This window comes from Rhinatrema bivittatum, chromosome 2, assembly GCF_901001135.1.
Source record: "Rhinatrema bivittatum chromosome 2, aRhiBiv1.1, whole genome shotgun sequence".
NCBI lineage: Eukaryota > Metazoa > Chordata > Amphibia > Gymnophiona > Rhinatrematidae > Rhinatrema > Rhinatrema bivittatum.
Genome location: NC_042616.1, coordinates 52,784,489 through 52,916,293, shown reverse-complemented (window position 1 = coordinate 52,916,293; position 131,805 = coordinate 52,784,489). Strand labels below are relative to the sequence as shown.

The window sequence follows — 131,805 nt, the reverse complement described above, 5'->3', positions numbered from 1 at the left end:
GATTCCAAAGGTACAAACTAATTATACTACTAATTATCATTCCCATAATGCTACTAAATGTACATAGCACTCCACAATAACATATAAGAGACGGTCCCTACTCAGTAGAGCTTACAATATAATCAAGATAAACACCTAGATAACAATAACATCCTATATCCCTCACAACATGGATTTCGAAAAACATTATAGCACAGAGACACTCCTACTGGCGCTGACAGACAACATCATGAGGGGATTTTAAAATGGTAAACAATACGTTCTAGTGATGCTAGACCTCTCAGCAGCCTTTGATACTGTAAATCACAACATACTGTTAAATAGACTAGAAGAAATAGGACTAGGCAACAAAACAATCAGCTGGTTAGATCATACCTAAGCAACAGATATTTTCAAGTTCAAATCAAAGATTCTATGTCAGAAAAAATAGACCTTCAAACAGGAGTGCCACAGGGATCCGCCTCTCTGCTACACTTTTCAACATATACCTGATCCCATTATGCCACCTGCTAGCCGGCCTGGGAATCACTCACTACATATACGCAGACGATATTCAATTTATATTACCCATTGACGATACACTTGAGAAAACATTAAACATAGCAAACATATATCTAGACATTATCAAACAACTATTAAATCAAATGGAGCTAGTAATTAATATAGAGAAGACAGAATTCCTTCATTTAGAAAGGAAAAAAAACATGGAGATCTCACACAACCCAATCACACTCAATAACAACAAACAAATAATACTTGCAGAGAGAAAGTACGAAATCTAGGAGTAATAATCGACACAGAACTAAGCTTAAAACAACAATATCCATAAAAGTAAAGGAAGGATACGCCAAACTCATGGTCCTCAGAAACTTAAACCACTTCTAACAACCACCAACTTTCGATCAGTACTACAAGCGCTATATTTGCAAGCACTGATTATTGCAATACCCTTCTAAGGCTTACCATACACCTCCATAAGACCACTACAAATATTGCAGAACATGGCTGCAAGAGTATTAACTGGAAAAAGGAAAAGAGACCACATTACGGAAACACTGGCTGAGTTGCACTGGCTCCCCATTGAACAAAGAATACAGTACAAGACACTATGCACCATACACAAATTAATACACAACGAAAATGCAGACTGGCTGAACACAGCCCTTCGCGTACACATCCCCAAAAGAAATCTAAGATCAGCCAACAAAGCACTTTAACTATTCCATCAGTCAAAACAGCAAGATTAACCCAGGTAAGAGAGAGAGCGTTATCCTTAGCGGGACCCATACTATGGAACTCCACCTTAGAATTAAGACTACAACGAGAAAACAAAACATTCAGAAAAAATCTAAAACTTGGCTATTTAAACAAGCCTTTCAAAAAGAGAAGGAGAATAGAATCCAGGGACTTGCTGGGAAGTTCAAGATAAAACACCCTCACAAACAGGAATCACTAAGGGTGTATGTTTTAATAGAATTCATCACTAAAGGATAAGTTACATTTATAGAATGAGTCCTAGACTCAAAACTGCTATAGAATTGACCTGGACATGATAGTGTTCACACTCATTTAACAACTAACATTGATTAAAAACTATGTTACCGAACCTTATGGCACCTGTGTAAACTGTTAGATTTTAATAGCATTACTTTTTGTGCCTTACTGTAAACCATTGTGACGGTACCCACCTTAATGATGGTATAGAAAAGATGTAAATAAATAAATAAATAAATAAATAAATAAATACAGGGCAAAAGAGACATTAGGCATTTTATTTCACCTTTTAAGGAAATGGATTCGTTTGTACCCCGGATCAGTCCAGACGAGAGGGTTTATGCATCCCTACCAGCAGATGGAGGCAGAGAACAAAACTTTGAGGCACAGCTACATAAATGAGAGGGCCACCTGCAGTCCAGTATTTCTCTGTCTCCAGCAGATGATAGAGTGAAAACCTGCAGTCTGGAATTGTTTAAAAAAAAAAAAAAAAAAGAAGAGGGTTTGGCTCCCAGAGGTGTTAGGTTCCTTCCTGGGCTATTCCTCGGGTGCAGCAGGGCGAGTGGGGGGGGGGGGGGGTGTTGGTAATCCCTGTCCAGACTCGGCCCTTCTTGACAGGGGGAGTAGATAGCCAGGGGTCTTGGTTTCCCTCCCCTCTGGGCCCTCTCTCCCTCAGTGGGCCTGTCTCTTCAGCCTCCTATCTCCAGAAGCAGGGAGGAGTTCTTTCCCCCTTTTAGTTTATTTGAAGCAAGGAGACGGGCAACAGCGGAGGCTCTGTGCTGGGCTGAGGAGCGGGTATTTGTTTTCCTGCCAAGAGGCAGGCCAGAGGGTGCGGGCCGAAATGGCTGCCTTTATCGGGGTCGGCTGAGTGCTGAATTTCAGCATCGGGACAGTGGCAAGTGTGATTGCGGAGGCTCTGTTTATTTTTAGGCCTGACCGCATCTGCAGGCCCGACTGCCCCAATATGCCGGCTCCAGCGCAGTGCAGCAAACTTTGCCACTGCTGCGGATAAGGCAAGCTCACCTCGATGCGGCCTTGTTTTGCAGTGAATGGGCCTGGGGGGGGGGGGGGGGCTGGGATGTCGGCGGCTGGGACTGCTCCAGACGCTCCAGGGGGTCAGAGGTGCCGGCTGCCATTTTGGCAGCACATTCTGAAATGCAGGCTGCCATTTCTGAGCCCGGAATTCTCCCCCACACTTTTGCATGTGGGAAAGGACCCTGCTGGTGGCAGGGGATGGGGAGGGGCTCATGAATTCCTCAGACCCGTTGTCTTTTTCCACAGGGTTTGTGCTTCTCCTTCATAAGGCTTATTTAGCCAGGAAGGAGCTAGGGGCAGAGACCCTTGCCTAGAAAGTCCCGGATGGCCAAAAAGTCTAGAAGGCCCACGGAGTCAGAAGGGATCCTGCGTATAATGGGACTCGGGCGTCCCCAGAGGAGGATGATTAGTTGGATAGCATGGATGATCCTGCACAGGTTCAAGGGGGTCCGGTGGGACCAGACAAGGACCCCTGTTGGTGCCCTGGGAGATCCGGCACAGGACCCGGAGCAGGATGCATTGGATTCTTTGGGAGGCCCCGTGCAGGATTCGGGTGCTCAAGACCCAGATGCTCTTCCGGTCGCGGAAAGAGATGACCAGCGAAAGGTTCGGCTGTTCAGGAGGGAATTAGGTCCGTTCATTCCTCATGTTCTGGAGGAGCTCGGGATCAAAGCCGCCCAGGAAGACTTGGACAAGGAAAGGGTGAGTCCGCTCCTGGAGGGGTTTGTAGGGGGCCTCCTACCACTTTCCTGTTGCCGAAGCAGGTGAAGAATTTGGTAGATCGGGAATGGTAATCTCCTGAGGCGAGCCTGAACGTCACTAGGGCTATAGGGAAGCTAAATCCCTTGCTGGAACAGACCTTGAAATTGTGAAGAATTCCCAAGGTGGATTCAGCCATGTCAGCAATTACTAAAAAGTCGACCATCCCAGTAATGGGAGCGGTGGCTCTCAAGGATAGCCAGGATAGGAAGCTGGAGATCCTTCTCAAGCGGCTCTTTGAAGTCTCAGCTTTGACCCTTCAGGCAGCTGTGTGCGGAAGTCTGATACAGAGAACCTGTTTGTCCTGGGTACAGAAGGCACATGACAAGTGTTCAGGAATGGCATCTGAAGCAGCACAGACGGCCTGTTTAGTGGCAGAGATAGCCTATGTGCTGTATGACATGGTCCAGACTTCTGCCAGGAGTATGGTCTTCAACCAACCTCGTTTCCTTTAGTGCCACAATTCTACATCTCCAAATGTCAAGGAAACCCCTTGATATGTGGTTTATGTGCGGTTGCTATCAAGAGACCAGCCACTTTGTAGCTGGCCTCTTGATAACAACCGTGTTTTATTCTTTAATTTTCTTACTGAACAATTTTCTTTTTTTCTTGTTCAATTTTGCAATTTTCTGTATAACCTGTGTGCTTCTGTTCTCCCGATGTGCGGTACGACCCACCATTCTTTTATCGTAGACAATGGCCATGTTTCGGCAGCTATCTGCCTGCTTCAGGGGCCACGGGAAAAACTCTTCAGGCGCCGCTCACTTTAAGAAGTTGACATACGAAAATAAAGAATTTATGTGCTTTCTGACGGAAGATCCGGTTCCCGGACATAATAGAGCTTTTCCCGTGGCCCCTGAAGCAGGCAGATAGCTGCCGAAACATGGCCATTGTCTACGATAAATGAATGGTGGGTCGTACCGCACATCGGAAGAACAGAAGCACACAGGTTATACAGAAAATTGAAAAATTGAAAAAGAAAAAAAGAAAATTGTTCAGTAAGAAAATTAAAGAATAAAAACACGAGAGCTATCTTAACAGGCCAGCTACAAAGTGGCTGGTCTCTTGATAGCAACCGCAAATAAACCACATATCAAGGGGTTTCCTTGACATTTGGAGGTTGTAGGAGTATGGTCTTGGCAGTGGGGGCGCAACGGCTCCCCTGGTTGTGAAATTGGTCAGCAGACGTGTGGTCTAAAGTCCAGCTGTCAAACCTCCCCTTCAGGGGGAAGCTGCTCTTCGGAGAGGACTTGGAGCAGCTCATGAAGCAGTTGGGAGAGTCAAAAGACAATAAATTACCCGAAGTCCTTTCCGCCGTGAACCCATTTTCAAGAGGCTAGGAAATTGCGGGTGAGCAGAGCCCCAGCACTGGGATCATAGAAACAGAGTTCGGGCAGACAGCAGCCCTTTCGGATTCAGCACAGATCCCCGAAAGACAGTGGTTCCCAAGGGAGGAAGGGAAATACGATTGGACAATGAGTGGGTGTTGGCCCACTCCTCTCTGAAAGCGGAGGGAGGCTCTCTCTCTTTTAAGAGGAGTAGACCAGAATCACGTCGGATCAGTGGTGTCTGAGTAGCCATGTCAGCCATGGTTTGCGGACCTTCTGCATCTAGCGATAGAAGGGCCTGTGCACATGGCTCATCTCTCAGGGTTACTTGACAGGGACCCATATTTTCAGACTGGGAGGATCACATCTGTCTAGTGGCTTGGCTTTTGAGAGGTGGTGGCTCCATTTGAAGGGATATTCAGAGCTGGTGATTGCAACAGCAAACAGGCAAGGAGACCTTCCATTTCAATGGCTTATGTCCAGTTGTGGAGAGTTTTCAAATCCTGGTGTTTCCTGAATAGAGTGCAGCCCTTAAAAGTGGACATCCCGCAGATCTTGGCCTTCTCGCAGAGTGGGTTGTCTAAGGAGTTAGCGTGTAATTCCGTTCAAGTCCAGGTAGCAGGCTTTGGGTTCCCTACGTGATAGGATTCAGCGAAGACCGTTGGTGTCTCATACGGACGTGGTTCGTTTCCTAAAAGGACAAAGCATCTGCATCCTCCGGTGCAGAAGATCTATCCGGCATGGAATCTGAATTTGGTTCTTCAGGTGCTGTGTAGCCCTCCTTTTGAGCCAATGCGGAGGGCGTCGTTGAAGGATTTAACTCTGAAGACTGTTTTCCTGGTGGCTACCTGTTCAGCTAGGCGAATTTCTGAGTTGCAAGCATTGTCATTTAGGGACCCTTTCCTGTGTTTTTCAGACGATGGGGTTTATTTATGCACGGTTCCTTCTTTTTGCTGAAGGTAGTGTCCTCTTTTCACCTTAATCAGGTGGTCGAGATTCCTGTCTTTTGAACTTGACAGCCAATTCTTCGATGGCTAGGGAACTTCACTTATTGGATGTGCATCGTATCGTATAGTGATAGGGGTATACTACCGTCCACCTGATCAAGATGGTGAGACGGACAGTGAAATGCTAAGAGAAATTAGGGAAGCTAACCAAATTGGTAGTGCAGTAATAATGGGAGACTTCAATTACCCCAATATAGACTGGGTAAATGTATCGTCGGGTCACGCTAGAGAGATAACATTCCTGGATGGAATAAATGATAGCTTTATGGAGCAATTGGTTCAGGAACCGACGAGAGAGGGAGCAATTTTAGATCTAATTCTCAGTGGAGCACAGGACTTGGTGAGAGAGGTAACGGTGGTGGGGCCGCTTGGCAATAGTGATCATAATATGATCAAATTTGATTTAATGACTGGAAAAGGACCAGTGTGCAAATCCAAGGCTCTCATGCTAAACTTTCAAAAGGGAAACTTTGATAAAATGAGAAAAATTGTTAGAAAAAAACTGAAAGGAGCAGCTACAAAAGTAAAAATTGTCCAAGAGGCGTGGTCATTGTTAAAAAATACCATTCTAGAAGCACAGTCCAGATGTATTCCACACATTAAGAAAGGTGGAAAGAAGGAAAAACGATTACTGGCATGGTTAAAAGGGGAGGTGAAAGAAGCTATTTTAGCCAAAAGATCTTCATTCAAAAATTGGAAGAAGGATCCAACAGAAGAAAATAGGATAAAGCATAAACATTGGCAAGTTAAATGTAAGACATTGATAAGACAGGCTAAGAGAGAATTTGAAAAGAAGTTGGCTGTAGAGGCAAAACTCACAGTAAAAACTTTTTTAAATATATCCGAAGCAGAAAGCCTGTGAGGGAGTCAGTTGGACCGTTAGATGATCGAGGGGTTAAAGGGGCACTTAGAGAAGATAAGGCCATCGCGGAAAGATTAAATGATTTCTTTGCTTCGGTGTTTACTGAAGAGGATGTTGGGGAGGTACCCGTAATGGAGAAGGTTTTCATGGGTAATGATTCAGATGGACTGAATCAAATCACGGTGATCCTAGAAGATGTGGTAGGCCTGATTGACAAACTGAAGAGTAGTAAATCACCTGGACCGGATGGTATACACCCCAGAGTTCTGAAGGAACTAAAAAATGAAATTTCAGACCTATTAGTAAAAATTTGTAACTTATCATTAAAATCATCCATTGTACCTGAAGACTGGAGGATAGCAAATGTAACCCCAATATTTAAGAAGGGCTCCAGGGGCGATCCGGGAAACTACAGACCGGTTAGCCTAACTTCAGTGTCAGGAAAAATAGTGGAAAGTGTTCTAAACATCAAAATCACAGAACATATAGAAAGACATGGTTTAATGGAACAACGTCAGCATGGCTTTACCCAGGGCAAGTCTTGCCTCACAAATCTGCTTCACTTTTTTGAAGGAGTTAATAAACATGTGGATAAAGGTGAACCGGTAGATATAGTATACTTGGATTTTCAGAAGGCGTTTGACAAAGTTCCTCATGAGAGGCTTCTAGGAAAAGTAAAAAGTCATGGGATAGGTGGCGATGTCCTTTCGTGGATTGCAAACTGGCTAAAAGACAGGAAACAGAGAGTAGGATTAAATGGGCAATTTTCTCAGTGGAAGGGAGTGGACAGTGGAGTGCCTCAGGGATTGTATTGGGACCCTTACTTTTCAATATATTTATAAATGATCTGGAAGGAAATACGACGAGTGAGATAATCAAATTTGCAGATGACACAAAATTGTTCAGAGTAGTTAAATCACAAGCAGATTGTGATAAATTGCAGGAAGACCTTGTGAGATTGGAAAATTGGGCATCCAAATGGCAGATGAAATTTAATGTGGATAAGTGCAAGGTGATGCATATAGGGAAAAATATCCCATGCTATATTACACAATGTTAGGTTCCATATTAGGTGCTACAACCCAGGAAAGAGATCTAGGTGTCATAGTGGATAACACATTGAAATCGTTGGGCTCAGTGTGCTGCGGCAGTCAAAAAAGCAAACAGAATGTGGGAATTATTAGAAAGGGAATGGTGAATAAACGGGAAATTTCATAATGCCTCTGTATCGCTCCATGGTGAAGACCGCACCTTGAATACTGTGCACAATTCTGGTCGCCGCATCTCAAAAAAAGATATAATTGCGATGGAGAAGGTATAGAGAAGGGCTACCAAAATGATAAGGGGAATGGAACAGCTTCCCTATGAGGAAAGACTAAAGAGGTTAGGACTTTTCAGCTTGGAGAAGAGACGACTGAGGGGGATATGATAGAGGTTGTAAAATCATGAGATGTCTAGAACGGGTAGATTGAATCGGTTATTTACTCTTTCGGAGATCTTTGGCGGCTGGGTCCAGAGGATACATGGCTGCCAGAGCCGACCCCTTTGAACGTGGTTTCTAGGGCATCCCATTCCAGGTCAATTAGTTGCTGGACGGCTTGTAATAGTTGGAAATGGCGGGAGGTCTGACGGAGTCCCTCCAAAAGTGGGTTCATCTTAGGTTCCCCCAAGGCACTTGTGCCCGGGATGGCAAGCTCTTTTAAGCTGTGGTGACCAGGTCTGGAAGCTCATCCTTGGTGAAGAAGTGTCTCATAGTTTGTTGGGGCTCTGTCCCTGGAGGGAGTTCCCCTTCCTCCAAGGGTTATGACTCCTCATCTGAGATGTCCGTGTCCCGAAGGTGGGGCTTCTGGGCGATGGGATCACTTCCCTGGGCATAGAGGGTGCCGGCCTGTTGAGGTCCTCTGGTGGAGCCTGAGGCCACATTATATGAGGCCCCGGTTGCATGTGGATGAAGGTATGCAGACCTTTGAAGAATTCCACCCAGGAGATAGATGGGTCTAGACTAGGGGGCGCCATGTCCCTGGGGAGCCCCGTTTGAGGGGGGGTCCCGCTGTGTAATACTAGGTCTGGCGTACTGCTCGAGAGGCTGGGGTCCGGTACTAGCTGGGGAGGGCAATGAGTTGGGTCCCCTAGGGCCTCTTCGCACTGTATATACAGGGCCGTGGCTTCCTCATGCTCTGCAGCTCTAATGTGGCATCGGGCAAAGGCCCTGAGCTTTGAGTTTATTTTCCGGTGGTGCCATGGCTTGTGCTCGTACAATACAGTTGTGCGCTCCGGTGTACGAAGTTGTGCGCATAGATTTGGTGCGCGCGTGCAGAGAGATGTGCGCACTGTTGTGCACACAGGTCGAAATTATGCACCCGGCACAGTAAGCGCGTGGCTAAGCGTGTCGCTTGTGCGCCCGGTACTTATGCGTGCGACGTTGTGCGCACAAGGTATTTGTGCGACGGCTCGCCTCTGTGCGCACGGATCGAAACGGTGGACAGGGCGGCGAAGAGAGCCAAAATGGCGACGGTGACCACACGGACAATATGGCGACCACCTCGGAGGGTCTCCACATGGAAGGGCCCTCTGATCTGACCGGGGTCTAGCCCTGCTAGGGCCGATCAACCCGGTGGCACTGGTCCCGGCTGGCGACCTGCGCGTCTCCTCGAGCTTCGGAGACCGGAGACTTTTAAATAGATTTCTATCTTACCTTGTCTCGGCGCTTCCCGGTTTCGTTCCAGGTGGTCTCCGGCTGCGGGGGGAGAGGGAAAATACCTTCACCGTCGCGCTCGAGGTTGCACCCGCTGCTTCTCAGCCTCACTCGATGTCGGGGGCTAGGTCCCCATTGAGGGTCGGCCGCCGGATCGAGGCTTACCTCAGATGGATCGCGGAGAATCACCTCGGGAAATCTCAACTGGGGGAGGGACCCAATGGGTGTCACCGCAGGAGAGCGGGGCTCGTCTGGAGAGGTAAGATTTTCATTCTTAATTTATGGTTTCTTGGTAGATTACTTTAAAGCTGTGCTAGCGTGCATAGAGTCCCTAACTGCTATGGAACGGAAAATACTGAAGAGCTGCACTTCCTGCAGGGGTGTATGTACTAGGTCTGACGTCAGATTGAAATCTGATCCGTCTCCAACTGCTATCAGGAGTACACTATACCATTGGTCCTGAGTCCATCTGCTACACGCTAGGAAATAAGCCAGCTGCAACAAAATATGTTAGCATGTGAGCATCTGACAATCTCCTGGGTGTTTAGAATTAGTGTATTTAAAATGAATCTTTTGCCAAAGCTACTGTACCTTTTCCAGCATATTTCCTGTGTGTCTATCCCTGTCCAAATTTATATGGCAGAGTCGACAGGCCAGAATAAACTTAAGTTGCATATTGCTGCCACCAAATCAGGGTGGTATGGCTGTACCTAATCTTTGCATATATATTGGGCAGCCAGACTTTTTTTTTTTTTTGTAAGCATGGTTAACCTCCTGAGATGAACCTTGGCTTATGCTGGGAGAGGATCCAGACTGAGGGCAGTCAATTTATTTCGATGCTTTTATTTTTTATTTCGATGCTTTTTTATACCAAAGTATAGCGGGATGCCTTCACTCCGGTTTACAGGATAAACAACTTATACATAGTGGTGACCAATTGGTAACTTATACAAATACGAATATAACATCTTAAACAACTTAAATAACTTTGTAAACAGACTGGTGACTAAAACAGTCACTGGGGCACTCTAGCAGGGAGCTGAGATAGGGGGGGGGGGGCACTTCCTTTCCTGCCTCGTGATTCCCTAACAGTAGAAGAGTATGCAAGAAAAGTCCTCTATTCTTGTATATTAGACCATACAATTCAAATGTGAGGCGGGTGTTTAAAATGTTTGGGTAAGTACAATGAAACCATATCTCCTGCTGCTCCCTATTTATGAAAACACATTTCAGGCTGCACGTTCTCGCCAGTATTTAACGCTCGGAGAGATAAGGGGTGGTTTGTATAGCTCAGTTATGGGATGATGGGGGGGTTTCTTACTTTTCCAGTCTTTATGTGAAGAATTTAATATTTCCCCAGATTCTCATGCTTTTTATTACAACTGAGGCGTATCTTGGGGGCTCAATTTGATCTGATTGCCAGCTGGACTTTCTTGAGGATTTTTTTTACATGATCCAGACGTTTATGTCAAAGGTATCTCACTTATGTACCTGGGGATTCTTCAGAGTAAATATAGTAAAGAAACCCCACGATTTATTATTAATGCATGAAATAAAGTCCTGGGTGTTGATGACTTTATTTATTTATTAAAAAACATTTATTGCCTGACCTTCCTATGTTCAGAGTGGGGGTAAAATAAGAACATACATCATCAACTAAATGGAGAGAACAAGGCAATGCATCAATCTTACGAAGAAGGGGAATAACATAATTCTTCAAGATGGGGGAGAAAATAATCACCTAGTGAGTACATTTCTAAGATTGTGGCCAGATGTGAGGGCAGTAGTCTGCTCTGTATCACCTTCCAAGTAGAGACAAGTATGCAGTGTTCCATTATCATTTGGGATTGGGAACTCCGTCTTGAAGAGAAAAGATTTTAGGGGATTTTTAAAGAAGGTCTTTTCTTGGAGGCATCTCACTTCTTTAGGTAGACTGTTCCATAGTAGTGGTCCTGTGAAGAAGAATGCTCATACTCTGGTTTCCTCAAGGTGGGTGAGCTTTAGAGGTGGGGCATCTAGAAGCATTAGGTTAGACGATCTGAGTGGTTGAGAGGGGTGTGGATTTTTGTTGTTGAGGAGAACCATGGGGAGTATAAGTTGTGGACTGATGAGGGTCTGATCATGGCAAACTGGTAAGAGATAGGGAGCCAGTGTAGAGCTTTGAGTACAGGAGAGATGTGATTGCGCATGGGAGTGCTGGTCTGGAGTCTTGCTGCCGAGTTTTGTATGATCTGTAGTGGGTGGATTGTGTAGGCAGATAGACCTGTCAGGAGTGAGTTGCAGTAGTCTATCCTGGAGAGTAATAGAGTCTGAAAGACCGACCTGAAATCAAAATGTTCAATAAGGAGCTTAAGGTGACGGAGCAGGTGAAGTTTGTAACAGGAGGAATTAGTAGTGGTTATGTGGTCACATATGGAGAGAGAGGGGTCAATTGTGACACACAGATTTCGTACACTTTGGGAAATGGAGATGGAATGGGACTCAAAAGAGAAGTGTTTGGGGGTGTCAGCAACAGGGTGGCTTGATAAAATAAGAATATACATTTTAGATATATTTAGAGCTAATTTGTTGCTGTGAAGCCATTTTTGGATGGTTGTAAGACAGTGGGTGAGGAAAGATTCTATAAGGGCCATGTTTCCTTGAGGGGAAAGAAGAATTGAATAGTGCACTCCAAGGTCTTTAAGGTGTGCCAGCATAAAGGAGTTAGGTATAGGTTAAATAATGTAGCAGATAGGGCAGAACCTTAGGGTACTCCAGAATTCACAGGTGTCAAGGAGGAGGTAAAGGAATCAATTTGGACTTGTTGGGGCCTGTTATTGAGATATGAAGAGAACCAGGCAAGCATGGAGCCAGTTATACCAATGGAATGGCAGTCTTGAGAATAGGATAAAGTGACTGTCAAATGCAGCATCGATTGTCGAGAAGACAAAGAAGGAATGATGTGCCTTGATCAAAGCCCCGACTTACCGTATCAAAACTGGAGAGCACCAGTAATTCAGTGCTGTGGTGTTTCCTGAAAGCGAATTGTTATTGTTTGAGGATGTTATTAGCATCAATGAAGTTGCTGAGTTGGTGGAGAATGGTGTTTCTAATCCTTTGGCCTTGAAGGGTAAGGCGGAGATGGGGTGGTAATTGGAGTGATGGTTGGATCTGCTGAAGGTTTTTTGATTAAAGGTCAAACCGAAGCTTGTTTTAGAAGGTCAGGGGATGACCGCCATATTGTAGTGATGAGTTCATGAACTTAGTGATAAATGGATTAATATCCAGTTTGATCAGATTAAGAAGTATGGCATTGGTTGAGGGGATTAGATGATGGTTTCAGGATATTGATAATCTTAGTGGTGTCAAATGTTGTAACATCATCACAAGCATTCCCAGGTTGGACCATCGGTATTCAGATCGTCAGAATCTTCAAATGGGGAATTATTGAAGGTGCTGTTGACAGATGCCGTTCTTATTAGAAAAGTAAGAGGCGAATGTTTCCGCAATGTTCATCTCTTGGGAGGGTGGGAGGAAAAGTAGAGGGGGTTGAGCTGTGGTTAATTACTTTCTTTACAAAAGCACATAATTCTCTGGGGTTATTTCGTGCAGCTGACAGCTTTGAGTAGCTATAAGATTTCTTAGCAGAGTTGATGGCCTCTTGACATAATGCCAGTTTATCATTGTATAATATTTTGTTTGTGTGTGTAGGGTATTTCCGCTATTTCCTCTATTTCCTCAGCTCACGTTTTTTGGTTTGGAGCATGGTATTATACCACTGTGCACAGTGTGTTCTTTTAATTGAAAATGGTTTTAAGGGGGCTAGTTTGTCGAGGGTTGATATAAGGGAGGAGTTCCAGTATTCTAGGAGTTCCTCAGGTGAGTTAGAGGAGATATTGTCTAGGATCGGTGTGAGGTTGGATGCAAGTGTCACCGGGTCTAGATGACCTCGTTTCATGGCAGTGGTATTTCTATGGGATATACATTTGAGGGGTTTGGATTTTAGGTGAAGTGGCCAAGGAAGTGGTCACTACTCCAGGGAATTTCAGTTATGGCTACATTCACTTCATTTATGTAGAAACCCGAGGGGTTAACAAATACCAAATCGAGGCAATTGCCTTTCTTGTGAGTGGGGGAGGAGATGATTTGCTTCCAGCCACAAGAGATGAGGGTAACAAACAAGCTATTCGTAGGGGATGCGATCGATGAGGTAGGTGTGTGGAGACTGAAGTTGCTGAGAATTATAGTTTTAGATGGATTCAGATTAAGGATTGCCTTGCATAGGGAGAGTGCATTTTTGGCAAGGAGCCCAGGAGGGCTGTAGGTCAGACAAAAGGTTATTGTGTTGGGATTTCGGACACAACATCTCGTAGGGATCAGGGGCTGAGACATCTAACATAGTAAATTTCAGGTGGGATTTAAAGAACATAGCCAAACCTCCTCCTCTTCATCCCAGTCTAGTTTTATGAAAGAATGAGAAGTTAGGTGGGCAGCAATGGTTAATTTCCTCAATGGAGAAAGGGGAATAGTGGAGTGTCCCAGGGATCTGTACTGGGACCGCTGCTTTTTAACATATTCATAAATGACCTAGAGATTGGAACAATGAGTGAGGTGAAGAAATTTGCTGTTGATACAAAATTATTCAAAGTTGTTAAATCACAAGTGACTTGTGAGAAAATTTGCAAAGGGACCTTTCAAACTGGAAAACTGGACATGCAAATGGCAGATGAGATTTAAATGTTAGACAAGTGCAAAGTGAAACATGTAGGTAAGAGCAACCCAAATATAGCTACACAATACAAAGTTCCACTTTTGAAGTAACCACTTTGGAAAAGGATTTAGGTGTAATCATGGATAATATATTGAAATCCTCTCCTCAGTGTGCAGCGGCGGCCAATAAGGCAAATAGACTGCTAGGAATTATTAGGAAAGGAATGGAGAATAAAACAGAATATCATTAACGCAATGGTGCTACCTCATTTTCAGTGTTATGTGCAGTTCTGGTCACATCTCAAAAAAAGACATAGCTGAATTAGAAAAGGTACAGAGAAGGGCGACCAAAATGATAAAGGGGATGGAACGATTCCCCTATGAGGAAAGGCTAAAGAGGTTAGGGCTCTTAGGCTTAGAGAAAAGACAGTTGAGGGGAGATATGATAGAGGTCTATAAAATAATAAGTAGAGTGGAACAGGTAAACATAAATCGGTTTATTCCTTCAAAAAGTACAAAAAGTAGGGGACATTCAGTGAAGTTACTATGTAATACATTTAAGACAAATAGAAGAAAATATTTTTTTCAGTCAACATATAATTAAACTCTGGAATTCATTGCCAGAGGATGTGGTGCAAGCTGTTAGCATAACTGGGTTTAAAAAAAGGTTTAGATAAGTTACTGGAAGAAAAGTCCATAATCCATTATTAAGGTGGACTTGGGGAAAGCCACTGCTTATGCTTGGAATAAGCAGCATAGAATCTATTGACCAGTTGGGATTCTGCCAACTGGATACAGGTTTGGAAACAGGATACTGGGCTTGATGGACCTTTGGGCTGACCCAGTTTGGCAAATCTTATGTTACGTACAAAACTACATCAGGCCAGGTCAGCCTTATTATCCCATATGTGTACGGTGACAGAGCCCTCTTACTAAACCCAGAATTGCTGCAGTAGGATTCCTCTATGTACCCTGACACAGACAGTAGAGCTCTGCTGGGTGCAGGTACAGTACAGAGTGCCAAGATCTTTACCTTCAGATCCCCAACAAGGGCTTGTGGGGTTAAAAATCATTGACCCAAGCAGTCACTCGGGCATACTTGGCCCGGTTTGTCTGTTCTACACACAAATATCCATCTACAAAGCACACATTTCTTACAGAAACAGATGCCAGAAAGCTGACTCTGTAAAGCTGAAGCACGCCACTTCCTCTCCAACATCTGTAATCTTGTGTGTCTGCGCAGCTGAATTGCACATTTACAATGTTCCCTGAACACACGGGGACATTTTTGTAACAGGCATGGTCCAGTTCTCATCCAGATTACAGAGCGGGCCGAACTCCGGAGCACACACAGCCATGTCACTGTCCCCCTTCCCATCAGAAGGATTTTGAGGGAAGGGGATGATCTTAGGCATACAGTGAAACATTGTGAGAGAGTAGCTCGCTCTCCGCTGCTGTCGCCGGTCGCTCAGGTCCTCTTTAACCGTTCAAAACCTGGTTAGGACTTGGTTAATATGGGGCAGGCATGGGAGCTCGTTCTCTCCCCCACTCAGTTTTGTGGCTTTGGCGTTCGTGGTTTTTTTTTTCTTCTTCTGAGCTACAATTTTTCCTTTCGGGTTGTCACGTTGGCAGAAGAGGGTGTCATGATGGCAGGGTCCTGCAGGTCCCATTGTCTCTCCTTTTGAAGAGTTTACTGATGAATTAGCTTTCAGTCTCCCAGGAGACGTGCCCAAGTTGGATGGAAGGAAGCCTCGTGGAACTGCCGTCTGTTAATGCAGTTTGCATAGCTCTGTCTGGCAGAGTTCAGTTTATACAGGAAAATTTCCTTGCCAGAGGATGTGGTGCAAGCTGTTAGCATAACTGGGTTTAAAAAAAGATCAGATTCTTTCCTGCAGAAGAAAAAAGTTCCAATGACAGTTTATGGAGACAAAATTTGCGGAGTGGCCTAAGTTATTGTAAGGAGACACACACACTCTCTTAACCATGTTGATACATCCATAACTCACAGTTATCACCGCAAGGATGTTAAATCTGCATGCGTAAGCTTTATTCCTTATGGAGAGGGTTTGGCCAGTTCGTCTCCTCTTTGAGGCTCGGGATGCTTCTCTTGGCTGTAGAGCTGCCACCATCCCCCAGGTCAGGCTTGACTGTTTTTGCCCTCATCCCATCTATGAATTTACAGCTCCTGCTTTTCTCTGAGGAACTACAACTAGGAATGCATAGATGCAATGAGAAGCATCAGAGGCAATGTTGGCCCTGTAGTTCCTATTTGTTACACAATCTTGCCCATTACTAAGCCATCAGGAAGGGCTTGGGTTTCATCGTAAACCACCTTCTCTGTAGCCTTTCAGGCAGTTTGTACCAACTGCAGGAGACCCCCTGGTTTTCTTCTGTTTTATGTATTCCTAGAATAGCACTGTTGCACGTATTTGAAGATCTTAGTCTGGCTCATCTATGAATTCTGTTGCCTATCTTACATGTTTCTCAGAGAATTAGAATTCACGTTTTCAGTTTCCAAAAGGCATCTCAAGAGTGATGACGGATGCTTCCTTGGATGGTTTTTGGTTCATAGTGTAACCTTTGGAGACAACGATGATACTAAGTAGACTTGCAAGCCCACCATTAGCAGCTGCGTGTGCGTACACATAATCTATTTCCATAAGGTCCAGGTCTCCTTCAGCGCTTGGGATGTACAGTCTCAGCATACACTGGTTCTAACATATTAGCTGGTGGGCAGGGAGAAATTTTCTTGTTCTTACATTCAAATGAACGAGGTCTTACTGGGGTCCCAGTGTAGGATTCCAGTATTTTAAGAGATCTCAGAGATTGCCAGTTGGTGGATGGCACTAGTGTCAACTATCATCACATTCTTGTCTCTCACGTGCATGGGTCTTCAGGTGCTTTGCAAGGCTCCATTTCTGCCGGAAACTTTTCCTGCATTTGCCACAAGTGAATGGTTTCTCACCCGTGTGGATCCTGTGGTGCTGGAGCAGCAATGACTCTTGATCAAAGCTTTTCTTGCAAATAATGCAGACAAGCGGTTTCTTTCCCGCGTGGACTCTCATGTGCGCAACAAACTGTGCTTTCTTGTCAAAGCTTTGCTCACAGTGCCTACATATGTAGGGTCTTCCCGTGTGAATTCTTTGGTGCTCCAGAAGACTTGATTTCTGAGTGAAGTTCTTCTGACAGACACCGCACTGATAGGGCCTCTCCCCTGTGTGTATCCGTTGATGCATATAAACAGCCGATTGGGATTTAAAGCTTTTGTCACATTCTGGACACGGATATGGCCTCTCCTCCATGTGCATTCGCTGGTGGACCAAGATGGCTGACTGGGACAGGAAGCTTTTCTCACATTGGGAACACTGAAATGGTTTCTCCCCTGTGTGAGCTCTGAAGTGGGCGATGAGCGCCGACTTGTACATGAAGCTCTTCTCACACTCCGAACACTGGAACGGTCTCTCCCCCGTGTGTACTTTCTGATGGTTGATTAGCTCAGCTCTCCGGATGAAGCTTTTGCCACAGTCACTGCACTTGTGAGGCCTCTCACCCGAGTGCAGCTTTTCGTGGCTAAGGAGCGCCGAACTGGAGCTGAACCTCTTCTCGCACTCCGGGCACTGGTAAGGTCGCTCTCCCGTGTGGCCCCTCTGGTGGTAGATGAGGCCAGCCATTTGGCAGAAACGCTTGTCACACTCCGGACATCTGTACGGTTTATCTCCCGTGTGAATTCTCTGGTGGATCGCTAGCTGGGATTTGTTTCGGAAGCTCTTCTCACATTCAGCACAGGAGTATGGTTTCTCCCCGGTATGGATCTTCTGGTGGCTCGCGAGCTGCTGCTGCTGGATAAAAGCTTTACAGCACACGAGGCACGTGAAGGGCTTCTCGCCCGTGTGGATTCGCTGGTGCACCTCGAGGTTGAGCTTCCGCATAAAACTCTTTCCACATTCCTTGCATGGGTACGGTTTCTCTGGCTCATGGATTTCCTGATGGACTACAAGGTCGTACTGGAGGGCAAAGCTGTCCCCACATTCCTCACACACGAATGGTCTCTCTGTTGCCGGGTTCTTCCCGGACTCGGCGATGGCTGTTAGGTCCCCATGGCTGGTTTCACGCCGAACGGAGCTGCACCTTGTGTTTCCCGGCTCCTCCTTTGGGTGGCTCTGTAAAGCTGGGAAACGGAAGCAGGGCGACACCTTCTGTTTCCCGGCTCCTTCTCTGGGCGGCTCAGAGCTTTGCAAAGCCTCCCCGTCCGCTTCTCCCGACACCTCGCGTGCTTCTAACTCTTCCGCCTGCTCTTCCTCGCACTTCTTCTCGCCACTTCCAGTCTGATCCTTTCCTGAATTAAAACAAACCAAGGGAGCTGTTAGTGCAACGCTAGAGGCCACAACCTGTCCCCCCAACGGAGAGCACGGCTTTCCCGTGCAAAAGCAGCCCAGCCAGCGCGCAAGGCCAGAGTACAGGAGAGGAAAGCGCACGCACCACAGGCCGTGCAGCGTTTTAAAGAAAAGCCACCCGGCAAGCGGCAGCACAAACCCTGCAGCAAGTCGTTTACGAGCTTCTTGCAGCCGCTCCCCTGCGATGCCTCAGAAAGCCAGGGGGCGGCAGCGTTCAGAACGGGGCCCTGCTGCTGTACCGCGCAATTCGCATCTGAATGGTCTCGACAGTGGCTGTGAATTCACAGCAGGTGAACCGACCAGATACGCTCCATGCTGAAATCTGGGAGGGGGCTTGTTTAGTTTAGTTTTGTTTTTTTTGTTTACAATTTTTAGTAAAATTCTGCCATAAAATGATGAGCAGCATCATTCCACCAAACCCTGCGACTCTCCTTTAAGGAGACAGCAGGAACCCTACGGCTGGCACGGTCACCCAAGTATCGCCAGAGCAAATCCTTTATGAATACCCCCCACCCCTGCCTGGTGACAGTGCTGTCAGCAATCACAGTCACATAGGGTCAGAAGTACTCGAGGGATTTTCCTTTTTTGGGTCTATAAACTGTACCTGGTCCTACAGTAACACAGTCAAGAAGCTTCCATTTTTAGCTAGGTCGGACATTAAAAGCTGCTGAAAACAGAATTAATAATTACTGTTAGCTCGGTCTGAGATTAAAGCTGCATTGTGCTAGAGATTTCTGTTCCTTGGCTCTAATGCTTCCTTTTGATTTTAATTGCTGAGTTACCCCGCCATTCACATTTTTTTTGGAATAAGCCTGTTCTTATCTGCTTTCAGGTTCACTGCCTATGCCCTGTTCGTACTTGATGTGCGACAGTGTGATACCTGCACAGGGTCCTGATGAAGATCTGATTTTCAACTGTTCATGCTGTATTATTTCCGCTTTATTTATTTGTTCATTCATATTTATAACTGACCCCTCCCCCAAAAGGTGAGAAAGCATAACACAGAACATAAAATTGCATTCCAGAAGAAATCAGTATAACATGAAACCATGAAACATATAAACTTCGAGGAGCAGGTTATTACAACCATGGTAAAAAAGGATATTATTCTGCATCCATGACAATCTATATCATATATAAAAGATATATATTGATTGTCATGGATGCAGAATAATAACAATCCTTGTGTATATATATATATATATATATATATATAAATAAAAGGATGTCAGTCGGTCAGTCACACTGTTGCATCCGTAACAGTGGAAGGTGCTCTCTGCAAAGATAATATGCTCTGTCTACAAAACATTGTCGCAAATACACACAGGCACACGAACACACACCCATGGACACAGGCACAAGCACACACACAGATACAACACAAGCAAAGGCAGAGACATGCCTGCACACGAGAACAGGCAGATATTCATAGAGGCACAGGCACCACATGCCTCACACAACACATCCCTACAGGCACAGGTACACATACACAGACTGTTACTGACCAGATGACTCGAACAATGCCGGGTAATGTTCACAACTCCAGAAATATCCCTATTGACCCGATATTTATATCAATTTATTTATTGTATTTCTATTTGTTGCTCACTAGCGGGAAAAATTGCTCCCTTTTGTGCGGTATTACGAATCAATTTAAATATATTTACTTATTCAAAACACCAAAACAATTTGTTTACAGAAAGGGTAATGTTCAAAGGCATAGGCACACTCAAGCTTGCACACATACACACACACACAGATTTCCCCAAACACATACATATATATGCAAACACATAGGCAGAGACATCCCCACCCACAGGCACACATACAGATTGTTATAGACCAGACTACTCATTAATGCTGTGTATTTTTCACTAGTTATACATAGATTACTAAACTTCCACAATATACAAGGCAACTCCCATCAGTCACAACCCAAAATATGTCAAATCTGCACAGAAAAGGAAATATTTAATGTCCTTTACCGAAGGAGCAATCCATAGAACCTCCTGAGGCCACCACAGTAGTCTAGATGGAACAAAGCTTATTAAAGGCACACAAAGGAATGGAGGACCCAGATCATTCATGGCTTTAAAATTCCAAGAACGTACAATCGGGCCGATACAGTAAAATGTGCGGGAGAGCCAGCGCTCCAAGGCGAGCGCCCTAGCGCCTCCTTATTGACAGAAGCGGCAGCTGTCAGCGAGTTTGACAGCCGATGCTTAATTTTACCGGCGTCGGTTGTCGAACCCGCTGACAGCCACAGGTTCGGAAAACAAACGCCGGCAAAATTGAGCGTCCGTCTTCCAACTTGCGAGCCGCGGGCTGATTTTTTTTTTTTTTTTTTATCTTTGGGGCCTCGCTATGATATTAAGTCGGAGGCTGCACATTTTACTTTCTGTATGGCGCGGGAATAACTAATAGGCTCATCAATATGCATTTGCATGTTGCAGGCACTATTAGTTTTTGGGGGGGTTGGACACGCGTTTTCCTCGTGCTAAGGGGTAATAAAACCGCGTCAAAAACGGGCGTCCAGACGGCCTGAGTGCACCATACTGTATCGGCCTGAATGAAAGTTAGGCTATTAGGCATTCACTCCCAATACAAAAAAAAAACCAACCAAAAACTGTGCATCTCGGACGCACATTTAACTGTCATCTATTAATGCCTGCCTCGAGCAAGTGTTAATAGCTGTGCGCATCAAAAAAAAAGTACAGAAAAGCAGAAAAAACTGCTTTTCTGTACTGCCCCCTACTTAATATCATTCAGGCCGATTCAGTAAAGTCCGCGGGAGAGCGTACGAACGCCCACTCTCCCAGCGAGCGCACCGGCCCTTCGCCGGTGTGCGCGATTCTGTATTTAAATTAGGTGACGCGGTAAAAAACGGGGAAAAGGAGGCGCTAGGGACACTAGCGCGTCCCTAGCGCCTCCTTTTTGACAGGAGCGGCGGCTTGTCAGCAGGTTTGACAGCTGACGCTCAATTTTGCCGGCGTCGGTTCTCGAGCCCGCTGACAGCCATGGGCTTGGAAACCGGACACCGGCAAAATTGAGCGTCCGGTTTTTGGCCTGACAGCCGCGAGCCGAATTCAAATTTTTTTTTTTTTACTTTTCGGGACACCGACTTAATATCACTATGATATTAAATCAGAGGGTGCACAGAAAAGCAGTTTTTACTGCTTTTCTGTGCACTTTCCCGGCGCTGGAAGAAATTAGCGCCGACCTTTGGGTCGGCGCTAATTTCTGAAAGTAAAATGTGTGGCTTGGCTGCAAATTTTACTTTCTGTATCCCGCACGCATACCTAATAGGGCCATCAACATGCATTTGATGGCCGCGGGTTGGACGCGCGTTTTCCTCCCCTTACTGAATAAGGGGTAAGGGAAAACGCGTGTGCAATAGGAGGCTAACAGTGCGCTCCTTCGGAGCACACTGTACTGTATCAGCCTGCTTGTGATTGATATTAAGTAGGATGAAAAATAAAAGAAAGAAAAGTAAAAAAAAAATAGACCGTCGGACCCATCACAAAACCCGGTGTCAATTTTCGTAACAGCCGTCCGCCTGTAAGGAAAACCAACGCTGATAAACTCGGCATCAGTTTTCGTGACTGGCATACGGCAGTCAAGAAAACCGATTGGGTTCACATTAGCACGGAGGCGCTAGGGTCGCGCAAGTGACCCTAGCGCCTCCTTGCTAACGCGACCCCCTAATTTAAATATTGCATGGCGCCCCCCTTGGGGTCACCTGGGGCGTATTAAGAGAGCAGGCGCTGACTGTTAAGCACCCACTTTCTACGCGACTTTATTGTATCGGCCCCACTGTAATCAAACATAGTATACCACTACAACAACACACACTGTAGCACCATATCTTGTACATCTATAGAAACATATCGCACAATTTGCACAACACTATTGCCTGCATTCTAAAACTCCAAAATCGTATTATTTTGCATAGAAATGCACATATCTTTGGGAATAGTGTTAAGGTGATAATCCTCCTTTCCATAAACTTTCGGTACCTCCCTTGAGCTCCGTCTCCCGTTACACCTTATAAGATTAACGTTATCATTTTGTTCACCTTCCTTGTAGATATTTCCTCGAGATCTTCCCTAAATAAGGTTCTCCTGCATTATATCCAATGCACTATATCCATCTCCTCCTATTCTGCAAGACAGCCAGAAAACGAACAAAAAGCTCTCAGTCACCTGAGCAGGAGACCCCTCCGGGCATGATCCCTTCTCTCTCTTCTCCCAACCGAACGCTGCAGATAGTAATAAAGTTTCTCTGTCGTAGTTTATAGTCACTGTGCCACTATTTTATTATCCAGAAAATCAAAGTTGGCGAATTGTGCAAATCCCCTCCTTCCCTGGAAATGTTTCCTTTGGCTTCCGGTCCGAAGGCTCCAGGAGGGACGGTGTAGAACCAGGATTGAAAGGAAGGGTTCAGGGAGAGGATCAGATGACAACAGCAAAGCTAACACATAGTAATAAATACGATGGAGCACCGGAAACCTTAGCTACATGATTACCTGAGTTCCTGACTTTTTTGTTCAGCTGCTGTGCATTACTGGGAATCGTAGTCCTTAGGAGCAGGGAAAGCCCTACCCTGACTGCCCATAAAGAAAATTACCATCCCATAGATATTAAAGTCAGCAAACAAGCTGCGAACTATGCCATCGGGCCGGCTACACCAATAACCCCCTGTGGTTGGCTTTTGAGACTTCGTGAGGTTACCGCATCTAAATCAGCAAGACTCAAACTACAACTCCCAGCAGCACCCAGGGAGGAGGAAGATGCCATACGCATGCCCAATCTGTGTTCTATCCATAGGAGAGCGGAGCACGAGGATAGGGACTTGCAAGATTCCTGAAACTTTATTTGCAAGTCAGGTTCTACAAAGCGCAGTGGCAGCAAAATAACGAGTCCCTAACATTACAGAGCTATCAGCATTTTTAACCATTTTGTCTTCACTTCTGCACAGATAAATAACCATGCCAAGCATTCTTCACCAGGGCTTTGTTTATTTTGATGTTAGGTTTTGTTTCGTGGTTTTTTTTAATGGTTTGACTCTGTCTATACCTGACAGGACGCTGATTTCAGCTTTGTTCCCATATGTTTTTTAGTTTGTGGTGCAGTGTACGTTAAAGGAGGCGAGGTTAGTCTAGACTGGAGCAGACAAGGTAGAGCAGTGTTACTCTTCTTTCTAATCCAGTATCTCCGTTTCCAGGCAGCTGCAGGGAACAGGAGGGGGGAGGGCTGAAGCTGGACTGGAGAGCAGAGCAAAAAAAAAGTTGTTCTTAACTACAGATTTCTACTTCGAGTTGTCCCTTAACTATTGGAGTAGCCTAGTGGTTAGAGGAGTGGGTTACAAACAAGGGTTCAAAACCCACTACCACTCCTTGTGACCTTGGGCAAGCCACTATACCCTCTGTTGTCTCAGAAACAGGCCAAAGCAATAAAATGCATACAGGTTTGCATATTTTGGGCACACTAGACTAGCACCCGATGCAATGAGAATAGCACATCCAAAATGCAAGCCCAAACAAAGGCATAGCCGATAGTTCTCATCACATGTAAATTCCATGTAGATGAGGCTATTAGCTATTACCCCCAATGCACACTTTTTGACACTGCAAATTTAACTCCAGCCCCAGAGCTGATGTTAAATCAATCCTCAAGTCAAGGGTTCAGGAGAAATTAAGAAAATAATGTCCTGTGTGGTTCCTGCCTTTGTTCTTAAAACACCTGCTGCTTGTGGTGTTTAAGAATAAAGATATAATGTAGCTTGATGACAAAAAATTCTGGATGCATAATATACTCGTACAATAGACACACACCAGGCTGATGTTGCCCCTTGCTATTGTGTTATTGGGCATCTAGAAACCAACTTGAAGATGGATAAAACAAACACTCATATTGTGCGCCTGTTGCAACTGTGGGCGCACAGCCACATCTCCAGGGCAAGCAATACATTTGAGCTCTAGGGATGCATAATTCTTCCCTAGCATGTCCTTTTTAACGCAGCAGCTCATTAAAATATAGCATCAGGCACCCAGGAGACGTGGCTGTGCGTGCATTAGGAAAACAAGCACTCAATACGAGGGCCCATTTTAATGCATCAGCCCCTGTGAGTTCTCTGGGGATAGGGAAATATCTACAGTACCTGAAAGTAGTCTGCTTTGAAGAAGCTGAAAGGTGGAATATAAATCAAATAAAAAATTGTAAGGGTCTATATGTGGCTGAGGTGAGGTTTAGTAAAGTGTAGTTTCTGCATAGGGCTTTCCACTTTCCCAATAGGTGGTGTACTAGATATGCAGTATGGTGTGTTTTTTTTTTGCAGGGTATTTTGTTACTTCACAGAGTGCTTGGTAATGAGAGAAAATGCTCCGTTTTCAATTCATTGGCACCTATTAACCCATCTTTGAGAATTATTTGTTTTCTGTTATTCTCCACAAATACTAATTTGTCTTGTCTGCTCCTTGGAGCAGCTGTCTCTTATGTGCATCTGTAAAGTGCTGCATATCTCTTAGCATTATATACGGTAACTTTAACAGTATGTAATTCTGCAGTGTTGCCTTTTCGGGGGTAGAATTGTTCCTTTGTTACTTCATTAAGTGCCTGGTAATGTTGCTGAATGTTGGAGTGGCATCTGTAGGTCATAGTGGTACAGTGATGGCTACTCCAGGGGTGGGAGAACTGATTCAGCTGACCATAGGGAACAAGAGAGAGAGATGGTGCTGCAAACATCAGGGCTGCCTGGGCTGTTAGCCTGTCCTCACCTGTCCAGGATAATGAGGTAAGAGAAGACTGCATTGAAGACTCCCTAAATGATTACTGTCAAGGAGATATTGAAGGCCATTCTCAAATTAGACCTAGCAGTATCTTCTAGAGTCCAACATATTTCCACTTCTCTGTAGTTAATGGAGACCAAGACCGATGGACAGACTCAAATTCTGGAGGATCTTTCCAAAAGGATTTCAGGGTCTGAAGGGTAGGTATCTACCTTGCAAACTGTAAATAAAATTATTATCAAAGATAAATCTCATTCTCCACCATCAGATCGAAAAGCTGAAAAATGCAGTGAAAAGGAAAAACCTCCAATTTCTTGTTTTTGCTAGTCCATCATTTTTCTGCCTCAGAAATATCAAAGTGTTATTTATTGTAGATTCAACTACTGCCTAAAGAAGCTACTCCTCTCAGCTCACATGTATTTTTGCCGTCGGAGTTGATAGCGGATTTCGCAAGATGTAATCTGGGACCCAACCGAGGAGTTGCCAGAAGCTGGAAAGATTACGGTATTGGACAGAAATCAATTACTTTTTTTCATAAAAAAGACTGTGTTTATGGGACAAAAGATTTACAATTTTTCTTGATGTTTCATGCATTGCTCAAGCCAAGCATAAAAGGTTTTTGAACCTTTGCCAGCAGGCAGTGTAATTAGGTGCTGATTTTGTGAGGTTAGTATCCTTGTAAATAAATGCCTGCTAAAATAACAGAGAAAACAGTCACCTCCTTTTTAATCATAACCAGCTTTCAGCTTTCCTAAAGGAGAAAATAAACAAAGGTAGAGTCCTTTAATGAGTGCCACACCCCTTTGCTGGTAACTTAAATTTGGGATTCTACATTCTAAATATTTTGCTGGTTCTTTGTTTTACATATTTAAAAGATTTATAGCCCACTAAAATCAGTTGCAATGTAAACCTGTCCAATGATGTGGAGTTCTTTGAGATTTCTGAGCGCAGACATCTTGCTTACTCTTGGGTTTGATTTGCTCATGGGTTTCTTTGTTGTAGACTTTTAGGCAAGAGGAAGAACAATGACTTTTTTTTTTTCAAAAATGACGGTGGGGGAAAAAGAGCATGTACGAAGGTAGAGTCACTCCCTGACCTCCCCCAGGAACTCCCCTTTTTCTCCACTGAGAATAGACACCACAGGTACTGGGCCCAGCGGGCAACGCATACTTTTACCAGCAGAGATACCGGACATGAGCTTGGTCTGCATGCACACACATGCACACCCACGGGAAATGCCTTGAAAGTGAAACACATTTTAATTTAATTGGCATTTCAGGAAACCCCCTTACCTGGCTGAAATCATACCTCAACAACAGAAACTACAAAGTCAAAATAGGGAATAGAGACTCCAAATCTATCAACCTATCCAGAGGCGTTCCCCAAGGCTCTTTACTCTCCTTCACACTCTTTAACATCTATCTTCTCCCCCTCTGCCAACTCCTCTCCGATCTTGGTCTCACCCACTTCATTTACGCGGATGATGTCCAAATACTCATCCCCATCACTAATTCATTATCCAACTCTCTCAAAACCTGGGAAAACGCTCTCTCTCCGCAATCAATGATCTCCTTACCAACCTCCACCTCGACTCAATGCATCCAAGACTGAACTCCTCATCATCTCGCCCCAACACAACTCTACTACCATCTCCGTTATAAACGCACATCCCACCTCAACAGCCATATCGCAACATGTACATGACCTTGGAGTCACCATAGACAGTCATCTAAACCTCAAAAAATGTATCAGCTCAACCCTGAGAGTGTTTTTTCAAACTAAACACTCTCAAAAAATTAAGACCCCCTTTTATACCCTAATGACTTCCGCCCGGTCCTGCAAGCCACCATTTTCACCAAACTTGATTACTGCAACACCCTATTACTAGGCCTCCCCAAGGCTTCCATCAAACCACTCCAAATGCTCCAAAACTCTGCAGCTAGAATCCTTACCAATACATTACATCTATCCTCAGAGACCTCCACTGGCTCCCGATCTCCTTCAGAATCCTCCACAAAACCCTCACAATCATTCATAAAACCCTTCATAACCAGGACATACACTGGCTCCACGGCTCCTTAGTTTCACACCAACAGACCAACCAGATCCAACTACAAAGGAACCCTCCGCTCACCCTCCCCCAACCTCACCTCCACTGCCTCCAGAAATTAAAAAAAAAGCTAAAAACCTGGCTCTTCAAGCAGGTTTTCGCATAATCCCTCCTCCTTTCTCTCCTCGCTCTTTAACCTCAAATCCCCTTCTCCCTCCCCCCCTTCGCCTGCTGCACCTCCTTTCCACCTGCCCTCTATGTATCTGTAAACAGCTGTAAATAATTCCACCCCTATTTGATATATTATACTGTTATCTCCTTTTCCCTCCCTGCTCTTGTTTTAAGCTTTACGGTTCAATGTAATTCTATCTCTTTGTTAATTTGTTCTGTGTAAACCAATATGATGTGAAAACAAATATCGGTATAGAAAAAATTCTAAATAAATACATTTGAATTTCTTTTTTAATTAAGAATCCTAAGGGGCAATTTGGGAGAGATGCCGAGAAACAGTCGATGATTAAAGCTCTCAAAAAGGCAGTGCAAATATGTTTGGGGGGTTTTTTTGAGCGTGATAAGACACACACTGAGACAGGGTCGCATTTGGGCATGAAACAGAGGCAAGTGCCAGGAGTGCCAAATTCTGAAGGCTCCCAAAACCTGGGCCTGTCCCGCTACTCTTTCATTTCCAAGGGTGAAATCCTCCACCCCCAGTATTCTTCCTATGGGCACCATAGTCTTAAATCCAGTCCTGAAGAGAGGTCAATATTCAGCGAGCCGGTGAGTGGGAATGTTACCAGGATAGTCTGCTGACCTTACCCGGATAAATGTTCCACTGAATAGACCTGGATAAAGTTATCTGGATAACTTTAGGACAGGTGTTTTTTTTTCACTGAATATCAACATCCACCAGCTGACATTTACCTCTGGAATACCTCCACCACTGTCCCTTTGCAGCCAGCTAAATTTTGGGCTGGTAATGAGTTACCCAGACAAAAATTTAGTCTGTCAGCGATGGAGGGGAATATTCAACTGTCCGGTTTTGTCTGACTCCATAGGTTGGTGGGACAAAGCCTGTGAACATCAGCTTCACAGTGACCAACACACAGGCATAGCAGGTTACATACAGACAGACTTCTGTATTTTGTTCATTCTTTATTTACAGGCTCACACCCCTACTGCTGTTTTCAAAACTGTGTCTTGGAACACGTATTCCAAAATTTCAATAAATAACAAGAAAAAAAACCAAAGTGCAATGTCTTGACTCCCATTTTTTTTTTTTTTTTTAGAAGTTCAGCCTCCTGCGTTGCTGGGAGGGAATCGGCATAGGCCAAGACACCTTTCAGAGCAGCTGCAATAGAAATCAGTCGTCACCGCCTACGAAAGGCGTCAGCTGCCTCCGGGACCAGTACAGCGGCTTGAGCTCTCCCCACCATCATTCTAATGAAGAAATCTCACCTGTGATATATCACCCTCGAAAGGAGAATTTCTGAATCAAATCCACAGTGCTAATACCTTCCTAAAGCCCAAGAAACAAATAGAAGACTCCACACACCGCTCGTCTGACCTTTCCTCCTGCCATGTAACATCAGCATCGTTTTCAATATAATGTTGTATTTTCAGACCTTTATATTTCTTCAGCTCTGTTCTTTTCTGTTCCTTTCTCCTGATCTTTTCTGTATTCTTTTATGTACATTTCATAGCTTCATATTTCTCTTTCCCATATTTATCCATTTTCCTGTTTTTAACATTTCTTCTCCCTTCTGATTTTCTATTTTTTCCTCTTGCCCATTCTATTCTCTCAGTCTTTTGTATTTTTCGGTCCTGATGGCCTTTTCTTCTCTTGCTGATCATTCTTGAGTCCCATTTCTGTTGTTTCTCTTTATCCAACCTTGTGGTATTTCGTCGACTCTTAACTTCTCCATCCTTCTCTCCCTCCTCATACACTGCGTTCCCTTTTTCCCTCCCACACATCCATTTCTTCCCTCCATCATCTTCTCCACCCATCCTCTCATCTGTCACCTTCTCTGCTCCCCGCCCGCCTTTCAGCCCTCACCTCCTCCCCTCAGCGGCCCTCCCACCTGTGCGGCAGTACTGGTCCCCATTTGTCCCCTCCTCCTATCCATTTGCTTCTGCTCTGAGCAAGAAGCGCACAGGTAGAGGGAGGAAGGTGACTGCAGGGTCAGGCAAGTCCAGGCATGCTTAGATTCCCGGCAAACCCTACTGCTGTTCCCAGCCTGTGGGCTTGGACAAAAACGAGAAGAGGGTTTTCAACTGGCCCCTGCCGCATCCCAGCCCCAGTCTTCCCACATCTGGCAGGAGTTTCCCCAGGAAGAGAGTCACCCAAAAGTGTGAGACTGCCATCTCATGCAGGAGACTTGACAGGTCTGGACAAAGCCAGAGCATCTTCAGCGATGGAGTAGAGAGCAAAACCGAGATCAAGTAAGGTCTACGGGATTGTGACAGATAAGGAAAATAGCAAATGAAAAGGGGCCTTGCAGTCTATCACAGTATTTCTATGTTCAGCCCAGTGGTTCCTAACCCAGCCAAGACATTCTAAATCTTTCTGCCACCTTTTCCCTGCTGCTGACTCCTCTGTAAATTAAGCATAGTTGCTTACCCGTAACAGGTGTTCTCCGTGGACAGCAACACAAACAGCCATACAAGTGGGCTTCATCATCCAACTGCACTGGAGTTTGGGCAGGACTTTCCATAGATGCTCAGAAGCTTCTAGAGTCTCGTTCTGAGCAAGCACTTACCTTTCCGCTCCACGTCACCGCGCACGAGCACGTCCGTTCTGATCCCAAGACGTACATCGTAGCTTTCCGGGGAGGCGGGAGGAATTGTTATGGCTGTTTGCATTGCTGTTCACGGAGAACACCTGTTAACGTGTAAGCAACTTTGCTTTCTCCATGGACAGGCATGCAATACAGTCACACAAGTGAGACTTCCTAGCTTGGGTTGCTTTTTCTTTTCAGCCACCCAAAAGACTTTGCAGAAAGCTTCACTCTTCTTTTAAGATTATTTGGAATACTGCTCTTCCGAAAGAAGCATTTGTATTTATGCATCTGCCAAGGCAGTAATGATTTATGAAAGTGTCCTTGCTTGTCCATGTTGTAGCTTGCAAAATATCCAATACTGATAAACTGTGCTGCTGAGGTAGCCATGGCCCTTAGATGATGTGGTGTTACTGGATGAGGCAGTGTAAGGTCTTTTGATCTGCAGCAGTATTGCGTACACTGGGTTAACCATCTTGATACGGTTTATCTGGTTATGCTCTGACCTTTTCTTTGTTCTGTATAAGATATGAATAGTTGATTGGGTTTCTGATAACTCTGCGTTCTTTGGGGTACTATAGTAGTGTTCCTTTACAGTCCAGTATGTGATAAGTTTTTGCTTCCTTGGTGTGTGTGGTTTTGGGAAGAATGATCTGATAGAGGTGAAATTCTGATACTACCCTGGGCATATAAACTTGGGATGAGTCCTTAGTAACACCCTGTTGCCATAAAAAAAAAAACAGTGAACAGTCTGAAAGTGACTAATGCTTGTAATTCGCTATTACTGTGATTAGGAACAAAACTTTCCATGTTACAAACCGCAATGGCGCATCTGCTAATGGTTCGGATGGGGACTTGGTTAGTTGTTTTAGAAGTCCCACGTTGGTGCTGGAAGATTTATATTGTTCAGACCCTTCGTGAATTTTTGCATTTCTAGATCTTGAGAAGTTGGTTTGAGTGGCGATCTATCATGGAATGCCGATTATAGGTGTGATTCTTTTGAAGTTTATTATGAGCCCTAACCTGTGAAGAGAGTGGTCAAACAAGGAAAATTTCAAAATGCATTCCCTACAAACAATAATCCCCCTGCTCCAAAGAAAAGACTGGTTAACGAGCATCGCTCTCAAGGACCCTTACACACATAGCCCAATAAGAGAAGATCATCAGGAATATCTCAGATTCACATTCCAACGACATCACTATCAATACAAAGTACTGCCCCCTTTGGGCTAACATCAGCTCCCAGGGTATTAAAAGTACTCGGGGTAGTACAGCAGCGTGTGTGAGAGAGAGAGAAATAATGGTATTCCCATATCTAGACAACTGGCTCATAGCTTCCACATTGAAGCAATCTATTCTCAGTTACAAAATCTTAATTCTTTCAACTTGAGGATTGGTCATAAGGCCCCTGTTTTATTTTGTTTTTTAATTAGAAAGTATTTTGAATAAAATCTAGTCCTTTGTTGAGATATCAGTACTTTTTTGATTGCGTTTGACTGGATTAATGTCCATATTTATTCTTGGAGTTTTAGCTGATTTTATTTGGTATGTTTCTTGTTTTTTGGTATATTTTAAAATATCCTTCTTGAATTATGCTTAAAACCCATTTGTACGTTGTTACCGTGTTCCAGTAAGTATAAATATTCTGGATTCTGCCTCCTGTTGGTAACTGGGAATCAGTTTGATCTATGATTATTGTCAAAAACTTGGTTGTGGCCTCTGTTGAGCTTATCTGGATTGCCCTCTACTTGGTGTTCTAGTTTGTTTGATCCTTTGTTGTTGAACATTTTGTTGTGGAGGATTCGGATAAGATTGTTACTGTCATCTGTAGTAATTATATGGTTGGTATTTTCTTCTGTAGCCTGAGGAGTAATAAGGCCTTCTGTATGGATAAGAACCCTGACGTCTGCTTTGATACTGAGCTGCTGTGGAAGATGTTGACAGGGACTCGAGTGCCATATTTTGGGGGGTTTTAATAGCTTCCACTTTGTTTGCAAACAGATTTTCTCCTTTGCAGGGCACATCTGCTAATTTTTCATGCACATCCTCGTGTACATTAGAAGCTCTTAACCAAGCCAGTCTCCTAGTGGCTATGGCTGTTGCTGATGTCCTGGAGGCTACATCAAAGGCATTTTGCACCGCTCAGGTCACATGTTTAGTGCAATCTTCTGCATCTTTAAGCAATTGATTGAATTCTTGTTTCTTGTCCTCTGGAACACAGAAGTTGTATTCCTTTACATTTTGAATAGTATTCTAGAGGACTTAGACAATGTGTATCTGGTGAGCCTCTATTATATAGGTTGAAGAGGATTGCTTGAAATACTTTTACCTATTTGTATCTACATTTTTCACATCTTTGCCCGGTGGAGCACTTGAATATAATTGATTTCTTTTCTTTCTTTATGGTGGATTCCATTTATAATGACTCATGGGCAGTTGTACCTTGGTGTGGCCTCTTCATTGCTTAATGTATTTTATTGCTAGAAAATCCTTCCTTCTTTCCTGAGTGGCTTTAGCCAAATCCAGATAGATCCTGACTAAGTCGCCTAGAAAACTGAAATTCATTCAGTTTTGAATACGATTTCTCTAGTGACTTATGATCACTATGATTTTTAATTTTTCGGTCGAAGATTTCAAATTTTAACTCACGGTAAACTCTCGCCCTTGGAGACAGATTTCCACAAGGCTTACAGTTTGCGGAATCATGATGAAGTCCCAGGCATCGCAGACAGAATAGGTACGAGTCTCTGCTTGCCATCTTTCTCTGGCATTTTTGGCAAAAGTCTGAAGTGGATTTCCCCTTTTTTAGACATGCTGAAATGCAAGTTCCTTCACCCATCTGGTCGCATTAGCAGACAAGTAAAAACTGACGTTCGCAGTGACTGTTGAGCAAGAAGATGCGCGCGTACTCAGAACAAGACTCTGGAAGCTTCTGAGCATATATGGAGAGTCTTGCCCGAACTCAGCTCCATCTGATGACATCACCCACTTGTGTGGCTGTATTGCATGCATGTCCACGGAGAACATGCTGGTAAAGGAACAGTTGCATGAAAGTGATCCATCTGGTGAGCAAGTCTGTGTTTTGTTTTTTTTTTAGTCTGTTTGACTGTTAAAGCATCTTGCCTGGGTTCAGGTTGCCAAGCCAGGTTTGTCTGGGCACCTGCTGCAACCTCAGCCTTGACCCAGGGACTCTCCTGCATGGATTTTCTGGTGTTTCACGAGGCGGTACTTGCTGCTGAAGCTCTCCTCACATTCGGGACAGGTAAAAGGCAGCCCGCGAGCGTGGATCCTCAGGTGCTTGGCGAGGCTCCCTTTCTGCCTGAAGCTCTTCCTGCATTCTCCGCAGCTGAATGGTCTCTCGCCTGTGTGAATCCTGTGGTGCTGGAGCAGCAGAGACTCCAGGTCAAAGCTCTTCTTGCAGATGATGCAGATGAACGGTTTCTTCTCCCTGTGGACGCGCAGGTGCCTGGCAAAATGTGCCTTCTTGCGAAAGCTCTGCTCGCAGTGCCTGCACTCGTAGGGGACCCCTGTGTGGACTCGCTGGTGCTCCAGGAGACCAGACTTCTGAGTGTAGCTCTTTTCACACTCACTGCACCGAAACGGCTTCTCGCCTCGGTGCGTGCGCCGGTGAACGAGGAGGGCCGACCTGGACAGGAACCGCTTCTCACATTCAGGACACGGGAACGGCCTCTCTCCGGTGTGGATCTTGCAGTGGTTGATCAGCGACGACTTGTAGGTGAAGCACTTCCCGCACTCCCAGCACTCGTAGGGCTTCTCGCCGGTGTGGGTCCTCTGGTGGTTGACCAGCTCGGAGACGCGAACGAAGGTTTTCTCGCACTCGCTGCACTTGTGGGGTCTTTCTGGCCTGTGGGCTCTCCGGTGGCCCATAGCGTTATCAACAAGCCCTTCCTCGCAATCATCATCTTTGTGGAGCCTCTCTCTCGTGTGCTTCCTTTGGTGGGCAACGAGTTCGGAGCTGGTGATATAGCTTTTCTTACATTCCGGGCACTGGTAAGGCCTCTCCCCCGTGTGGATTCTTAGGTGATAAATCAGGCCCGTCATTTGGCTATATCTCCGGTCACACTCCGAACATTTGTACGGTTTCTCTCCTGTGTGGACTCGCTGGTGTATTGCAAGCTGCGGCCTGTGTCGGAAGCATTTCCCGCATTCCGCGCAGGGGTACGGCCTCTCCCCCGTGTGAATTTTCTGGTGCCGCACGAGGTGCTGGCGGTGCATGAAATCCTTCCCGCACACGGGGCACGCAAAGGGCCTCTCTCCCGTGTGGATTCGGAGGTGCGCCTGGAGGTTGAGCTTCCGAGTGAAGCTCTTCCCACATTCCCGGCACGGGAAGGGCTTCTCCGGCTCATGGATTTCCTGGTGGTATATCAGGTCGTACTGGAAGGCGAAACCGTCCCCGCATTCCTCGCAGGCAAACGGCTTCCCCGGCGTCTCTTCCCAGGGTTTTTCACGCCCGGTGGCGTCTCCCACCTCCGGGGTCGGACAGCACCGGCCTGCGCGTTTTCCTCCCTCACCGGGACTTTGCGAAGCCTCTGGAGCAGCTTCTTGCTCTTCCGGTTGCAGAGGACATCCCTCGTCGCGCTTCTCTCCACCATTCACGGCCCGATCACCTGCTCAATATAAAAAAAAATAAAAAATCCACGTATTATTCCACAAGCTGCTAATGTGCAACAGTTTTATTCACTTATCAGGCACCAGCAGCGTGCCCAGCATTGGTCTCATTAACAATTACAAACATGTTGCTTGTCGCTTCAGGTATTTTTGGAACATCGCTGTGTTGTCAGGATACAGCTGTGTATACGTTAAGATCATACCCCAATTTTTACTGTTAAAGCACATGGGGATAAGGGTACCCTGACACCCCCCCCCCCCCCCCCGGTTTGCCACGATTCTAAAGGAACTGCCGCAGGATTTGCCTTTCGCTGCAGACTCACGACATGCATTGCCCTCCCGCCACTCCTTGGCTATGACTCCATCCTTTCCCGTGCTGCTTCCCTACCCGCCACGCTGCTGCTGCCGCCGCCGCCACTGCTGTCTCCTCTCTCCTAAACACTGCAGTGCTGGCCTGCTGAAAAGGTCGCAATAAGGACCCGGTGCAGGTGACGGTAGGGAAGCAGAAACAGGAGCAGCCAGAAGGGAAGAGACCCACAGGAGAATTAGGAAGAGAAGAACCTGTGGTAGGAGAGGAAGGGCTGAGACGCCAGAGGAGTAGGAGCCTGACGTGTTGCTCTGGGGAGGAAGATTTGGGAGCAAAGACCGGGGGCATCTCCTAAATCACCTCCCTACCCCTGTAGGCGAGGTTACAGTCGGGGCTGTCACTGGACAAAACGGGGCCCAGGCCAAGGGTTGCTTTCAGCACTCTTTTTTTTTTCCCTTTTTTTGAGCTCACCGGCTCTCATCAAGACTCACAGACTGATAAGGATAAGGCCGTGGCCCCTCACGCCTACCAGCTTGCTTTCCCAGGGAAGTCTTCCTGCTTGTGCGCCCCCCCCCCCCCTAGCGGCGGCCCCTGGTTACGGTATCCCCTGCAATTATTCTCCTCTTTTCCTTATTGTTCACTTCACACAGAAGGAGTTTCATGTTCTCTCAGAACATCCTTTGATTGTCATTTCAGTGTTAGTTAAAACCCGCTTCCTTTGGGGGGTTTTCTCCCCTGGAGATAAAGGTGGGAGGTGAGGGGGCACCTTTGCCGTCAGGCAGGAGAAGAAGAGAGACACCTTCTGGATGGGATAGGTTAGAGCAGGGGTGGGCAATTCCAGTCCTCGAGGGCCACAAACCTGTCGAGGTTTTAGGATATCCTAATGAATATGCATGACATAGATTTGCATACAACTGAGGCAGAGTGCATGCAAATCTCTCTCATGCATATTCATTAGGGATATCCTGAAAACCAGACTGGTTTGTGGCCCTCGAGGACCGGAACCGCCCACCCCTGGATTAGAGGGAGAGGCAAGAGAAGAGGACAAGAAAAAAAACACAAAAGCGACAAGAAAAACACATATATGTATGCAGGAGACACCTTTCAGGCTGTCTTGCCAGGTCCGTCAGTACTAATTTGGAGCCTTAATATAAGTAATCTCTGGTTGTTTTTTTTTAATGCTACCTCGGGGCTCCTCTGATTATAGGCTGAAGCTTGGGTGCAGACTCCTGGGTTTTCTCGGGCAGAGGGAGAGATCCTTATGACAGGCTGGGGGAAAAGGCTGCCGTGTCAGTCCACTTGAAGGCACAGAAATAAAAATGATTTCTTTACAGCCCCTAGTAGATAACTGTGCACGGACACTCCACAGACGAACTGTGGGAGAAACAGACACCTAGTGGGGAAAAATGGGACAAATGTATTTGAGCGAAGTCCCTTAAAGTGCTCCCTTACTACAGGAATGCGCAGTCAGTATCTCCTGGCTCTTGTTATATTAGATCAAACTAAGGCCAAAGCAAAATGTGAAAAACCAAAGACTTTGAAGATTTTATGTCCTTTACTGGGGGATGGGTGGGGGGGGGGGGGGAGGATTCTGTGTTGTGAGAAAGCCCCAGATTCCCCGCCACTCTCACCTCAGACTGTAAACTCTTCACGACAAGGAGCTCCCTGTTGTTTAAATTTTCCTTTGTGTGTTTCTTGTTAGAGGAGTGCCCAGGCTGTCCTCCCTCTAGTAAAAACGCCTGCAGGCTTTCTAAGTGCCGGGCAGGGAGTGGCACACACTCTCTTCTTCTCAAGGCCGATGCTGGGTTAAGGAAGCACCACACTCCCAGGTCCTCCTCCCCATGAAATGGAATATGATGGTAGATAAGGACCATCCAGTCTGCTTCACTTTGTAGTGTCATAGACTCCACTTGGCCTCTGGCTTTCCTGTTACTTCTCCACAACTAAGGATAGTCTGTTGTTATCCCAGACTTCCTTGAATTCTGTTCCTCTTTTTGCCTCCACCACCTACCCTGGGTGGCCATTCCATGCACCAACCAGCTGATAGTACTCCTGCCTCCAAGCCCTCTTCTTGCTCAAGACCTTCCATTCCAGTGAAAAAGATTTGCTCCTTGTGCATTATTTATATCTTTGAGGCAGTTGAAGGAAAGGCCTTTGCTGGAGAGGTCAGCACCCCGGATGAGAGTGGTCATTGGCACTTCCACCCCCATGGGCTGACTGGGCCACTACTGGCCAGCCCAGAGAGAGTTTGCAGTGGGGGAGGGCTACAGGTGGAGGCCAGCGGTGCAGGACTCACCCAACCTTACTCTGCCACCTGCACCTCTTCAGCTTGCTACCCTGGGCAGGTGTCTGTCTTATTCACCCTTAGCGATGGACCTATCTAAAGGTTTCTATCGCATCCTCTCCTCTCCGCTATACATATTTTTAGGTCCATAAATCAAATCTTATAGGGTTTTTGGTACAAGCCATACATCTTGGTAACTTCTCTCTAGACCTCCACCCTGTCACTATTCTTTCAGGGTTCGGCTGCTAGGGTGGCACACATGGCAGCCCCCAGCCATCATTTATATCCAGAGATCATCACAGCATGGCCGGACTCTCTGAACCAGGGCTGGGCATCCTCACAGAAATCCATTCATCATGGAGAGAGGAGATCGTGGCAGCATCTGAGAGAATGATAGGGGGGGAGGGGGATGGCTGGGAAATTATTGAAATGCATTAGCGAGAGGGAAGGGAGGTTTGAAAAGGAGAAGGAAGAAAAATAGCATTTGACTTCTTTTACTTTAAAATGACCAGTTTTGCTCCCGTAAGAGAACTAGTGTATATAGGGCACTAAACTGCAGGCTTCCCCACGGGCTGTGACAGAAAGGCTGTGCCTTACCCGAGCAGACAGCGCCCCCTGCAGGCATCCTCCAGCCTCTCCCCTCTCTCTTTATGGATCGCGTTCTCCTGCTGCAGATAATTCGGTTTTCCTCACTGCAGGCAGTCGAGGTGAGGGCTGAGCCGGTTCCCTGGAGCTGATACAGCCTAACAGTTTCTTCCGATTGCGTGCAGGAAATATACAGTGCAACCTCCAAGCTCCCGTGCCCGTTGCCTAAAGAAAGATTTTCTGATTTGTTGCCTGGTCCTGCCTCCCTCTGTCTATCTAATGAATGAGAGGGATTCTGGGTACAGGGGCGGGAAATGGGAATGGGGAGGGGAGGGGATTGGGTGCAGAAGTAACTATCTCACCCTTTATTCCTCTATATGAAGGGCTACAGGGAATCAGTCTGAACTGTGCTGCTTTCAGGGTTAAATCTCACCCGCTTTCTGTGAATCAGTGCCGGGACTCCCCAAATCTGTTCTGGACCCGGTTGGTCACCACCTACACTAAATCGAGTTTTCACAGTTCTATATGCATGAGATTAAAACGTGCATGCATTAGAGAGCCTGCAAATGTAAATTGTTCTTATGCCTATTCATGTCCTGAAATCCTACATAAGAACATGACATACTGGGGCAGACCAAGGGACCATCAAGCCCAGCATGCTGTTTCCAACAGTGGCCAATCCAGGCCATAAGAACCTGGCAAGTACCCAAAAACTAAGTCTATTTCATATTACCGTTGCTAGTAATAGCAGTGGCTGTTGTCTAAGTCAACTTAATTGACACTGGCTATCAGGAAGGGCCATCAGGACAAGGCTGGGATGTCCTGGATTAGTGGGAGCTGCTGACCTGGCACTTGTCCAGTTTTTTCCTTTCTTGTCCTAGGGAATCTAAAACTACAGCTCCCATCAGCACCTGGGGCTAGTATTACATTACTTGCATATCTTTTACGATTTGCCTCCTTGCCTTCCTAGTTTCCAAGCTGTAATTGAACAATTTGTCTCTGACTTTTATAAATATTATTAACCTGCTTATTTAGACGTTTGCTGTTCCTTAGTTATTTATTTATTTATTTATTTTAAGTTTTTCTATACCGGCATTCGCGATGGGTATCGCATCATGTCGGTTTACAATTAACAAGTGAAGAGGTAACAAGAGGTCATAAATAACAATAAATAACAAAAATTAAAAAAGGTAGTAGTAATAGTAACAATATACAAGTGAAAGTTAAGGGTTGCAGTTACAATAAAACAGGGTAGTAATAACTTGGAACAGAGAAAAGAAGCTGGGGTTTTTAACTAGATACATATGATACATATATGCATATCAATGCATTTGAGGTAATAACGAATTACCCTAATGCTGTGGAGTTCACAGTTACTGTTCCATGTAAAGGCAATGCCTAAAAGTTTTTAGTTATCTGTAAACCGATACGATGTGCAAACGGTTGTCGGTATATAAAAGTTTCTAAATAAATAAATTACAGTTGTTCTTGCTTTACACTGGGATTTGCACCCATAACTTGATGTTTATGGTTGATAATGGTTCCCTGGGCACCAGCTGTGCCATAAGTACATCTAGACACTCTAGCAGGGGTGCCAAGAGAGACAGCACAGGCTCCGGCACTGGCATGGGGACCGGTGCCGACAGCGGCTCGATAGCCCTCAGGTCTCAGAGCACCGCCTGCTGAACCCTGTGGTCCAACTCCTCCTGAAAATCTGCTGTAGTTAAAATGGATGGAGGAGGAAGAAGAGGAGGCATCACCAGAGCTTCCTTGGAGCCCCCGAGGCGGCTAGATGCCCATCACCGCAACCAGTGGGGAAAGCCTTGGACTCCCGGGTCTGATAAAGGATGGTGCCTCTTCCCTATGGGGTCGCTTCGGTGGCAGCACGGCAGCCGCCGATGCTGCACCGGTCCCAGAGCCGTGTGTCGACGGCTACTGGTGATGATGCTTGCAGGACTTCCCTCGGTGCATGGCCCTGTCTTTCCCCAGAGCCGTGGAAGATGAAGATCCTGACGTCCTTGAGTGTGACGACATCGGAGACAGCCTATCACCAGCTCCTCTCTCACGAGAGGGACCTGCCGGAGGGGTAAAGAGGGACGGCGTATCTAACGGTCTAGGTGTCGACACCCCCGATGCTGGAGTAGATGGATCACACTTTCTGGCAAAAAAGTTTTCCATCTTATCCAGCCGGGCACGAAGGCCTTTTGGGGGTCATTTGGTCACACAGTTGGCACCCTCGGACGTTGTGTGAACCCCCAGGCAGAGGATACAGACCTCAAGCGGATCAGTAATCAACATGATCCGCGGGCACTGGGGGTATCGGCGAAAACCGGGCGATGCCATGAAAAATAGCCGCTGAGCAGTCAATGACTGTCAGTCACTGAGAGGCAATTCGCCAGGAATCGACCCCATGAAGGGAAAATTTAAACACCTACCGCACGCCGGATGGTACTGACCGAAGAAGAGGGACCCGGCGCCGAGAACATCGAAAATGACCAGGAAAATACTTTGAAAAGGATGAGCTAAAAGCAGAGCTCCGCTACCGCAAGCCAACTACTTCGCGGAAAAGAAGAGACTGAAGAGAGACCCTGTGTGGATGCATGGATAGTGGCAAGCTGGGCATACTCAGTGTGCCAAAGTTCTAGAAACTTTGAAAAAAGTGTTCTCTGCCAGGCATGTCACCCATCTGTGAGGACTAACATCCTGCTTGTGCTAGGAGAACCTTACTAGTCACACAGGCACGGAGCGTCCATCACATAAGACCACACCATCATTCTATCTTGCACACATGGCATTCTCTCACAGTGTTCATGATAAAACACTCACACAGGTTCAAACCAGCCAATCACAGTGACAGACCAACTTAAAGCTATTCACCCCTCAATTTAATGCTAATAAAAATTAAAGGAATACTCCCTATTTGATTTTATTATTCAAACCAGCAGGACTGACAGCAGGGATTTGCAATTCCCATCCTCGAGGGTTGCAAACCTATCTGGTTTTCAGGATATCCCTAATGAATATGCATAAGAGATTTTCATGCATTCTTCCTCAGTTGTATGCAAATCTATTTCATGCATATTCATTAGGGATATCCTGAAAACCCGATTAGATGAAAGCTATGATAGCGCAAAAGACTATTCCTATCTGTGGGTTTGGTATACAACAGTGGCTCCCTACCCTGTCCTGGTGACCCCCAAGCCAGTCGGGCTTTCAGGATATTTACAATGAATATGCATGAGAGAAAATGTGCATGCACTGCCTCCATAACATGCACATTTTCTCTCGTGCATATTCATTGCGGATAGCCTGAAAACCCGACTGGCTTGGGGGTCACCAGGACAGGGTAGGGAACCACTGGTATACAAAGACCTTGTAAAACACCTATCCCCCACACTGACCCACATATCCAAAGAAGAGACTTGCCTGTCCATTATGTATGTAAATGTTAAATTTGGATAACTACTATTTAGCATATTTTATTTTATTTATTTGGATGTTTTTTTATACTGAAGTTTGGTGTCAGCCTTCACTCCGGTTTACAATTATAACAACGATTTACATTGAAAACATCAGAGAACCAATTAATGTTAGGTAACAAAGGAGGTTGCTAGATAACATTGCTAACAGAAGAACATTGAGTAACATTGAGGTTGATTGATAAATAATATATAAATAATAATAAATAATAATCATTAACATTGAATGACATTGAAGGTTGAGTGATAAGTTAGGTAGTATTTTATGGGCAGTTTAGTTATAGGCGATAGTTATCAAATAGGTTTTCCCGGATAGGTTTAGGAATACATTGAGGGTGATATACATGTGGTGGGTTACTGGTTACAATGAGGATGGAATGTTAAAATGGTAGGGTTGATGTGTAGTGATAGTTATTAGGTGGCTGGTTGTCTAGCGGGACTTATTGTCTTTAAGGGGGTATTGTCATCTTGATTGGTTTATCCTATCTCATCCTTGTAGGCTTGTTTGAAAAGCCATGTTTTTAGTAGCTTTTTTAATATTTTTGTGTTGCTTTTTAGTCTTAAGACTGTCAGGTAGGGTGTTCCAAAGATGTAGTCCAGCTATTGAGAATGCTCTTTTTCTTACAGTGGTAAGTTTGGCGGTTGTGACTGATGGGTATGAAATATGGCATATGAAAGAATAATCTAAAATGTCACTTCCAAATGGAAGAATTGGTTGAATGATGCTTTCAAATAATTTTAATGGTGGTTTTATTGGGTGGTGGAAACTGGCCCAGGGATTTCTTTATTACAGAGAGGACCATGACTTCTTGTAGTGTTTTTCCTAGCCTGTTTAAAGGCAGGGGGCTCTGCTGGGTTGCTGTGATGTGTGGATTTAAATATCATTTTGGATTCTCCCCCTCTATACTTGCCCCCCGCCATCACTTCCTCAAATAATTCTGTCTAGAGAATCCACTTTGCTGCTGTTGCTTGAGTGGGGGATGGGGGAGGGCAGGCATTGGGAAACTGCTGATGCTACCATTTTTTCTGTAAACATGATAGAAAACCCCTTGGATAATGGGTACGATGTAAATTAAATTAACATAGTGCTGACAGTATCTCAGCAGTGACAAACAGCAGATTCATAGAAAACTCCTTTAAATGCGCTTTATTTTAGGGGGGGGGGCGGGTGTCATTATTTATTTCCTGTCTGATATGTTTATCTTGAAAATATTTTGCAAATAAATAAATATTATTTGGGGGTTTCATCAGGGGGAGAGGGCACTTTGATCTTGTGTATTCCTTGAGATGCCTAAAACACATATGATAGCTGTCACTGAGACCTCCACGGCTCAGACGGCTGTGATTATGACCCGGCTACGCTCCCAAAATTTATGAATTGCCCCACAATCCCAGAGGCAATGTAATAGGGGAGCATTATTACCTTGACACTGTGCGGATTCTATTATCCCCGACTTGAATGCAAGAGAGGGAGATTGTAAAACGGAACAGTTGTGTAGATGGGCAGACTAGATAGGCCATGTGCTCCTGTTCTGCTGTCAGGTTTCTACGTAATTCCTCTTCTCAAGTCACTGAATTGGCTTTATCTGCTTCCGCATACAATTCAAGCACCTCTTATTCACCTCAAAGTGCATTCACGCTGCAGCTCCTCATCTCTCTTCACTTCTCTCTCCTTACAGCTTTCCCAATCAGGCAAGTCGCTCTTAATCTGTGGCCCTCTCTCCCACCACCAATTCCTGACTCTGTACTTTCCACCTTGCTGCACTATATGCCTGGAATAGACTCCCCGAGTCAATCCGTCCTGCTTCTTCTCTGGCCAAATTCAAATCCAGTCTAACAGTACTGGAGGCTGCTTTTGACACCTAACAACTTCTCTACGATAAATACAGATTCCATTGATGCTCGTTTTGACAAGTAGATAGTAAGCTCTGTTATGTATATGGGTATAGTGCTGTGCATGTCTTATAGTGCTTCATAAATAATAATGGAAAAGACAGACTGAAGGTACACAAAATAAAGTGGATTAAAGTAGGAAAGATGACACTGGGGAGTTGGGCAAGAATGGGGTTAGAGTTTGAAAGAGAAAACATGAACTGCTTCCTTCTCCACTCAAAGAATGATGGGTAGCGAACTGCAGCAAAGGGGTAGTGGACAGTTCATATGTTATAATTCAGGTAGAAGTCCCTGCCCCAAAGAGCTTACAATCTAAGTAGGTACCTAAAGCAATGGATGATAAAGGGACATGCCCAAAGTCACAAGCAGCAGTAGGAAAAGCAGGATTTGAACCACTAAGACACACCTCCCGTTCATTGGTGTGTATTTGGCGGGATCTAGGATATAATGGGGTGAATTTTAAGAGTTGCTCATGTTAAAAAGCATCTATATGAGTATATGGGTTGAGCGCAACATGCGTCTACGAGTAACAGAACGCATGAAAAAAGGGGTGGATTTGGGGCTGGGCTGTTACCAGCATTTATGCATGTAAATCCCAATTTTAAAATCTGCAAATGCAGCATGTATCAAGCAGCCACCTGTGCATAGTTACTTGTTTTTAAGTCTGAATAAAACGTGTTATAGCCAAAAAGTGACTGGAGGAGGGGTCTGGGTAAACTGGGGGGGGGCATGCAGGCTGAAAGGCCAGAAGGGGCTTGATGACCTAGAGCAGGGCTTCCCAAACCTGTCCTGGGGACCCCACAGCTAGTTGGGCTCTCAGGATATCCACAATGAATATGCATGAGGTAAATTTGCATATACTGAGTCTCCATGGTATGCAAGTGTATCTCATGCATATTCATTGTGGATATCCTGAAAACCCGACTGGCTGTGGGGGTCCCCAGGACAGGTTTGGGAAGCCCTGACCTAGAGATAGACTGGGCAAACTGGTTATTTCCTTCACGCACCGGTTTTAAAAAGTACTCACTTGCGCATATAAAAGCCAAATCCTGAGGACTCGCTAATATTTCCTCACATAACTGCTTAAAATTGCAAGCATGCCTAGGCACAATAGGCTTATTTTAAATAAGTGTAACATGGCAGGAGGGAATACCGTGAAGTAGCTGACACCCATGTGGCAGGCAGAGCAAGAGTGGTCCAGACAAGGCCAGAGTCTTGTCCAAGGTCAGCCATCGAAGACCAAAGCCAAGGCAAGAGGCACTGGGCGGTGGTACTGAGCTTCCTTATATACTAGAGCAGTGACAGGGAAAAGGCCAGCACAGTTTTGGAGAAGAACACCCACTGGCCTGGAGCTGGGGGGCACTGAGCCACCACTGGATCACCAGTGTACCTTTTAAAGGGGGGGGGGGGGGGCGCACACTAGATTACCAGGGAATGCTTTGTGTATATATGGGCTGGGGGGTGTTCAAGTGGGTGGGCATCACCATAGGATACAAATAGGAATTTAAAAAAAAAAATATTTTTTTTAATCATTGGTGCCACCTCTATAGGCATTGGGTGGGGGTCTTCTCCCACTTCCAGGAAGAGGGGATGCTTTGTTAGGCCACACGGCTGCTAGAAAATGGCAACACCATGTAAAGTGGGATGCTATCATGCATTTTTTGCCTTTTCCCACAATATATTTTCTGAGTTTTTTTTAGAAGAAAAAAATAGTTAAAACCACCCCCCTATTTCTCCCTTCCCACCGTAAAATATCACAGCAATGGAAGGTGAAGTGACTCCAAAAGCAATGCAACACTGATTTTTAAAATGAGATCCAGGGCTAAACTGCCAAATTACAGCCCTGTGAGCCCATCACTGCCAGGCAAACCAGTAGGAGCCATTCTTAAAAACAAAGTCACTGGCCCTATCTAGCAGACACAGCTTTAGCAAAGGGAAGTCTGGGCTTGCCTCTCTTTTAGAATATTTTGAAGATTATACACTTGTAGGTAAAGGTGGGCCAGTTGCTTTAGTGTAGCTGGATTTCCAGAGGCATCTAATCAAAGCGCCCATGAGAGACTCCTCAGGAAATTTCAAAATCAGAGGCTAGGAGGCAGTGTTCTATTATGGACTAGTAAATAGTTAAACGGCTGCAAACAAGGGGCAGGACTACATGATCAGTTTTTCCAAATGGAGGAAGGTCATTAGCAGCACACCACAGCGCTCAGTACTAGGACCCGTGCTGTTTAACACATCCATCAATGAGCTGGAAACGAGACATGCAAGATAATCAAATTTGTAGACAACACAATTATTCAAAGCTGTTAAAACAGCAGTGGATTGCAAGCAACCACAGCAGGATCCCATGAGAGACTAGAAGACCGGGCACGTGAATGACAGATTGAAATTTTAGATGGAAAATTAATCCCAACTACGGTATACAATGCTGGCCCCTGCAGTGGGAGGCACCTCCCAGCCAAAGGACCTTGGAGTCCGTGTGGACAACACCGTGAAAGCGGAGCTTGGGGTGGAGCAGTGGCTCAGAAAACAAACAGTATCAGGCCGGTGGAGCGCACTGTTAACCCGCGATTGACGCGCTAGCTTCACATCTTATTCAGTAAGGGGTAATAGCGCATCAAAAACACACATCCAGCCCGGCCCCCCCCCCCCCCCACCTAATAGCACCCACAACATGCAAATGCATGTTGATGGCCGTATTAGCTATTCCCACACGATTCAGAAAGCAAAATGTGCAACCAAGCTGCACATTTTACTTTCAGAAGTTAGCATCTACCCAAAAGGTAGGCATTAATTTCTCAGGGGCTGGGAAAGTGCACAGCAAAGCAGTAAGAAACTGCTTTTCTGTGCACCCTCCCACTTAATACCATGGTGATATTAAGTCAGTGGTCCCGAAAGTTTACTAGAACAGGTGCAGAGGAGGGTAAGGAAAATGATAAAGGGGACAGAACTCCTCTCTCTCCTACGATGGGAGGCTAGGCAGGGTAGAGGTCTTCAGGTTGGAAAAGAGGCTGCTGCGAGGGGACATGCTATATAAAGGCATGAGACGTGTGGAATAGGTAACTAAAAGATAGTTATTTAGCCTGTCACCTAATACCAAAACAAGGGGACACTCCCTGAAACCAGTAAATTCAAAACAAATCCAACTTTATTCACTCAGCACCTTATCAAGCTGTAGAATCTGTTTAAGTACATACTAGAGAAAAATTGGGGGTGTAGATTGTGATGTGCATCCAGATTTGTTTTTTTTACATTAACCAATTAAATTACACCTTTATTTTTAAGCACCAATGAGAATATTGTTGCAACACTAAGGAGGAACCATAGAGGACAGAAATTTTTAATTTATCATGAACTCTTGACTCAACATCAACTCCAGGGCTAGAGTTAAGTTTGCCATGTTAAAAAGTGTGTTGGGCACCTGGCTATTTTCTGCAGGGGGGGGGGGGGAAGTAGTTAATAGCCTCATCTACAGGACATTCACATAAGCACCATCAGATCAGCTATACAGTTATTCAGGCACACCGTTTAGATGAGCTTATCTCTTTACTGGCTTGAGTACTAGTCTGGCACATCCAAACACACCTCTTCCAACTGCACATAAACCTCCAACAAGGATGAAGTGTCAAAGCGTGGCCTACAAGGCAAGAAAGGAATAGCAGCCCGAAGCATCAAGTCATTCTTTTCAGCTAACTGAGCAGCCAAAAAGATCCACTGCTTCCTATACAAATATTGACTGCATCAGATGAGCAGAGGCTCTATCCCAATAGTTTGTTGGGACAGAATAAAAACTTGATTTACATCCCCTCCACACCATGATTACACCTCTCCAAAGCACTCTTCTCCCTACCCACTCCTTCTAGGGATTGTTTAAAAGTAGTGCTGCATACCATTCACTGTTTGTGAAGTTAAGAGTACAAAAATCAAATTGCCAGACTGTTAAAGTAAAAATAATCCTCCATTGGCAAAAGCAGCATTGTGCACTAGAGCTTAATGCTGTTTACTTACTGTAGGGAAGATAAAACAGATCTGTCCTGTATAATTTTTTTTTCACATTAAGTCAGATTGCAAGTTTTGCACCTCCACAATCTGCTGGAGACAAATACTGAGGGACTGCAGGTGGCACCTTAGCGTGAGCAACAGTGTCCATAAAACTGTCTCCACCTGCTGGAGGAGAAGCAAGAAGCAGGAGTCTTGACTGACCTGGGTATGTTCAGGGAAAAATTATTTTGTTACAGAATGAGGAAGCTTTCACCTTCCAGCACTGCTTTTAACTTAAGACCACCCATGGTACTTTCTACTAGAAAGTAAAGCTATGCTTAAGCAGTAGTTTTCAAAGGAGTTACATGAATGTAACATACAAACATAGCAATGTTCAGAGAGCCATTTCCACAAACTATACTTGCACATTTAAAATGCAGGTTTGAGCATGTAAATGCTTTTGAAAATTATACCCCTGATGTGCAAACCAATGCAACCTTAAATAGACAGGGCATGATTTAATTAACTGATGTAATGTCATTGTGTTGACTTTACATTTAAAGTACTCCTCATAGTATAGGATTAGTTTATGCAATAGTCACTACATTAATCCTTAACTGGAATTTCTTTAACATCTTACAACGTACCCTACAGGTTGTTTGCAGGAGAATATCACATGTAACTTGTTTTTAAAAGAACAGCTAAGTTTGACTTAGAAGTTCCAGTTATAAACAAGCTGATACTCTTGCACTGGTGCTTGGCCACTAAAGTCATGGACTAGACAGTTCAGAGGTTCAAAGCCAGTGCTCATAAAACACAAGAATCTCACACAAGGCAAAAACCATTTAAAACCACAACTTCTCCCGTTTATTTAGGTCACCACCAGAAGCATAGCTGTTTCAATACTAAAAACAATCGTATTCCTTTCTTTCCAAAGCTGGAATCCCACGTGTCTCACTGCTCCAATGTGAACTTGCTCTGACACTGTAGCTCAGACTCTGAAAATGAAGAGGATAGTGTCACTTCAATATTGTCTTTCATCCACTTGAAACCATGGAGAGCCACCTGCAGATCAGCTTTACAAGTTTCACTAGTGCTTTTCAGAAACTATTATCTACACTGTTCCAGGTTTATAAGGCTCACTTATTTTCGTTTGATATGGCACCTGTTCCTCCTAGAAGAGGCACAAGGTGGTTACGAGGATGTGAACTGCAGTACATGTGGTAGGGGACAAAACCCTAAGTGGGAACTGAACAATGCAAAAAACTAGATAGGTAGCAACACTGCACACTGTCACAGGATAGGGAGGAGAGCTAGCAATAAGATTAGCAGAAATCCCTGCCAGCCTCACTGCTATGTTTTGCAAGAGTTAAGTGCTTGACACAGGAACACTGGCAAGTCAATGCAGATCTTTTTTTCTGAAGTTCAGCCTGCTAAAGAGTACTAGGACTTGGGCAGCAGGTGTAGTCAGCCTCAGCTTCTCACCACTTCTCTACCAGAATCAGAAAGGAAATACACAAAGTTACAAGACAGTGGGGCAGTTGAGTTGACCGACACTACCTTTCATTAAGAGATTCTGATCCAAACCACCCTTTTACATTTTTAAAGTTATCAGCTAAATCATTGAAATTTATTCTTACCCTAAAATATATATGCATTAGGAGAGGAAAGGTATGCAATGTTTTCCAATACAAGTTTAGCAGTGGAAGCTTGATTTTTAAACTTCATTTTGGAAAAGTGCCAGAGAACTTGCCCTACCAAGAACAGTTTACTGCTCTCAAAACTAGTGCATACAAGTAGACATTTTCTAGTTTTAAAGCCTCTTATTGGTAAAGAATTAAAAAAAAAAGCCACAAACTTACCAAATGGAGTTCTATTAGAAACCACTTTTCTTTCTGCATATTGGGGGGGTAAGAAGAAAAAAAAAAAGAGGTTATATGCTGCAGTAAAGAATGTTCAAAATTTAACAGGACATGCTGTCCTGGCGAGCCAATCAGATTCTGGAGTGACTTCATCAGCTTCAGAAGTCTAACGCACAAAGAATCATCATAATGTGGCAATGCCAAGACCTCTTCCATGCAGAGTTAAGCACAGGTTTTGTATCTGTAGCAGTGTAAAATCCCAGCACAAAAAAAAAAGGGGGTGGACATGTTAGTGACATCAAGACACCAACTGAAAGCATGACAACTAAAATCGGATACTCGAGCTTTTTCTAATCTGCATTAGCAATGTGTTAAATGTCAAATTCAAGATCCAATGCAAGAGTGTTATCAGCACCATTTGTGCATATATAAAAAGGCAGCTCAACACCAAGAAAAATGTTAAAGAGTTATGTTGCACACAAATGCTAGCGATGCAGCTCATTAAGAGTACCCATGGATCACGCTGATCAAGTCCTGGGGCAGGAGTGAAGGAAAATGATTCAACCCAAGCAGCACCGTCATCCTCCACTGCCTCAGGTACAGATTTAGAGTAAGCCCTCTGGGAATGAGAAGATACTGCTGTACCTGAATGTAACTCACCTCAACTACAAATGAAAAGCCAGAGCTAAAAAAAAAATGGCACCCCCCTTTTCCCCCTTCACAGGGGGTCTCAGATTAGCTAGCACCACTTTGAATGGCACCAGCAGTGCAGGAGCAATCCAGTACAGAGGCTTTGTACTTTCCTTTATCTCCAAAGTAGGGACACTTTTTTTTTGGGGGGGGGGAAGGGGAAGAACCTCTCAACCATTATGGAAAGCCAGTGCGAACACTACCTTACACACAGGCCGATACAGTACAGTGTGCTCCAACAGAGCACACTGTTAACCTGCCCTTAGACACTAAGTCGGAGGGGTGCTTTTCTGTGCACCCTCCGACTTAATATCATGGCGATATTAAGTCAGGTACCAAAGGGTAAAAAAAAGTAAAAAAAAAATTTAAAATGGGCCCGTGGCTGCTGGGCTGAAAACCGGATGCTCAATTTTGCCGGCGTCCGGTTTCCGAGCCCGTGGCTGTCAGCGGGCTCAAGAACCGGACGCCGGGAAAATTGAGCATCTGTCAAACCCGCTACTCTGGGTCGAGGCAGCTAGGAACGTGCTAGTGTCCCTAGTGCTTCCTTTTGCCCGTTTTTACCACACCACCTAATTTAAATACAGAATTGCACGCACAGTTGAGTGGCCTGTGCGCACGCCAGGAGAGCGGGCGTTCATCCGCTCTCCCGCAGACTTTACTGAATTGGCCCGTAAGTGTGCCTGCCAGACAGGGCCAGCTGTTCCCACATAATCAAGTCTGAAACTTGAGATTTAATACAAAACACCATTAAAAAAACAGTCAGGCTTGCAGTGTGACAGTGGTTGAAGTTGTTAACTCCAGATTAGATTTCAGTTCACCATTTATAATGTCTATTCTGACCCCACTTACTAGTCAACTGCATCAGACCAGGGTAAAGCAAAGAGGCATTACATAAAATGCTGTAGATCAGAAGCAATTTATTTGAACTCCTAGCACAACAGACACATGATAGTCTCAGGATTCAGTATCTTTTTGTAGTTGCTCTACAAAAAAAACCCACACAGCTGTGCAATCCACCATGGTAAAATACTGCAGCAGATCTTACCAGGATGGCTCAAGACCGACAAATAGTGGGCGGGACACATTCCCTAGGTGCTTGGGTCCACTGCACTAAGGGACCAGACCACAGGACAAGAACCAGTACTCATTCTCTGTCCCACATAAAGAGTCACATAGCTGAAGGCTGCAGCAGTCCTGCCACAATTCTCCTCATGCCTCCCTCTCCAGCTCATTCTCCAGAGGCCAAGCCCATCAGGGCTGCCAGATCTGAAATATAAAGACATGGTACCCTCAATCATTGTTTAACAAAATATAATCACAGATACAGAAAAGTGTGCTTTACTAACAGTTGAGACAGAAAAATAAGACAAGTCTAGGACTACAAAGCAATTTTTAAAGCGTGCTTTTAATGAAAGGGTTTTGATTAATACTGTTCGTTTGTGCAGATGGGAGTCCTGGTTCAATGGGAAACTGGTGCAGCCACAAACCTGGCCTTGCTCCTGTCCTTCAACTCAAGTCTTAAAATTTAAACACACCAAAGTTTCTTTTTTTTTTCCATAAGACACACTTAAGATGCCATAGTTATACACGTTTGTTACTTTTTCAGAGTTGTGAATTCTTTGCTCTCCCTTTTCCTCCTGTTTCTGGTCCCACCTTCTTGGAAAACGAGTCTTCCCCTCCTTAAGCCTTCATCTCTCCCTCCAGCTTTGAAGATTGTTAGGACAGAGTGCTAAACTCTATGGCTCCTGGAACTAGCAACACCGATTTCTGGCATAGGATTAAGGCGGTGTCACAAAGAGCAGCATTAGGATGACAGCAGTGCTTTCTTCAAGAGAACCACGTCTGCAAAACTGCGAAGAAACCATCGACTTCTGTTTGCTTGCTTAGGGCCTGCTTTACTAAGGCTTTTCTCCCTCTCTGTGTCTATGGGAATGGGAAAAATGCATTGTAAGAAGCCCTTACTCTGATCTATTTTTATTCAAAAGATTTCTATGTGGTGCTCATAGCACCTCCCTTAACACTGCTACACTTATTTTTGTTTGCTTTATATTTTTACTTTGTTATCTCAAAGCGAATTACGTTCAGGTATTGTAGGTACCTGAATTTAAAGAAAAACCACGATATTGCCTACTTGGTAGAATCCTCTTCTTTTCGTCCCTTAACCCACAAGTTAGACTAATGACAGCGTTAACTTTCGTTTCTGTATATTAATAACGCAGTCCGCGTCTGCCCGAGCCCTTCCTACATGTTGCTGAAAATACTGGCCTAATCCCGATTTAGTTCATAAACCAATTCGAGCTACCTTTGTTTTCACTGCTTTCATTTGGTTTCATTGCCTATGATGTCGGGCCTCCAAGCCTTTTATTACAATATTATTTTGCTAATTTCCAGCAATTCGTGCAGCTCCCTTAAGTTTAACTGCACTCTAAAATAATAGTTATAAAAAAAAAAAAAAAGCAACCCTTAAATTCAAACATTAAAGCCATAGGTATGCCCAGTGCTGTACTGACCTGACCAAGGGAGCCAACCCGAAAGACTAGGTGATCCCCGCTGCCGTGCGGCCATGCTGCCTGACCCACGCGCTCACACGCACCACCCCAGGAAACGCAGGACAAAGAGAGCCGCCCTCCGGCGCCCAGGCTTTTAAGCGCCTACAGGGGTGGGAGGCTGTAGTCCCGCCCACAAAAAAGCCGATTGGCCCGCTGAGAGCCGCGAGAAACGCCCCCTCCCCCCCCCTTCCAAGGGAGCCGCAGGGCCTGTCGGGAGTACGCGAGGTTGTTCTTCTTTAATCTTTTCCTTTCGCCATTTTGTTCAGGAACCCGGTAAAGATAGAAAAATACATTTAACGACGGGCAGGGTTCAAAAGGATCCCACGAAACCATTTGCGCAGCTGCTGCTGCCCGCGCGATCCCTGCTGCTTCCGTTCTGCAGGCTGTTGGCAGGAGACTTCCTTCCCTGCCCCATTCTTTTCTTTCAGCCAAGTCAGCAGACAGGGAACCCCCCCTTTTTTTTTTTAATGAATAAAATGACATCCGATAATTCAAATTTTTAAAAAAAATAACAAAAAATATTTCAAAACAACAGGCACATCAAATAAAATCCAATAGTTACAACAAATAGGAGTAAGAACCCCCCCCCCCCCCAAGCTCTCCAGACCTGAGAACTTTTACATTTCCGGTCACCCTGAGATTGTCATGGATTAGTGGGTGAGAGGGAAGGTGCACTCTTTCAGGCAGATCTAATAAAGCCGTGGGGAAAACGGGCGTTCAGTGTTGAGTGTTTCCTAACGCCGCTCAGCCACCTCTCCTGGGCGCGCAATTAAATATAAGTGGGGGGGGGGTCGCGCTGCCAAGGAGGCGCTAGGGACAAATGTGCACTCCTAGCACCTCCTCGGCAGCGGGCGCCCAGGAGAGGTGGCTGCCAGCACCAGCACCTTCTGAAATGTTTAAAAAAACCTTTTGGTTCCTCCGATTTAATATTGCCACAATATTAAGTTGGAGGAAAAGCAGTATGTTCTGCTTTTCTGTACACTTTTTTGGGCTGCTCAGAAATTAACGCCTACTCTGGGCAGGTGTTAATTTCTGAGTGTAAAAATGTGAGTCGGGTGCATTTTCTTTTTTTTTGAACTGGGGAGAATAGCTAATAGCCTCATCAGCATGTATTTGCAAGTAATAAGCGTTATTAGTTTCGCGAGGAGGTTGGACACTCGTTTTGGATGCGCTAATGCCCTTATGGAATAAGGGGTGGTGGACGCACGTCCAAAATCCGCATCCAACCGAGGGCCAAACAGTGCGCTTGGCTGAGAGCACTGTATTGGATTGGCCTGTATATCTTCTCGCTCATATACACAAACTCCCAAACAAACAGATATTCCTTCTCTCTCACACATGTTCACTCTCATGCACATTCCCTATTTCTCATACACACAAACACACAGGCTCTCTCACACTCACTGACTCTCCCTCCCTCACACACACTGAATCGCTCCCACTCCCCCTCATACACACACACAGGCTCTCTCACACTCACTGTCTCTCTCTTTCCCTCCCTCATACACACACACACAGGCTCTCTCTCCTTCTCTCACATTCACACACTCTCTCCCTCATACACACACACAGGCTCTCACACACTCACTGGTTCTCCCTCCTTCACACACATACACTGGCTCTCATACACTGAGTGGCTCTCTCTCTCACGCACACACACGCAGGCTCTCTTCCCCCCCCCCCCCCCCCAATGGTCTCATACTCCAGGGCTCTGTTTCAGCATGCCAGCAGCCTCGCTTGGCCTCTTCTTCTTGCTATGGATGGGAAGAAAGATGCTGAAGGCCTAGCTGAGCCTCTTGCTGTTGCATCATGGCAGGAAGGGAGATGTAGACAGCCTTGCTGGGCCTGTTCTTGTACCGTGGATAGGAGGGTGTCCCTAACAGCAGGGAGAGGGGGCATGTACTGGCAACTTTCTGGTAGTTAAACCTCAGTTCCTTCAGGCTAGGTTTTGAGATGCATCTGCTGGTGGGTGTAAACATAGCTGCTGTGCTGGGCCAGAGAGTTAAAATCCGGACACTGGCTTTAGAGTATGCGTATGTGTGTGTCTGTGTGTCAAGCTTACCTTGCTGCTGCCCATGTTATACCTATTCAGGGATGAGGCACTGCTTCTTGTGTGGTGGGGCACTGTGTATGTCAGAGTCAGAAGCTTACCCTGCTGCTGCTGCTGCTGTACTTGTTTTTTGGCTAGAGGACTTTGGATGCTAGTTCTCGTTCAAAACACTAAATTCAAAAGGAACATTTTGGAATTAAAAGGTATTAGAAGGTATGAAGAACCACAAGACCTTTTTTTTTTTTTAAGAGATACAATCCCGGAGAAAGCGGAGTCACTTCTAGCTGCAGATACTGCTTGAGAAGTGACATCAAATCAATTTAGTGGAGAATTACTCAGAGGGCTTGACAGTGGATTTCTTCCAACTGGTGATAGGAAACTGAATATAACCCTGAGAAACATAGTACCCCCCATCCATTTCAGAAAAGACTTCATCTCCCAGCCTGCAGTGGTGGGAAGAGGGAGAGAGAGAAACCAAACAGATCCTCCAAGAACTGCAGTGGAGTTTCTGGCTCTTTTTGCAGGTTGGGTGAGAACTTTTATTTGTTTATTTGTGAGGGTCCCTCCTTCAGACAGAGACGGATGCGGACTACTACGGTACTAGAGCCGCGCCCTGCAAAGCTTGGTGCATCCGTGGGTGGCTGGCGGCCGCCTGGGGTAGGAATCGTAATGTGGAGGCAGACATCCGAGCTCCCCCTCCCTCCTCCCTCCTCCCTCGTCCCTCCCCCTGTATCACATCACAGAGTCCCTCCCAGTCAAAGGAGACGGCGGAGAAGAAAAACTCTGCAGGGCCCAGAGGCCTTGGATCTCGCAGTATCCGCAGGAGAGCGCGCTCAGGTACCTTATGGGAATTTTCTCTTTATGTATCTAAGAGCGCGCTAACACAGGGATGCCGCGCCTTCTGGGCATACTAATACGATATAGCCTAGGGAGTTCCCAGCCCCCATGAGCTTACAATCTAGGTGGGCATGAATGGAGAGGAACGGGAGGCGTGAGAGAGTGGGGGCAGCTGCAGTTAAGGGGAAAAGATGGTAGGAGAAACCGGAGGAGAATGTGACAGCAGATAAAACCAGCAAGGCCCGTCTCGCCCTTTCTGCTGCTCTACCACAGAGGCTGCCCCCTCCCCATCATCGCCGAGGGTCCCCCGTGCTTGTGTAATGGAAGGATTGCTGGAGCTGATGGAAGAGTTGCGTTTCCAGGCAGGAACTGCTTTGCAACCGATATTCTCTCTGCATTGATAACGTGCACATCTCCCTCTCTCTCAAAGGCTCCCTGTACCCTGACTTATTTACATTCATTCTGTCCCTGGTTTGTCAGCTGTCTCTTATCTGGAGCGCCCTATATGCAGCATGACAAAAACGGAGCCCTGGTGCTCCTCACCTCTTCCTTAGCTGGCCTCTCTCTCCTCAGTGACAGATTTGGCCAGATGTTGTCCCCTGGGTACTGTCAGTGCTGATGCCATTCCCCCCCCTCGTCAGTTCCAGCCATGCAGTCTTCAGATTGCAGTGAGCTGGAGTGGGTGCCTGCATTCACAGGTCACACCAAACCCATCCCTAACACACACACAGGTCGATACTCTAAGGCCGCGGTAGAAAGAGTGCGGCAGTGCCGGGCACACCCTCGTTCCCCACACGCGCGTCCATGAAGCGAAACCCCTTTTACTGTATAGGCGGTATATTCAGCGCCTATACAGTATCCCGGGGCGCGCTGGTACCTGTCATTTCAAATGTCATTTCAAGTGACATTTGAAATGACAGGTACCAGGAAGTGGATGGTTCCCCCCCTCCCGAAGCAAGGCGCAGGGCGAAAATTAAAACAAAAGGGAATAAACTGTAAAAAAAAAGTAAACTTACTGGCGGGAGCCGGCGGGCGCTCGTTCGATCGGGCGGCGGCGGGAGCCGGCGGGCGGGTGGGTGCACGTTCGATCCAGGTGGTGGCGGGAGCCGGCGGGCGCCCGTTCATCCAGGCGGCGGGAGCCGGCGGGCGCGCGTTCGATCCAGGCGGCGGCGGGAGGGTGGGCGCAGGTTTATCCGGGAGCCAGCGGGCGGGTGGGCGTGCATTCATCCAGGCGGAGGGAGCCGGCGGAGAAAGCGGCCTCCGGCAGCCCCCGCCGGCAGTGAATGAATGCGCGCCTGTGCGACCCGTGCGATTTCGGCGCGCCTGTGCGACCTGTTCGATTTCGGCGCTCAAGGTGTGACGTCACGACGCTTGACGTTGCCTTGAGCGCCGAAATCGCATGGGTCGCACAGGCGCGCATTCATTCACTGCTGGCGGGGGCTGCCGGAGGCCGCTTTCGCCGCCGGCTCCCTCCGCCTCGATGAATGCACGCCCACCCGCCCGTGTGGAGATGGGGGATTCGGAAAGTGACAAGGTATTTATATATATATATATATATATAACTATATAACAACTTTAGCATTTTATGAGAACTGTAATTTTTTTTGTAAGCCGCTGTCAGCTCCCATATGGAACATGCGGGATGAAATAATTTTTTTAAAGCAAATAACTAATGCAATCGGAGTTCCGTGCAGCATCGTTCATGCAAAAAGAAGGGCTGAATGCAGTTTGAAAGCGGGTTAGTATATATGGAGGTCGTCCATGGTGCAGGACTAACACCAGGTAGAGGGTAGGCGGTAAACTAACAGGCTAAGGACGCGGCAAAATAGCGGGTTACAAAGGAGATAATCTGAGCGCGCGTCACAGTATCGGAGGGGAATAGCTAATTCCTTCATTAAATAGCGAATTCGTTCATTTACATCTCATATACATGCTGGGTGCGGAAAGGGTTATGCGTTGGTTTCAAGAAGCGCTAAGGACGCGTGAAACTGGAGACTGTATCGCAGGATCGCTTTACGCGTCCCAATTGTGCGCCCACAGCGAGTTGCAGACGAAGAATCTCCAACCGCACTTTACAGTATCGAGCTGACACTCAGATAAGTTTATTGGCATGACAGTTTTATGTGTTGAAAAAGTAATATACAGAATAATTAAAATAAAAGGCTGGAAAAGAAAGGAAAACATTACAAAATGATAATAAGCCAAGAAAAGATATATGTTATGGAAATGCATTTCTGTTTCTCTTTCACCAGTGTTGCACTACATGCAGAATCTGGTTTCTTGAGGTTTCCAGTTCAGTTTTCATTTGAATCTTTCCATTTCTAATCTGTGATCACGTACAGTATCCTGCATTTGGTAAGGGTCTATTTGGGTTTTTTTAATCTGTGACTGAGGTAAGGTATCCTGCTATCATATATTTTCTGTGTAAGGATCTGTAGCAATCCAACTTGTTCTGTTTTTCAAAAGGAAGTGTATTAGTGTTCTAGGGCACATTCCAATATTTGAATTGCTGACTTTTTGTATGCCGGGTTGTAGTTGTTTTGAGTTCCGGTAATAGTGCTGGATTGGTATGGCAGGTTTGCTGCCTCGGTGTTGAATGTCTTTTTTTCCAGGGTTTTGTGTTGCTTTAGAGAGCCTGGAGGTGGAGGGAGTTTGTGTCGCTGTTGTTGAGATGACACCAGAAGCTAAATATTCATTTTTGCATGGTAAGTAGTAAGGGAAATAGGCCTAATTCTGCTCTGCACCCATCATTAGGGGAGGTTTCTGTGGACTTGGAGCATCTGCAGAACTGGAGGTGTAGGATTTCTGTCGGGGTCTCATCCCATTCTGTATAGTTTGAGGTTAATGATAGGCTCCAGACCTCATTCTCATAATAGGACTGGTTGAATGATGCTATCAAATAATATTAATAGTAGTTTTACTGGGGGGGGGGGCTGCATTTGTCTAGAGGGTTCTATGTTGCATATAGGGACATTAGAACTTTTTCTTAGTGTCTGTATAGCCAACGTAAAACACCCACACGCATTTAGTCTCAAGCCAAGGTATAGTCTAGGGCAGTGGTTCTCAACCTTTTTTCTGTTGGAACACACCTGACAGATGGTTCTTACATGCGTGACACACTGAACACATGACCATCATAGGGCTAAATGTAAACGTATAGTTTGCATCCACAAGAACCCCTCTGACCCACAATTATGAATGTAAAGCAGAATTATGACATTCCCCATACAACTCACCTTACAAAAAAGATATTCTGGTTCTAGTGTCATCTCAGTAACAGCAACACAAACTCCTCAATAGCCCTACTTTTGAAAAGACAGCAGTTTATCACCAATGCATGTCCTCTTGAGAAAATACAACAAATAAGACCGATACAAACGCTTACATGCTAGTAAAATACCTCACCTCGGTCACAAACACAGAACAGACCTAACATACTCCCAGGATCTGCAGTAATGCACATGAACTAATCCACACACAGTTACACTTGTATTATGGAATGCACTCAAACAGTAACAACCCTACCTATGAAAAGGCAACACTACAAATATTAAATCAGGCCCTAAACACTAATACACCTCCTATTAGGAAAACAGAACTAGCCAAGCAGCTATAGATCCCAACACAGAAATAATTGTATAACTATACTAATAAGCAGAATAAATGTTTCAAAACTATGAACAGAATAACATCCAACAATTAAAAACTCATAAAAATTATTTAAAATTCTCCAAACACCAATAAAATATTTCTAAACAGCAGACACATCACATAATATTCAGTAATTAAAATGGCAGTCAATCAAGAAAAATAAACTTAAAAAGCCACCTTTACTAACCCCCTCCAGCAGCTCTCCTACTCCTCTTCCATGCAGGCCAGTAGCACACACCAGAAGCAGTAGTGGCTGAAGCTTTGTACTCATGGTTCTCTTCCTTAGGGCCCATGACCAGTCTCTCTGTCTCTCTCTCTCTCACACACACACATACACATACCAGTCACACCCCCATGACTAGTTTCTGTTTTTCACACATCAATCATCTCCCGAGCAGTCTTTCTCTTACACACACACTAGTCACCTTCCCGAACAGTCTCTCTCTCTCATGCATATACACAGGCTTCCCATTTCCATGTTCTATCTTACATATACAGGCTTCTCACTGCCATGCTGTGGCTCACACACACCCAGATTTCTCACTCCTATGCTAGCTCTCGCCACATGCACAAACTTCTCATTCCCATAATCACTTTCTTTCTCTTTCTCACACACATACCAGTCACACTCACATACCAGTTTCTGTCTCTCACACACCAATCATCTCCTGACCAGTCTTTCTCTTACACACATACACACCAGTCACCTTCCCGAACAGTCTCTCTCTCTCTCATGCACACACACACAGGCTTCCCACTCCCATGTTCTATCTTACCTATACAGGCTTCTCACTCCCATGCTGTGTCTCACACACACCCACACACCCAAGTTTCTCACTCCTATGCTAGCTCTCTCCACATGCACAGGCTTCTCATTCCCATAATCACTTTCTCTCTCACACACACACACTCCAGTCATCTCCCTGACCAGTCACTTCCATTGTCTGTCCTATATACACACACATCACCTCTCTGACCAGGTTCTCTCAATCACACACATGCTCTCTCTCACACACTTTACATAGATGATCTCAATCAAATGCTCTCACACACAGGCTCTCAGTCACAGTTACACATGCACACTCTCAATCACACATACATTCTCTCACACACAGGCTCTCAGTCACAGTTACACATGCACACTCTCAATCACATACATTCTCTGACAGACAGGCTGTCTGTCTATCTCTTTCATTTCCTGCCCCCCCCAGCACAAATGGTAGCTGCAGCAGCCTCCTCCTCCTCCAGTTCCCGCAGGCCAAGAAAGAAGAATCCCATCAGCCACGGGAGGCTAATTCTGCTGTCTCCTGTGCCGATTTCTGGCTGCTTCTGATTTTGCTTCGGGCCCACGTTACTGCTCGGGGCTGCTGCCGCCGCCGCTATTTTTTCATGCGGCATGGCTCTTTCTTCTTCCCACGCCCCCCTCTGAACATCACTTCCTGTTTCGGGCCAGGGTGGGGGCAGGTGCGGGAAGAAGAAAAGGCCCAGCTGCGGTTGCCAGCTTCCAATGACACCGCTGCCGTTCCCACCCGGGCTTGAACGTGCTGATAGCCCGGGCAGCAACGGCAGCAGTGGAAGATTGTCCCTCTCTCGCTCGGTGAAGGAAGAGGGGGGAAGAGCAGCGGGAGACCGGTAGCACGCGACACACCTGCTGCTGCTTGGCGACACACTGGTATGCCGCGACACACCGGCTGAGAAGCGCTGGTCTAGGGTATGGTCAGCTTCTTGTTTATTTAGGAGGAATCTGAATTTGTGTTGGAACTGTTTTGCTCTTTTCTCCAGGTTAACCTGTAAGACCCATGATTTGCAGTAGGTCTCTAGCAGGTTTAGATTCTCCTGTAGACCTTCTGCAGCGAGGGACAGAATGAGCGAATCATTTGCATAAAGCAGGCCTGTGAGTACAGGTTCAGTTCCCAGTTCACTGCAGTCTGAGGGTCCTCGGTAGAAGTCTGTGCGAGCAGTGGTGGTGCTAAAGGGGTGATCTTGGAGATCTGGGACAGGTCTAACAATCTGTGGGATGCGGGGAAAATGGGACAGGAAATTTGCTGCCACCAAAATATTTTTTCCCTAGGCACAGGCAATACCCTTCCCTTATTATTATTTTTTTTTTTACAGCCTTCAGAGTCCAGCAGCAAGAATCAATGTAATTTCTTGTAAATCTCCATCTGTGACTTTCCTCCTGGTGTATGGCAAGAAGGAATAAATGCCAGAAACAGGGCATAGTACACAGATAGAAAGCACGGCCGTGGAAGGGAGCGAAGGGAGCTAAGAAAGCAGAGGGGATGGGGAGGTCTGTACCGGGAGAAGAGAGAGGTCTCTCCAGAGGGAAGCGGGATCTGTGCTGAGAAAAGGTAAGAGGAGAGAGAGGTTTGTGCAGAGCGGATGGAGCAGAAGGAGAAGGATTTAGGACCAGAGCCATGGGGACAGGGACCTGGGATTGGAGTCCCCCCTTCCCAGTTCTGCCCTGCACCCTAGCATGTTTAACACTGGCCTTGTCACACAGTACTGGAGAGATGGTGAGACCGCACCTTGAATACTGTGTACAATTCTGGTCGCTGCATCTCAAAAAAGATATAATTGCGACCAAAATGATAAGGGGAATGGAACAACTTCCCTAAGAGGAAAGACTAAAGAGGTTAGGACTTTTCAGCTTGGAGAAGAGACGACTGAGGGGGGATATGATAGAGGTGTTTAAAATCATGAGAGGTCTAGAACGGGTAGATGTGAATCGGTTATTTACTCTTTCAGATAATAGAAAGACTAGGGGGCACTCCATGAAGTTAGCATGGGGCACATTTAAAACTAATCGGAGAAAGTTCTTTTTTACTCAACGCACAATTAAACTCTGGAATTTGTTGCCAGAGGATGTGGTTAGTGCAGTTAGTGTAGCTGTGTTTAAAAAAGGATTGGATAAGTTCTTGGAAGAGAAGTCCATTACCTGCTATTAAGTTCACTTAGGGGTGGATTTTCAGAGCCCTGCTCGCCTAAATCCGGGCGGATTTAGGCGAGCAGGGCCCTGCGCGCCGGTGTGCCTATGTTCAATAGGCGCACCGGCGCGCGCAGACCCCGGGACTCGCGTAAGTCCCGGGGTTTTCCGAGGGGGGCGTGTCGGGGGCGGGCCCGATCCGCGCGGCGTTTTGGGGGCGTGGTTACGGCCCGGGGCGGTCCGGGGGCGTGGCCGCGCCCTCCGGATCTGCCCCCGGGTCGCGACTAGGCGCGCCAGTGGCCCGCTGGCGCGCGGGGATTCACTTCTCCCTCTGAGAGGCGTAAATCCCCCAACAAAGGTAGGGGGGGGTTTAGACAGGGCCGGGGGGGTGGGTTAGGTAGAGGAAGGGAGGGGAAGGTGAGGGGAGGGCGTTAGAGGATTCCCTCCGAGGCCGCTCCGATTTCGGAGCGGCCTCGGAGGAAACGGGGATAGGCTGCGCGGCTCGGCGCACACCGGCTATACGGAATCGATAGCCTTGCGCGCGCCGATCCCGGATTTTAGCGGATACGCGCGGCTACGCGCGTATCTACTAAAATCCCGCGTACTGTTGCTTGCGCCTGATGCGCCAGCAAAAGTACGCCAAATCGCGCGGTTTGAAAATCTACCCCTTAGAGAATAGCCACTGCCATTAGCAATGGTTACATGGAATAGACTTAGTTTTTGGGTACTTGCCAGGTTCTTATGGCCTGGATTGGCCACTGTTGGAAACAGGATGCTGGGCTTGATGGAGCCTTGGTCTGACCCAGTATGGCATGTTCTTATGTTCTTATGAACAGAACAAGGGTCTTCCACTTTCAGAGCTCTGTGCTGTCACCCATTACACCGCCAGCCCCCGGGCAGGCCTCTTCAGTAAGTCCTTGCTTGTTATCAGCTGATGATACATCTTGTAAGGTGACTCTTGAGATTCAGGGCTGCCAAAACCTCCTGCCATAGGCACATCAGGGCACTAAGGGGGCCGAGTCAATAAACTGTGCCCAGCACAGCGCAAGGGCTTACGTGCGGTTGGGTGTGCATTGGGTATGCATTTTGGAGGCGATTGAGACTAGCACTTGAGGCAGCAAGGTTATTAGCGCCCCCAAGATGTGCGCTCTAACAAATGCGTAACCGATGGCACTCATCACACGTAAACTGCACGTAGATGAGGGCATCAGCTATTACCTCCCCCTCCCCAATGCAGGAGAGCTCTGGGCCCCCAACGTAACACTTTTTAACACAGGGAACTTAACTCCATCCCCGGGGGTGGAGTAAAGTCAGCTCGCAGTCAAGGGATCATGAGAAATTAAAAAAAAAAACGCTTCTCTGTGTTATAATGAACGTGACCTCCTCCTTAGTATCCTTATGACACTTTCATTTACTGCTTGCGGTGGAAAAAAACCTCCTTTTTCTTTATGGCCACACAATTTAGCCGTCCGTAGCAAGGGGCGCCTAATATAATACACTTCAGCAACCTCAGCAAAATAACCAAAAAAAAAAAATAAAATGAAGCAGGATCAGAACGGACGCCCGTTGCATTGAGCGCCCGCTGCAATAAACTAATGAGCGCTACAGACGCACAATTCGCCGTTTTTAATGCTGCTCTCTCGTTTAAATACAGGAAAAAAAAATGCGAGGTAGAGCTGTCGCCTCAGGTTGAGGAAACTTTATTCGCACGGTCGTTAAAAAAGCCCAACTCTGGCCGAGTTTCGCACAAGCGGCTGCATCAGGGGCTGGTCAGAAGGAAGGCACAAAAATCATATTATAACCCAATAATATGGTGAAAGTAGGTAAACAGTGTCTTATAAGATGAAATGCTTCTACTGATCAGCAAAACTCATAAGTATATGTATCAGTATAGATCAGTTAATGGCTTGATGTAAGCCAGAAACACTGTCACTGGGGTGGCTCTGTACAACGAATAACGTTTCCTCAAGCTAAAGCGACAGGGCCTCTCTCGCATTTTTTCTGCCTTCTGGCTTTGATAGACCATCTTACGGTTTATTTCTTGGGACCTTCTCGTTTAAATACTGCACCAGGGGATGCGGCTGCGCGCACGTTAAGACAACAGGTGGCCCGATACCAGCACCCGTTTTCAGTGCACGTTTTACTGCATCGGCCCCTGAGTGTCTCCTTTCTGTTTCAGGTCTCTGTGAAGAGCAGGGGGAAATGTTAGAAGAATGGCAGAAGGAACTTTACAAGGAGACCTCGAAGGAGAATTATGAGACTGTGCCCTCAATAGGTAAAAATCAATTTTGATTCTTTTACTAGCAGAGACCAGCAAACCATTTGTGGACAAATTAATATTTTTATTTCAACAATTTGTCTGTAAATACATAAAGAAGATAAGAACATGCCATTCTGGGTCAGACCAAGGGTCCATCAAGCCCAGCATCCTGTTTCCAACAGTGGCCAATCCAGGCCACAAGAACCTGGCAAGTACCCAAAAACTAAGTCTATTCCATGTTACCATTGCTAATGGCAGTGGCTATTCTCTAAGTCAACTTAATTAATAGCAGGTAATGGACTTCTCCTCCAAGAACTTATCCAATCCTTTTTTAAACACAGCTACACTAACTGCACTAACCACATCCCCTGGCAACAAATTCCAGAGTTTAATTGTGCGTTGAGTAAAAAAGAACTTTCTCCGATTAGTTTTAAATGTGCCACATGTTAACTTCATGGAGTGCCCCCTAGTCCTTCTAGTATCCGAAAGACAGGCCGATACAGTACAGTGCGCTCTTTAACCTGCGTTTGGATGTGCATTTTCGACGCGCTAGCTTTACCTCTTATTCAGTAAGGGGTAATTGTGCGTCGAAAACGCGCGTCCAAACCCCCCCCCCCAAAAAAAAAACTAATAGTGCCCGCAACATGCAAATGCTTTTCAATATATATATAAATGATCTGGAAAGGAATACGATAAGTGAGATTATCAAATTTGCGGATGATACAAAATTATTCAGAGTAGTTAAATCACAAGCGGACTGTGATACATTACAGGAGGACCTTGCAAGACTGGAAGATTGGGCATCGAAATGGCAGATGAAATTTAATGTGGACAAGTGCAAGGTGTTGCATATAGGGAAAAATAACCCTTGCTGTAGTTACATGATGTGAGGTTCCATATTAGGAGCTACCACCCAGGAAAAAGATCTAGGCATCATAGTGGATAATACTTTAAAATCGTCGGCTCAGGGTGCTGCAGCAGTAAAAAACAAACAAACAGGATGTTAGGAATTATTAGGAAGAGAATGGTTAATAAAACGGAAAATGTCATAATGCCTCTATATCACTCCATGGTGAGACCGCACCTTGAATACTGTGTACAGTTCTGGTCGTCGCATCTCAAAAAAGATATAATTGCGATGGAGAAGGTACAGAGAAGGGCTACCAAAATGATAAAGGGGATGGAACAGCTCCCCTATGAGGAAAGGCTGAAGAGGTTAGGGCTGTTCAGCTTGGAGAAGAGACAGCTGAGGGGGGATATGATAGAGGTCTTTAAGATCATGAGAGGTCTTGAATGAGTAGATGTGACTCGGTTATTTACAATTTCGAATAATAGAAGGACTAGGGGGCATTCCATGAAGTTAGCAAGTAGCACATTTCAGACTAATCAGAGAAAATACTTTTTCACTCAATGCACAATAAAGCTCTGGAATTTGTTGCCAGAAGATGTGGTTAGTGCAGTTAGTGTAGCTGAGTTCAAAAAAGGTTTGGATAAGTTCTTGGAGGAGAAGTTCATTAATGGCTATTAATCAAGTTGACTTAGGGAATAGCCACTGCTATTAATTGCATCAGTAGCATGGGATCTTCTTAGTGTTTGGGTAATTGCCAGGTTCTTGTGGCCTGGTTTGGCCTCTGTTGGAAACAGGATGCTGGGCTTGATGGACCCTTGGTCTGACCCAGCATGGCAATTTCTTATGTTCTTATGATGGCCCTATTAGTTATTCCCGTATGATTCAGTAAGTAAAATGTGCAACCAAGCCACACATTTTACTTTCAGAAATAAGCGCCTACCCAAAGGTAGGCGTTAATTTCTGCCGGCACCGGGAAAGTGTACAGAAGAGCAGTAAAAACTGCTTTTCTGTACACCTTCCAACTTAATATCATGGCGATATTAAGTCCGAGGTCTCAAAAGGAAAAATAATTAAAAAAAAAAAAAAATTTAAATCACCCCGTGGCTCGCCAGTTGAAAACCGGACGCTCAATTTTTACGGCGTCCGGTTTCCAAACCCGTGGCTGTCAGCGGGTTTGAGAACCAATGCCGGCACAATTGCGCGTCAGCTGTCAAACCCGCTGACAGCCACCGCTCCTGTCAAAAAGGAGGCGCTAGGGACGCACTAGTGTCACTAGCGCCTCTTTTTACCTTGGGCCCTCATTTGAATACTGAATCGCGCACACAGGAGAGTGGCCTGTGCGCTCACTGGGAGAGCGGGCGCTCGCCCGCTCTCCCAGTGAGCGCACAGGAGAGTGGCCTGTGCGCGCACTGGGAGAGCGGGCACTCTCCCGCGACTTTTATTGTATCGGCCTGAGAGTAAATAACCGATTCACATCTACCTGTTCTAGACCTCTCATGATCTTAAACACCTCTATCATATCCCCCCTCAGTCGTCTCTTCTCCAAGCTGAACAGCCCTAACCTCTTTAGTCTTTCCTCATAGGGGAGCTGTTCCATTCCCTTTATCATTTTGTTCGCCCTTCTCTGTACCTTCTCCATCGCAATTATATCTTTTTTGAGATGTGGCAACCAGAATTGTACACAGTATTCAAGGTGCGGTCTCACCATGGAGCGATACAGGATTTGTATTATTCTTTCACTAAGGGCTTTATCCAAATCAAAACTTCAGGAGAGGATCCAGATGGAAAGGGAAGGGAAGACCAGGCTGGGGGAAGGATCTCTACTTCCTGTGGCATCAGTCCTGCTTCCTCCTCCTTCTTCACATCTTCTCCTCCCTCCTACACCTTTCTTTCCCAGTTCCCATCTCTGATGTCTCCTATCACTCACCACCCACACCCCCAGTACCCTTTCGAGTACACACACACTCCTCTGGCATTGATCCCCCTTCTCACGCACACACCCGTGGTACCAAGTTCTCTCTCTCTCTCTCTCTCTCACCGTACACTGAGGCAATCTCCTCTCAACCTCCCCCCCACCTGATCCTCTCTAGCTTTTCCTCCACCCAAACCTCTCTCTCCTCACCATGATAGCTCCTCTAACTCTCCTTTTCCTCACCCCAGTAAATCTCCCAGCCAGTCCCCTCTTTAACACTTCCCCAATCATCTCCAGTCCCTCCGATGCCTGCTTCTGCTGCCCAGCACCTGCAGTCTGCACAATTCTCAGTGCGTCTGCCTCCATGCCTATGGTACGCCGGCCATGACCTCACACTGCCAACACCACTTTATGTCACCGATCACCACCACCACCACACACAGCTTACAAACCCGATGAAGCCAGCCCTTGCTGGTGCTGCCACCGGTGCAGTCCACCTCCCCAGCAACATAGTCCTCGATGGCATCACTCACTCTCCCTGCCACTCATTGCTGGCGCTCCTGCCTCTGATGCAGCCTGCACCCCCGCAGCTCTACACAGACCAAAGCCACAGCCCGACTCTGTGTGCATGCCCCGTGGTCCGACACTGCATGTGCAATTGTACACGCAGGACAGGCGAAAACGGCCTGTTTATTATACTAGAAGATACTGACACCTTGTGGCCACCTCTGGTACCGCAGCCTCCCACATTTCCCAGAAAGGCAAAAAAAAACTGTCATCATAATAGAGTAACACAAGTCTCTTCATCCTAAAGTTTAAACTGAATCAAGACTTTAGCACCTTCCCAGTGTTTTCGCTGCAGTGTGTCCTCCTTTGACGCACCTCACGCCTTGCACTAGCACGGAATGAGGACGACTCCTGCCTTCCTTGCGCGCCGACGCTGCAGTTCCCTCTTGAGGTACGGCCGCCGCTCCCCTCCCCCCACAGTTCATTCACGACCTCTTCAGGAAGTGATGTGACTCATCTGGCTGGAGAAGCAGATGCCGACACGTTCATTTTGGCTCCATGCTCCTCTGCCACGGCGTCGTGGAGCCACTGGGCCGCCCGGGCATGGTTGTAAATAAACCCTGCTCTCCTTACCCGTTCGTGGAATCCCCTCTCTTGCAGCGCACTAACACCGCATGTAACAGACCGAAGCGAAAAGTAGTTTAGCGCTGGATTTGAACGAGTTAATAATACCTTGTACGGAAAAGCACGGTGCCTCGTTCTCTGTTGGCAGGAACAGGCTCCCTGACCAACAAGCCAAGTATTATCTCCTTGACTGAAGAAGGCGAGGAGCCACGTGTTAGGGTTCAGCAGGACTCGGAGGAAGGGAGATGTCGTCAACCCTGCCCCCAGGGCCGGTGCAAGCATATTTGTCGCTCTAGGTCAGGGGTGGGCAGTTCCGGTCCTCGAGGGCCACAAACCAGTCTGATTTTCAGGATATCCCTAATGAATATGCATGAGAGAGATTTGCATGCACTCTGCCTCAGTTGTATGCAAAATCTATGTCATGCATATTCATTAGGATATCCTAAAACCTCGACAGGTTTGTGGCCCTTGAGGACTGGAATTGCCCACCCCTGATCTAGGTGAACATTTGGTCATTCAGCTCCCCCTCTCCCAACGTAACTTATCGGCGACGGTGGCTCCAGCACAGCGCGGCCTTCTTTGACGGTATGGGCTGTGGTACAGCACCCCCGCTAGACATCACACCGGCAGGATTTTGCCTCCCCCGAAATCTTGGCGCTCTAGGCAACTGCCTAGTTTGCTTAGTGGAAGCACCAGCCCTCTGTGTAGCTGAGTAGGGAAGAACTAATCCGGTACAAAGGGCGAGGGAGAGAACTGGAGATCTCCGGAAACCTGCCCACATCTTTACACGCGGTGATTCTGCGACTGCAGTTGTGGTTTCCCAACTCCCGTATGTCCCGCAAAGCTCCCAGCACGCACCACCTCCTCCGCTCACCCTGCTTAGTGCTTGCTTGTTGGCACCAGATGTGAAGGAATGTATAACCACAACTGTCCATCGAAACTTTACTCCCAATTTAACAAGGAGATTTGTACACAACGGGCATGTAAAAATAATGCATACGCTTTAGTGCACTTGCATGTAAATCCACTGCTAATGAAGGCATTAGCTGTTACTCTCCAGTGCACGGCTGTGCATTAAAGCCCTGAAGGCTTAACTCACATTTTTTTTAATGCTGGACATTTAACTCCTGGGTCAGAGGTGGAGTAAAGTTAACTCACATTTCTGGGGCTAGGGTTAGTCTGAGGTGCCCTGCCAGCTTGGTTCCAGAGCTGGAGTTCCTGGGTGTAGGGGTTCAGGACTCGGGTCTCCTTTGTCCGGAATGGACCTGAGGCCATGCCGGCGAAGCACCGTAGACTAACCCTAGCCCCAGAAACGTGAGTTAACTTTACTCCACTGCTGACCCAGGAGTAACATTTCCAAGCCTAAAAACAACCAGGTACCCAAGTGTGGGATCCCAAGCCAGAGACTCAGAACTGTGGGATGTACGTGTCCATTGCAGGGATAGGCAATTACAGTCCTCAAGTGCCTCAAACAGGTCTGGGTTTCAGGATATCCCCAGTGAATATGCATGAGGTAGATTTCCATACAACTGAGGCAGAGCAAGAAATATATCTCAAGTACTGGAAATGCCTACCCCCTGGTCTATTGCTGTGTAAATGGAAGAGTAGCCAAGTGGTTAGAGCAATGGGCTAAGGACCAACGGAAACCAGGGTTCAAGTCCCTACTGTTGCTCCTTGTGACCTTGGGTAGGTCATTTCACCCTTTGTTTTAGGTACAAGCTAGGAGATCATTTATCCAGTTACAATAGGCATTTACCATGCAGTAAATGCTTCACAGTGTCAACAACACTCAGCATTTTGCCCTCAATAATATCAAAATGGAGATAAAATAACGCAACTTGCCTGAAAAATGATAAGCTGTGTTATTTTCATGAAAGACAGCAACAAACCTGGAGCTGTAGCTAACATTTCCTGGGAGCATCAGGATGCCAGTGCACATCCAGGTGTCTTAAAAGGCCCGAGCTGCTGGTGCTGAGGGCTGGGGACCCGCCTTCATGCTGCATTTGTAGACCCAACTAATCTGTGGTACCTCCCCCTGGTATTTTATCACCGGGGGGAAACATCGTGCAGTTTCCTAAGCTGTGGTACCAAGTGCTGCAGTTTGGTAAACCCCATGGTGTTGTCCTCTTCCGGGGCAAAGTCCCACGGCTTAGTAAATAGGCCCCCTGGAATTGAAAGCCCTCTGGTGAAGGCCGGTGCTTCCGTTAGGCAAACTAGGAAGTCACCTAGAGCGCCAAGATTTGGGGGGCAGCAAAATCCTGCCAACACAAGGCCCAGAAGGGGCTACGCCAGAGCCAATACTGCCAAAGAAGGGGGCGCTGTGCTGGAGCCTCTGCCACCAAGAGGAGGAAGCGCTGTACTAAGTTGGGGAAGTGGGGTGCATGACTGAAGATTCGCCTAGGATGGCAAATACTCTTGCAACCAGCCCTGCCTCTTGGTACAGGGAAATAAACTGTCCTACCTGAATGTAATTGACCTTGAGCTACCAATGAAAAGTTCTGGGCTAAATCTAAATTTAAAAAAAAGCTCTTTGGGGCATGCATGATCGTCACTATTGTGCAGCGCTCACTGTATGTAAAGCTGTCTTATTGCTGTTGCCTTGTGCTTTTCTAGATGTGCGTAAGACCTGGGAGAACAGCCGAAAGCAAGACTGTTGGGCCAGGCAGGAGCTGCATGATAGCAGCATGACCAGGGGGTGGGGCAGGCCTTATGCGGTGAACCAGAGAAGACTGAGGCAACATCGACAGACAGTTGTGTATACAGTAAACAGAGCATGATGGAGACATTATGTTACCATAAGAGCCTGCCCCAAAGAGCTTATATTACGATAGCCAGTTACACATACAATAGGTTTGTGCTGTGTGGTGACAACTGTGCTAATAAGTGCCTGCTCCAAGAGAATCACTTCTTAAAAATGTTACTCCTGTCTAGTGGACATTTTCAGTAGTTTTATGTTCACAAACCAACCCCTAGATTCATCGAAAAATGTTAATAACGCATTGATAACTCGCGCGTTAAGAAAAAGAGAGAGAGAGAGAAAGAGAAGTATTTATATCTACGTTATGGCCATTTCGGGCATATCGCACAGCCTAACGCCAGGAAAAAAGGTGTAGTCATTTCCGGCATTAAAACCGTGCGATAGCATGCGTTACGCTATCGCACGGTGCAGTATTGCCCCTCATTTAACTAAATCCCACCCAAACCCCTCCCCGATCCCTGCCCCTCCCAAAAATTTGCATTTGCGCCGTGCATTACAGTTCTTTTCGTGTGTGTTATGGTGTTAATGCACGCCTTAACCCCATAACGCATTTTGATGAATGGCCCGGTATGTTTTTTGTACTTAAAACATGATTTATGTGTGTAAATAATGTTTTTTATATGTGCGACGCAAATTTTCATGCACACGTTTTCGTATTAATGCCACAGCAGTTCTCATGCCATTAGTTTACTGCATCAGGAGTAAAAACTTTTTAGCAGGTGCCTACATTTCAGTGCATATTTTTTTATGCCCGTCATATTACAGCATTCCCGGAGGGTTTGGGTTTGAACAAAAAGTTTAAATGGCCTTCTGAATAAAGACTATGCCAGCAGATACAGAATGCAGGAGCTATCCAGTCTGCCTTGTCTCCCTTCTTGTTGTAGCAGCTCAGATCTTGCTTCATCTCTGGCCTTATTTTTGCTTCCCACCAGCAAAGGGATTGTCTTTCTTTGTTCCAGGCCTTGTTTAAATCGGATAGCATTTTTGCCCCCATTGGGAGGCTGTTCCGTGTATCTGCTATTTTTTTCTGTGAAGAAATGCTTCTTTACATAGCCCCAGTCTGATGACCACTTGGTCTAGAACTTTCCATCAAAAACTGAACATCTCCATCCTATGCCCTGTTCCTCTCGGGTATGAGTATTTAGGCCCTTGACTCTCAACCTCATTGAGCTTATGAAGCAGACTTTGCAGCATTTTCTGTGGATTTCCTCTACGCTGTTTATGTCCTTTTGGAGGTTTGGCCTCCAGAACTGGGCTCAGTATCCCAGGTGAGGTCTCCCTAATGATCCATAAAGAGGCAGTATCACCACATTTGTGGGGTTTTTTCTACTGGTTATACCTCCCCCTGAGGATCCTACCATCCCTCTGACTCTCCCTTATCAGATCGATTGGCCAACTTGTGATCCTTAGGCAAGATCACCCTGAGATGTCTCTCCTGTCTCCTGCTCATTGCTACCTCACTCCTCTCATGAGCTGCTCTCCTGAGATCCTGCTAGGGGCATGCGGAAAAGTCAAGGTCAGACACCAACCAGGCAAATGTCAGGTAGGTTCGGGTTTGATGGAAGTTTTCAGATTTTCCCCAGATTGACTGGGGATAATGTTCTCAAAATTTCCCATTGAATTTGAGGAAAGTCTGAACAGATTCAATATGGATTTGATAATTCATGGGTACCTGCATCGAATCTCCTTATCGCATGCCCATCAGTTCATGGGAAACCTCTCAGGCTCCTACGCAGAGTCACCAAAGCGAAAGTCTGTATCAAATTATTATTTTATTTTAACTTAAACTGAAGGCCTGATTCATCTAGGCATTTTCCTATTGACAGAATGGGAGAAATGCCTTAAGGAATCAGGCCCTAATTCAGAAACTCTGTGAGCTCATGTAGATGGGCTCAACACCCAGGGTCTGTTGTCCACTCCAGAATGCTCTTGTCAAATCAACTTCCTGGAACTTCGGGCGATCAGGTACGCTCTATGGGCTTTCAGAGATTGGCTGTCCAGCAAAGTGGTCCTGATCCAAACCAACAACCAGGTAGCCATATGGTATGTCAACAAACAGGGAGGCACGGGATCATACCTCTTGTGTCAGGAAATGGTCCAGATCTGGTCCTGGGCCCTGTCCCACGAGATGGTACTCAGGGCCATGTCCCTGGCCAGGACAGAGAACGTGGAGGTGGACAGACTCAGTCATGCCTTCAGACCCCATGAGTGGTCCCTGGACCAGGGAGTAGCAAATTGGATATTCCGCCTCTGGGGGACCCCGGGCATGGATCTGTTCGTGTCCCCTTGCAACCGGAAGTTGCTTCGGTTCTGCTCCCTGTATTGGTCAGACGGCCAATAAGCCTTGGACGCCCTTTCCCTGGAATTGGGGCAAGGGTCTTCTGTACGCATATCACTGATTCCCTTAGTAGTGAAGACACTCTTGAAGCTTTGCAAGACGAGACAGGTCTGGTTTCCACGCCCTCGGGAGTTATCCATCTGGAAATTGATCAGTCTGAGGTCTTCCTCAGATCTCATCACACAAAATGAAGGCAGGTTGCGGCATCCCAATCTCCAGGCCCTGTCGCTCACAGCTTGGATGTTGAGAGATTTATCCTGCAACCTCTTGATCTATCATATGATGTGTCTCAGGTCCTGGTGGCTTCCAAAAAGACTTCCACTAGAAAGTCCTAAGGACTGAAATGGAGGAGGTTTTCCGTGTGGTATAAGCAGAAGGCCCTGGATCTCTTCTCCTGCCCCACATAAAAACTGCTTGATTATCTTCTATACCTTTTGGAGGCTGGATTAAAAGCCAACTCTGTTAGAGTCCACCTGAGTGCGATTTGTGCATACCACCAGGGTGTAGATGGTACACCCATCTCTGTACAGCCTATAGTTGTACGATTCATGCGGGGCCTACATCAGCTGAAGCCTCCCCTAAGGCCTCCTGCTGTGTCTTGGGACCTCAACGTGGTATTAGCTCAGCTGATGAAAGCTCCTTTTGAGCCGCTGTGCACCTGTGACCTGAAGTACCTGACCTGGAAGGTCATATTTTTGGTGGCGGTCACCTCAGCGTGCAGGGACAGCGAACTCCAGGCCTTAGTGACTTATCCACCTTACACTAAGTTTTATCACGACGGCGTGGTCTTGCATCTTAACCAGTCCATCGTCCTGCCAGTATTCTTTCCCAGGCCCCATTTGTACCAAGGTGAACAAGCTCTGTAGTTTGGACTGCAAGGGAGCCTTAGCCTTCAACCTGGAGTGGACAGAAGCCCATAGACAGTCCTCCTAACTTTTTATTTCTTTTGATAAAAAATAGGTTGGGCGTTCCATTGCCAAACAGACACTATCCAGTTGGCTAGCAGATTGCATCTCCTTCTGTAATGCCCAGACGGGACTGCATCTTGAGAGTCATGATAAGGCTCATTCTGTCAGAGTCATGGCAGCTTTGGTGGCCCACTTGCAAGCAGTTCCAGTGGAGGAGATCTCCAAGGCTGTGACATGGAGTTCTCTCCACACATTCGCATCCCACTACTGTCTGGATAGGGATGGCTGACACGACAGTAGGTTTGGCCAGTCTGTCCTTCTGAACTTGTTTAAGGTGTAGAACCCAACTGTCCCAACTTGGGACCTGTTGTTTGGGTTCAAGCTGTCTCCCCCTCTGTTACCAACAGCACTGTTGTTGTTATGCCTGTTGGCACCTGGTTGGGTGTCTGTTGGTCCCCTTTTTTGTTGGGGAACCGCTTGTAGTTAGAGATTCATCCATGTGTGAGGGCTACCATCCTGCTTGTCCTCGGAGAAAGCAGAGTTGCTTACCTGTAACAGGTATTCTCCGAGAATTGCAGGGTGTTAGTCCTCACAAAACCCACCCATCACCCCTTGGAGTTGAGTTTATTCCATTTGCTATTTTAAATTTAATTCTATGATACAAGACTAGAGAGAGACCCCACATGGATGCATGGTATAGGGCATGCTGGGCATGCTCAGTGTACCTAGTCAAAGTTCTAGAAAGTTTAATATAAGTTTTCCACATCAGGGCTGCATCCGATGATGTCCCCCATGTGTGAGGACTGCAATCCTGCTGTCCTCGGAGAACACCTGTTACAGGTAAGCAACTCTGCTTTCTAGACTTTCTCCAGGACCTTGCCCAAACCTTTTTCAAACCCCTCTACGCTAGATATCTTGACCACATGCTCTGCCAACAAATTCCACATCCTGATTTTGTGTTGGGTGAAAAGAAATGTCTCTAATTTGTTTTCAGCCTGCTACCTGTAAGATTCATGGAGTGTCCCCCTAGTCTTAATATTATTTGAAAGGATAAATAACTGTCCCCTGTTTACTTGTTCCATCATCATACTCCAGAAATTCTAAGAACCAATGGATTATACGCTGACAAGCTAGGGAAACTAAACATTTTTCTGGCCTGCCATATCTTTCTTTTGCATGGCTGAATCCTGCCCATATAGGAACGATTTTTTTCATGCACGGCAGAGGCAGGAAAGGCTGTCACGGTTTCTCAGGCTTCATCAGAAGCAGAAGACAAGCACCTGGTGGCAGTGATAAGTGAAAGGCCTAGGGGCTCTCCCAGGCTCCCCCAGCACTGGTGCTCATTGAGAGCTGCCGGCCGGGACCGTTGGCCAAAGATGAATAAGATGCACTGTTGAGGGAGGGGAGTGAGAGGGAAGAGAAGGGGGAAGAGTGAAGGGAAGGCAAGGGAGGGGAGGGGAGTGAATGAGAGTGAGGGGAAAGGAAGTGGAGAGGGGTGAATGAGAATAAAAGGAGGGGAGAGGAAGGAGGGAGAAGAGGAGGGGGTACGTTTTGCGGCATTTTAAGAAGGTCTTTTTTTGCTGTTATCATGTTTAACTATTTGGTGAGTGGTGTCTCTAGAGTGTTTTTTTCGTTCACCATGATTAAAGCATATGACTGCCTCTTGCAGTCGGTATCAGCTAGTTTTTTTTTCACTCATAAGGATTTATTTGTGGCTGTGGGTATAATTGATGATTTAAGTAGGAAAGATTTTTGTGTATATAATGTAATCCACAGAGGGGTTCTTTGCATTTATTTTTTTTTGTATTTTACACTGCGGACATCTCCTCCAATTTTTCTGCTTTATTTGTATTTTTTTTACCGAAGGAGGGAGTACGCCACATTCATTAGGGGGCAGGGTTCCCGACTTCCTAGAAATCTGGAAATATTATTACAGACACTCTCTGACAATCAGCCACATCCATGGGAACCCTGAGCCTGTCCCCCCTCCCCCACCACCACCTTTTCCCAGCATTTCAGATCATCAGAAGGACCAGACATGTCGCCCTCCCTACCCTGCTCAGCCCCCAGCCATTCCCTTCAAAGTTGGGGAATCCCTGGCCTGTAATCACAGATAGCTGCTTTACGAGTAGTCTTGGCTGAACACTAGTTATTGTTCCTACTTCCATGAGCTTACGACCCACCTATCCTTTTTGTCTATTGCAGCAGAGGATGGTCGTAGAGTGGAAAAAGAGAGGAAGAGCGAGATGGAGAGTGCCGGGAAGCCGGGTCTAGAGAAAACGGCAGCAGGAAGCGAGAGAGGAGAGCAGCTTTCACACTGTCCTCATATGGAAAGCCTGAACATGAATCAGGATGTCCTGGAAGAGCACCAAAGAGCCACTGCAGGGAAGTCCCTGAGAAAATACAGCAGTTTTCGTCAAGTGATAGAGCCCATCATGGAGCAGAGAAATGTACCAAACATCTCACCATACACGTGCACAGATTGTGCCAAAAACTTCCATGTGAAATCCAAATTTATAAATCACCTGAGAATCCACACGGGCGAAAAACCTTTTACGTGTCCCGAGTGCAGGAAAAGCTTCAATGTCAGGAGTAATCTTGTGATGCACCAGCGAATCCATACAGGACTGAAGCCTTTTACGTGTAGCGAATGTGGGAAAAGCTTCAGTGTCCGGGGCAATCTGACCATGCACCAGAGAATTCACACGGGAGAGAAACCATTTACCTGCCCTGAGTGTGGGAAAAGTTTCAACCACAGGAGTAATTTTATAACGCACCGGAGAATCCACACCGGAGCCAAACCTTTCACATGTACCGAATGTGAGAAATGCTACAACTGGATGAGAAACCTTGTAATGCACATGAAGAGCCACACGGGAGAGCAACTGTTTACATGCACGGAGTGTGGGAAGAAGTTTACTTTGAAGAGGAATCTTTTCAGACATCAAAAGATTCACGCAGGAGCGAAGTCATGCAAATGTGCCGAATGCGAGAAAAGGTTTACCGATCGGAGAGATCTTAAATCTCACCAGAGGACACATATGGAAGAAAAACCATTGACGTGTATAGAATGCGGGAAAAGATTTTCGGCTGAGAGAGATCTTAAAAGCCACCAGAAAACCCATAAAGGAGAAAAGCTGTTTACATGCACCGAATGCAGGAAAAGCTTCAATCATAGGAGTAATCTTGTAACCCACATGAGAATCCACACGGGAGAAAAACCATTTGCATGCGCCGAGTGTGGGAAAACATTCAATCACAGGAGCAATTTCATAACGCACCAGAGAATCCACACGGGAGCCAAACCTTTCGCATGCGCTGAGTGTGGGAAGAGCTTCAATCACAGGAGCAATTTTGTCACTCACCAGAGAATCCATACAGGAACAAAACCATTTGTATGCACTGAGTGTGGTAAATGCTTCAACAGGATGGGAAGTCTTATAGTCCACATGAAGGTTCACACAGGAGAGACCGGCAAAGAAAGAAAGCAGAGCAGGGAGATCGCTAATACGGTGGAAAATGCAAAGATTTACTGTATCAGCCTCATGTAGGCCCAAGACCTGACACAGGAAAGGCTAAAGGGAGGTGAACTTCAGCCTACAGATGGGAGATTGGTAATTGCAGTGCAGGACGGTGGACTATACACAAAGCACAGAACAAAATAAATCTAGAAAAAACAACAGACAAAGGCAGATTCTATAACCCGGGACTGGAGACAGACAGTTTTCCATCTTGTGGCTGGGTGCGCCGGGCTGATGTCAGAAGGCAGGGTGTGGTGGCAGATAAAGACTACAAGCCACATCTAATCTACCTTTCTTTCTATTCTTACTGCACTGCTGCAGCCCCTTTTTCATTTCTAGCTTTTTTTTCTCACTTCTTCAGCCCTGAGAATCCTCTGTGCACATCCAGTTGTAGGCTTTCTCGAATTGTCGCGATTTCTACCCCCACTGGTAGACTGTTTCTCGCTCTGACCTAGCACGGCTCATCCGCCAGGATCTCCGTGAAACCGCGTGACATCCTAGAGCCCAGGTCTTCCCACTGGCTTGGCTGGGAGTGGGGATGCTGCGGAGGTAGCATTCACAGCCCTTGGGTGGTGCTGAGGGTTGGAGAAATCTTAGCTATTCTCCAATGGTTGTCACCTGGTGGCCTGATTCAGGGAGCCAGCTGAGGGCTGTCACTGTATGATTTTTGCACATAAAATCCCAGAACCCCAGCTTTCCCCCTAGATTAACTATAACCCTGGAAACTTTACTTGGACTCGCAGTCAAGTTTCCAGCTCTGAGAAAACACAAGGTAAGCCAGTGCACCTCTGTGCATTGGGGGAGGAAAGGTAATGGTTAATGCCATCGCTATTTATTTATCTGTCTCACACCTTTTCATTGGTGGCTCAAAGCGTGGGGTTTGCATGAGAGAGGGCGCTGGCCTCTGCACATATTGCTGTGCCTGTGGGTTTTTTTGTGTGTAAAACTCCTTGCCTCTTCGGCAGTAGAGCATGTGCACAAAAAATTGGGGTTAAACTGTATGCCGTGCCGGGCACATCTTATTGCATCGGCCTCACAGAGACCAAATGCCTACTGTTGGCAGATAACCTGGTCACTGAATCCCCTAGTCCAGCAAGAAAACCGAAAGCTGCTAGAGACCCACGGCATATCAGGGGCCCTACAGGAGAACCTGGGACGACGAGCATTACGATTTTTCAGAGAGAGTCTATAAACCTCCTACACAAATTCACATTTTACCTAAGTAACCAGGATTATGTGTCCCTTGACACAACACTAACTGCATCTGGGAGTTCATCATTGGCTATGAAGATAGTACAAGAAGAACACTCTAAGGGCCCTGTACGCAATAAAGAAACACCTGGCCAGTTACAACCTCCCAGTAAAACTACTGTTAATTTAATTTATTTATTTAGGTTAGTTTGAAAACCCAGATGTGTCTTTAACATGGACCAATTTCATACAACAGTTCAGTCGCTGGTACTGAGTGCAAATGACTATTGTAACTCGCTATACGTGGATCTTCCCAATTACCTTCAACTCCTGCAAAACTCTGCTTCCCAGCCAATCACATTAGTCCCAGATGGTGAGAGCTGCATTGTCTCCCAGTAGGGCACAAGGCCCTTATAGGAGATGGGCCACAATACCTTGCTGACCTATTGCAACAGTACTTTCCCTAATGATCATTCTGTTCTACAGAGAAAATCGTGGTGGTGGTGCCTTCCTTCAAAAATGCCTACTTGCAGGAAATGCGTAAGCCAGCAATTTTTTGTCACACTGTCGGTTCCATGTTATGGAACTGAACTTCCCCTGGGGCCGATGCAATAAAATTTTGCAGAAAATGGGGGTGCCATGCAATAAACAAATTAGGGGGTCGCGACCCCGCAGTTACCGGCGGTCTGCCGGTTATGAACACCGATGCCGATAAACTCGGTGTTGGTTTTGATAACTGCAGCTGGCTGGTTATGAAAACCAACGCCGAGCGTATCGGCATCGGTCTTCAAAGCGGCCGGCAGAGGGTTTTTTTCTTTATTTTTAACTTTAAAATAAGTAGAGAAAAGCATTTTTTTCTGCTTTTCTGTACTTTTTTTCAGTGCGCTCAGCTATTAACGCCTGCCCCAGACAGGCGTTGATACCTGAGCGATAAATGTACGTCTGAGAGGCACATTTATCTTTTTGCATTGGGAGTGAATGAGTAATAGGCTCATTCACGTGCATTTGCATGTGACGAGCGCTATTACCTTCACTCCACGTCGGACGCGTGTTAAATAGGCGCTGATCCCCCTATTGCATTAGGGGGTGGATTAGCGCCTATTTAACCCGCGTCCAACAGCAGGTTAAACAGTGCGCTCGGCTGAGCGCACTGTATTGCATCGGCCCCCCTGGAAGTCAGAGAAGAACCAGACTATAAGATATTTAAAAGAAGCTGAAGACTTTCTATTTTTTTTTGCAGGCCTTCGTTGCAGTCACCTAGCCCCCTCTGCTTATTTCCTCTGTGCTTTTCTTTGATTGATGATGTGGATTAAGGTTTTTTTTTTGTTTTATCTCTAAAGCTGCTTTGTAAATTTGTCTTGTTTGCCTGTTATCTTGATGGTATGTGTTTTATAGTGTAATCTGCTTAGTACAATTTGTGCGAATTAGGTGGAACAAAAGAACATTTAAATAAATAAATACATACATACATAGGTACTCTGGTATAAAAATGTTTTAATAAATAACCATCTCTGAATGGTTCAGTCTACAGCGTAATCTAATGAATGCAAACTTTGCACCCATTAAGCCAGCATCCTTTGAAGATACCTCACTCTGAGCCATGTGCTCTTGAGCCACTGTTGGCCTTCCCTCAGACTAAACAATCACTCAGGAGTGTATGGTTTGGAGTGAGGTTAGAAAATCCCAATAGAAAAGGGGTGATAAAGGCAGAAGTATCCTGGCTGCATTTAAATAAAGAAGAGACAGAGACAAATGAGTCTATGCTATCCATTTCAACTACAACTAAACCAGTCTGTAGTTTCCTGGATCATCCCTGGAACCCTTTTTCAAAAACTGGCATTACATTGGGCACCCTCCAGTCCTCAGGTACCACAGCTGATTTGAAAGAAAATTTTGAGATTACTAGTAATAAGTCTGCAGTTTTGTTTTTCAGTTCTTTCAGAGTGTATACCATCGAAATGTAAAAATGTACGACTGTAGAGATCGATCCTTTGTAAACCTTTGTGATGGCAAAACCGAACGACGGTATATAAAACTCGATAAATAAATAAAAAAATCTAGTCCCAGATTGTCAGCTTGCCCTGTTACAATTTCCTGGCTCACTGCTTTGCTTCAGCTCCTCTGAATCATCACTCCTCAAAGAATGTGTTCGGCATAGGTGTCTCCCCAATAGCCTCCTCTGTAAAGGCTGAAGCAAAGAATTAATTTTGTTTTTCTGTTATGGCCTTGTCTTCCACACTACCTGCAGGATCTGGTGTGCAAGGGAACAGTGATGGGACCATTTGGCAACAGTGATCATACCCTTATCAAATTAACTAAGGAACTTCATCTTCAGTTTTTCATTATATTTTTCCTGAGAATTTCAATGTTGTAACAAAAATAACTTTTCCACTGATTTTTCTCCTGTTATAACAAAGTCATTTTTCCACTGATTTTTTTATTATAATATTGAAATTCCTAGGAAAAATAAAATAAAAAATGAAAACAAAGGTCCCTAAATTTAACATAACCATTGATGGGAAGACATTAAGAAAACTACTGCGGTAGCATTTAATTTTGAGCAAGGAGATTATGATAAAATGAGGAACTTAGTTAGAATAAAAACTAAAAGGAGAAGTTGCAAATGTTAAAAGTTTGCATGAAGCATGGATGCTGCTCAAAACACTGCCTTGGAAGCCAAGGCAAGATGTATTCTTGCATTAGAAAAGGTATGATGAAGACCAAATTACTGACAAATTACTGACTGAGGTGAAAAAGGCTTAAAAGCCAAAAGGAGCACAAGGCTCCAGTTCATGTCGACTGCTGCAGCACAAAAGTCATTTACTGGCCCTACGTGTGATACTGCGACGCTGGCTATCATCATCTCCACCGTCCCTGACGGAATGGTTGGACTCTATGTTGGATTTATATCTATTAGAACGAAAAGCGACGCCGGCTAGCTCAAAGAAGAAACAACTACAGTTCAAAGCCACTTGGTCTAATTTTGTGCGGACTTTATGCCTTGGTGTGGACACTACCTGCACTTCATTCTTGAAGTTTAATGGCGATAGGATATAGTAGCCTTATCTCTGCCTTATATTTCTGTTAATTCCAAGCCGCAGGGGACGTGAGGTTGAAAAGATACGATTGCACGGGAATAAAGAATATTCTATAGAATTACATTATATTCATGTTTTGCTTTATTACCTATGCTGTTCATGTTGTATTTGTAAAGTTTATATGCGAAAACCAATAAAAATCATTACAAAAAAAAAAAAGCCAAAAGAGCATCTCTCAGGAAATAGAATTGGATCCACATGAAGAAAACAGGAAAGATCATAAGCACTGGAAAGTTAGATGTAAAACACTGATAAGGCAGGCCAAAAGAGAATTTGAAAAGAAGCTTGCCAGAAAGGCAAAAATCCAAAATAAAACCTCTCTCATATATACATATTCAAAGCAATAAGTTTGGGGGGGGGGGGGGAATCTTTTGGACCAGGTGAAAGGGGCGCTCGGGGAAGACAAAACCATAACAGAAAACCAAAATGAATTCCTTGCTTCAGCCTTTACAGAAAAGGGTATCGGAACACATTCTTTGAGGAGTGATGATTCAGAGGAACCGAAGCAAATCACAGTGAGCCAGGAAGTTGTAACAGGGCAAACTGACCATCTAAAGCAGTGGTTCTCAACCTTTCTAATGCCGTGACCCCGCAATACAGTTCCTCATGTTGCGGTGACCCCAAACCAAAAAATAATTTTGGTGGCTACTTCAAAACTGTAATTTTGCTAGTTATGATTCGGAATGTAAATACCTGATATGCATTATGTATTCTCATTGCTACAAATCAAACATAATTTAAACATAGTGATTAATCACAAAAACAATATTTAATTATATGTTGAGAAATATTTATTACTAATTCCAATAAATAACATTTCACCATGGCATAGCATGGGTTTAAATATAACAACAGTAATATAACAGTAAACAACAGTGCAATATTTTGCAACAGTATGCTGCCAAATTCAGTGAGATGGTTGTGGTTGCTTCTTGCTTACCAATTCAGAAATGATTACACACAAAGCACCTTACACTTACACAGTATTGTGTGTATGGTGTGTGTACTGTTTTTACATTATTAACCTTTTTTACACCAGCAGGCTGTCTCGCAGGCTCTCTTGGCTCTCCGCCTCTTGCCTCTCCGCCTCCTAGGCTTCTGTCCTCCGGCGCTTGCTGCGTCTGCCCACTGATGACGTCAGCAAGCGCCGGACACATGTAATGCGCTGCTATGGACTATGGAGCGTTCCCCCCGCTTCCCCCGCCCCTTAGGCCCTGGAAGGATGATGCAATCACGTCTGCGCATGCGCGCAGGCATTCAGTTTGGAACGCGCATCCATAACGGCGTGCGTTCCAGCTGTATAGCGCTGCTGCAGACAGTAGCGCGACTTCTCAGCGGCTAAAGCCATCAGAAATATGTATTTTCCGATGGCTTTAGGCGACCCCTGTGTTTTGGTCATTCGACCCCCGCCGGGGTCGCGACCCACAGGTTGAGAACCGCTGATCTAAAGAGTGACAGATCTCTGGGACAAGATGGAATGGAATACACTCCAGAGTTCTGAAAGACCTGAAAAAAAAAAACGAAACTGCAGACCTATTACTAGCAATCTCAAAATTTTCTTTCAAATCGGCTATGGTACCCGAGGACTGGAGGGTGGCCAATGTAATGCCAGTTCTTATAAAGGCTTCCAGGTACGATCCAGGAAATTGCAGTTTGACGTCGGTACCGGGCAAAATGGTAGAAGCTATTCTGAAGAACAAAATTACTTTCCATTTGGATAGGAATAGATTAATGCACAGAGCCAACATGGATTTAGCAAAGGGAAGTCCTGTCTTGCAAATCTATTAGATTCTTTTTGGAAGGGGTTAATAAACACATTGACAAATGTTAGTCGGTTGCAGGGCTGGTGTGATCATTAGGCGGGACTAGGCAGTTGCCTAGGGCGGCATCAGTGGGTGGGGCGCCACTGGGTACTCTAGGGCACCATTTTCAAAATGAGAAAATGGGTCGATAGCAGTCATGGAGCAATCGCCAGGAGAGAGAGAGTTTGGGGGGGTGGGGGGGGCGGAGTGTTACATTGCTCTGCCTAGGGTGCTTCAGACCCTCGCACCTGCCCTGGTGGGTTGATAAAGTGTATCTGGATTTTCAAAAGGCATTTGACAAAGTCCCTCATGACAGACTCTTCAGGAAATTAAAGAGTCATGGAATAGGAGGCAATATCCTATTGTTTCTGGATAAAAGATAGGAAACAGTAATACTGAATGTTCATTTTTTCTCAATAGAGAAAGGTAAACAGTGGAGTGGCCCAGGGATCTGTACTGCACTTTTTAATATATTTACAAATGATCTGGAAAAAGGAGTGATGAGTGAGGTGATCAGATTTGCAGATAACACAAAATTATTCAAAATAGTAAAATCGCAAGCCAATTGTGAGTAATTGTAAGACTGAGGGTTTGGGCATCTAAGTGGTAGATTAAATATAATGTAGACAAGCGCAAAGCAATGCATAAAGGGAAGAATAATACAGACTGGTCACATGATGATGGGATCCGTAGTAGACACAGCTCTGGATTTGTCAGTAGGCGACCATTATGCCTGTGCTTAGGGCAGCAAATATTTACAGGCAGCAGGTTGGCTAAGATTTGCTGCCTTTCAGCTCTGCCTAGAGGTGGAAAATCCCGAATCCATCCCTGATTAGGCATCGCCACCCAGGAAAAGGATCTTGGCGTCGCAATGGACATTGATAATACTTTGAAACGCTCAGCTCAGGGTGCAGTAGTGGTCAAAAAAGCAATAGAATGTTTGGTGCTATAAGGAAAGAAATGGAAAATAAATCAGAAGGTATCATAATGCCTCTGTATCGCTCCATGGTGGGACCGCACCTTGAGTACTGTGTGCAGTTCTAGTTGCCCCATCTAAAAAAAAAAAAAAAAAAAAAGCTAAATTATAAAAGGTATAAAGAAGGTGACCAAAATGATAAAGGGGATGGAAAGGCTCCCCTATGAGGAAAGGCTAAAAAAATCAGGGCTCTTCAGCTTAGATAAAAGACAGCTGAGAGGGGGAGATATGATAGGGGTCTATAAAATCTTGAGTGCGGTGGAACGGATAAAAAGGAAACGGCTATTCATCCTTTCCAACAGTACAAGGATCAGGGAACACTTCATGAAGCTAATAGGCAGAACATTTAAAACAAATTGGAAAAAGTATTTTTTTTTCAACTCAGTGCATAAACTGAGGATTTAGTGAAAGCAATTAGTGTAGCTGGGCTTAAGATGGGTTTAGACAAGTTCCTGGAGAAAAAAAAGTCCATAAATCGCTGTTAGCCATGTCGAAATGGGAAAATCTCTGCTTATCCCTGGTTATGAGCAAAAAGGACTGGATCTGATCTTTGGGATTCCACCGGGTACTTGGGCCACTGTCAGATACAGGATGCTAAGCTTGAGGTACTGTACACACTCTGATCTCACCCCGCTATGGCATTCCAAGTATTTTTTTTTCCTTGACCTTTTACCCATTGTAGAATATGCTGATGGAAAAAATACCAGAGATAACACCAAACTCTGAGGAAGAAAACTAGCATGAACTAGTTTTGCAAGAAAACACACACATCAGCAGAATCCAGTCGAAACATAAACAAGTGAGCCACAGGATGAGCATGAGATAACGAGATAACAGATAAGGGTATAAAGGAACTAATCTGTGAAGAAAGTTTGTGCATATGAAGTAAGATAAGACTGCCTACCTATGTTTACCGTTAACTCAGCTTGAATCATTCTAATTGTTACATCTGTGCGTGTGAGCAGAGCCTCCTTTGCTGTTCCCAGGCCTGATCTCATGGCTTTTAATGAGGGGAACGCAGTATCTGTAGCTCAGATGTCCTTATCGCTACCAGCAGACTCTCACTCCCTTCGCTCTCTGATTCTGAAGGTCAAACCAGAGCACTGTAGTGTGTGCTGGAATTCCCCTCTGCTCTGCACAGCTCGGCATGGGGGTGGATCTTTAGATTTGCTGGAGGGAAAGAGACAGGCCCAAGAACCAGAAATGTCAGCCCTTGCCATCAGTAGGAGAGACCACAGTTTATGCAGTTCCCTGGGTAGCTCAGGGATCTTCAGCTTGCATTTCTTTACAACAGACTTTCCGAGTCTCTGGGTCATGCTTCCTCTCTGGCCCCATTCAAATCCAGTTAAAAAAAACCACAACATACAATTTTGAGGCTGCTTTTAAATCTTAACCTCTGGATCTCTATCATATGCTTGATTTTAATAATTTTCCATAATGAATAAAACTTCCTATTTTTTCTAATTTGCCCCGTTTGACCTGAATAGATTCTAAGGTCGAAAGGACCGTCTCTAATGTGTATTTGTACATTGCTTTGTATTTCTAATGATATATAGAAATGCAGTGAGAGGCACGGATCGGAAAACAGAGCAAGCTGGACCGCTTTCGATCCCCCACAGAAAGTACACCCGAGCAGAATACCTCACCTCCTCACACATAAATAAAATAAAATAAACAGACCCTCACCAGAGATAGAATACATGGTCACAGACTAGAAGAAGAAATGTGCTGACAAAAAAACTGAACTGGAAAGCCCCGGAAGCCAAGACTCTGCCTGCAGAGGAATAGAAACAGAAATGCAAAGAGATTAGAGATTCACATTTCCCAGAGCTGACAGATAAAATCCAAGACTTCCCACAAAAAAAGAATCCTCTGCCTAATCCAGGTGGAAACAGGAGAAACAGCATCTACTACAGCAGCAAAATATGTGGCCTCCTGCCACCAGGCTGGAAATGTAATCTGAGCAGGGACATCACCGACCAGCACCAGAACCTGGGAACTGTCCTTGTTGCTAACTCTTTTTTTTTTTGTTCTCTGTAATTTTATTATACTGTTAATTATTTAATATCACCATTACGTTTTTTTTTAAATTCTTCTTTATTGTAACCACTTTACATATATTACTTGGGCAACACATGCACCAATTGTCATGGCAGTAAACTTGCTGAATTTGTGAGACTGGGGGGAGCACAGACCGCAAGCTGGAGAAATCTCACCAAAAGGCTGGCTGGGGAGGAGGAGGAGCAGCAAGGAGGCTTGGAGTTGAACTTTCCCCCCCTCTGCAGAGAGGAACCAACACCCCCGAGCCTGGTGCTGCCTGTGGTGGGGGAAGGGAGAGGGGGGATCACAAGTTACTCGAGGCTGGTCTGAATCAGAGAAGCACGGGGAGCCCGGAACAAGGTCAGGAAGGCGAGAGTCAGCGAGTTTTCGGCGGAAAAAGAGGCAGAGGAGCCGGGGGGTGCCGAGCCAGTGCGTGGGGAGCCCGTGGAGACGCCTTTTTTATTGGACTAAGCTGATACCTTTCAGGCTGGCTTTCCAGAGCTGCAAAGGATGATGTGTCCTGAATACGCAGGTAAAAAGCACAGCATGCCTTACATACAAAGTACTTTTAATGAAACTGAACAGTCTAAACAGGCCAAAGGCGATTTAGAATTTTTTTTTTTTTTAATAACAAGAGGATGAGGATCTCTGGCAATGTCTGAGTCTTCCTATATTCATGAGATGTTTAGTTTTACTCGAAAAGTCCCCATTATTCCCTTCGCTTTTCCTCTGCCCCCCAGTCAGACGATTCCCCTGCAGGCCTCCCTTCTCCTGTGGGGGGATCGCACTGTCAGGTCTTGAGCGAGTCCACAACCCTTTTCGGTCTCAGCATGGAGTGAGTGCATCTTAGGGCTGACATTTATTTTTTCGTAAGGTAATTGAACGATGAATGTATACGATGGATGCATGAATGGACAGTAGCCAGGGCTGAAGGACCCCGAGGATCGGGGGCTACCGCGAGACATGGCCCTAGCCTAGGTGTTGCTGTTTCAGTAAATCCGGTGAGAGATCCCAATGATTGCCTTCAGGCTGTTAAATCTTTTATGTAGCTGTAGCTAAGAGCCAAACACAGACAGCTTGAACCTTCACTTCCCCCTTCTTATTTTTGTGTTTATTACGAAACCACAAACTGCGACTGCTACAGAACATTTCATCTCTCCTTCCAGTTTTTGCACAAACGTTTTACAAAATACAGAAAAACAAAGAAAAACCGCAATCTAGAAACGGCAAAAAACAGGGTGGGAAAAGTGAAAAGAGCAAGGGGGCTTTTACCATGAGGGCAGGAACAGGGGAACTAAAAGGGGGGCGTGAAAGCTGGGGTAAAAGGTATATAATGTACTGCAGAGTGATGTAAAGGTGTCGCCCGCTCCCCTACGACCCCCGTGCTTGCAAGCCCGTGAAATAAACCCTCTTAAGATGTTTCACTGAAATGTTGTGTTCCACGTACTGATTATTTATTCCCAGAGAGGGATCTGATAGTTTCTTACATTACTGCTCACAAGTTTTGGCCTCGGTGCCCCTCGTGTATCTGGTGGGCACCTGTTTCTCCGCGTACTCACAGTGGTGGTGGGGGAGGAGTGGCGGGGGTGGGGGAGGGGGGCGAGGTGTTTCGCACAGCGGTGAGAAAGCTGGCGGAGTGGCGGCGGGACTGTGGCTGCAGTGGCAGCGGATTTCTCTCGATCCGTCCTGTTACCGTATGAACAAAGACCCCAGAAAATAACCGGTCCGTAGAAGATAGACTTTATTAGCTAGCAAGATGCAGTCCTGGCTAGTGCTCAGAAAAACTGCATGCCACTCCCCCTAGGGAGCTGACTTTTATACAGTAATGCTGGTAAAGAGGCGTAGCTTACAGTCAGAGTATATCACACGTCAGAAAGCAGAAATGAAACTAATGTAACAAAAACGAAACTTAAGGCAGGCAGTATACAGCTGCAAGCATCTTATTAATACAGTACATGATTAAAAAGGCCCACTAGATGGCAGTACAGTTCAGTGTTTCTTATTACTACAGTACATGACTAAAAAGGCCCACTAGATGGCAGTACAGTTCAGTGCTGGCTTAGATGGCAGTACAGTTCAGTGCTGGCTCAGGTAAACAGGAATTTCCAGCCGCCAACGCCGCAGCTGGATATCTGGTGCTAGGCAGTGCTCAGAACACCTACAGTCCCAGTCACAAACTGGTGGGTGATGGGGGGGGGGGGGGGGGGCAACAGAATTCTCCCCTAGGAATCTGCCAGGAGGCTGCAAAGTGACGCTTCTGCCCTGCCAGCCCGCTCTCTCTCTCCTACCCCTCGGAGCTGGACCGAGGCTACCGGCTCTGTTCACGCGAGCCATTCTGGGCTGCGAAAGTGTCCTCTCCCCCTCCCCTAAGTCCTTTCATTTCGGTATATAAAACTGTTAAATAAATAAATAAATAAATAAATAAATTTATTTCTTTTCTCTTTTTTTAATTTCCTTTGAAGCGTCTGATGTGTAATCGCGAATGTCTGGCATTCTTTTTCAGTACCTCAGGGTCTGCCTTGCGCCAGATTTGTCCTGAAACGTGTTGCAACCGCGCATACTTCATGCATGCAATGAATGCCCTTCGTAACTTTTGCACTAACGAGAACCCCACCCCCCAAAAAAGGTTCCGGGCGTTCTGGAAACAATGCATAGGAGGAGCTGGGGCGCTCGGCTCCAAAATGCAACAGAAACCAGACTAAGGGAGGGGGGGGGGGGGGCGGGTCAGATAAGGGCATGTGAGAAGCGAGGGGAAGCCAGAAACGCCCCGGAGGGAGGGGGTGCCTCATCGCTTTGATGTCGCGAGGAGCTGCCGGGTGACCCAGTGCCTGGGGGGCAGCCTTTCGCCCAGGCTCTCTGCTGCTGCGGGTCCTCAGTTTGCCCGACCTTTCTTTGGTTTGTTTTTTTTTTTATTCTTGTTTCAGACGCGCACAACGCCTGACCGACGGAATTCGCTTTCTGTCCTGCATCGAGCTGGTCGCATCGTAAAAGCAGAAAAAGTTTTGTTTTTTGGGTTTTTTTTAAAGCGATGGAGTCTGGAAGAGCTGGTGCCCGGCGCTCTCGCTTCTACCAGCCAGAAACGGAACCGAGGTACGGCCACAGAGGCGCTTCCTGCTGATAAATCCTCTTCTTTTAGCTGTCAGTAAGCGTTACTTGAAAAATTGTTTTCAGCCTTAGAAAAACTGCACATTCACCAGATTAAACTCTAGAAACCGCATTTGGCATTGTTTAAAACAGACAAAAAAAAAAACCAGAACAACAACCCAAAACCAAGAGAGGAAATGGCCAAAAGTCTCCCCAAGCTCATATCAGTTGGCTTTTTGCAACCCTGCTGTTCAGATAGAAATTGACAAACTGCTCCTAATTCCGTGTAACCCCCCCCTTTGACCTAGGGGTCACCTTCCCAGCCCTGCAGAGCACTGGATTTGCACAACCTAAGGGAGGGAATGGGGGCCAGGCTTACCTTCATGGCCAACTGGGCCTTGAGGTTATCTCACAAAATACACAGTCTACACAAGGTTGGTGTGCCAGAGCAGAAAAATACATTCCTGGTTTCAGCCAATACAAAGAAAACAAGAGTCCACAATAAAACGGTAGAGACAGAAAAATAAATCCGAGTTCAGAAATACAAAGTCCAAAGTTCTTACAATTTAATCTCCAAATTCCACTTTGCAATTTAATCTCCAAATTCCAAATGTATTGTCTCTCTTACAGGTTAACCCTCTGTCGCTTACTTCCTGGGCCTTCTGTGGTCCCAGTCACAAGCTATATGGTCTCTCCCGAAAATTCCCAAACTACTCCTAATAACGTTTGCAGGGATGACCCAAGAAAACTCCTTCCCACTTCCTTCAGGCGGCTGAAGTTCCCCAGTCCCTGCACCGGGGCTGCAAGACAGGAACGCGGCCCTTCTGGCCCCCAGCACAGTTCTTGATCAATGGCTTCAGTTCCACACTTCTTCAAGACTCCTCCGCGTGCCTGTGAAATACCAACTTGCAAGTCCAGAAATGTCCTCTGGCGCTCCCCAGTCTCTCCAATCTATCTCACCTCCCTCTTCTGCCTCATGGGAGGCTGTTTTTATACCCTCCAAAATTTTCCATCCCTATTAGGGGAAGAACCACCCTGTCACTCAACTAAGAGACACACACACACAACCCGAGTCTAGCTAGAAATGTCCCCGTTGTAAAAAAAAAAAAAGGGAGAACACTTCAAAACACCTCTGACCTTTTAGTGAACCCTCCAAGCTGAAAGATTCCACATTATCTACCTTATAAATGGCCTGTGACCGACGGCCCGCAAATGCGCAGTAGAGACCAGCTCTACCGCGCATGTGCGGGCGAGCACGTCGCTCTGAGGCAGCTTCAGAAAGAAAAAAAAATGGCGGCGTCCAGTGGCAGCAGCGGCAGTACCGGCAGCGGGCGGCGACGGCGGTAGCGAGCGGCGGCGGTGGTGACGGCGGTAGCGGGCGGCGACGGCGGTAGCGAGGGAGGGAGAAGAGAGAGAGAGGGAGGGACGGACTGAGTGGGAGGGAGGGACGGAGAGAGAGTGGGAGGGAGGGACTGAGTGAGAGGGAGGGACTGAGTGGGAGGGAGGGATTGAGTGAGGGGGAGGGACTGAGTGAGAGGGGGGACTGAGGGAGGGAGTGGGACTGGGAGAGAGAGGGAGGGAGTGGGACTGAGGGAGAGTGAGTGGGACTGAGTGAGTGAGAGGGAGGGGGGAGGGAGGGACTGAGTGGGAGGGAGGGATTGAGTGAGGGGGAGGGACTGAGGGAGGGAGTGGGACTGAGGGAGAGGACGGAGGGAGTGGGGACTGAGTGAGAGTGAGTGGGACTGAGTGAGTGAGAGGGAGGGAGAGAGGGGGGAGGGAGTGAGTGAGACTGAGTGAGAGGGAGGGACTGAGTGATAGGAGAGGGGGGGGGGGGAGGAGTGGGTGAGGGAGGGGGTGGTGAAGAGTGAGGGGAGAGAGAAAGAGGGGGAGGTGAGAGACAGAGGGATGTAGCCCGTTTTAACGGGCTTAACGGCTTGTTAATACATAAAGGGGCAGATTTTCTCAGGTTACGCACGTAACCTGAGAAAATGTGCCTCCTGCGTGCACTGAGCCTATTTTGCATAGGCTCGGCAGCGCCTGCAAGCCCCGGGACGCACGTATGTCCTGGTGCTTGCAAAAAGGGGCGATCTGGGGGTGTGGCCGGGGGCGTGGTGGCAGGCAAGTGGCGGGGTCAAGTGCTCCGGCACAGTGTACTGGCAGCCAGCCGGCAGGCGTAACTTTCGCAGCAAAGGTAGGAGGGGGATTTAGTTAGGGGTGGGTTAGATAGGGGAAGGGAGGGAACGGGGAAAGCCATCGGGGCTCCCCTCGGGCTCGGCGCGCGCAAGGGGGTGCACATGTGTGCACCCCCTTGCGCGCGCTGACCCCGGATTTTATAACACGCGCGCGGCAGCGTGTAAAAAATGGCAGTCTAGGGGGTGTTCTGGTGCAAGGCTAACAGCTACATGCGTAACTTGCTGTTTTAAGACACGTGTACGTTTTCCAACTTACTTGCATATTTTTACACCTGCTGACTGGTTCTTACATGATAATTTTCGCTCCTGTAGTACCACAGATAAGTCCAAACTCCTGGGTTTTGTACCCCTGCCAGCAGATGGAGACAGATTCAATTTTATTGAAACTGTTATACAACGTAGAGTGTCACCTGCAGTCCCTCAGTATGGAACAGTAACCGAGCCAGAATGCCAAAACTAAAACGATTTTAACGGTCCACCCTAATTCCCACGAACAAGAGGGTGGTAATGCTGTAAAATGCTAAGAAAGAACCCAAATAGAGTTTAAAAACAGCTCAGTGACCTGCTAACAACTCTGCAGTAACTCCAAAGGTAGGCGCTAATTTCTTCGAACACCGGGAAAGGGCACAGAAAAGCAGTAAAAACTGCTTTTCTGTGCACCCTCTGACTTAAATATCATGGCGATATTGAGTCGGAGGTCCCGAAAGTTTCCAAAAGTAAAAAAAAAAATAAATAAATTTGAAGTCGGTCCACGGCTGTTGAGTCAAAAACCGGACGCTCAGTTTTGCCGGCGTCCGGTTTCCGAGCCCGTGGCTGTCAGCGGGCTCGAGAACCGACGCCGGCAAAATTGAGCGTCGGATGTCAAACCCGCTGACAGCCGCCGCTCCGGTCCAAAAGGAGGCGCTAGGGACGCGCTAGTGTCCCTAGTGCCTCCTTTTGCCTGTTTTTACCGCCGGCCCTAATTTGAATAGTGAATCGCGCACAGGAAAGTGGGCGTTCGCCTGCTCTCCCGCGGACTTTACTGTATCGGCCCATAAGTCGGAGGAACGAAAGATTAAAAAATACATTTTTTTTTAAAGTGCCGGCGGTCAGGTTCGAGAAACGGATGCTCAGTTAACCAGCTTCTCTTTTCCGAACCCGTGGCTGTGCGCCAGTTAGGGAAAACGGACGGCAATAAATTCAGCATCTGTCTTCTAAACTGGCGGACAGCCGATCACTCGCAGGCGCCACTTGTCAAGGAGGCGCTAGGGGCACGCAATTGACCCTAGCGCCGTCTCCACGGCGCGACTCCTAATTAAAATATTGCATGGCGCCCCCCCCCCCCCCAGGAGAGGTGCCTGGGGGCGTGAAAGGACATCGGGTGCTGAACACTCAGCGCCTGCTCTCAGCGCATTTTTTTTTTTTTTTGCATCGGGCCCCTTTGTATACAAAGGATAAGGCGAGGATACGTTTGTCATACCCGCCGAGGCTTCACACTTGCGGCAAAGATAACTTTTGTTCCATCAGCCCACTGACATCCTGTCAGATGCTGTGCTGTGTACCCAGGGCTAGTGCTAGCTTTTTTGCCGCCGTATGCAAAAAATTACTCCCCCCCCCCTTTCATTCATTCTCTGTCCCGGGCCCACCAAAAAAAAACAGCCAACTCCCTTCCGTGACACCTCCCCGCCCATTCCACACGCAGAGTTAAGCGGTATTGAAATGTAAAACTTATACCAAGGACACCTGAAAGCAACAGAGACTTGATGTTCCTCACAATTAAAAGTTTTTGTTTCTCTTTCTTCTGCGCATAAAGAAGCCAGCCCCTGAAATTGCAGGACTGACTTGCCTACACCTAGGATATGCCATGCTTAAGTACCTTTATTTACCAAGATAAAATGTGGAGGTACAGCACCTTTTGTTTGAAGGCATCTGCATTTCTCACTACTCCGTGAAAGCTCAATTTCCTTGAGAAAATCCCGAGGGAGATTAATTTTTCAATCTTAAGGGAAGCAATGAAAGGTTTGTCATGTAAGAAACAATTCAGGCTATTTCTCGGGCCTCATTTGCAACTTTAAATCATCAGTATTGTCCACTTGCACTCACTGTTGAGATAGATTTGCATGCACAGTGCTGGAATTGCCCAGCCTTGCTCTAGGCTAAGTCTGTCCCCGTATGCTTTATAACCTAGACCACTGACTAAAAAAAAAAAAAGTAGCCATCTTCTGTGGGTTTATGCAGCCCAGATGCATAACTCTGCAGTTTTTGTTACCATTGCATCTTAGCTGCTGGACTCTAGTCCATTTTTTTTCAGGCTTTGCTAGATCCCTTCTCCTGTTTTCCCACCTTCCCTCTTGCAGACCTTGGTATCCGCAGAAGGGCAAACCTTTCCTGATAGCCCCTCGCTGTTGGAGCAGGGTTGCAAGCTGCCAGAACCGCAGTGTACTGCAACCCCGATGCAGACAGCACTTCCAAAAGGCACTAGACGGGTAGGAGGGTATGGGAGAGAGGAGAGGAGAGGAGAGGGACGAGTTATTACAGATTATTACAGATGAGGACCCCTGACATTATTTAAAAAAAATTTTTTTTTTTTTAAGGCTCTCTTATTTGTAGGAAGCCTGGTGAGACCCCCGTGTAAACACCTGGATTCAAAGCATGGGTAAACCCTGTGGTCTGGGGCTGCCCGGCTTCGAGGAGACCTCTGCCCCCTCTACACCCTCAGCGAGGACAGAGGAAGGTGGTGCCCCGGTGCCAGGACTTTCTGGTGATTTACCTCAGTTGGGGAAAGTAGATTTTTTATTTATTTTTATTTTTTGTGAGAGGACTTGGGAGAAAGTGTGTGCTGCCCCTCTTCCTACCCATTAGAAGGGAACAACTAGAGGTGCTGTTCCTGAGAGGATCCCTCCCATCAGGGATCTGGTTACTGGTAACATAAACGGGCCAATACAGTACCCGCCATTGGACGCGCGTTTTCCCTTACCCCTTATTCAGTAAGTGGCCGAAAACGCACGTCCAACCCACCGAACCTAATAGCGCCCTCAACATGCAAATGCATGTTGAGGGCGCTATTAGGTATTCCTGCGCGATACAGAAAGTAAAATGTGCAGCCAAGCCGCACATTTTGCTTTCAGAAATTAGCGCCGACCCAAAGGTAGGCGCTAATTTCTTCAGGCACCGGGAAAGTGCACAGAAAAGCAGTAGAAACTGCTTTTCTGTGCACCCTCTGACTTAATATCATGACGATCTTAAGTCGGAGGTCCCGAAGAGTAAAAAAAGTAAAAAGAAAAAAAAATTGAAAATGGGCCAGTGGCTGTCGGGTCGAAAACCGGACTCTCAATTTTGCCGGCATCTGGTTTCCGAGCCCGTGGCTGTCAGCGGTTTGAGAACCGACGCCGGCAGAATTGAGCGTTGGCTGTCAAACCCGCTGACAGCTGCTGCTCCGGGCCAAAAGGAGGCGCTAGGGACGCGCTAGTGTCCCTAGTGCCTCCTTTTGCCTGTTTCTACTGCCGGGCCTAATTTAAAAACTGAATCGCGCGCACAGGCGAGTGGTTTGTGCACGGACTTTACTGAATCGGCCCGAAAGAGAGTACTGAATGATCAGCTAACGGGGAGTAAAGAAGTATAGAGAGCATTGAGGACACCCATCAGGAGTCTTCACCCCCTGGGGAAGAGAGAGAGAGGAGTTTGGACTCTCTGTACAGAGACTTTGAGTTACATTTTTTTTACCAGTTTTGTAAGGGATGTCCTGCCCACCCGGACACCCCACCTAGCCAAGCCTTGGAGGGTGGAGTTGCCCCTGCCTGGTAGCAGAGAGACTTCGCACAGACAGAGGGGGAAGAACTGTAAACAGAGAGAAATTCTGGGGTGCTGAGGACTTAAGGTTTTGTGCCACATTTCACCTGACTTTTGCAACGGTAAAGACTTTGATTTTAGATATTAATTCATTGGGCACATATAGCGCACGGCGTGCAGAAAAGTTCTCCTCCCCCAGGGATAATAAGAGACTCAGAGGATCACACCTAGCCTTCTGGGCCTTTCAAGGGAAACCTTTCCCCCCATCCAGCAAAGAACGCAGGCCTTGGGGGTAAGAGATGCTGCTATGGGCAACCCCCAAAGAGACAGTGCACGCAAATTCTTTTACTGCCCCACTGGAGTGCAATAAGCTCTCCGGATCGGGTTACATAACTATGATCAAACGTAGCCAGTTTTGTTTAAAAGTTAGCCGGATAACTTTAATTGCGGATGTTCAGCGGGACATTTATCCGGCTGAATATCCCTGTTAACTTGTCCAGCTAACTATGGACAGATAACTTAGCCATTCTAGGGTTTTTTTTTTTTTTTGGATCTTGGCCCCCTAGGTTTCCTAATCAAATTAGCTATAAAACTTTATCCCATTCTGAGCACCCATCGAAAGCCCCCCTTCACTCTTCTCCTCCTTCATCCCGTCATGGGAATGCCTTTTATGGTCTCGCATTTTTCCTGGTAATCTCATCTTTTTGCTCATTCTGTTCTGACCCGAGGTCATGCATGTATTAAGTTAGTCCAGTGAAAAAGTAATCCACTTCTATATTTTTAAGTGGTTTGAATTTGTTGACCTTTATTTCTGTGCATTCACTCTCCGCGAGCCAGAAACCAGGACCCAGCCCCCGCTGTCCTGCACAACATCTCAACAATTAAATACCACGGTGCAGGCGGTAGGATTTGAGGGAATTCTGGTTGCATTTCACATTTTCTTACACATTCACACCCACCCCCCCCCCCCAAGCTTCCTCTTCTCTTGGTTTCCCTCCAAACAAAAATAAGAGTTGAGAACCAAAAGAGACTTGAACCCCTTTCTCTCTCTCTCTCTGTCTTGGAGGGATGGGTGTGCGTGGGGGGCAGGGAGCTGGCCCGGGTGAATGACCGGAAATTCCTCCCCTTCCACCCCTGAGGCCCAGTTACTAGTTTGAGAAGTTTGATTGCCCTTGCAGGTCAGGTTTCCTGGACAGTACTGGACACCTTTAACCCTGATACCTCCCTGCTAAGTGACCAGAGACCGCAGAGGCAGAAAGAAAGAGAGAGCACCAAACTGAAAGTGAACTTGAATTGTTTTATATTTATATTCCGTGACAGGGAGGCAGTGGAAGTGCGGCAGAGGAGGGTTTACAAGGACACTGCAGAGGAGAGAAACAGAACAGTGACATCCTCAGGTAACGATGACTCTTCTTCCCTTCGTTAATGGTGGTCCAGTCCCTGGAAAGCCCTAAGTGGCTCTGAGCAGGAATCCCTGCTACAGTTGGCTTTGCCATTGACAGCCCTCATGCGTGACCTTCAGGAGCAGCACCGTTTCCCGTAACTTTTGGCACCCGGCTGATGGCCGACAGGTGCTGTGGCACGGCTGCAGGCCTTGTTCTTAAGGGGAGACGAACTCCCCGACCATACGTCAGGAAGCAGGGGTGAACCCTGAAGAGTGGTGGATGCCGTCTGCCTCCTCCCAAATGAACATTTCCTGCTGCCTCTTCCACTCCCCTTTTGTTCAACTCTGTCCCCATTCTGTAAAGTAGTAAACAGCAAAATCCTCACCTCCCCAATGATTTGCTGGCAGGCTGCGACTTTGATCCCCCACACGCTAATGGGGCTTTCTGAGCACATTTTACCTAACCTCAGAAGCACATGTGGGTGTGGAAAAAATGTATTTGTGTGGCTACAGAAAGGAGGAAGCTGCAGAGACCTGGCTTTTCCCCATCAAAGGCATCTTCTGAGTGCTGGTGGCCATAACGGTACTGTACTGCTTCCTCTTAACATTTCCACAGCTCTACCTGACACACGCAGCGCTGTACAAACATTTAAAAAAAAAAAGACAGTCCCTGCTCAATAGAGCTTACAATAGCATACAGGACAAGAGGCTTGGTCAGCAAGCAGACAACCACGCATAGGATGTAAAAGCGGTTTCAAAAAGGTGGGTCTTTAGATGGGATTTAGACACGGCGAGAGAGAGGGAGCGTGACGCCCCAGTTCAGGGAAGACTGTTCCAGGCGCAGCCAGGTGGAAAGCACGGAGTCTGGAGTTGGCAGTGGTGGAGAAGGGCTACTGTACTGAAACCGTAGATGGCACAAGGCTGGCAGCTGGCACAGGAGGCCGGCAGACGGAAGAAGGAGTTGGCACGGGGGTTGGTAAATACAGAGGGCTGGCACGGGGAACAAAAGCAGAAGCGTGGCAGTGGCTCACGGCTTCTGCAGGGCAGCGGGCAGAAGACATCAGGGGCGCGCCTAGGAAGGAGGCTTTATTGGCACCTAAGGCCCAGGGAAGCCCTCAGCTGCCCGTACGCACCCAAAAACATCTGACAGCAGGGCGGGGCTGGTGGTTCAGCGGCGGTGCACAGCATGCAGCGGGAGCTGGCTCCAATTCCTAGCTCAGGTCTTCTGCTTTCCAGGTCCGCCAGGGTTGACGTTAACCTTCTCAGCCTTTGGGTTGGGGGGGGGGGAGGGGGGAGGGAGTCTCAGCCATTGCTCAACAGTGACACCTAGTGGCCAGATTTTAGGCTCATTATCGCAGGGCTTCGGAAAGAGCTTGGTGCATGGTGCGCAGCCAAAGGCCATCTGTGCATTGGTCGGGCTGAGTGGGTTAGGAGGGGATTATAAAACAGAGTAAAAATCCCTGGGTGGTTGAGAATGAATGAAGGCTCATGGTGCTAAATACCAGCCTTGGTTCCAATTGAGCTGGAAGTCCAAAGGAGCAGGAGAGGAACTGCCAGGCCATAAAAACCCAAAGCCTACAAACTTCAGAAGTCTCAGTCTAACAAATACTTTTTATCTGAAGGCCTGCATAAGATTCATAATGCACGTACATGATATAGATCTCACTTGAAAGGATGCAGATGTGTTCACATAAAATTGCAAATCAATGTAAATTCATAGAAAGAATGATCATTATACCAGGACTTTGATTGTCATGCTATGTTCCCTGTACATACCAGGATCATTCCAGACGGTGGGTTATGTTCCATGTCCAGCAGATGGAGTCAGAACACAAAATTCCCAGGGGAGGACCCATATAACCACGCCTCCCCTGTAACAGCTCCCAGTAACGTTCTGACTCCAGCAGATGTGAGCAGGGGACTTGTGGTCCCCCGCTTGTTAGCTTAGGGCTACCTCCTCAGGGGGATCAAGTTTAAAAAAAAAAAAATAGGAAGTTTTAAATTTACAGTTTAGGTCACTTTGCTAAGGCTCCTCTTACAGCAGGGGGAGAGCTCTCCGCTGGTGCTGGCTCATCGCTCTCTAGCCTGGTGACTTGCTGACAGGCTGTTGCCTGTTTTCTTTCTTTCTTTTCTCATTTTCCTCACTGGGGACTCAGCTGGGGTAAGTGTATTTTTGTTTCATCTTCTTTTTCAGCAGAAGACTGCAATTTTTTGGACTCCGTTCCGCTCTCTGAGGTGAAAGTCGGTAGAGCCGGCCTCTCCCTCCTGACCCAGGTTTCCCCCCTCCCTTTTGGGGAGCGACCGACGTCCCGACCTGCGGCCCCGCGAAGCACCATTCCCCGGGGCTGCCTGCTGTCGGGAAGTTAATTCCCCGTCAGTTCTTCTTCAGGTTGGTGGGGGACCGCGGCAAGCGTCCGTTACCGGGTCGGGGCTCATTTTAGGCGCGAGCCACCTGTAGAGCCTCCCTCCCCTCTCTCTCTCCCTGCGGCGATGCAGTCTGCGGCGCCTTGTGAGGGCTCTCTCAGGACCGGATTATTTTCTGAAGAGGGTCTGTGCTCAGGCTGTTTCCCCGAGGGGGAATGTGTGCCAGCTACTAACAAGGACGTTCGAGCTGCAGACCGCGTGGGAAGGAAGCGCCAGGCTCCGTTCCCTCTCAACGTGGGAACGGCGGCCATTTTGTTGCAAGATTCTGATGCCGCGCTTTCTGAGGAGGACACGGATAATCCGTTCCCCACTTCTAGGCCCGTTTTGGACCCTTACTCCGAGTCTAATCCTGGTAGGCAGAGGGGGGATCCCCCGGGGGGTGACCCCTCAGGATGCCAGGCCTTTTCCCCTGAATTCATAGTCCTGATGCACAGGGCTTTTCTTCAGAGCAGAGACACGACCTTCGGGACCTGGGGACCCTCTCCCCCCAAGATACCATGTCCTACCCCCCTCCTGGGTGGGACCCTCCCTCAGGCTCGCCCCCCTTTAGTAGGCGGGGGAGCGGGGACATCTCGTGGCCCTACCGGGACACCATCGATAATACAGACTTCGTTGGGGGAAGGACAATCCCAGGACCCTGACGTGGACGACCCCACCTTGGCGACCCAGATGGAGGGTGACAACCCTAGGGTCCTCCGCATCTTCCAAGCGGCGGAGTTAGATGACCTCATTCCCTACATCCTCCAGGAAATGGATATTGATCCCCCTCCGGAACCGGTGGGGCCTGACCCGGCTCTCAAGAAGGGGGACCCCCTCCTAGCAGGACTGCGGCCTCTAGCCAAGTCTTTTCCCACTCATCACAAGATCTTGCAGTTGATCACTCGGGAATGGGATTCCCCGGAGGCCAACCTTAGGGTCGGCAGAGCCATGGAAAAATTGTATCCTCTGCCGGCCGATTTTTTGGAAATTCTCAAAGTTCCCGCTGTAGATTCTGCGGTATCAGCGGTCACAAAGCACACCACTATTCCTGTCACTGGAGGGACGGCGTTGAAGGATATGCAGGATCGGAAGCTGGAGGTTTACCTCAAGCGTATCTTTGAGGTCTCGGCCTTAGGGATGCGGGCGGCTATCTGCAGTTCCCTCGCACAGCGAGCGGGTCTTCAGTGGGTGCAGCAGCTTCTCACCTCCAAGTCCTTACCAGACACTGAGGCTCACCAGGCGGACAGACTGGAAGCCGTGGTTGCCTATGGAGCGGATGCTTTATATGATCTTTTAAGGGTACTAGCCTGAACCATGGTGGCGGCGGTTTCAGCGCGTCGGCTCCTTTGGCTTCGCAATTGGTCGGCTGATGCCTCTTCCAAGACACGTTTCGGGTCCCTTCCTTTTAAGGGTAGGTATCTTTTTGGTGAAGACTTGGATCAGATCATCAAGTCCCTTAATGAGAACGCGGTGCACAAGTTGCCCGAAGATCGACCCCATTTCTCAAGATCATATAATTATGCCAGAAACCATTATCGTAACCAGTGGAGAGCGCGTCCTCAGAGGCAACAGCCACCTCGGGCTCCCTCTTCTCGTTCGCACTCCTGTAACCGGCCCTTTCGTGGGCGCCGCCAGGGTAAGGAAGCGCAGGGTGCTGGTACATCCGCTAAATCTACCCAATGATGCCAGACTTACCCGTGAGGTGGTCCCTCGACTGGGGGGTCGCCTTGCTCTCTTCTACGAAGAGTGGGTCCAAATCACGTTGGATCAATGGGTTCTGGATAGTCTAAGACGCGGTTACGCTTTGGATTTTGTTTGCGCTCCTTGGGACCGGTTCCTGTTTTCCCCTTGCGGGTCCTTAATCAAACAGGGAGCCGTGCTGCAGACCCTCGATCATCTCCTTCAATTGGGGGCCATAGTGCCGGTGCCAGTCGCCGTACTGGGCCGGGGGCATTATTCAATCTACTTTGTGGTTCCCAAGAAGGAAGGTACTTTTCGTCCTATCCTGGACCTCAAGCAGGTCAACCGGTCCCTCAGAGTCCCTCGTTTCCACATGGAGGCACTCCGTTCAGTGTTAGCGGCAGTTCATCCGGGAGAATTCTTGGCTTCGTTGGATCTCACGGAGGTGTATCTCCACATACCAATTTGTCAAGCTCATCAGCGTTACCTATGCTTCAAAATTTTGGGTCAACACTTCCAATTTCGCGCTCTTCCCTTTGGCCTGGCCACAGCTCCACGGGTTTTCACGAAGATCATGGTGGTAGTGGCGGCAACCTTGCGCAAGGAAGGCATCCTTGTGCATCCTTTCCTAGACGATTGGCTCATCCGTGCAAAGTCACGAGCGCAGTGTATCCTCGCAGTCGACAGAGTGGTACAACTTCTCCAATCTCTGGGATGGATTGTCAATTTCACCAAAAGCAGCCTGGTCCCGTCCCAGTCGTTGGATTTTCTGGGAGCTCACTTCGACACCAAGAATGCCAGGGTTTTTCTGCATCCGGACAAAGCTCATTCTCTGCGTCAGCAGATTCAAGGATTTATGGTGCTCGAAACGCCCACTGCCTGGGACTACCTGCAGGTACTGGGGACCATGGCCTCTACCATCGATCTGGTTCCTTGGGCATTCGCGCATCTGAGGCCTCTGCAGAGATCCCTACTCTCCCGGTGGCAGCCGGTGTCGAGAGATTTACAGGCAATCCTTCCAATTCCGAGAGGAACCTTCATCAGTCTCCATTGCTGGCTGGAACCGCACCTAGCTCAGGGGGTGTCGCTGGAGGACCCGGATTGGGTGATTATCACCACGGACGCCAGCCTCGCAGGCCGGGGAGTGGTCTGTCGGGACAGCTCAATCCAGGGTTGATGGACGGAGGAACAGTCGAAGTGGCCCATCAACCGCTTGGAGACCAGGGCGGTCCATCTGGCATTACAGGGTTTCTTCCCCATAGTATGCCATCAAGCAGTCAGGGTGCTATCGGACAATGCGACTACAGTGGCGTACATCAATCGCCAGGGAGGCACGAGAAGTCGGTTGGTCTCTCTGGAAACCGACAAATTGATGAAGTGGGCAGAGCTTCACCTCCAACGACTAGTAGCCTCGCATATAGCGGGAGTGGACAACGTACAGGTGGACTTTCTCAGCCGACAAAACTTGGATCCCGGAGAGTGGGAGCTCTCGCAGCAGGCTATGCGGATAATAGTACGGCGATGGGGGACACCGCACGTAGACCTAATGGCAACTGCCGGAAATGCAAAGGCCGCCCGCTTCTTCAGCCGCAGGCGGGAGCGCGGCGCCGAGGGCGTGGACGCGCTGGTCCTGCCCTGGCCGCGCCACTGTCTCCTATATGTTTTCCCACCGTGGCCCCTCGTGGGCAAGGTCATCTGCAGGATAGAGGCACACCAAGGGCCGGTGATCCTTGTGGCGCCAGAGTGGCCCCTACGACCGTGGTTCGCGGATCTGCGCAATTTGACGGTGGAGGGTCCCCTTCGTCTCGGTCAGCTGCCACGTCTTCTACGCCAGGGACCAATATTTTTCAAGGAGGCAGATTGCTTCTGTCTTGCGGCCTGGCTTTTGAGAGGCGTCAGTTGAGGAGGCGCGGTTATCCGGAGTCGGTTATTTCAACGCTACTGAAAGCACGTAAGATGTCCACCTCTGTTACCTATGTTCGAGTCTGGAAGGTCTTTGAGGATTGGTGTGGAGCGAATGACATTCTTCCCATGCAGGCCTCAGTGTCACAAGTCCTTTCCTTCTTGCAGGCAGGTTTGGATTTGGATCTTGCTTACAATTCTCTTCGGGTTCAGGTGGCGGCCTTGGGGGCTTTTCTTTGCAGTGGAAATAAGGAGTTTCTGTCCTCGCACCCGGACGTCTCCCGTTTCCTTAAAGGAGTGAAACACTTGAAGCCTCCGATTCGCCCACCTAGTCCGTCGTGGAATCTGAATCTGGTGCTCCGAGTCCTCTGTGGTTCGCCGTTCGAACCTCTAAGCTCGGCTACCATCAAGGACATCACTCTCAAGACCATTTTTTTCGTGGCAATCAGTTCAGCAAGACGTATTTCCGAGCTGCAGGCCCTATCCTGTCGTGAACCATACCTTCGTTTCACGCATGAAGGGGTTTCGCTGAGGACGGTTCCTTCTTTTCTCCCTAAAGTGGTTTCGGCATTCCACCTCAACCAATCGGTGGAATTACCATCTTTTGCCTCTTCTGAGTCTGGAGACCTGCGTAGACTGGATGTACGGCGGTCTCTGATACTCTATCTGGAGGTGACTAATGATTTTCGGCTCTCCGATCATCTGTTTATCCTCTGGTCCGGACCCCGGAAGGGTTGCATGGCCTCCAAACAATCTATAGCGCGGTGATTGAAGGGAGCGATCATAGCGGCGTACCTTGGCGTAGGTAAGTCCCCTCCGCTGGTTGTCAAGGCTCATTCTCTTCGAGCCCAGGCGACATCTTGGGCGGAGAGCTCCTCCGTCTCCACTCAGGAGATTTGTAGGGCGGCCACCTGGAAGTTGATCCATACTTTTGTGAGACATTATCGCCTGGAAGTCGGTGCTCCGTCGGGCGGTCAGCTTGGAGACAAGGTAATACAAGCAGGGCTGTCTGCGGCCCACCCGTGATGGGAAAGCTTTGGTACATCCCACCGTTTGGAATGATCCTGGTATGTACAGGGAAAAGAAAATTATTCCTTACCTGCTAATTTTCGTTCCTGTAATACCATGGATCATTCCAGACACCCTCCCTTGGTTTGGGGGTTTGCTTGTGGGACATCCCTGCCTACCTGTCTTAACAATCTTTTACTCTGTATTTCGAATACTGCGCGTCTTTTTTGTTCACGCACTGCTGTTCGCAAGTTCACTGTTCAGAATTTAGTTGCTGTTTATTTGGACAGCGGTTATTTCAATTCCTTCTTTGATTACTTGATCCCTCTGTTTTTAGTCTCTCTCTTTTGGGCTTTGTTAGTCTAGTTACTGAGAGCTGTTACAGGGGAGGCGTGGTTATATGGGTCCTCCCCTGGGAATTTTGTGTTCTGACTCCATCTGCTGGACATGGAACATAACCTACTGTCTGGAATGATCCATGGTATTACAGGAACGAAAATTAGCAGGTAAGGAATAATTTTCTTTTGCAATTTTGCCCATATCAAGTGTTTATATTTTTAATCATCAGTCATTCTTAAATTAGTGAGGGACCTCCTCTCACTGTGTGCCCTGAACACTTTAATCCCCTTTTGTTTTTATTTGAAAAATTTTTTATGCACTTAGAAAGATCATTTATATAATTTAGACAACACTTAACTTTAAAGTTGTCTTCAAAAAGTAAATGGGATGCTGATTGAGAGATGCTTCCCAATGTCTGAATATGAAACTCCCGACACTGCAGTGTTTCGGAAGATAAAAGGATCTTCCTTCCTCAGGGGAGAGTTGAATCGTTGTTGAAAATAATTTCAGCAAAATCCCATATTTTTTTTGCTAACAGTTTGGAAACACAGTTACTCTGTGCAGCACACTTGAGTCTCTTAAAAAGCCGTGCTTGCATACTGCTGCAGCTTACAAGCAGGAAATGGCTGGAACGCTGCTGGTAGAGACAATTTTAAAGTTAAGTGTTGTCTAAATTATATAAATGATCTTTCTAAGTGCATAAAAAAATTAAAAAACAAAACAAAAGGAGATTAGTGTTCAGGGCACACAGAAACATTATACCCTTGCTGTAGTTACATGATGTTAGGTTCCATGTTAGGAGCTACCACCCAGGAAAAAGATCTAGGCATCATAGTGGATAATACTTTAAAATCGTCGGCTCAGTGTGCTGCAGCAGTCAAAAAAGCAAATAGAATGTTAGGAATTATTAGGAAGGGAATGGTTAATAGAACGGAAAATGTCATAATGCCTCTGTATCGCTCCATGGTGAGACCGCACCTTGAATACTGTGTACAATTCTGGTCGCCGCATCTCAAAAAAGATATAGTTGCGATGGAGAAGGTACAGAGAAGGGCAACCAAAATGATAAAGGGGATGGAACAGCTCCCCTATGAGGAAAGGCTGAAGAGGTTAGGGCTGTTCAGCTTGGAGAAGAGACGGCTGAGGGGGGATATAATAGAGGTCTTTAAGATCATGAGAGGTCTTGAATGAGTAGATGTGACTTGGTTATTTACACTTTCGAATAATAGAAGGACTAGGGGGCATTCCATGAAGTTAGCAAGTAGCACATTTAAGACTAATTGGAGAAAATTCTTTTTCACTCAACGCACAATAAAGCTCTGGAATTTGTTGCCAGAGGATGTGGTTAGTGCAGTTAGTGTAGCTGGGTTCAAAAAAGGTTTGGATAAGTTCTTGGAGGAGAAGTCCATTAATGGCTATTAATCAATTATACTTAGGGAATAGCCACTGCTATTAATTGCATCAGTAGCATGGGTTCTTCTTAGTGTTTGGGTAATGGCCTGGTTTTTGGCCTCTGTTGGAAACAGGATGCTGGGCTTGATGGACCCTTGGTCTGTCCCAGCATGGCAATTTCTTATGTTCTTATGTTCTTACCCTCCACTCCTATTTCTGTGGAAAAGGTGTCGTTCACCTTTCTTTAGGGCTTCAGCAATCCACACCCTACTAACATTAACATCCTCTCACTCGCCCACATCAGCTTCTTTCTTAATCTGGTACCCACCCATAGGTAACAGGGTTCACGGATTTCCCCCGGCATCCTTGGTACCCACCTCTTTGCGAGTTCTTCTCTATTCCATTATCTTCCCTTATGGATCGGGTTAAACCCTTCTTGGTCCCTCCTCCTATGGGTAAACCCGGGCCAGGTCCCCTGGTGGTACCTTGTGAGGCCTTCAGCCTCAGCCCTTTCCCATTGAGGGGGGGAAGCCGTTGCAGCGTCCTCATCTGAAGGGAGGGGTCACTGGGCTCACTAGCCTTGCTGACAGCTTCCTCCAGCAAGCTTCTCCTGCTAAGCATTGAACTAGAATTTTATAGTTTTATGACCACTTCCCAAAGAAGATCTCCTTCTTTTTAACCCTCTTAAAGGATTTATATCATTATAATCCCTTTGTAACCTCATTTAAAAACTTCCCCATTAAATAATATACAAAGGGTTCCAACAAATCATTTGCTGTGCCATCTGGTGGCGGTTCACTGGTATTGCACATAGTGATTTTTTTTCCCCCAGTTTTCTCAGAGAAAACTTGGGGCTCTCACACACTTCAAGAATTGGACCCAATTCGTTGACCCTATCATGCATAATAGCAGTGACTGCAAATCTTTTCCCCCCTGCTTTAGGCAACCTTTGATCTGTGCTGAAGGCTCCACAATAGATTAGCTGAGTATTTCCCACCCAGAGAGCCTTCAAATCTGGTCAGGTGTGCCATTGCAAAGTCACCGGTGCCTGATGCTCGGATCCAGGCCGGCGCCTGGGCACTGCCCTCCCGCCTCGTGGCAACAAAAGACGACAGTAGCAGAGGCTCTTAAACACGCAGGGAAAATATGCAATCTTGCGTGGCTCTTCTTCCTAGTTACAGCACGAGCTCCGTGGGCAGCCTGCAGGACACGTGGGCCTGCTTTGTGCAGCAGACAGACTGCAGGCGGCACCTCCTCGCCTTCCTCTTCTCGAGCTGCTCCTTTTGAGTCCTCCTAGCCCCTGTCTTGTCCTCGAGCTGAGCGTGACGGGAAGCAGGTGTACTGAGCACTGGATGTGACTCGCCGGTCATGGCAATTAAATCAAGCCAGCCGGCCCGTACCACACCAGCTTCTCCCTTCTTACATTTCTATATAGAGGGAGCTGGTCCATTGTGATGGGTCCCTTGTATGTCTCCACCCCCTCTCTCCCTTTGTTTAACAATTTGAAGGAGAGACTAGTGGGATCTTCAGTCCTTCCCTTCATCTTCTTTCGGCCTCACGAATTCTCTCCAATTCCACACCAGCCTGCCGTGTAGAGGGTCGAGTGCCATACCACGTTTTTTGTTAGTGGTAGGCGTGTCTTGGACCTGGAGAAGGTTGGGAAAACACCGAGCTGGTTTGTCGGATCATCTAATCGTGCAAGTCAATGTTTTACCCAGGCGGGCAAATATTTTCTTCCAGAAGGAATTTCACTTTGACAGCCCCGTAAACATGCAGTACATCCTCTCAAGATATATATATATATTCTATGCATGAGTTTTTAATGGTATTTCTCTCCTATTGACAGATGTCAAAATTCTGTTTATTGATACAAATGCTTTTTTGAACCTCTTCAGCTTGTCAGCTCCTTTCTTACGATCTTCATTCCTCAAATCAGCCAATCTTTGAAAGCCTAAGAGTTAGGTTTTTGAGCAGCCTGCTCAACTTAAATCTAGCCGGCTAAGTTTCAGCCGGCTAGACTTAAGCCAGCTATCCCTGACACAGTGACAGTCCCCTAAATGAGCTCCCTAATGCCAAAAATTAGCAATAATCATCTAAGAGCCTGATTTACAAAGGCTTTTCTCCTACTATTCTGTGTCTATGGGAAAAAGGCTTAGTAAGTGTCCCTGCCCACCCCCCCAAGTGAGTACACTCCCCCCCCCCCCCCATCTACGGCTGGAAAAATCACAAGAGCCAGGTCACCTGGACACCTAAAATTTGGTGCTTGTTGCCTAAAATTAGGAAAAGCAAAATATGAAAATAAGGAAAAGAAGCAATAAATAAATAAATAACATAACTAAAAGACAGCAAAATATGAAAAAAACCCCCAAAGCCCAAGCAAAATAGCAATAACAAAAATATGTGAAAAAGCAAGAAGAAAATAAGAAACAATTTTTACTTGCTCCTACAAATTTTTGATTGGTGCCTAAGTTTTCTGAATATAATTCCATCCCTGCTTCGAAACTAAGCCCGCCCCTGGGGGTCATACACTGCAGGCAGCAATGTGGGGAGAAACTGCAGCCATGATTCCAAGATTTGTGACTCTGCTGTGGGTAAAGTGTTGCGTCCGTCGCTGCTCGACATCCTCACTCCACCCTCTTTACCTCTGTGGTGACTCCCTCCGGGTCTGATGGACGGCTGGCTGCTGCGGCGTCTCCATGCCGTCTCCCTCCGGCGTCCCCGGACCGGCTCGACATTGCAGATCCGCCGTGTTTGCCTGATGACCTAGGGCGCGCGCACGCTCTGACTGAAGTACCAGCAAGGGCGCGAACCTCAGGGGCGTCCCCCTGAGATGACGTCATCCGCTTCCAATATTTAAGGTCTCTATTTTCACTATCGAATTGAGTTAGCAAGGAGTGGAGAAGATACGGATCCGGTTACGATTCCTCCAAGCTACTCTGCCTCCTCGGACTTACCAGAGGTAACCGCTCCTCGGGGGCCTCGCTCTCTCTTTACCTTTCAGATTACAGATAGGAACCGGTACTCGCTCCTCGAGGGCCCATGTTCCTGGATACTCTGAAGATTCTCTACTGCCTGGAAGATATTGCTACTACAAACAATTGTGAGTTACCATCGCTCTCTCAGAGCTTTCCCTGGAACCAGGTACTCGCTCCTCGAGGGCCTATATCGTTCCAGCTCCTGAGCTTCCTTGAGACCTTATGTGAGTTTTATCATCTAGTTCTGTTTATGAACCCTGTCTACTCTGCCTACTCATGTTCTACAGTTTCTCAACAGCTCAGCCATCTTGGATCGCTGTTCCAGTACCTGAGGGACTACAGCCCTGTCGGGCATATCAGGTATGAAGCCACTATGGTGGCTTCATACCTGTTTAATAAAAGAACTAATGTGTGTCTGTCTCCATACTCAAGCCTAGCCGGTGGTCCCTCTCGGGATATCCTCCCGGGGGCGTGGTCATCTGCCACCAGACCAGGGATCCACCCACAACTATATCAAATACTACAGATTGCTACTTCGTAGTCTACTAGTACAGATTTCCTTCTGCTTGCTCCTCCCATCAGCATAACAGTTTTCTAACAAATCGCTAACTCCTAGCAGAAAGTAAAATGCTAAGCACATTTAAAACTAATCGGAGAAAGTTCTTTTTTACTCAACACACAATTAAACTCTGGAATTTGTTGCCAGAGGATGTGGTTAGTGCAGTTAGTATAGCTGTGTTTAAAAAAGGATTGGATAAGTTCTTGGAGGAGAAGTCCATTACCTGCTATTAAGATCACTTAGAGAATAGCCACTGCCATTAGCAATGGTAACATGGAATAGACTTAGTTTTTGGGTACTTGCCAGGTTCTTATGGCCTGGATTGGCCACTGTTGGAAACAGGATGCTGGACTTGATGGACCCTTGGTCTGACCCGTATGGCATTTTCTTATGTTCTTATGTTCTAGAAATTAGGGAAGCTAACCAAATTGGTAGTGCGGTAATAATGGGAGACTTCAATTACCCCAATATTGACTGGGTAAATGTATCATCGGGACACGCTACAGAGACAAAGTTCCTGGCTGGAATAAATGATAGCTTTATGGAGCAGTTGGTTCAGGAACCGACGAGAGTGGGAGCAATTTTAGACCTAATTCTCAGTGGAGCACAGGATTTGGTGAGAGAGGTAACAGTGGTGGGGCCGCTTGGCAATAGTGATCATAATATGATCAAATTTGAATTAATGACTGGAAGGGGGACAGTAAGCAAATCCACGGCTCTCGTGCTAAACTTTCAAAAGGGAAACTTTGATAAAATGAGAAAAATTGTTAGAAAAAAACTGAAAGGAGCAGCTACAAAAGTAAAAAGTGTGCAAGAGGCGTGGTCATTGTTAAAAAATACCATCCTAGAAGCACAATCCAGATGTATTCCACACATTAAGAAAGATGGAAAGCAGGCAAAACGATTACCGGCATGGTTAAAAGGTGAGGTGAAAGAAGCTATTTTAGCCAAAAGATCTTCATTCAAAAATTGGAAGAAGGATCCAACAGAAGAAAATAGGATAATGCATAAACGTTGGCAAGTTAAATATAAGACATTGATAAGACAAGCTAAGAGAGAATTTGAAAAGAAGTTGGCTGTAGAGGCAAAAACTCACAGTAAAAACTTTTTAAAATATATCCGAAGCAGAAAGCCTGAGAGAGAGTCAGTTGAACCATTAGATGATCGAGGGGTTAAAGGGGCACTTAGAGAAGATAAGGCCATTGCAGAAAGATTAAATGATTTCTTTTCTTCAGTGTTTACTGAAGAGGATGTTGGGAAGGTACCCGTACTGGAGAAGGTTTTCATGGGTAATGATTCCAATGGACTGAATCAAATCACGGTGAACCTAGAAGATGTGGTAGACCTGATTGATAAACTGAAGAGTAGTAAATCACCTGGACCAAATGGTATACACCCCAGAGTTCTGAAGGAACTAAAAAATGAAATTTCAGACCTATTAGTACAAATTTGTAACCTTTCATTAAAATCACCCATTATACCTGAGGACTGGAGGATAGCTAATGTAACCCCCATATTTAAAAAGGGCTCCAGGGGAAATCCGGGAAATTACAGACCGATTAGCCTGACTTCAGTGCCAGGAAAAATAGTGGAAAGTGTTCTAAATATCAAAATCACAGAACATATAGAAAGACATGGTTTAATGGAACAAAGTCAGCATGGCTTTACCCAAGGCAAGTCTTGCCTCACAAATCTGCTTCACTTTTTTTTTTTTATATTTAAACGTTTTTTTATTGGTAAGCAATATGGAAATAACAGTATGCAAAATAGACAGCCAACCATAAAGAATACCAAAATAACATGTCCACTATGCAAGACACCAAATACAAACATTGCACGTGAAAAATCAGGAATACGTAATGGCCGTAAGGTGCCATATTGCAGTTGCCAAAGTGAAGCTTCCCCTAGAAAAACCCCCTCCCCCCCTTCTCCCCATGACCATAACACACGGCAGCAAGTATCAGGCAGAATGGCTAACTAGAGCAAGCGATAAAGTTGGTAAAAAACCAATAGAGAGGAAAACAAACAATAGAGAAAAAAACAATGAGGGCTCATTTTTCGAGTGGCAACAGTCCTTGGTCAGGGTTTTGTCCTGGCCCGTAGTACTCTCCAAGCTAACCCTCCAATCAATCCTTCTGAGCCTCCAGCCAAGCTGAGTATGGATGCCATATACCTTGGAATGCAGCAATACGATCCTGATGCAAGGCAGTGAGCCTATTCAGCTGGTAGTAGGAATGCAAGCGCTGCTGAATGGTGGCTAAAGATGGTGTAAGTTTTTGCTTCCAATAAAGGGCAATTTCTGCTCGTGTGGCGATAAATACTTGAAGAGCCAATTTTCGCACAGGAGGTGAAGTATCCGAGATTGGTAATCCCAATAACGCGTGCCAAGGCTCAATCTTAAGCGGAGCATGGACAAGCTGGGAGAGCCAGGCAAACACCGCATTCCAACATTGAACAACGATAGGGCATTGCCACCAAAGATGATAGTAAGTACCCTTGGCGTGACATCCTCTCCAACACGTATCTGGTATGTCTGGCACAAATTTATGAAGGGCAACCGGCGTGTAGTGCCAGCGATAGAGCAATTTATAGCAGTTTTCTTGAAGCCCTGTGGATATAGAGCATTTATGTGCAGCGGCATAAATTTGTGCCCAATCCTCATCATCCAAAGCTAGCTGAAAGTCTTTTTCCCAAAGAGTGCGATGCCGAAGTGGAGGCGTGCTCCTGGTGTTCAAAAGTCCATAGATTTTGGAGATCACTCCTTTAAGGGTAGAAGCATTTTTACAAAACATTTCAAATAATGTGCCCTTAGTTCGAATCAATCCCTCTCGAATCCCTTTAAGAGTAAAGTGACGTACTTTGGCATACAATAAAAAGTCAACTGACAACATCCCAGACACATCTCGCAGTCGCTCTGGCGAGAGCATGGCATCCTGTTGATAAACATGTCCCAACCTGAAAACTCCCTGGCCTGTCCACTGCAGAGGGGCTTTCGATCTATCTCTCAATGGAATAACTGTATTGGAAAATAAATGAGTCATCAGAGAAAAACGCTCGGGCCCCACCAAAACCTTCTTCCATCTATGCCATATCTGCATGGTAGTGCGTAAGGCAAAGGGTAAAAAAAGAGTGTCACCCCAGAGAGATCGGGGCTGCCAAGGAAGGGCATCGATAGGAAAGCGGCCCAGGGAAGCTTGTTCCAACTTAACCCATTGTGGTATTTCCCTTGTAGCATGTAAAGCAACTAACGCCCTTAATTGCGCCGCACTATAATACCAGACGAGGTTGGGCACCTGGAGACCCCCTCGCACTCTTGTCTGATACAGAGTGGCCCTTGCTATCCTGGGGGGCCTACGCCTCCAAATAAAATGCCCAAGAATTTGTTGCCAATTACGAAGTAAACTATCTGGAAGGTAGATAGGGATGGTGGTAAAAAAGTACAAGAATCGAGGCAACACGTTCATTTTTAAAATGGCTATCCTACCCAACCAGGAGTGTGCCTGATCCCCCCACCTATCCAAGTCGCCTTGCAGCTTTACAAGTAATGGCCGATAATTCAAATCATAGAGAGAGTCAGTATGCATCCCTAAGTGAACTCCCAAATATTTTAACGAAGTAGTGGCCCATTTAAAGGGAAACGTCTCCCGTAGCTCCTGAACTACTTCAGAGGGCAAGGTGAGGTTCAATATTTCTGACTTATCGAAGTTAATTTTCATCCCTGATTGCCTCGTAAATTCCCCCAATTCATCCATAACTCCCCTCAGAGACAGTGCCGGGTCAGTAAGGGTAAACAAGACATCGTCTGCAAACAGGGAAATTTTAAAGTGGTCAGTTCCTTTGGAAATGCCCCGCACACCCACGTTGCCCCGTATACGACTTGCAAAGGGTTCTAAAAATATGGCAAACAACAAAGGGGAAAGGGGGCACCCCTGTCTTGTCCCTCTATGAATCGAAAACTGAGGACCATATCTCCCGTTGACCTTAACCCTGGCCGCAGGGTGGGCGTACATTTTGCGTAGCCAAGCAATAAAGGATGTCCCAAATCCCATAACATGTAACGTAGAAAAGAGAAAATCCCAATTAACAAGGTCAAAGGCCTTTTCAGCATCCAGCGCTAGGAGGACAGCCGGGAGGCCTTCCCGTTGCACCAGGTCAATGATGTCCACTATCCGACGAACGTTGTCCGCAGCTAACCTCCCGGGCACAAACCCCACCTGGTCATTATGTATAAGCCCCGGCAAAACTCCATTCAACCGGGCCGCTAAAACTCTAGCCAAGATCTTTAAGTCAATATTGATTAGTGAAATCGGCCGGTAGGAGCTACAGTGAACGGGGTCTCTACCCGGTTTGGCCAATACCGTGATACCTGCAGTGTTGGCGTCAGAAGTGAATTCCGCTCCTTCCAGCAGCGAGTTAAATGCCAACGTCATAGGACCAGCGAGTATATGAGCAAATTTACGATAGTAGCTACCAGTGTATCCGTCCAACCCTGGCGCTTTTCCAGCTTTCAGTAGTTTAATAGCCGCCAACACTTCCAGTTGTGATATCGGCTTATCTAGTACCTCTCTCTGCAGGGGAGTAAGCTGGGGCAAATCAATAGATGACAAGTAATCAGCAATTACATCAGGGGCAATAGGCGTATCGCAGGAGTATAATTTAGAGTAGAAGTCTGTGAATGATTGTCGTATGTCTTCAGTGGCAGTGACAACCTGCCCCCTGGCATCCTGTATCTTAGATATAACTGTTTGGGCTTGGGCAACTCGCAACTGTCTAGCCAGCAGCTTACCCGCCTTATTACCCCCCTCAAAATATTGTTGTTTAAGAAGAGTCAGAGAGTGGCTAATAGCGGAGTCTTCCAACGTCCGAATCTGAGCTCGGACTGCCAGAATTTTTTGGTACAGTCGCCCTGATTGGGAACTACTATGCCGTGTGGTTAAGTCGGTGAGTTCCTGAATGAGTAGTGCCCGTTTGGCCTCTCTCTCCTTATTACAGTAGGTCGCCCTGGAAATGCAGGCACCCCGAATTACCGCCTTAGAGCACTCCCAGACCGTGAGGGGAGACATACCCTCCGTCTGGTTCTCCCGAAAGTACTCAAGAAGTTGTTTTGCGGTGGAGGCAGCAAAGGAGGGATCCTTAAACAAACTATCGTTGAGTCTCCATGTGCGGAGGCCACCCCCAGAATCTCCCAGTGTGCAGATCATCCAGACTGGGGCATGGTCAGACCATGTAATGTTGTCAATGTCTATTTTCTGTATACGGGGCTGCATAGAAGCAGACACAAAAATATAATCAATGCGGGTGTAGGTAGAGTGGGGGTTGGAATAGAACGTATACGAGCGGGAGTGCTCATGTCTAGTCCGCCATATATCTATCAACCCCCAGGTAGCTAGAGCTTCCAACCAATGCCGCCTTGCCACCGTATGGGATGATATGCCTGAGCTGGAATCCTTAAGGGGGTCCAATACAAAATTAAAGTCTCCCCCCACAATTACCTCCCCCTCCGCATGTTGTTGCAATAATGTGCACAATCGCTTTATAAATGGCACCTGATGCTGGTGTGGAAAATACACATTAAGGATGGTGAAAATCTTTTTATCAATTTTGATCTTATTCAAGATAAATCTACCGTGCGGGTCTGCAACTACCAGGATCTGCTCTTGAACAAATAAGGAGGAGTACAAAATACCCACCCCTGCATACCTATGTTCAGGAGTGCAAGCGGCCCACAAAGAGGTAGAAAACCTCGGAAACTTTAGCAGCTGCTCATGGGATTTCTTCATATGCGTTTCCTGAATAAAAATGATATCAGCTGCCTGTCTGGTGAGTTCTCGTTTAAGCAATTGCCTTTTCTGAGGAGAGTTAAGGCCTTTGACATTGATAGATACTAATTTAGTCGCCATCATGATAAAAAAAAGCATTCACCAGAGCCTGCACAGCCCTCCCAAATGTATACAAGTCAGGTCTCCCCCCCCCAGTTGTCACCAAAGCTATTCTGTGGTTGCCACCCTGCATCTGCCCCTCTCGCCTGTAAGCGTAAGAGCCTATGTGTATGGTCATGAGCACTATACGTCCTGCTGCATCCCAAGTCGTCGTCTGGGACGCCGAATTTGGAGGGCCTGCCGCCATCCAACCAGAGAGAAAAACCTAACACCCCCCCCCCCCCCCCCCCCCCCCCAGTATCCCCGCCTGTGATCAAGAATTTTAACAGAAACAACAACCCTCGAACGCTGCTGACACATTTCTCACATGTAGAGCAAGTGCTATGCAAGGTGTAGAACCAACTTAACCATATTCAAACAGTCACATTTACTGCAGGCTCAAAACCTGTCTCATAAGTCCTCACGCAGAAAACCCAAGCTGGGGAACTCTTTCCAAAAGGATGTATAGCTAGAAGCAGTCCCACTCTCCCTCAGTCGGGTTCGGAGGTGCGAGATCTGGAGTCGCCAGACTGCCGACGCAGCCGCTTGCCTCCCTTTCCTGCCCTTTGCCATCGTGGTGCCGAATCATGAGATGGCGGATGAGCCGCCATTTTAGAAGAAGAGAACGATACCGGCAGCTGTGCTTTTTGAAAAACTGCTGATGCCTCCTCTAGGGAGGCGACACGATAGGTAGTGCCCTGGTGCTGGAAAGTCAGGCCAAAAGGGTATGTCCATCTATATCTTATGTCCCGGTTCCTCAAGGCCTGAGTCACTTCTCTCATATCGTAGCGCTTTTTTAACGTTATTGGCGCCAAATCTTGGAAGAGAGAAATGTGGCAATTGTTCCACTGTACGGTCTTCAGTTGTCTCGCTTCTCTAAGAATTCTGTCCTTTAAAGGGAAGCTGGTAAAGCAGAGGACTATGTCTTGCGGTTGTTGATCCCTCCGAGGCCCCAAGGCCCGATGGGCACGTTCAAAGCCGATTTCAGGAGGTATGGCCATGCTGCCCGACTGACCTTCTGCTCCCTTGCTGAGGATGTGGGTGCAAATTTGGGCGGCTACCTGACGCACATCGGCATACTCGGCAGTTTCTGGAACCCCCCGAATCCGCATATTGTTCCGTCTACCACGATTATCCAAGTCCTCAATCTTATCGTAGAGAGCCTGTAAGTCCACGGAGGTTTTTTCTTGCCTGGTAAGCAAATTATTAATGGCATCGCCGTGACAGTCGATACGGGTTTCCGTCTCGTCGACCCGATTCCCCAGGGCAGCCAAATCCTCTTTAAGGTCCGCCACCGACGCCATGATATCCTGCTGGTACTGCTTCATATCAGCCCGTAATTCCAGGAACCAACATCGGGCTTCCTCTCTAGAGAGTGCGGTGGTGGCAGGGTCCGGCACTTTATCCGTGGGGTCTTTCAGTCCGCCCGCCGGCTCCCCTATGCAATTCTGATCCGCAGCCTCACTCTCGGCGCCATCTTGGCCTGGATCAGGGGAGAGTTTCCCATACGAATACTGCTTGAGATCCGTCGTTTTTCTCTTGCTAGACATTGCGAAAGAGAGTATAGCCTAGCAATTATGCCAAGTGGTTCTTTTCGCCAAAAAATCTTAGTAATTAAAGCTTATTTCGAGGGTAGGCAGGCCCGGAGGGGACGGAGCGGAGCCAGTGCACGTCCTCTCACATCGGATGCGAACATCGCCCCTGCTTCACTTTTTTGAAGGAGTTAATAAACATGTGGATAAAGGTGAACCGGTAGATGTAGTGTACTTGGATTTTCAGAAGGCATTTGACAAAGTTCCTCATGAGAGGCTTCAAGGAAAAGTAAAAAGTCATGGGATAGGTGGCGATGTCCTTTCGTGGATTGCAAACTGGCTAAAAGACAGGAAACAGAGAGTAGGATTAAATGGACAATTTTCTCAGTGGAAGGGAGTGGGCAGTGAAGTGCCTCAGGGATCTGTATTGGGACCCTTACTTTTCAATATATTCATAAATGATCTGGAAAGAAATACGACGAGTGAGGTAATCAAATTTGCAGATGACACAAAATTGTTCACAGTAGTTAAATCACAAGCAGATTGTGATAAATTGCAGGAAGACCTTGTGAGGCTGGAAAATTGGGCATCGAAATGGCAGATGAAATTTAATGTGGACAAGTGCAAGGTGATGCATATAGGGAAAAATAACCCATGCTATAATTACACAATGTTAGGTTCCATATTAGGTACTACTACCCAAGAAAGAGATCTAGGCGTCATAGTGGATAACACATTGAAATCGTCGGTTCAGTGTGCTGCGGCAGTCAAAAAAGCAAACAGAATGTTGGGAATTATTAGAAAGGGAATGGTGAATAAAACGGAAAATGTCATAATGCCTCTGTATCGCTCCATGGTGAGACCGCACCTTGAATATTGTGTACAATTCTGGTCGCCGCATCTCAAAAAAGATATAATTGCAATGGAGAAGGTACAGAGAAGGGCAACCAAAATGATAAAGGGAATGGAACAGCTCCCGTATGAGGAAAGACTAAAGAGGTTAGGACTTTTCAGCTTGGAGAAGAGACGGCTGAGGGGGATATGATAGAGGTGTTTAAAATCATGAGAGGTCTAGAACGGGTAAATGTGAATCTTACTCTTTCAGATAATAGAAGGACTAGGGGGCACTCCATGAAGTTAGCATGTGGCACATTTAAAACTAATCGGAGAAAATTCTTTTTCACTCAACGCATAATTAAACTCTGGAATTTGTTGCCAGAGGATGTGGTTAGTGCAGTTAGTATAGCTGTGTTTAAAGAAGGATTGGATAAGTTCTTGGAGGAGAAGTCCATTACCTGCTATTAATTAAGTTGACTTATATAATAACCACCGCCATTATTAGCAATGGTAACATGGAATAGACTTAGTGTTTGGATAATTGCCAGGTTCTTGTGGCCTGGTTTGGCCACTGTTGGAAACAGGATGCTGGGCTTGATGGACCCTTGGTCTGACCCAGTATGGCATGCTTTTATGTTCTTATGTTCTTAGATTCAGAACATAAAGTAAGGTGCACAAATTCGTGAGCTTTGACTTATAAGGGGATGAGAGTGCTGGCGCCAGGGAGGGAGGAAGGGAAAGAATGCTGGGGTCATCCCTGGAGGGGAGAAGAAGTGGTGGTGGAGAGAGAGAGTCTGAATCAGCAGGGAGGGAGGAGAAGAAAGAAAGTTGATGGGATGAGGGTGAAAGGGGGTAGACTGAGGAGTAATCTAAGAAACTATTTCTTTACAGAGAGGGTGGTGGATGCATGGAAAAGCCTCCCATTGGAGGTGGTAGAGACAAGAACAGTAATTGAATTCAAGAAAGCAAGGGAATGGCAGGGATTGCAAAACTGAGCAGTAGGTGTGGATGGACAGATGGACAGACTAGATAAGACTGTCACATTTCTATGATATGCATTATTCCTTCCTCTTACCTCCTCCCACTCTTACCAGTATTCAACAGCAATTTCAGAAGGATCACAACTCAGAAGTTCCCAGGTATGCTTATTACACAGAAATTCACATGGCGAATGTTGTCATAACCATGCACACATTTCTATACCAAAGAAGGGAATTAGGGCATCCTGAAATATTCACTCATTACCTTGTTTTAGCAAGTTCATTTTATAACAGCTTTTGCTAAATACAAGACTTGGAATCCAATTACGTTGTCAGTGTTAACTGCTAGGTGTCGGGCATTTAAACTAAAACATAAACAAGGCTTGATACTTACCTTTCTGTCTGTTGCAGCAAAAAGGAGGAATGAGAAGAACCGTTGCATGAATTATGCCGAGATAGATGCCAGGCATGGGAACACCAGAACTTGTAAAGGGAACTCAACGGGAGAAGAGGAGGACCGGGAACTGGGAAAAATAATTGAAGAACTGCTAGAGAGTATGAAGAGAGACGAAAGCACCGAGATATACCAAAGGCTAAAACTGCCCAAGTTAAAAATAACTCCAAAAATGCAACGATTGATTGACAAAGGTAACGAGGCTATCAACTTTATAAAACGCAACACAAGAACCTGTTGTGACATCACTGAAATTAATCGCCTGCAGTACTGTGCGGCCCACGTTATTAGCAGAAGAATGAAGAAAAGACCAGGAGCACAGAGGATATCCGGGAAATCAAAACAGAGAATATCTAGGAAATCAACTTCTCATCCTTGCACTTGGCGGACACTTGGACAAATCAAGGAAATGCAAACGGAGGTGAACAATATAGAAAAATACATTTGTAGAATTACAACAGCTGACAACCCAGAAATAATTAAAATCATGACTGTTTACATAGCCCCACAGGAAGTCCTGCAATGCATCCAAATTAACAACATTATGAATATGAAAGCAGAAAGGCAAAAGCTACAAGGAGATGAAGAGAAGCAAGTAAATAAAATGTTTTGGAAGAATTCAAAGCAATTTTACCGTGAACTGAAACAGGGTAGAAGTCTAATCACAAAGCCACCAAGCAAAGCCAACACTGAAAAGTTCTGGAGAAACCTATATGAACATCCTACAGAACATAACCAGGAGGCAAAATGGATACCCAGTATACAAGAGAACATAAACAAATCAAATATCAAAATTATGGAATGGCCAGAAGTGACAGCAAAAGAGATAGAAGCTAAATTATATAAAGCAGAAAACTGGAATAGTCCTGGTCCCGATGCAGTGCCCAACTTCTGGCTTAAACATCTAACATCTCTCCACTCAGATCTGGCAAACTGCAAAAATAAATTGCTCAAAGAGCCAAAACTAACCCCACAATGGCTAACAACTGGGAAAACTTTCCTCTTCTCTAAGGGAGACCCAACTACCGAGCCTGAGAACTACCGACCAATAACCTGCTTGCCCACAGTCTACAAGCTGTTCTCTAGAATAGATGCAGATAGAATATACGATCATATCGAGTCCAATAACGTCTTGGCAACAGAACAGAGAGGCAACAAGAGAGGATCATATGGCATCAAAGATCAACTGCTGCTGAATAGAGCCATCATGGACAGCTGTAAGAAAGGGGAAGATCTTAGTATAGCCTGGGTCGACTTTAAGAAAGCATTTGATAGCATCCCACATTCTTGGATTCTTAAATGCCTTGAAATGTACAAAATAAACGCAGCCTTCATAGAATATATTAAACATATCATGACATTGTGGCAGACTACACTCTGTTTGAATTACAAAGATGGTCAACATGTCATTCCTAACATCAAAATCCAGCAAGGAATCTTTCAGGGAGATTCCCTGTCACCACTTTTGTTCTGCCTGGCACTGAATCCGCTGAGTACCCTCATTAAATCTTTGGGCTACGGATTCAGCCTTAATCCCACAAGCAAGGATGATTTGCAGATAACATCTCATTTACTGTATATGGATGACTTGAAGCTCTATAGCTCCTCTAGGAGTCATCTAAGTGAGCAGCTTCAAATAGTGAAAACTTTCTCTGAAGACATCAAGATGAAGCTTTGCCTAGAGAAATGTGCCAAAGCAAATTTTATCAAAGGAAAATTAGACAATGCTGAGCACAGGAATCTCAATGAGGTACCTGACATACAGGACCTTGACCAAGAAGCTATATACAAATACCTTGGCATGGATGAAGGTGCAACAATCCAAATCAATACGATTAGAGAAAAGCTCAGCAAAGAGTACTACAGAAGGCTGAAAAAAATCCTGGACACTAAGTTAACAATATCAAATATGATAAAAGCCATTAATCAGGTAGCAATTCCTATATTGACTGAAAGCTTTGGCGTCATACTTTGGCCGGAAGAAGATGTAAATGAATTGGACAGAAGAACAAGAAAGCTCCTCCATGAATATAAGATTATTTTTAAGGATCAGTGTATGCCAAAGTTGTACCTTCCACCACGCAAAGGAGGTCTGGGCCTCATAGAAATAGACTGTGCATACAGGTCTGCCATTGTAGACCTGCAGGCATACTTATTATCATCGGCAGACCCAACTGTTCAGAAGGTGTTACAGTATGAAAAAAGACAACCCAAACAAATGTCCATCATTGAACTTGGGAAAGCCTTCCGGGAAAGTGTAGGCATGAATGGCTTCCCACCAAAACATGTAGGAAAAGGAGCAATAGAATTTGCACAACAACAAAAGAGACTCTTTAAAAGGCAGTACCAAGACAAAGGAATCTATTGGAATAAACCAATAGTTGGATGACATTTGGCAGTGCAAAATCATGACCGCAGATTAGAACCGTGAAACCTGAAGGCCGTAGCTTCATATCCCTCCCTATCCAAACATACCAAGTACGAATGTTCACTTAGAGACACCTCAGTCTAACTATCTCAAAAGGGCAATTAGACTTTTGCTTATGTAATCCCTGCTTGGACACATAAAATATAAAGAGTCCTGATGCTAGGTTTTTGTGGTCCTAGCTCCAGCTCTGTGGGTACAGAAAACAATGGTTGGGTAAGATGTTGGATTAGACCTGGCTCAGAAGGTAATGGAGCTTATTATTCTGCAGGACAGAAAAACTCTTTTCTCCCCTCTGTGATCATTTAACTGCCTTCCCTAAAGCGGAACTTCACCACCCCTAGCAGACCTTCTTTAGAACGCCTCTTCTCTGTCAAACTCACACCCTAGGATCCACAAAGGTATATATCTCAGATTGAATGTCGGTATATAAAAAATAATAATAAATAAGTAGATATAGAGAAGAGGTGGCCAAATTTCACACACCAAGAGCAATCAAAAAATGAAGGTTTGTGGGGAGGGAGTCCTCCATCCAACAGTATCTTGCTCTCCCGGTCTTTCTATCCTGTCCCTATCAGACTTTCTCTCAATTCCATTCCTGTTCCCAGCAGTCTTTGTCAATCACCCAACCCTATCCCCATCAGTCTCTTTCTCAATCCCGTCCTGTTCCCACAGTCTCCCTTTCAATTCCCCACAAATTTCTCTCATTCTGCCACCCTTTCCCCCAACTCTCTCTCAATCCCATCTCTCTCCACCCAGTCTCTCAAATTCCTATCCTTTCCTCATCAGTCTTTTTCAATTTCTTCACCAGTCCCCACCAGTCTCTCCATTCCCCTACCCTGTCCCTACCAGTCTACTCTCAGTTCCTTCTAGTCCCCCAATCTCTCAGTCCTCCCACCAGACTCAATTCTCCCAACCTGTCCCCACCAGTCTCTCTCAATCCTCTCACTTTGTTCCCACCAGAATCTTTCTCAATCCTCCCATCCTTTCCCCACTGCCTTTGACCAGCATCTCCTTCTTTATCTCCCCCATGCTCCGCCCAGTGTTTGTCTCTCTCTTGGCCTTGTCTTTCTCCCAGTCTACCATTCTGTCTCCACTAGTCTCTTTCTCAGCAACCCCAGCATAACATTCTCCAACCTTCACAAGAACAAGGAGAGCTTGCTGGCCCTATTATTAACATCTCCTGTCCTATGCCTTCTGCCTCTTTGCCCTCCCCCTCTTTCTTAACCCTTTGCCCAGCACCAGTATCTCCTCTGCCCCCACCCCTCGTACTTTCTCTCTCTCCCTCTGATCCGTCCCCTCCAGTGCCTTCTCTGGCTCTCTAGTATACGCCCTCCCCCATCACCCCTTCTGGCTCTCACACACCCCGTCTCCCCCAACATTCACACCTTTTCAAGTCATTCTTCCAGAAGCATTCACCTCTCTTACACTGCCCCCATATATGTGTGTCTTTCTTAAACCCTTCCCCCTCCCAATCAACATATCTGGCTCTCTCACCCCTCCACTCCCATCACACTTCTGGCTTCCATTTTCCATTTCCTTGTCCCATCATCTCTTCTGGTTCCACTATAGTCACAACTCTTTATTCTCCTGCTGCTTTTCTCCCTTCTCCTTTCATCTGGGGATATCAATCCCAATCCGGGCCCACCAGGACAGCTTTCACTCCATCTGTGCATATCAAACGGTACCCCCTCTATTCTTATCCCTATTCCCCTCCTCCCTCCCTTTCTCATGTTACTTGTGGAATGCCCATTGTATTTCCAAAAGGTTTTTTTACATTCATGACCTCTTATTTCTCATACTCTTCATCTTCTCACCTTGTCTGAGACTTGGCTTTCCTGTAAGGAATGTGGACCCTTGTGCGGTGGTGCAGTTGACACAGGCAGATGGGCAAGCCCCTATGGCCCACACCGACTGCTGGTGGACGTACCCTGGACGGGACTGACTGGAGTTTCACCTGTACCAACCATTGTCCTGCAGGTTGAGCCCTTGGTTTGGACAGCCGGCAGGTCTTAGGTGGGTCCCTGGGGTAACGGCAGGAGAAAAAGTCCACGTTCAGGCAAGAGTAGGGGCAGGCAGCAGAATCCAATAGACGAGCTAAGGTCGGGGCAGGCAGCAGACAGGTGAAGGTCACGTCCAAAGCAAGGGGTCCAGTCCAGAACGCAATCAGGAGAGTCTTGAGGACAAGCCGAGAAAAAAGCGGGAAATCAAGCCAGGGGAAACAGGGCAAGACAAGGAAAGGCAAGAACCAGAACCAGGTGGGGAAAAAGACCAGGACACAGAACTACAACAGGAGCAGGAACACAAGAAGACAAAGAACCAAGGATGCAGCAAATAATGCAGAAGAAGCAACATGCAGCTGGGGCAAGTGACATCATTCAAGGTGGCTGTCATGGCTTTTCCCGCAAAGGCGCGTATATTATGCATGTTGGTGCCTAGGGTGTCCATTAGGAAAACAAAAAAGAATAGATGCCTTGATCTTTTTCCAATATTTATTATAGCAGAGACGTGTTCATGAAATGCTCGACTCAGGCCGAGTTTCGCAGCTTAAGAGCCGCTGCCTCAGGGGCTTGAACACTTCAAATTCAAAGATGAAACTCAGCAATCTTAGTTTCATCCAATGAGCAACAATTGTTTGACCAACTTCCTGGGTAGCAGAATCTAGACCTTGTGTGCTATGCTACCCAGGAAGTTGGTCAAACAATTGTTGCTCATTGGATGAAACTAAGATTGCTGAGTTTCATCTTTGAATTTGAAGTGTTCAAGCCCCTGAGGCAGCGGCTCTTAAGCTGCGAAACTCGGCCTGAGTCGGGCATTTCATGAACACGTCTCTGCTATAATAAATATTGGAAAAAGATCGAGGCATCTATTCTTTTTTGTTTTCCTGACGGCTATCATAGATCGCCTACCTCTTTGTTTTCTAGGGTGTCCATTGCCTAGTCCTTGGTGTATGCGCGCATAATGGCGGTGTTCTGCCGATAGGAAGGAGCCACACGCCGGTAGGTCGGATGGCTGGGAGGGAGCAGCTGGGGGCTGCAGTTCCTAACATTTCCACTGAAGATTCTGCTGTTGTCATGAAGGTTATCTTTTCTCCCATACACCTTGAACAGTAGGCTGCGGCAGTGGTGTTGAACTGCTGCTGTCCCTCTCTTGTAGATTTCAAACCCTTCTTCCACCGTAGTACCCACTCCTTTTCTTCCTTTCAGGCTCACTCCATCCACCTATTCAGTCCCCCGCCTCTCTGGGAGCTGTCATTTAGCGACCCCCAGGGGCCGGCACATCCCAATAGGCGAACTAGGCGGTCGCCTAGGGCGCCAGCCTTTAGGGGGCAGCAAAGGGCAGTTGTGGAGCCCATTCCACTCACGGCCGAGAGGAGCAGAGTCTCGGTGGGCCACTAGCAGCGCCTCTGCTTGTGTGTGTGAGTGAGAGGGATTGTGTGTATACGAGAGAGCAATGGTGTTAGTGAGAGGGAGGGAGGCTGTGTAAGGGAGAGTGTGAATTGTACAAGGAACCTAAGTGTGTGTAAGAGAGGGGGCCTATCTGAGTGAATGAAGTCGGAGCCAGGACCTGGACCAGGACCCTGATAAATCCCCCACCTCCTTTTTCACCGGCTTTCCTTTTTCCTTGAACAGTCTTCTTCTTCTTCTCTTATTCTTGGGGACTTTTAACATTCAAGCTGATAATCCCTCTGATTCTTATGGCCTCAACACTCTTTGCCTTATCTTCCTATTCTGATTTCCAAACCCGCTCTTCTACTCTACTTCACCAGCCTGGCCCACTGCCTTGACCTAGTCCTTTCTTCCAATTGCTGTCTTTCAGACTTCTCCATTTCAGTTCTTCCCCTCTCAGACCATCATCTGATAACTTTCACACCAAACCACCCTCCCCCACGGCCTGGTCCAGTCACCATCAACACTTTCGGGAATCTCCAACCTATCGACCCTTGTATTCTCTTGTAATCCCTGCTTCAGGGTTGTAGCCACGAAGGTGCAAGGGTCACATTGGGTCCGGGGCTAAGTCCTCCCACAGAGTTGATGGGTTTAGGGTGCTATCACTGCGCCCGCCCCCCCCCCCCCCCTTCAATAAGGTCAGATGATAGGGAGCAGAAGGTCTGAGGCGCAGCCCAGGGGTAAATTCTATGACAAACAAATTAGAAAATTCTGAAGCACGTTAGAAAACATTTATATCCTTTACATTACATTATAAAATGGAGCAATTTTCCAACCTTGCTTGTGCCTGTATGTTTTTGGTTTGGTTTTTTTTACCGGGTGAGGAAGCGTCAACAGAAGGAGAGAGATCTCAAGGATAGGGAGAGAATAAGGATAGGATTAGAGCACCCAGGGATGGGAAGAGAAGGAAGGAGGGACCAGGAATGGGGTGAAGAGATGGTGAAAGGGCTAAAGGATAAGGGGGGGATGAGTGTGGGAAGGAAAAAGGATTGGGGGCGGAAGGAGTGGGAGAAAGGACTGGGGTTGGCAGGAACGGTAAATGGGGAAAATTGACGAAGGGGAAGATCAGCAATTTGGGACGGGGGAAGAGGGAGAGGGAGGGATGTTCTGGGATGTAGGAGGGGCCGAGATCCAAGGTCAGGGGAGTGGGGATCTGAATTTCATTCAGGGGGAGGGGGGGGGGAGAGGCAGGTGTCCTTAGTGTGCTGTCCCTTATCCTCCTCTCTAACCTCCTACTCGATCTGGCATACATGCACACAGCCAGTACCAGTCCCATCTTTCTCTCACACACACTCGCCACCGTTACCTCATTCACCTGTTCCCTTCTCTCTCTCACACTCGGACACATCCCCCATCATCTCTTCTCACCCCCCCCCCCCAAATAATCCCTACTCGGCCCCTTCTAACCTCCCCAAACGGATCCTCCTTTGCTCTGTCTGCTGCAGATTCATTCCCTCCCGTCCTGTTCCCTGCGTGCTGCCTGGAAAGGAAGAGGCTGGAGCAGGAAGCAGAAGGTTCTTTGAGACTGGGCACAGATGGAAGGCGGTAAAGCTTCAGCCAGTCCTGCTGGCCCCCCCCCCCCCCCCCGGCGTTTGCGGTCAGAAGCGTGAGAGCTAGTGTTGCCCTATTGACAAATCCAAGCCTGGCCACAAGAAGAGATACTCGCTCTCTCAGCCCTATGGTAAGGCTGAGTCTCCGAATCTCCCGTGCCACACGGGCCCAAGTCTTTTTGTGAACTCAAATGAGCCCTCCCAGGGAGGAGTGGTGCGCGCCTCACTACACTGACAGCGCAGGTAGGTGCAGGGTCTCTTGAGACATCTGACACCTGCTGCTGGTAAACAGAGCTGGAGAGTTATAAGGGCAAGCACTGCTAGTAAGGGGCTGATTTTGGCTCCCCCCTTACACATAATTCTTGCTAATATTCTCTATGCTGGAAAGCAGAAAAAAAATTCCCCAGTAAATTTTGTGCAAGCAAAACCCTCATGCATCAAAAGTGCTGGCAGGCTTTTGCTCAGTTCTTAAATTTTGTACTTTTGGTGGGGCCAATGCACCCGTGTTTTCCTTGCACGCATTTTTTTTCCCATGGAATTTTCTCTTCCCTTAATGGAAAACGCAGGAAACCAAATCCTTTGGCAAATGATTCAGTGTTTCAGAACGCCACAAACTAATACAAATTGCCCAGCAGGCTCTTTGTACTTTTCTTTTTCCTGAAACTTAAGCCTGGCTCTTAAACCCTTGATAAAACTGTTACTGTTGGTCCCGCTACTGAGCCTGTGAGGTTCATTGGGTTATGCATGACCTAGGAACCAGTAGTTCTCGTTCGGTATTTGTAGAGACAAATGTTGCCAGTGAGATCTACGAGCTCTTATTAATAGGTTATTCCATTCCGTTTAGCTTCTTGTAACACGCTAGTAAACGATAGGCCCTGGGATACTGATTCCAGTGAAAAGGAATTTATAATGTGCTTTTAGTATTAAGTTCAGAAGTCACAGATGAGCAGAAAGTTATATAGTTATATAGTTGGTGGATGATAAGATATTTCACCAAACCCTGGGGGAAGGAGGAGAATGGTTCACCGTATTTTAGCTGATGAGCACAGTTTTAATTATAATTAAGTTAGATGCTTATTCTTAATGATTGCACCTTAGGATTTATGAATTTTTATGTATTGTTTTTATGCACTGAATTTTATGTATTGCATTGGATGTATTTTTTTTTTTTTGTAAGCCACTTTGATTTTATGTTGGAAATATGGTTAAAAAAACGAAAATAAAATTACTGAACTGCAGTATCTGAGGCAGCCTGGTTTTACCAGAAGCAGATCACATCAAATGAATTTGATTTATTTCTTTGGGAGACTACATAATTAGATCAAGGGTGTGCACTGATATGGTTTATCGGCTTTCAGCAAAACATTTGCAATTCTCCTACATGGAAGGCTCATTAATAAACTGAGCAGTCTGGTTGATTCCAAGGTGATAGACTGGATTAGAAATTATTTGAGTGATAAACAAGAGGGCAGTGGTAAATAAAATGTCCTCTGAGGCGGGAAAGATGATTAGTGAAGTGCCTCAGGGATTAGTCCAGGGTCTGATTTTGTTCAATATCTTTGTAAAAGATAAGGAGGTCCACGCCTTAAGATACCTTGGAGGAGCAAGGCAGGAAGCAGCACCAAAGCCGGTCCGGGGACGCCGGAGAAGACGGCAAACTGACGCCGCAGCAGCCAGTAGTCCGAGGTGAGCGGGAGGAGCCGCAAGAAGAGTAAGGTAGGCGGGGCGAAGCCATCGAAGACCGACGGTCGCAACACTGCCACCAGGAGAAGGAGTTCCGGAGGGGAAAGATGACTCAGATTCGATCCTGGAGGTTCTGCCTGGCTGGGTGCCACTGTGACCTCAGGGTCTATTGGGCTTTGTGCAAGTACAATTGTGCCAAGGGAGTGACATAAATAGTTGTGTCCATATGACCCAACAACCTCAACATGTGCCAGGCTGATGTCTGCTGGCTCTGCTGAATCTCTGCCGTGATGGTCATCAGGATGATAGCCCTTTGATGAGGCAGGAAGGCCTTGGCCTGAGCCGTGTCTAGCAGGGCTCCTATGAAATCCAATTGAGATTGGCTGAGATGGGACTCCAGTACCCGGATGGTCAAGCGCATGGACTTGATGACCCCTGCCTAAAAGGGGCTCTTGACCAGCCAATCATCCAAATAAGGGAAAACATGCACCCCAGCCTGCGGAGGTGTGCTACCACCACGTTCAGGCATAGGCATTTTATAAAGATGAGGAACCAGAGATTCGCCTCACTCACTGGCTAATTTTTCCAATTCTCTCCCAAATAATAGCGAGCCTTTAAAGGGCAATTTGGTAAGGTTTGCCTTGGAGGTCACATCACGAATGGACTATCTTTAATTCGCCTTTTTGAAAATGAAGCAATCCCCAGTAGGGAGATGCACGTCCACCATCTGCTGGCAATAGAGAATACTGGCAGGCTGATGTCACTGCAGGGGTATATATATACTGTGATGTCAGTTTGCTGTGTCTCCATCTGCTGGTAGAGGTGCATAACCCACTTGTTCTGGATTCATCTGACTGGACGCTAAGAAAAAGAGTGATGATAGATCTTGCATTGTGAAATTTGGGCTGCTATATTAATTGCTTTCTTGAGAATAGTATTCCAGATCTTAGTTTGCTGAGTGGGAGCAACAATATCAAAATCAACTGGGAAAGAATCTAGTTTTGCAGCAAGCAATTCAGGATCTATATTTCTGGGATCTCTAAATTGAAATAATTTATGTATTGATGCTAATGTATGTTAATTTAGAAAAAGATGAAATATAATTAGAAAGTGATCTGTCCAGGGAAATGTAAAACATGAAATGGAGTTAGTAATTAAGCCACCTGGCAATCGTTGCTTTGGAGGCCTTGGTATCCTTCTTTGCACCGCTCCATAACACAAAAAGATGATCAGACCTTCTGAACTCATTAGTAACCTTGAGATAGCGAAGCAAGGTTCTACGGACATCCAACAGTTTAAGCTCCCTAGCATGCTGCGTAGAAGCATCCAAGTCTGCAAAAGCCGGAAGCTCGATAGTCTGATTAACTTTAAACAATTGAAAAAGGAACAGAAACAGTGAGATTCCCTCCTAAGCTGAAAGGAGCTGTCCAGCGCAAATCAGCTTGTTTGTTAACAAGGAGGGAGTCCCCTGCAAGAAAAAAGTAGAAGGGCTATAAGCCACACGGCCGGCCTCGTGAGGGGAGGGATCTGGACCACCAGATGTACACCCCATGACACCAAATTGGACCTTAACTGGTCCACCTCAACCGAACAAGACAGGTTCCTTTAAAAGGAACCCGGTCCCTGGGAGGAAGGCTCCCTCAAAAAGAGAAAAAAATCTAAAGCAAGGGTAAAGAAAAAAGAACTGCAGGTTTATGCACCCGCTATCTGCTGGAGACAGAGAAATACTGAGCTACTGCAGGTGGCACCAGGGTTTTCAAGCAGTGTCAGCGAGGCTTTTCTCTGTCTCCATCTGCTGGCAGGGATGAATAAACCCAGGAGTTCTGGACTGATCCGGGTACATACAGGGAGGCATATTTCTTCAATATATTCCACTTGATTCTATATAACTATACTGCCACCTTTGTTGGCTGGTTTACTGACCACTGAACAATCTTTCTTTAAGGATTTCAAAGCACTGTTTCTGGCAAAGAAAGATTGTCCAAAGATTTTCTGAAATCAGACTCTAATTTGGCTATATTTTTCAATTCCGAGAAAATGTTAGATGCACCTATTGTGACACATCTATTTAAAAGAAATCTCAACCAATCGAAAGCTCTATTAACCAAATGATTCAATCTGAAAAAAAAACCAAAAGCAAGAAAATGGTGGTTAAGTAATAAAATCAGACCCTTTAATCATGGAATTTAAACCCAAAGGTGCCAAGTTCTTTAAATGAAAAATCCACTTTTATCCATGCAGTGTTTTCTGTGCATGTGTCAGCATTTTTTCAAAGTTGCATCTGAGAGCACCTGCTCCATACTTCAGCTTCAGATATGTTTTTTATTACACAGGGCTTGTACAGCAAGTTAGTAGATTTTATATGTTGCTGAGTATGCCAATGGAATATTTCTTATAAAAATGTTTTGTTTTAGATTTTGTCCTGAAGCAGCCTAGTGTGAAGCACATCAGAAGCTGCAGTTTGAATTACCACATTTCTTTTACTTATATATCTAAAAATGTGATTTTTTAAAAATTACTATACAAATAAGAGTATTGGAGATTTTTCTAAACTACAATTGCAGTATGTAAATACCTTTTGAGCTGTTCAAGCAGGAGATTGCTGTCTTCTTCTTTTCCTCCTCTTTTTGTATTTAAGCACTACTTTACATTTATATGGTAATGTTTTTGTCTTGTGCTTTGCAGTACCTCACCAGCCTGATTTTTGCTTTTGATTTACTTCACAAAGATGCAATACAGTGCGCTCAGCTGAGCACACTGTTAACCCGCACTCGGAAGCGGGATAAATAGGCTCTAATCCACCCCCTAATGCAATAGGGGGATTAGCGCCTATTTAACCTGCTTTTAACGCGGAGTGAATGAGATAGCACTCATCACATGCAAATGCATGTGAATGAGCCTATTACTCATGCAAAAAGATAAATGTGCATCTCAGACACACATTTATCGCTCAGATATTAATGCCTGCCTGGAGTAGGCGTTAATAGCTGGACGCATTGAAAAGAAGTACAGAAAAGCAGAAAAAAATGCTTTTCTGTACTTCTTTTTTAAAGTAAAAAAAAAAAACAAAACAAAAACTCAGCACACCGCCGAGTTATGAAGACCGACGCTGGTAAACTTGGCCTCGGTTTTCATAAAACCGGCTGTCTGCCAGTAATAAAAATGGCCGCCGATAAACTCAGGGGCCACTTTCATTACTGGCAGACAGGCAGCGCGATCCCCTAATTTAAATATTGCAATGCGCCTCCCCTTTGGGGCACCATGCGTGCGTTCAGAGAGCGGGAGCTGACTGTTCAGTGCCTGCTTTCTATGCGCCTTTATTGCATCGGCCCCAAAGTGCCTGGTAATGGATGCATTTCACTGTTACTGAAATGACCAAATAATTGGAATTATTTTCCTATGGTGAATAGTAAAGAGAAACATTATTACAATATCACCTATATTTATTTTTTAATTTTTTTAATTTTTATATACCGAAGTTCTTGTGAGAATTACAAATCAATCCGGTTTACATAAAACTATGAACTGCCCAACAGAGAGAGGGGCTTTACATAGAACCTTAGAACAGATGGAACAATATAACCGGGTGACAATTTAACACAGTAATAGATATAATATATACAATTTAACTATTTAACGTTGAAATAATGACATATTATAGCTACAATATAAATACAATAAAAATATGAATAAGATGAACTTTTGGACTCAAAGATTGCTTGAACAGTTGCAGAGTCCTGATAGTAAGACTTGGTGAGGTATATCAGTAATTTAGTAATCTTAATTTACTAAATAATTTAGTAAATCAGTAATCTTACCTGATAGTAAGACTTGGTGAGGTATATCAGTGATTACCTTCAGCCAATGTGGTATGCATTTCTTTTAATTGATAAATTCAGGTAAATCCTACAG

The 131,805-nt window shown here is 46.3% G+C and overlaps 3 protein-coding genes and 1 non-coding gene across 5 annotated transcripts; 1 reads left to right on the top strand and 3 right to left on the bottom strand.

The window, feature by feature from the left end:
• Positions 1 to 16,344: 16,344 nt before the first annotated feature.
• LOC115083960 (zinc finger protein OZF-like) lies at positions 16,345 to 22,770 on the bottom strand. Its single transcript, XM_029588143.1, has 2 exons — positions 22,466 to 22,770; positions 16,345 to 18,205 (listed from the first exon to the last, which is right to left on the bottom strand). The coding sequence occupies exons 1-2, from the start codon at positions 22,488 to 22,490 to the stop codon at positions 16,722 to 16,724; spliced, it is 1,509 nt and encodes a 502-aa protein (XP_029444003.1). The 5' UTR covers positions 22,491 to 22,770; the 3' UTR covers positions 16,345 to 16,721.
• A 5,585-nt stretch (positions 22,771 to 28,355) lies between these two features.
• LOC115083961 (zinc finger protein 501-like) lies at positions 28,356 to 52,248 on the bottom strand. 2 transcript variants are annotated; one of them, XR_003854430.1, is made up of 5 exons: positions 52,092 to 52,248; positions 50,627 to 50,847; positions 48,892 to 48,924; positions 47,677 to 48,027; positions 34,488 to 34,502 (listed from the first exon to the last, which is right to left on the bottom strand). XR_003854430.1 is itself a non-coding variant. In XM_029588144.1 (2 exons), the coding sequence occupies exons 1-2, from the start codon at positions 37,717 to 37,719 to the stop codon at positions 33,046 to 33,048; spliced, it is 1,485 nt and encodes a 494-aa protein (XP_029444004.1). In that variant the 5' UTR covers positions 37,720 to 37,921; the 3' UTR covers positions 28,356 to 33,045. The 2 variants fall into 2 exon arrangements, 1 of the variants encoding a protein (XP_029444004.1); XM_029588144.1 differs by lacking the exons at positions 47,677 to 48,027; positions 48,892 to 48,924; positions 50,627 to 50,847; positions 52,092 to 52,248 and adding an exon at positions 37,692 to 37,921 and having other exon boundaries at positions 28,356 to 34,502.
• LOC115086376 lies at positions 47,704 to 47,838 on the bottom strand. The gene has a single exon (XR_003855256.1). It is a non-coding gene; the product is annotated as a small nucleolar RNA SNORA50 (small nucleolar RNA).
• Positions 52,249 to 54,787: 2,539 nt separating the features above from the next.
• Positions 54,788 to 79,939, top strand: LOC115083963 (gastrula zinc finger protein XlCGF26.1-like). The gene is made up of 3 exons (XM_029588146.1): positions 54,788 to 55,017; positions 63,774 to 63,869; positions 75,957 to 79,939. The coding sequence occupies exons 2-3, from the start codon at positions 63,797 to 63,799 to the stop codon at positions 77,300 to 77,302; spliced, it is 1,419 nt and encodes a 472-aa protein (XP_029444006.1). The 5' UTR covers positions 54,788 to 55,017; positions 63,774 to 63,796; the 3' UTR covers positions 77,303 to 79,939.
• The last annotated feature ends 51,866 nt before the right edge of the window (positions 79,940 to 131,805 follow it).

Coding starts and splice junctions, on each gene's coding strand:
- LOC115083960 (XM_029588143.1), bottom strand. CDS start 22,490: ATGCCCGGAGGGGTCTCCTGCTCAG. Junction 18,206..22,465: donor CGGAGGGGTCTCCTGCTCAG/GTGACTGAGAGC, acceptor GTTTTAATTCAG/GAAAGGATCAGACTGGAAGT.
- LOC115083961 (XM_029588144.1), bottom strand. CDS start 37,719: ATGCCTGCAGGGGGCGCTGTCTGCTCGG. Junction 34,503..37,691: donor AGGGGGCGCTGTCTGCTCGG/GTAAGGCACAGC, acceptor TATATTGAGCAG/GTGATCGGGCCGTGAATGGT.
- LOC115083963 (XM_029588146.1), top strand. CDS start 63,797: ATGTTAGAAGAATGGCAGAAGGAACTTTACAAGGAGACCTCGAAGGAG. Junction 63,870..75,956: donor TGAGACTGTGCCCTCAATAG/GTAAAAATCAAT, acceptor TGTCTATTGCAG/CAGAGGATGGTCGTAGAGTG.